The 144,179-nt window shown below is 38.3% G+C and overlaps 2 protein-coding genes across 5 annotated transcripts; one reads left to right on the forward strand and one right to left on the reverse strand.

Moving 5' to 3' along the window:
• Positions 1-15,364: 15,364 nt before the first annotated feature.
• NUP58 (nucleoporin 58) lies at positions 15,365-69,302 on the reverse strand. 3 transcript variants are annotated; one of them, XM_081046795.1, is made up of 15 exons: positions 68,982-69,302; positions 63,922-64,064; positions 60,351-60,500; positions 59,557-59,694; positions 57,166-57,276; positions 53,331-53,355; positions 52,094-52,159; positions 51,541-51,715; positions 48,242-48,321; positions 45,584-45,702; positions 45,072-45,154; positions 41,750-41,951; positions 36,294-36,392; positions 34,633-34,728; positions 15,365-15,531 (listed from the first exon to the last, which is right to left on the reverse strand). In XM_081046795.1, exons 1-15 carry the CDS (start codon positions 69,086-69,088, stop codon positions 15,449-15,451), a joined length of 1,677 nt encoding a protein of 558 aa, XP_080902921.1. In that variant the 5' UTR covers positions 69,089-69,302; the 3' UTR covers positions 15,365-15,448. The 3 variants fall into 3 exon arrangements, with proteins under 3 accessions (XP_080902921.1, XP_080902919.1, XP_080902920.1); XM_081046793.1 differs by lacking the exon at positions 15,365-15,531 and adding an exon at positions 21,063-23,822; XM_081046794.1 differs by lacking the exon at positions 15,365-15,531 and adding an exon at positions 30,916-33,440.
• Positions 69,303-77,447: 8,145 nt separating this feature from the next.
• MTMR6 (myotubularin related protein 6) lies at positions 77,448-113,186 on the forward strand. Of its 2 annotated transcripts, XM_081045935.1 has the most exons (15): positions 77,601-77,767; positions 89,039-89,155; positions 94,586-94,748; positions 95,937-96,094; positions 96,255-96,383; positions 99,150-99,284; positions 100,161-100,274; positions 101,686-101,818; positions 102,835-102,944; positions 103,333-103,458; positions 105,780-105,829; positions 106,258-106,458; positions 108,686-108,811; positions 108,895-109,021; positions 110,906-113,186. In XM_081045935.1, exons 1-15 carry the CDS (start codon positions 77,744-77,746, stop codon positions 111,164-111,166), a joined length of 1,974 nt encoding a protein of 657 aa, XP_080902061.1. In that variant the 5' UTR covers positions 77,601-77,743; the 3' UTR covers positions 111,167-113,186. The 2 variants fall into 2 exon arrangements, with proteins under 2 accessions (XP_080902060.1, XP_080902061.1); XM_081045934.1 differs by lacking the exon at positions 100,161-100,274 and having other exon boundaries at positions 77,448-77,767.
• The last annotated feature ends 30,993 nt before the right edge of the window (positions 113,187-144,179 follow it).

Raw genomic sequence — 144,179 nt, forward strand, 5'->3', positions numbered from 1 at the left:
AAACGTGTTTTCATATGTTTATTAGTAGTATTTTCCTTTTGTGAATTGGCCATTAATGTTCTTTGACTTTTTTCTCCGATTGATCATTTATTCTCGCTATGAATATTTTCTCATTTTGTTACTTTTCCTGCAACTGGTTTAGAATACTTTATGGAATACTCCAAACTCAAAATGTCTGAGTTTGGAGTAAGGAAAGGTTTGTTGATTAAGAAGGCACCAAGTTAGAAGATGGGAGACCTGGTGGTGCCTCAAATGAATCTTAAGAAAGTACAGACTTCAGGCTTCTTTTATGTCAGTGGGAGGGGAAATGGGTGGGGCAAGAGGTGGTCGATGACTGCAGACATCTGGGCACCAGCAGGGGTCCGAGGAAGACTGTGCTTAGTCTGTTGACCCTAGTTGATGTGAGTCAACTCATAAGATTCTTGCAAACCTTTGCTAAACAATACATAGTTCCCTTATCTCCTTGGGAGAGGCACCTTCTAGAGAGGGGATATTTTTGTAAAACTCACGCGGTGAGCAGAATTCCTGTAATGAATGGCACGTCTATATACAAGAAGGGTTTAACTTGAAGGCCATGGGAACAAAGCAGGCATGAACAAGACGAAGTCAGAGAGGCCGAGCACTGCACTCTGTTACACAAGCAACAAACTCTGATGATGGCTAAAAACAGAACTCACGGAAGGACAAGGCCCTCAGATCACCAGACAAACAGAAGAGCCCGGGGAAGGGCAGACCCCTGGTATTACTAATTCTTTCCTCTTGTTTTCATTCACTTCATCATCATTCTTTTTGACTTCCTGAATTTGATGTTATGATTGTAGTCCAAAACACAAGTTTGTTCGACATGATTACCTGTACTTTATACCTCAGTTGACTGGATTATGTTCACAAGCCGATTTTTCAAGAAGAGAACATAGGCAGTAGACAGTCATCAGTACTGGAGACTCCGCCAGGTTCCTGAGGAGCAGCCGTAGCTGGCAGTGGTCTCCTCAGAGGTCTGAGCATCAACTTTGAGGGCCCCTCTTTCAAGTTCCTACATTTGGATGATGACAATCTCTTCTTTTATCTCCCTCAATCTAAGTATGGTAGCTACTTCCTAGAGTTATTACTCCCCTTGGTTTTTGCTCTTTCAGCCTCCAACACCTATGTATTAAATCCCCATAATAAATCCCATCAGTTGAAATATCTTGTGTGTTTTGTGTTTTCTGATTACACTGTGGTTGTGAACTGAAGCAATGTCTGTGGGATTCACATCTTCTTTCAATACAACTAAATTGCATTTTGTCTGAATTACATTCTTTAGCATGTATAGCATGAATTTGAAGCCTTTTCAAGTTTCACCACAATTATACACTTTCCTCTCTATTTCTGTTTCTTTTTTTTAAAATACAACTCAGCAAGTAGGGTTCTTTAATGCAGAGAAATAAAAATAAAAGAAAATATGTTGAAATTTTAAACAGTATTATCTCTGGATGATGGGTTCTTTTGTGTTTTTAAAATTTTCACAATTGGTATGTATTACTTCTATAAGCAGGAGCTAAGAAATGTTAAAAACCCTTATAGTAATTTTTGGTAAAAGCTACCCCAATTTCAAAAATAATGATGTATGTCCTGGACCCAGGTCACTTACTGTACAAATTTCTTAGGTTAATTTCCTTCCTGTATTAGTCACTCAATACATCTGCAAAAGGAAATTGTCCCTTTCTCCCAGGATGTTAGGAGGATTAATGAAACCAAAAAAGATAAAAAGTGTTGTGAACCCTGCAAAAGAAATGTGATGGTTTTATAAAGGAGAAACGTAGGAGCCATCTGGGTATTTTAAAGATTTGGTCCTAAAATGACATCCTATTTACAGAGAGTAACTACAGAGCCACCAAATTAACAAAAAGGGCAGGTTTCTTCGGGACATAAAATACACAATCACTGAATAGAACTAGCTAAAATGTCAAATCTGTCTCTAAATCTTGGGAACACAACCACCACTGGCCACCATTATCTTGTCTTTTGGAAACTGAGATGTTTGTCTGGTGTTCTCAGAGACTGATGTTGGGACTTGTTGGAAAACAATCGAGCACAGACAGCTCTGCTCTTAATTTTTCAGTGTTAAACCAGCATTGAAGACCCCTAAAGCAAGGTGGCTGCCACTGCAAAGTGAATTAGAGCAACTCCCTCCACGTGGCGTGCTATTTCTAGACAAATGTGCTCTCTGGCTGGAGATTACACAAGCAGAGAAAAGGCAAGTAGCATTCAGTAAATATTGGCTTGGGGGCCACATGCATGCAAATGTACAATGGGCAGCTTGACAGTTCTGATTCTGCACTTTCAGTTGCCCCATTTGTCTCTTTTCTGAGATCATCTCTATGATACAGAATCTGTTCTGTATTCTCTCCCCTTCTTCTCCCATACCATGGAAAGGGTACTTTGGCAAATCTTCAGTCATTCCAAAGACATAAACTAGCCAATTTAGCTTCAGTGAAAGATTTTTAGGGAGGAGCAGATTTATGTAAAAAAGACACTCCCCCTACCCATGCGAGGCATTTTTCTAAGTTTTTTCAGTGTGGTAGTATGTGGTAGCACAACAATTTGAACAGTATTGTCAGTGGTCTGAATCACAGTGCTACATGCCAGCTTGTGAACTGAGGCTAGTAATAAATTCCCCTCTCTCTCAAAACAAGGACATGAATCATCCTATCCTGAAGGGAAACTGGAAGGTTCAAATTATAAATATTAATTATTAGAAGGCAAATTATATCAACAAAAGAGTGAAATTGGAAATCAAGGGTAGTGGAAACAAGCATTAGTCTATATAACCCTATATAAGGAAAAATAACTCCTATTATGATTTAGAAATATGGAGAGTCAGAGGAGGATAGGTAGGAGGCCAGGCAGAAAGCCGACAGCTAGGAAATGCAGAGCAGCTCTCAGGACCTAGTGTGAGGCTCAAACTTTACAAAGGCACAATCATTGCTCAATAGACGCTTTAAAAAGATGATGAGCCTTTGTACTTGTCATCAGCCTCATTTATTGGGAAAACATATGAAAGAAAACCTTTCTTTGTTCCCAAATGTAAAAAATGAATTAAGCTTTGCTGCTGCTTCCTCAGAGATAATTCCAAGTAATGCATATTCTAGTTCTACTTCAAACCCCTAGTCTGGCCTCCCTCATGTCACAGGTAATACTCATTTAAATACTCGTGTACAGAACTAAAGTCTATCTACAGTTGACTGTGCCTTTTTTTCTTACTTCCAATGCTTCTGCATTTCCCAATCAATTTCTTTTGCTCATCTTACTGTCTCTACGTGGTCATGCTAGAGAAGGTGGAATTGCCTGCTGAAAAAAGAAGCAATGAAAAATAAGTCATGAGAAGCATAGGGCCTCCAGCTAGAAACAAGTAGCCACTGGGCAAATTACCATCATACTTTTTAAAGCATTACTGAGTTCACAAGTAAGTATTAAAGGTACCAAAAAAGGTGGGGTTGGTGGGGGGAGACTAGGGGAAAAAAATGAGAACAGAGAACTGAAATGGGAATAGTAAGCAACAAGCAAACTTGTAAGATAACTTTTGCCCAGGACGCAGTATCGCCTCCTGAAGCCCACCACAAAGTGGAAGAGTTGAACTTTATATTCCCCCAAAAGATGGGACCTTCAAAAGGAAACCTTAAACTTGAAGTTTAAATGTCATTTAAGCTGAAAGAGGAATTCATAAACAAATCCGAAAAAAAAAAAAGGTATCCAGAATTACAGCCTGGAGAGAAGGAGGTGGGGAAAATCATCATCAGAAAACACAGAAAGAGCAGACTTCCGGGTTACTGAGGTCATTCATGGTGGCCATCTACATCCAAATCCCACCCCCAACCCCCAACATCCTCCGGTAAACCATACAGTTCAACAAGAAGGACAAAACAGCACAAATCCCATGTTATCAGCATAATGGCAAGACAGAGAAGATTACAAGCTTTAAATTACCCGCATACAGAAATATAAACAACGATTGCCAAAAGAGATATATCTCAAATTCCCACAATAAGCCTTTGTGGATTGTCAGGGAGGTTTCCACGGAAGAGAAAATAAAGGAAGAAAGGGCTTACTACTCACCTAAAGCTCCCCCTGAAAGAGAATTTCCACTTGGACAATAAAAACATTGAAAAGGAGTCCTAGTACATCAGAGCACTGACTACAGAGAAGGACACTTAGAGGTATGTTGGGCCCGAGGTGGCAGTCACAGAAAAGCATCAATTCTGAGAAAGAAGCTTCAAAAGACAAGAGAGGTCCGCTTTGAAAACTTGAAGGTGAAGGGAAAAAAATTAACTAGAGGGAGAAATTTAGGATCCTCAAAGATAAAAGTGAACCAACTGTTGAAGGACACACAAGCCCAGCCTTCTTTAACCCCCTCAAAAAAATCCATTAAAAACAGTAGTTTCTTATAAATCTACTTTGCTACATAGAGAGAAGAGGGTTTTCTTGAATTAGGAATTTTCCGTAGAGATTATTCACTAAAGATTGATGCAACAATTCCTCTCATCCAACTAACTACACATGTCCCTTTGCAATGTGATTTTGCACTCTGCAGCAAATCTGGGCTAATCCTATGATTTGCTTTGATTGATAGAATGCAATGGAAGTGACACTGTGTGGCTCTGAGCCCAGGCCTCGAGAGTCCTTGCAGATTTCCACCGTTACCCACCTAGAACCTGCCTTTAGAATGAAAGACTACATCTGGAGAGTCCAAGCTGTCCATCCAGCTGAGCCCAGTCCCCAGCCAGCTGCATAAATGTGGCTGCATAAATGAGCCCAGCTGAGACCACTGAAGAACCACCCAGCCAATATACACTTACAAATCACTAAAGTTTTTGTTTTAAGCCAGTAGGTTTTACAGTGGTTTGATGTACGGCATAAGATAACTGATATATACCATAAACAAGCAACCTTGCCCCTAAAATGCATAGATATCATCTATACAAAGCTACTGTAAGGGGGAAAATAAAAATCAGAAAGTAAGAATGCTTTCATTCAACTGATAAATGTAATGAACAGCCCCTCCTTGACAAAATCACACAGAAAAAAACTGTAACATGATACTCCAGACAGAATTAAATATTCTCAAACAAGCATATGGGAATATGACAAAACACCATTATGAGATGTTTTTATTTTAATAGATGAAAGAAATGGACCCCAAATATGAAGAAATAAAATGAGGAAAGCAAAAGACAATATTATATCAGAAATGATAACTAAATTACAAAATGCCAAAGAAAGAATGGACTCAAGCAAAAGTTTAATAAGGGCCATTAAATAAATGTGGGGGAGGGGAGATGAGATTAAAAAAGAAATGGGTGAAATGAAACACAGAAAAAGAAGATCCAACATATGATAAATAGAGACCCTCAAGGAGAAAAAGAAAAATAGGGGGAAATGAAGGTGGAGGAGGAAGAGAAGAAAGAAGAAAAGGAAGAGTAGAAGCAAAAGAAAAAAGAAGTAGGAGAAGGAGTTAGTGAAAGGGAAGGATGAGGAAGAAGAGGAAAAGGAGAAGAACACTCTAAAAGAACTAATTTATAAGCTATTCAAGAAAACTTTCAAGAAGTGAAAGAAAACCTGAATATACATAATTGAGAGGATCAACCAGATACCTGGGAAAATTAATATAGCCTAGTAAAATTGTTAGGCTTTAAAGATAAAGGGGGAAAGTCCTTTGGGATTTCAGGCAAAAAATATCAAATAACTTACAAGGGCAAGAGAATTAGACTGCTATCTAAAAAGCAGCATACAAAGCAAGACAACAAGAGAGCCACATTTTGAAGAACTACAAATAAAAACACTGAACAAAAATATACCAAAAAAACAAACATGAACCAAGAATGATCTAGCCAACTATATCAAGATAAAGGTTTATAGAAAAACAGTTTTAAGCATGAAAAGCCAAGGAAATACTGTATTCACAAGCCCTTCTTTAGGAGTATCTTAGAAGATGAACTTTTTCTAACCAAGAGATGACTGGAGAAATTTCAGCAAAAAGGCTGATGGCAAACATTTAATATGTTTAAGTATAAATCTAAGACTAAAAGGTGGGATGAGGGGGATGAATAATATATAAATGTTATGTTTTGACAAAGTAGAAATAGATGCAATGAAAAAAATGAAAGAAGGGAAAGAAGAAAATAGAACAACCTCATTAATTATTATATAGGCAATAGGTAGAAATCAAAGGATATTATTAGAAACCCACAAACCAGAAAACAAAAGGCTAAATAAGAAAATAGAAGACAAAGGCAATAAAAAATGTTCAAGTACAAACGTAACCCACTAGAATAAAAACTAAAATCTTTTTTTAATACCAAAAGAAATTTAAAAATGAAAGCACAATGAAAAATATGTAAAGAAAAACACACAGCTAATGCAGAGAAAATAGTAATTATAACATGTCAGGGTTGCAATAAAATATATTAATCATATCAACAAATGTGAATTGACGTAATTCAAATATTAAAATAAAAAGATTTTCAATCTGGCTTACAAAGCAGACTCAACTATATGCTGTATGTAACAGATACATCTAAAACACAGTGATTTGGAAAGGTTAAACATAAAGGGATGGGCTAATAAAGATAATAAGAAAGTAAGTGTTGAAATTCTGATATTAAAATAGAATTTCAGCCGAAAGCATTATATGTGACAAAGAAGAACCCTGTAATTCTAAAAGCCAACAATGGAGATATAACAGTTAGGAATATCTATGTTCCAAACAACCTATCAACCATCTTCATAAAGCAGGTGATTTAAGGAGAAGTGGATATAAACACATTACTAATAGGAGATTTTAAGACACCACTGAGCACAAGTTAGGTCAAGTAGACACAATATAAGGATAATGAAGACCTAAACAATATAACCCCTAATGTAGGACTTATGGGCCATATATAGAACTTCATACATTGATAATAGAGAATGTACACTCTTTTCAACTGCACATGGAACATTCACAAAACTGACCTTATGTTAGGGGATAAAAAAAGCATCAATAAGTTCCATAAAATAGAAATAATATAAAAAATGATCACAGTGTAATGAAACTATTAATTAGTAACAAGGTTGTTTTGAGAAACACCACCATTTAATTGTGATACTAAATATGCTATGAAAGCTGAAATACAAAAACAGAATCTTTTTATTATTCAAATGTCAAATGCACATAGGTTAAGAACACAGGCTCTGCCACTTATCTGCTCAGTGAGCTTAAGCAATTGATCAATCACTATAACCTTCCTTTTCCACATGTAAATACAGAATTAAAGTGAAAAGGATTGATGTAAAACATTGAGCTCACAGCCTGCATATTGTAAGCACTCAACCATTAATTGTCCACAATTAGGGATGATACTGGTCTGTGGACCTCAGTAATCCAGTAACTGAAACAAATTTGATGGAGTCAGGAGTTAGAAAGTTTTTAAAGGGTAGGAAAATTATATTCTGAAAAATGGAACTCAATCTAAAGTTGAGGAAGTTTAGAATTCAAATAGTGACTAGCAGAGTTCTTCTACTTTACATTGAAAAAAGTGATGCACGCCAAAAATGATATTTGTATTATCTTGTGCTAGTCTACAAGTGAAACTAGAGATTTAATTGTTATTTTCCAATAAAACTTTGGAGTTGACAAGGCCCGGTAGGATCGATGTGTGAATTACTTTTCCTCTGAAAGTTTTACTGGGAAATGGGATGAAACTCAACCAACCATAGCACTCCCAATAAATTGAAGTCAGATAATGGGCTGGAGTGTAAATGTGTTTGTGTCTTTCTTCCCCTTTAAAGAGTCCTGGTAGAACAAACATTTTTTAAAAGATCCTTCAACTGGAAATTAAAACCTTGTATTTAAAAATGCTTAGGTAAAGGGGACATTTTTTTAAATTACGTAATGTCTAAAAAATAAAGATACTCAAAAGCACTAAGTGTCAGAATTGGTGAGATACTTTTAAAGATAATGATTTATAGTCATAAACAAAATTACAAATGAAAATTAAAACAAATTATCCAGCTAAATGCTATTTATAAGAGACATTCCAAAAATATACGGACAGAGAAAGATTGAAAATATAAGGGCACACAAAGATTGAAAGCAAAAGAATGGAAAGGTTACGTTACACAGATATTAACAAAAAGAAAGCAGGAGGGACTATGTTACTAAGAGACAAAATAGATAACAGTAATATAACTAGAGATAAGAAGAGTTCTACCTAATGATAAAAGATTCAATTCACCTAACACGATCGCTTTAATATGTATAATGAAAACTTGGTAGAACTTCAGTGTGACATTGACAGGGACATCAATATTGCGGGAGATTTCTACCCCGAGTTAATGACAGATGGTATGATGCAGTAGGTCTCCAGCGCCAGAATACCAGGTATGATTCTTACTCTGGTACTTACTAGTGGTGTGATCTTGGACAAGTTACTTAATTCATTTCAGTTTCCTCTTCTGGAAAATGAGGATAATGCTCTTACTCACCTCATAGACAAATGCAATTTAGCACATGAACAGATTAAGAAAGAAAACCATGTTAATCCCTCAGTGGATGCTGAAAAAGCAAGAAATTCAATACCTATTCATGATTTTTTTAAAATGTACACAAAGGAATTTCCTTAACTAGATAAAGAAAATTTTAAAAAACAAAACAACAACAAAAAAACCTTACTGGTGAAATATTGACAGCTTTCCTTTAAGATTAGGAAAAACACAAGGACACTGACTATTATTTCCACTTCTGTTCCACATTATATCAGTGTACCCAGCCAAGGTTTATCACTCAAAACCAAGCAAAATGACATGTTTAGGGAAATATGCGTATGTGATTAAAAATTAGTTTTAAAACATCAAAGGAAAAGAGAACAAAATTTAGAATAGTGGTGACTTCTGGGGCGAGCCAGGGAGATGGGGCTGGGTAAGAACCCCCAGGTAGTTTTAATAATATTGATCATGTTCTGGTTTCTAAATCGAATGGTGATTTCATGAGTGTTTATCATTATTACTCATAATTTATATTAATTATTGTAGTTAGACTTATGCTTATTTTGTGGTTATTATACATTATATGCTTATTATTATAGACTTATATTATACCTGTACTTATTTTATTATCCCAAATAATCTATACTTTCTTTTTTTTGTATCAGGTATCATGATACCTTTTCTAAATGAAAAAAAAAGAAAAGAAAAAGCTGTACGTTTGGTCCCACAGAAATGTCACGAGGGAGGCCCATAAACTCAGGGTAAGAACACATTTGCCAGGTCCCGGATCTCCACTACTGGCAATGCCTACGAGGAGGCCCTGGAATTCTGCATGCTCCAGGCAACATTCCCAACCCACCTCCTACCCAATTCCACAGCCTTGACACCGGTCAGGACTAGGCTCCTAATGCCCCTTACCTTTATGGGAAACCCACACAACCCCAGGAAAGCCCATTTACCCCAATTCCCACATGGACTTCATCTCATCCCTCACCCAGCCTCCATTCCTGAATCCTGGGTGCTCGGTAGTGCCGTCAGCCATCAGCCAAGTCGTTTCCACCTCAAACTCTGAACACTGCCTTCACCTTCCGGCTGTCAGAGCAGTTCCCCTCTCCTGAGGGCGCTGCCTCCCTGCAGCCTTCTCCTAGTGTTGCTGCTCTCTTACTGCCCTCTTACCTCCCTCATATACCTGGTCAGGAGGTGGTGAGGGCGCCCTGGCTGGTCATTGCTGCTTTGAGGCCATTCTTCCTCCTGCTTGCCAAACTCCCTGAGCTCTGAAACTCACCACTGGCCACCCTTCCTCTTCACCTCGTTCCGGGAAGGCCTTACCTCCTGACTTATCCCCACTCTTTCCAACACTGCTGCTGTGACTCTTGGTGGCAACAACACCCGAGGAGATGATCCATCCAGCACGCCCGCCTCAGGGTTCCTGAACTTCCTTTTCTTCCAGCAACTTTACCGTCCCTTCCACGGTTACACGTCCAGCACTAACAGGGCTGTGAAGATGGAAATGGCCTACATCTGTGCAGTTCTGTGTGGTGGCCATTTGTCACATGGGGCTTTTCACATGTGTGACTGAAGAACTGAACTGTTTATTTACTTTTAATTAACTTAAATGTAAATAGTCACCTAAGGCTAGCAGCTAATATATGGGAAAGCACGGCTGTAGATTTTGTCATAATCAGTAACTGGAAAACCCCTCCCCAGTCTGAATTTCAATCATCACATTCTCCTTCCATCACCTATTTTCCCAGCACATTCTCTTGAATATCAAATACAACAATTCTTTCATCTCCATAGGATCAAAAACCAATTGATTCTACAATTAGTTTTCATTGTGTCTCAATTCTTCATTTCCCTCCTTCCCCAGTTTGAGTTCAATAATCCCAAACCCCTTGTCATTCTCTAGCTTTGTTTTACCTGCTTGACAAAACTGGAAACCTGATTTAACCTACGTCCCTGCTTTCTACATGCCAAAACTGGAACATCTGAATGCAGAGAAGAAAGTTGCCCAGCTCTGACTGGGAGTGTTGAATTCATGACTGCCAAACTCAAAAGGGTATTCAGTATTGCCTGGCAGTTCAAATTAGTCAGTCTCTTGCTGTCATAGGGTGACTATTGCCTACATTTCTTCTCAAACCTCCACACCTTTGCCCACACCACCATTCTCTGCTTACACACGCTCCCACCACAGTATCGTCCCACCTTCCACATCTACAGCCATGAACTCTGCACTCTTTTGAGTTACTATGGATCAACTCTCTGCTCTTATTTAAGACAGATCCCATCTCCCCTCACTTCTCCAAGAACACCACTCCAACAATGTTCTCCTCTTTCTCTTGCATCACCAATTCATGATTCTCCATGGGGTCTTTTCTGTCAACATACGAACACACCATCAATTCCAGCATCTTCAAAAAAAAATTCTTGATTCTGCTTTTCCCTCCAATTCTTACCTCCTTTTCAGTAATCTCAAAAGGATTGCCTTTCCTCACTGTCCCAATTTCTTTCCAGTCTGTTTTACTTTTTTGAGGTAAATTGGTGTAAAGTGTATCTACGTAAAGTGCACAATTTGAAAAGGTTTGGCATATGTATTCACCTGTGCAATAATCACAATCAAGGTAACAAACATTTCTTTCACCCCCAAAAGTTTTGGTCTGCTCTCCTTGTTTGCCTTCTCTCAAATATTTCAGCATATTTAGCATTCCATTTTAACTCATCTCTTGGCATTTTGGCGGTATCTTTTTGTATTTTTCTTGTTGGTAGTGGTGGTTGCTCCAGGGATTACAATATAAACTTTCACATCTATTTGGGGTTAATAAACTAGAAACCTTACACCATAGAGATGAATGCCTTTACCCTTCCTCCACCAACCTTTGTGTTAGAGTTGTCATAAGTATTATGTCTATATACACTTTCTTTCAGCACTTTAAAGATGTGCCATTGTCTGCTGGCATCCATGGCTTCTGAGGAGAAATCCACTATTATTCAAATCATTATTTTTCTTTAATAACTTTAAATTTTTTATTTGGTCTTATGTGATATATCTAGGCATAGTGTCTTTTAACTTCTTCTACTTGGAGTTCGGTAAGCCTTCTGACTCTGTACATGTTGTCTCTGCTCCAATATTTATTTCCTCTCCTTCTGGGATAATCACATATATGTTAGATTTTAAATTAAGCCCCAAGTTCCTAAAACTCTATTCATTTCTTTTTCTGTTCTTCAAATTTGATCAGTTTTATCTCCAAATCCACTTTTTCATTCATCTCTCACTTTCATTTTGCTATTCATTTCAGCAGTGAATTTTTTTATTTCAGGTATTGTAGTTTTCAGTTCTACAATTTTCCTTTGGTTCTTCATCAGTTTTAATTTCTCTATTGATATTTCCTATCTTGACGTCATCTCGAGTCTTCTTTTACCTCATGGTGTATCTCAGGATTGTCTCTTGGGAATCGGTCACCTTTTCTTGGTTCTTTATGTCAGGTAATAATGTACTGTGTCTTGAGCATTGTTAGTGTTATTTCCTAGACTTTGGGTTATGTTCTGATCCTCTGGAGAATGCTAATGTTTCTGAGTTACATACCTTGCTTAAGTTCAGACCATAAGCTCCATTTTGCCTTCGGTGGTTCAAGTCTCAGTTCAGTTCTCTACGTGTTTGCTATGCTGGTTTCAGTCTGCCCTGCACATGTGGGGTTAAGGGTTAATCTGAGACTGATACAGGTTCCTCTGCAGAGTTAGGGAATCACCTTCTGTGGTTTTTTTTCCTAATCAGATCTGCCTGTTCCTCTCCTACCCAAACACCCCAAGGCCACCAACACCTTCTCTCTCTTTCCAGTTCACAGGGATTCCCTTACCTGATTTCTCTGACCAGAAAGACTGAGAAGTTTCGACTGGAGTTTTAGCCACCTGACATGTACTGACTGATAAGCCACTGGGGCCTGCCCCTGGAGCAAAGTATTGAGGGAAAAAATTTTTTTTAAAGAAAAAGAAACCTGGTCCATGTTTCACAACCTACCTCCTGTTGGGGACTCTTCAAAAATCCTCAAGTAGTTGTTTTTGTGTTTCGTGGAGAGTTTATTATTTGTAGTCAGCAGGAGGGATGGGCTGTCAGGGAAACAAACCTAACAGCCAGACTGGGAATCTCCCCACTCTTGTCTGAAACCCCTCCAGTCAAGTTTCCTTCCTCAGCACCACCCAACTACACTTCTCAAGGTGATCAGAAATTTCCTCTTACTTAACAGTTCACTTTCTCCTTCTACCTCACAGGACATTCTAAGTCTCCTTGGCTGGTTCCTGTTCATCACTCTGGCTTTATGGTGGAAAGCCCCAGAGCTTGCCCCTTTTCTAATACATTCCCTTGTTGATCATCTGGTCTGAGAAGACTCTCAAATGTGTATCAACTCTCAGGCCCCTTTTCACCTGCAGACTGGTGTTTTCAACGGCCTACTTAACATGCCCACTTGTGTGTCTAAACACATTTCGAACTTAAAACCTCCCACTACACTGTGATTATGCCACCCTTTCCCCCTCCCTCAGTCTTACCCTTCCCAATTAATGCCATCTCCATTTTTCCGAAAGCTCAGACCACAGTCCTTGAAATCTTTTTTTTTTTTTTTAAAGATTTTATTGGGGAAGGGAAACAGGACCCCATTGGGGAGCAGTGTGCACTTCCAGGACTTTCCTCCCAGTCAAGTTGTTGTCCTTTCAGTCCCAGCCGTGGAGGGTGCAGCTCAGCTCCATGTCCAGTTGCTGCGCTTGCGCGGGACATGAACCAGCAACCTTGTGGTTGAGAGCCCACCGGCCCACGTGGGAACCGAACCGGCAGCCTTCGGAGTCAGGAGCACGGAGCTCCAACCGCCCGAGCCACCAGGCCAGCCCATGAAATCTTTGATCCTTCTTTAATTCTTACCCAACATCCCATCTGTCAGCAAGTCCTGTCAATGCCAACTTTAACATATACGTGTATACAGAATCAAGTTTCTTTATCCCCTACACAGCCTCAGCTGATCCAAGTCACCCTCTTCTCACCTCTCAACTCAGCTCCTGTTTCTTCCTTGCCCTGTGTTTCCTAGCGGGGCTTCTACTGACACTGTGAAGATCACCATCTGTGGCAAAACATTTAGCATCCCCGATCCCAGTCACTGTGGCAACCAATCCCCCCTGACCCGTGTGCACACACATGCATCTCCAAACAGCGTTACATGGATGTCAGATCACGTCGCTTCTCTGTACAAAGGATCCAAAGACTTATCTTGTTATTCAAAGTGAAGGCCAATGTCCTTCTAAGAGCCTATAAGGCCCTACATAATCTGATCTCATTGTAACTCTGATCTCACCGGTTCCTACTCTCCTCCCTCTCCATTCCAGGCACACTGATGCTCTTTGAATGAGACCATGAGTCCTCCTTCCTTGAGACTTGTGCTACTTCCCCAACCTACTTTGCTAATATCTCTGCACAGCTCCCTCCATTATCTCCACTTTCTCTTAATCGTCTTTTTGGTGAGGCTTTCTCTAGCTACTTTATTTAAAATCTCAAGCGTCGCCTTCGACAGTGTCTATCCCTTTCCTACTTTCTTCCCATAGCTCCTATCACCACCTAACATTTCTACATATTTAACTTATCATTCTCTATATTGCCTATGGCTTCCAACTAGAATATATGTTCCACGAGAGCTGATGTTCTTGTTTGCTGTGTTCACTTACCTATTCCAACACTTAGAAAGGCGTCTGAACATAACAGTTGCTCAACAAATATTTGTCAATAGAATGCACATAGGAATGGTGTACTCATCATAAGAAATGAATTGCATAATATACAAGTGGCCAATAAGCATATGAAAGGATATCCAACATTAGTCATTAGGGAAATGCAAATCAAAACCACAGTGAGGTACCACTTCACATCGACTAGGATAGCTATTATATAAAAAATATATTTTTAATTTAAAAAACAGACAAAAGCAGGATCTGAAGGTATTGGAATCCTCATACTTTGCTGGTGATATACAATGGGCCAGCTACTTTGGACGTTTGGCAATTCTTCAGAATGAGACAGAGTCACTATGTGACCCAGCAATTTCTCTCTTAGATATATGCTCGAGAGAACTGAACACATACGTCCATACAAAAACCTGTTCGTGAATGTTCACAGCAGCATTATTCATAATAGCTAAAAAGTGGAAACCCAAATGTACAACTGATGAATAGGTAAATAAAATGTATTATATCCACACAACTGAATATTATTCAGTGATAAAAATGCAGTACTGATATATCCTACATGGAAAACCCTTGAAAACATCATGGTAGATGAAGGAAGTCAATCACATCCATACGAAATGTTCAGAACCAGCAAACACGAGCATACAGAAACAAAGGTGTCTATATACCTATATTACCTAGGACTTGGGGTGGTGGTGCAGGATGGGGAGTGACTGCTAATGTGTATGGGAGGTTTTTTTTTGGGGGGGGTGACAAAAATGTTCTAAAATTAGGTTGTGATATTGTACAACTTTGTGAATACACTAAAAACCACTGAATGTACACTTCAAATGGGTGAATTGCGTAGTATGTAAATTATATCTCAATAAAGCTTTTTTTTTTAAAAAAAAGAGCTGTCTAATTCAAGTTAACAAATATTTAATTCACTGTAGTTGGTAAATTGTGTCTTGTATCACATTTTTCCATTCCATCTGTGAACTTCCCACAATTCCTTATGTACACTGAATTAGTGGTCTCCTTCCCAGTTCTTTTAAACACTGTCAGTATCTAGTATGTGACCCATTAGATTGTCCTTAAACATCAAGGTCAAGTTGTCTTTCCTGAATTCTAAAAATCTTGACCAAACTCACTCTAAGACATACAGTTCTGTTCTTAAATAATGTGATTCACAAAATGATAATCAGAACTTCCTTGCCAACTAGGTATTTCTTGATTCAATGATTGCTCAGAACTGGATTTTTCTTCCTACTTCATTGGTTTCTGTCACACTGGGTTTTCGAAATCCTGTTAAAACCTGTGATTTTTTGCCTGAGAGAAAAAGAAAAATAGTTTAGACTGTATTATGACAACTGTAATAGTTAATATTTATTGCATGCTTAGCTTGCCTCAGGCAGATACTTAAGCACTGTACACGTTAACTCATTTTAATCTTCACAACCTGTAAGATAAAGTATTATTGTTTCCATTTTACTAATGAGGCACAAAGATGTTTAATAACTTGGCCAAAGTCACACACCTACTAAGTAGTGGAACGGAAATTCTAACCCTAGTGGCCCAGTTCCAACACCTATACAGAGAAAGGTCAGCCATGGGTCACTGAATTAACCCTTTTCCCACTTCATTATTAATACTTAATCCAGAGATATTTATGGAGTCCAATTAGATGTTGAGTGTTGAGGATAAAAACAAACAAAACAAAAACAAGACAGGGCTCCAGTTGTAGTAGTATACTATTTAATGTGGGATAAACATACCATCAAGTAACAAAAATACAATGTAGTAAGCCTGTATCATACGGTCCAAAGTCTAACCAGAGTGAAGCAGAGAAGAGATCCATCCAGCTGAAGATTTGAAGGAGATGAGGAAGGATGAAGAAAGATGGAAAGATGGTGCTGACAGGCTCACATTTCTTCCAGACAAAAGAAACAGCATGTGCAAAAGCAAAGTGGTGGGAAAGAACAGCATTCTGGAATGGCCTTCGTGTGACAGTATCAGAAGGGGCTGGTGAAACTAGAGAACAGGTCGTGAGGGGCCTTTTATATTATGCTAGAGTTTGGAATAAAGAATACCAGAGTATGGCTTTACGTAATCCTATTTGCATTTTGAGAAGATAACTAAGGATTCTGATGGAGGAGGATAGAAGACAATAAAACAGGGATGCCAGGTAGGAGGCTGTTGGAACAACTGACAAGAGATTTTCAAAAGGAAGCAAATTAAATATCTGCAATTTCTCTTTCAGGTATATAAACCATATGTGGTCCCAGGACCATGTACAGCAGCACTCACTGCCCAACAAATATAAAGCAAGTCACGTACAAGCGTATGTAATTTTAAATTTTATACCAGTCACATTAAAACAAGTACAAGAAACATGTAAAATTAATTTTCGTAATAGATTTTATTTAACCATCATTTCAACATGAAATCAATATAAAAATATTTGAAATATTTTACAAACTTCTTTTAAGTCTTCAAAACCCAGTGTGAAGTTTATACCTAAATACTTCTCAATTTGGATGCTCAATTTGCCTTGGAACCACTTGATCTGCATTGAGATTTCATAAAATTTACAATTGAAAAAAGTAAACTCTGATATCCAAGTTCTTCCAAATACACTTAACCATTGCCCAACATTTGAATTGAATGTCAGTTTTAAAATTAAAATATTAAATTGATTCCATTGAAAAAGTAAAAGTTCAGTTTCACAATCACACCAGCTGTATTTCAATTGCTCAGTAGCCACATATGGCCAGTGGCTACCATTTCGGACAACACAGATAAAAGCACTAAGGCAGAATGAACTCACCAAACACTCCTGCTTGGCTTATAGCAGCTGCTCACTAAATGTATTTGTGACTATCAGAGAGCACAGGGTTTTAAAAGTGAAGAACTACTAATTCTAAACCAACGGCACATAACACAGTGCATAGGAGTAGAAGGTTCTTCTTGAGTCAAGAAGGAATAAACGTTCAGTGCATTATTCTTAATGGCTAAGTTATTTTAAAGAACATTGTTCTTTAGACCAATTCTTTGTTCAGCTCATACAGAAGATGTAAACAATGATTGGAAGGAATCATTCTTTGTTATGAGTGTACCTAAAAAAGAACAAAACACACACACAAAAAGTCCCATCATAGAACTTTAACCGATAAAATAATAGGTCGGGAAACACGCTGTGCCTTGAATAACAGTGCAAGAAATTGCTCACACACCCTGGGCAGGAGGAAAATCGTCTCCCGCCCTCTGCTGTCAGCTGCCTGGTACTGCAGGGCTCCAATTGGGATACAAACTGCATTCACAGTAACGATTGATTGATCCAGAGAGCTTTCCGCAGCACTGAGGAATTCACTACATGGTGACTATGTTTTCCTTCCTAATGCTTATTTGTGATCAGATAACCATTCTAACACCTGTGAGAACAGGGAAGGCCAGAATTCTGGGTCTATGTGCGTTGGTTTTCCTGACTGGGAAATGGAGAAAATATCTTTCCCACCCTACTAAACTAGTCACAAAACTAGTGAAGGAGTGTGTACAAAGTCCTGTGATATTTAAAGGTGGGGAACGGATGTGACAAAGCAAGTGCGAAACACAGCAAATGATGACATTGGTATGGCAGGTAATTCCACAAGTACAATGATAGGAGCGGAAGAGAGGTAGGGAGAGGTGGGGACGGGGACAGACTGCAGGGTAAATGACAGTTCTGAAAGTGCAGCATCCTGAGCTGGGAGGGATGCAGGCCGAGGCACTGCCACCAGAGCTATCCACGAACTTTTCAGAATTAAGGCAACTGGAATTTCATGCAAAATCATATTTTCAAAAGTCAGGAAACATTTTGTAGACTAAACAGATCGAGTCTGTTTGCAATCTCCAAATGCAAAGTTACAGAAGCTAAAAATAAGGAGCAACTCTAGACACAGTTAAAGTGAAAGCTAAAGTAAAATTAAAATAAAAGCTAACTGAAGGACAGTGATTTTGAAGAAAGGATAAGATAAACTAGATCATGAGCAAAAAAATAAATAAAATCACTGCTGGGATCAGATGCAATCTAGGTCACTTTACATCCAAATCAGGAATAAGGTAGATTCAATAGAATATGTACCCATAAAAATTAGGTGTAGTTCTATTCAAAACTATATTTGGATTACATCTCCTGAAACACACTCCCACTACAAAACACCTGAAAATGATGGGTACAATTTTTCAAAACACCTTTTAAACTCATAGCTGAGCTAGCAAGAAAGTAAATTCCTAGAAGCCAGAAATGAAATGAAAGCTTGAGGAAGCGGGGGGCTACTGAGATGATAGCTGCCAAGGGTCTAGAGGTTTTAGTAGGTGTTTGGGGGGCAAGCCAAGGCTCTCCTGAGGCAGTCTTCTTCTTGTCCCCCAAGTAAACATTCTCTCCTTCTTTACCAATAGGAGTTTTAGCTGAGTGCACAACCACCCACCAAAAGACACTTCTCAGCCTCACTTGTCACTAGGTACGTGTCTAGGTCCTAGCCAATGTGATGTGAGCAGAAGTGCCACTCGTAACAAAACAGGACAAGAGCTGCTCTTCTCTTCATTCTTCCCTTCTTCCCATGAGCTGGAATGCGAACAGACTCCATCATGTAGACAAGGGCAGAACTCTCAGGATGGCAGAACAGCACTATTATGATTCTGGGCCTCTGAGCCCACTGGGCAGCCACACGGAGTGTTACTTGGACCATCATGTGAAAGAGAAGTAAACTATCTGGCTTAAGCCACTGTATTCTGAGGTCTTTTAATAAAGCAGCAGCTTTGCCTGTATCCTAAGTAATAAAGCCATGCACGGTAGCGAGACCACAGAACCCCCTACAGAACAGGGATACCAGAGGTCTGCACTAGACGTCAGCAAACATTTTCTCTAATGGGCCCGAAGACAGTGATTATTTTAAGCTATACAGGCCATAGGGTCTCTGTCCCAACTATTTAACTCCGCCATTGCAGAGCAGCAGACATAAGACGCTAAGTAAACGAAAGGGCACGGCTGTGTTTCAACAAAACTTCATAGTTTGCCAACCCCTTGTGAACACTATTACCATACACAAATGGAAGGGAGGGACAGAGGGAGGAGAAAGAGGAAGAAAGGGAAAGAGTCTGACAAAGAAAACTGGCCTGTGGTTGGTTGCCTTGGCTCTATGAAGTGAAAGAAAATTCTGCTCTTAGAATTCATTACTCTGACTCTCAGAAGGGGCTATGGTTTCAATTCACACTACATATGTGGATAAAAAAACTCCTTTGAGCGCGATGTTATCTTCAAGTAGACCTGGGTTGCTAGTGTTCTCAACTGCCTAACAGAAGCAAATGAAAATCCCCTCTGGAGGAACACATCTTCAGCCTCAGAATTCTCAAAGATAAATTCCTATCAAAGATGAGCTCACAAGTAAAAATTGCAAACACACAAGGAGAAAGACAAAGAAGCAAAAGCCAGCAGGAAAATCAAATAAGACCCTATTGACTTAAGATATTGGACTTATCAATGACAAAATAAGTATGTTAAAAAATGCTTAAAGAAGAAAAAGTATAAGTATAGAACAAGAGATTATCAAAAAGTGACCAGGCATAATTTTTAAACGGCCAATTAGAACTCCTAAAAAAAAAAAAAATAGGAAATTTAAAATTAAAAGAATTTCCAACAGAATTATCATAAAAAGATTTAAAAATTTAAAAGATGGCCTAAACCCACAAAGACAATAAGAATAGGAAAAACAGGTAATAGCAATGAAATTTTGGGAATTGGAATAGAAAAGTAACTGACTTAGCCTATCAAGAAAGTTAAATTCTAAACTTATAGGGGGGACAGTGAAACTGAGAACAAAATTGACACAGTGTAAAGAGGTGACAATTATCACTTTGAAATAGAGAGAAAAGGTAGACTTGCTTTTGTAACAAATCTTATAGAAATATTTGATTCTTTAAACTGTCTTGTGTAATTCTGATTAAAAATAAGAATGAAAACAATTCTCTATTTTCAAGAGTAATAAACTCACAGGACTAATAAAGTCAATAAGAGGGGCAAAATATCAATATACAAAAGTATATAAAATATATATTTAAATTACTTATGTTATCAAAAACAGGAATGACTTTCAATTTTATTTATACATAAATGATAGTTTAAATTATATCTGTATATACACACACACACACACACACACACACACACACACACCACTGCATCAACCTACATCAGGAGTCTAAAAGTAGTAGTTTTTAGGAATTTCTCAATAGATTATCTTAAAAGATACAATCATTACATCTAACAAGGACTCAGTCTAGAAGGTCCAATTAAAGGTTAGGTTATCTCAGTTTTCAAAGTGGCACCTGTGAACATATAGTTCACCAAGATTAGAACTTGTCGTTCATGTTGTTTAGCGTTGGTGTCCTTGAAACAAGTCATCACGTCTATCTATGAGAAAAAAAATTCTTCAAAGAAATGAAAACAATTTCATTGGCCTCAGTGATTTCACTTTTCTTCTGCCTTCTCAATATTTAACGATATAGAAGGCATTAGAATTAAATCTGAAAATGACACTGAGTTGAAAGCGGGATCATTTAATAAAGATGGCATTTATTTCAAAAAGGTTTTACTAGAATGACACCTGGGATGTTGGGATTTGAGACTTAGCATTGCTATTTTAATACCTGTACAACTCTGGGCAACTTACGTTGTTTCTGCCCTCATCTGTAAAAGAGAAAAGGTCACATCACCTACCTCAGTGTGACTGCAGTGATCAAAAACTTAACAACTCTCAAAGTGTGACCAGTTCAAAGTCCATGCACCTGACCTTCAAATGGCCAAACTCAAAACATCAGAATTTGGAGTAAGGAAAGGTTTATTAATCAAAAAGGCCACAACCAAGATGGGGACCTAATCCTCAACTCCATCTCAAAAGAGTCGAGTTCAGGCTTCTTTTAGGTCAAGGGAAAGGGGATTGGGAGGAGCTGTTTGCAAAACTCAAGCACAAGCAGAATTCCTCTAATGATGAGCGAGTCGATGTGTCAGACAAAGCGGGAGCTATGAGCCTGAAGGCCACGGGCACAAGGCAAGCTGGACCGAGATGGAGTCGGAGAGGCCGAGCATTTCACTCTGCTACAATTGCCCCCTTTTGTTGTTCATTCCTCAATCTCCAGGTTCAATTAAGAGGGAGGGTCAGCTTTTAAGATGGAGTCAGATTTGTCTGTCCATTGTGCCCCTCTCATCTGGCTCTTACAATCTCACACGCCCACCTCTTCCGCGAAGTTCCCTAAGCCTTAGAGGGGGCATTCTGGATGTTCAATTTGCAAGCAGAGACCACAGCAATGGCAGAAGCAGCAGCAGCCCAGGATACCTGTAGCCTAATATGAGACAAAGAATAAAGAGTAACTTTTGTGATTATGTCCTCCAGGACCCGAACCATGAGTTGGCCACTGTACTCGTAAAAACACTTCCTTGTTCAGCCGACAAGTAATCTAGAGCAACCTGCTGTCTAATGACCCATGTCAAGGACTGTTGGCGTCTTAGAGCCTGGGCAGTAGAACGGACCAAACAGCTGACTATAAGGGTTAAATTCCACACCATCAGTATTTGACAAAATGTACGGAAACAAAGGAAAAACAAAGGTTAATGATCAGAGCAAACTATAAGCCAGTTTCTAAGTTTTTAAGCTGGAAGCTCCTTTTGTAGTTTGAAATGTCTCTGATGACGTCATCAGGTGCTCAGGTAAACTCTGTGTGGCCTACACAGTATCATTCACTGAGCTCGTTTAAGCATGAGCTAATGTACCAATCTCTCGGAAATTTATTATCTTTTCGTCCAGCTACAGTTTGTAGTTGCAAGGTTCAGGAAAAGGGCAGTTTTAGTTCTTAATGATTCCAAGTCACTGGAAGAATTCAGGATTCAGTCCAGTTTACAAGTAGAAAACAAAACTTAAGGCAACGGACAGCACTAGAATCTAACATCCACAAAGGTATATTATAGTTCCTTTTGAAATATAATTTTCTAAAATCAAGCCCATTTTCACCAAAGATAGCCAAATTAAGACTAATTTATCTGCAACACAAGTCTTCTTTCAATAGACTTGGCCTGATTGTGTAAGTCCAGGAAAAATAGTTATTAACCATAGGTACCACCTGCTTTGGTAGAATTTTCCTAAAATCTTCACATTGAACTTTAAAAGGCCTGTCGAGGCCAGAAAATCCAAGGCAAGGACTGCCACCAGACTCCGCCTGCAGTATCTACAGATTTGGGTGAGTTCCTGTCTTCCTGAGGTCCCCAGTGCCTCCTGAGCTTCTTTCCTCTCAGCACAGCAAGTGCAGCGGCCTTGGCTCTACCAGGTAACACGTGTGCAGCCCGCGGGCTCTGTGCAGGCAGGCGATGAGCAGCAGGTGACGGTGCCAGGTCATGTGCGATGTGGAGTGGCAGCATCACGGTGAACGACCTCAGTGCTCTCAGTGTCAGTTGCCATCCACAGAACATTTGAGCCCAGACTTCTCCTGGATCAACAGGGGCCGCTTTAGCTGGCTGGGACACGCCTCTCTCTCTGCAAGATGTATCCTAGCCAACCTGGGGGAAGTTGCCAGACCAACCCCCATTCCAATGTCCCCTCCCCTGGTTCAGTATCTTGAGGAGCCCTGAAGCAGCTGACGTTGGCCCTTTACCAGCCCTGGTGCCAAGGCATCAGGCCAGAGCCTTTGCCAGACATGCCCAGAGAAACTTCCCTTGTAGCAGCTCCTCAGCCTCAGCCAGGAGCCAGCCCTGTACTGACGTCAGCCTAATTTGTTCTTCTAACTGCCTCAGCAATAACCTTTGCCCACCTGTGCAAGGTAGAGGATTGATAAAGAGCCCCAGATGTGGGTTAGGGGCAGAAATCTAGGGGTTCAGGGAACAGAACTGCTTTGGACCTGACTGCACACGTGCCCACATGCCTGCTTGGCCATGCTGTCCTGTATTAACTAGTACTCTCATGCCCTGGTCTCCTGCTCTCCAGCAACACGTGGCCAGTGACTAGACACCGCCCTGTTCAGCTAGAAAATAATCCAAAGCAATTCAATGATCTAATACAGCTTTGGCCAGAGAGACTGAGGCCTCCTTTGGAGATGCTATGGCTTGAGCAGTCTCATTGGTTATTACTCTTCAAGTTACTGAGTGATTTCTAACCACATATTCATGAGCTCCCACTCCTTACCAGGGCGGTAAGGTCCTGGCAAACGCTGGCTAAAAACCATCTTCCTGATAGCCAGGTAGATAGAATACTGGGGAGCTTCCCTTTTGAGCTGGTTGGGTAAATTTAAAGGAAGCTAATTGAATATTATATGTACAAAGGAGATAGTGTAAGGCAGGTGGAATATTAGAAATATAGACAAGGAAAGTGAAGACAAAGATGCATGGAAGTGAGTTTCCGTTGCGCTTGTGCATTACTTATCTTTTGTTAGTTGTCTTCTAAACAGTAACTTGAGATCTGTTAGGGGTGTGCATGTGTATTCCGACTTTTGGGGAGTATCTTTGGCTGGAACAGGAGCACGTCTCCTTCTGCTTTCTGGAGGCCTTCTGAATGAATTTGTGTCGGCCGTGGAGCCCTCCTGGGTGTTCTTAAGAGGAGCTGGATCAATTTAACAGAGGAATGGATTATTAAAAGAACCTGGTAGGGCCTCACCCACTTGGGCTCAAGCTGATCACCAGGATGGTTGTTCTTCCATGATTTTAATAATAACCAATCTCTGGGGCCGACGCGATGGGAAGGTATATCAATCAGGTACATCCGCCTGCTAGAAGCAAACTCATGAGTAGTTATTAAAGAGAGACCTAAGGACTGACTGTAAATGACAAAAACTTAAGATGTCATGGTTACAGGTCTGATTATAATGCAACTGACAAAGGCATGTGCTGTTCTCTGAAACATAACATTTCCACATCCCAAATGAAAATGTTGTATCAGGACATTGTAGATTCTTAGAGATTATTTGTTTAAGTCCAGTAAGAACAGGAAATAACCATACAGACACCTTTAAATCTGCTTTGCTGAAATTTTCCTAAAATCTTCAGACTGAATTTAAAAGGCCTCTCAAGGCCAGAAAAGCCAAGGCAAGGACTTGCCATCAGACTTCTCTAGAATATTCATTTAGTAATAAGAATATATGCATATAAATGCAACATAATTATTTCTTTATTTTGACAAAGTTTCCCATGTAATTTCAACACACCAAAATAAGCCTAATAGTTGAATATTTCTCTTTTGTAAAGAGAGAAAACTAATCTTTTAAGGTGTTCCCGGGGCTCTTCTGAAACACTTCAGTTACTCCCGAGTCAAAACTCTATTTGTAATTTAAATTTTGGGAAGTTTGTCAAAATATATCAAGAGCTTTAGACATTTGACTAAATAGGATCATAAGTCATTACAAGCAATACTTAATTATCCATGTAACCAAAGTGGCACTAGAAAATTTCAAACATAAATACAGAAGTTTACATAATTGTTAGCAAAGCTTCGTTCTTACTACTGAGAAGATTCAGTTTTCTTAAGTAATCAAGGACGTGGTTACAGCAACATAAAACACAGAAAATTATTTTGACAGAACACAGAATCTTTGCTTTCTAGGTAGAAAAGTTTTCACAATATCAGTAGCAGACCAAGAGCTCAAGAAACTGTCCTTTTTCAGCAGAGAAAGAAAAATCTAACTCTAATTCTGCATCAGCTTGCTTTTGATATTTAAATTCACTTACTTGATTACATTTATTTTAACTTAATAAACTTGACCACACATAAAACTTTCTTTCTCAAGATCCTCATTTTGTAATGACTTAGAATACAAATGAATATCCATAATTTAATTTAGCTAACAAAACTTTCAAGTTCCAAGTTATCAAAGAGATTTAGAAAAACCATTTTAAGTACACTTATACAATATAGTTATTGTTAAAAAGTTAACCTAAAAGAAACTTGTAGAATAAGAGTATTATTTAATGCTGATTAGGATTCTAAAGATATGCCTACTTCATCAAACCAAACTCAAAACTAGATTTAATATCAAATATTTGCCCAGATCACGTGATTCTGAAAAGCGTTTGGGTTAGTTGTATTTTTAAGAATTCTTATGTAAGCGCTTGTTTGTTTAAGCCAGTTTAATATTCAGCTGTAGAAATATGTTATATATATACATAAACCTACAGATAACCACAGACAGATATCTCATAGCTTTCATTTTAAAACACTAGCTTTTGTGTCCCAGATACAATGCAAAACTCAGTATTTTGCTCAGAAGACCAAGTTTTGCATACTGTAAGAATTCCTTTGAAGCTGTTTTAAAATTAATTTATAATCAATCATAGAATGCATTTCATTGTCTACACAGGCCTGAGATTCCTCTCCTTCCAGGGTGCCCCTTAAGGTAGGCTTATTGACAAACACAAACAACAGAAGCATGTGCACAATAAAGTCTGAAAGCTCAGAGGGTAAGAGTAGCTTCAAATCGCCGGAATTTAAAGTGGCAGATTTTCCTAAAGATGCTGGGATGGGGCCTGAGCACACAATGTCAGCTGCCACACGTCAGGAGACGAAGGAGATGGGGAGGGAGAAGAAACCTCAGACATCATTTTACTTCTTACTTCCAAACCAATAGGGGAAGAAGCAGCCTCAGCTCGACACACAAATGATACACAAGCAAGACAATACATTGCGCACCTTCCTAACCAAGCCTGATACACTAGGCAAGGTACAAATTTCAAATTCAAATGGCCAAACAAATGAATGCATCTGAAACTGTTCACGCACTGGGTACAAGTCCTACAACTATTACCCTCCCCAAACAAATGCAAAACAAATTGGCTCAGCCCAAGGGAAAAGCCCAAATGGAGGGGAAGGGAGTTCCCAGTTGTGGCGCTGGGACGACTTACCCTACTTCCAAATCGAGCCCGTCCACTCGCAGAGACAACAAACAAAAGGGTAGAGTCTGACAATCCTTATCCTGCGCTCAGACGGAGGCCCCCCAAATGTAGATGGCTTTGTCCTGAGGGAGAGAAAGCCCAGATAGAGAGGAAGGATTCCGGGCTGTGCATGTGGGAACAACTTACTCCAGAAACAAAACCAAAGTCCAAAGAGGTTTCCTTATTCCAAACGAGCACCTGCCAGGGAAAGTCCCTCCTGAGTCCCCAAAGCAAAACGGCCGTGGCAGCTGCTGGGGACTCACAAAGGGAAACTCCAGCTGGGGCTGGCCCGCCACAGCCACCCTCTCCTAGCTGGCTCGCCAAATTGTTACCGGTCCAAAGTCTGTGTGCCCGATGCTTCAAAAGGCCCAAACTCAAAACAACAGAGTTTGGAGTAAGGAAAGATTTACAGATCAAGGCGACAAGGCAATGAGAGACCTAATCCTTAAATCCATTTCAAGAGTCGAGTTCAGGCTTCTTTTAGGTCAAGGGCAGGGGAATTGGGAGGGGCTGTTTTTTCAAACTGGAGCACAAGCAGCATTCCTCTAAGGAAGAGCGTGTGGCTATGCCAGACGCAGCGGGAGCTATGAGCCTGAAGGCCATGGGCATAAGGCAAGCTGGACCGAGACGGAGTCAGAGAGGCCGAGCATTTCATTGTTACAAATGCACTCTGTGAAGTGGTATGTGGGAAGTCTCCTTTCAGCTCTGCCACCAATTACAACCTGACCATAGCCACCTAGTTGAAGCTTTTAAAGACATCTTCCTACAGTTCAAGTCTTAATGACATAACATGAAAGACTTTATAAACTGTAAAACGTAAAATGTCTTCTTTTTTCTTCCCATTGAGCTCTCACTCATTCCTAGAAGTCATTTAGAAAGACTAGTACATTTTGGCAACATAAAATAATTAAATGTCTACATAATAAAAACAAAAAACCATAAATGGAGGTGAATAGATTCACTGCAAAGCATTTGTAATACCAGGGGTGCCAAAAAAAGTATACACATGATTTGTATTCATCTTTTGTTATCGGTATATATTATTACAATTTTAATAGTTTTTTCCTTTCTTAAAATGTAAATATATTTTGTTGGCATTCTCTGTATATAAGACAAATTAATCTAAATATTAAGAATGTTTAAAGGCAACGAGAAATAGGCATGACATAATTTTCATTAAAGTCACATGGATCCAGGGCTGATTTTAAATTGTTACTTTTTCTAAATATCTCTATAGATAGCGACTACATCCAAGAGCTCTGCAAATAATTATGAAAAAAATGGCCAATACTCACATGAAAATGTTCAAATTCCCAAAGTAGTCCATAAAACTGGATAGCATTTTCACTTATCCTACTGGAATTATTTCTAATAGCAAAAAATATATAAACTATCTAAATATTTACCAAAAGGAACTTATTAAATAGAATGTGGACATACATGCTCTATACGGCTATTAAAAAGAAAGAAGAAAAACAATATGAACCAAGATGAAAAGAAACCTAACAGAAACTTCCTCTGCAGAATGGCGGTATTAGTTGGTTTTAATTTTATCCCTTTATGTTGCTCAAATTCAGGATTATTTTTGATTAAGTAAATGTGTTCTTTCAATGCAAATAGTAAATACTTCATAAAAAATAAATCCTATTCATAACTCATTGCTCAAAGCCACCTATTACAATAATTTTTTGATTCCCTCAAGTTGAATTAGCGTCTCTGTGCACTCAAGAATTTTGAGGGGCGGCCAGATGGCTCAGTTGATGACTCTCAACAAAGTTGCTGGTTCAATTCCGGCATGGGAGGGTAGGCTGAGCCCCCTGCAACTAAAGATTGAAAAACGGCGACTGGACGGGGAGCTCAGCTGCGCCCCCCACAACTAGACTGAAGGACTTGGAGCTGATGGGCCCTGGAGAAACAGTCCCCCAATATTTCCCAACAAAATTTATCAAAAAAATTTTTCTTTGTATCTTTATCCTATCACTAAGAAATCCCACTTTGTACTTATTTGCATACAGTAAGAGTTAAAAGCCTAGACTATAGAAAGACAGCCTGGGTTTGAATTCTGGCCCATCCACTTAGTAGTTCAATGACCATCAAATGTTATTTAACTGCTCTGTGCCTGTTTTTTCATTTGTAAAAACAGGAATTGGTATCCAAGTCATAGGACTGTGGATTCAATGAGTTAATATATGGAAAGCTCTTAAGAAGAGGCCCTGGCTTCTTAGTATTCAATGTTAGCTAGTATTATTGAATGTAGACAATATCCTAACCCATGTTTATATCCCCATGCTCCCAGCCGAGACTTGCACACAGCAAATATTAATATTCACTGAACTAAATTGACTTGTTACCAGGGGATTCAAAGAGGGATGAGGATGACAAAAACAAGTCCTATGCAAGTTAAATCTACAGCCCACTATTCAGCACGGTAACCTTTGAGCCTAGTAGGTTTTTAAAAAAAATTATTGATAGATTAGGTACTAGAGAAAAAGTACAAGAGTGAATGAGTTGGAAAGGCAAAAGAACATTCTGGGCCATGATGAATTTTTCCAATAATCCCTACTTTCTTCTATCTGCTGCTGTGTGTTAGCACCGGAGCTTCTTGACGATTTCCATGGTTTTCTTGGGTCAGATGAGGTTCACCTGTCTGTATCACAAGAAAAGGATCTAGTCTCACTCAGTCTGAGCATACAATGCTCCTTTGGGTTACAGGAGAGTCAAGGAAGCCTTTCTGGAAAGGCTTTCTTGTGAAACTTAACAGTTTCTAAGGTTCAAAGAGGGCAGACCACCCTCCATGCTAGTTTTTCTCTATGAACCTCTTCATAGGGAAACCGTGGGAGAAGGTCAGGGGGCTACTACACCAGTCTAGCCCTTGCTTCTTCACTCTTTACATCGTAGATATGATTATTCTCCCTCAAGTCCCATGGCCCTTTATACTTACCTTACTTTGCCTTGACCTGGTCTATTATACACTTGTCAGTCACCCCATAACGGCATTACCTTCGTGCCTTTAAGAGGTTAGGCATGAAAATCAGTGTGTTACTCCTGTACCACAGGAAAATCTCAGCTCCACGACTTAGCTATGTAATGTCAAGTAAATTGCTTGAACCTTCTGCTTTACTGAGTAACAGCAAAATTAAACAAGGTCAAGTTTACAAAGTCTGGGTGTAACAGACCACAACACTCAATAAATGGTAGACACACTGATAGGCAAAGATGACTTTGGGAATGAGATTTAACTTAGGCCCTCCAGCTCAGACTTCCCAGCACATCGGCCCTGCTTTAGCGAGCCGCAGGGTTGTGTCCCCTCGTGACGTGTGTTCTGAAAAGTGCAGGGCAGCCATGCTTATTCACAGTGAGAGGGCAAAGCATGGAGGAAGGAGATGCCAAAGCATTGTCTTCTGACAGACTATTCCAACCCACATATTTCACACACACACAAATCCCATTACAATATTTCTAAAGGCATTAGTGAAATACCCTTGTGGCAAAAACTACTTGACATTAAATTGGACTTATTATATTATCACAAAAGAACAGTTAACCTATATTTGTAATAATGTAAATGACCTTGTACCAACTACAGGATAAAAATCCACACTCAGAGATAAAACCAAGATGCTGTTAGGAAAAACAATTAGCCAAGAATCTAATAAACACTGTAAAACCTTGTTGAAGGAATAAAAATACCCAGTAAATGCATATACCATGCTGTATGTATTGGTGTATTGTCAATTCTCACCAGATCATAACATATTTTATTTGTATGTACGCAATCAAAATCCCAATAGGATTTTAAGAAAAATCAAACTTGGCAAAATAGGTACTAAGTGTACCTTAGAGTAAGTGTCCTAGAATAGTCAGCCCCACCCTCCGACACACTTAAAAAAAAAAAAAAATAGGGCAGCTTTCCCTATCAGGTATCTAAATAAAGCATCCAGCTACAATAGCAGTAAATAACTAAAGCAGTATGTATTGGTGCAGGAATAGAAAATGCTTGCAAAGTGTCAGGGGCTTATGCTACCCAAATGCTTTAAAGTGGATTGTATTATTAATACAACCACCCATCTTTAGTATCCCCCTTTGAGATGATGACGCTGAGGTCTAGAAAAGGTAAGTAACTTGTCCAAGATCATACAGGGTCAAGACAGGGGTCTGAACCCAGCTGATTCCAGAAATCCAACCTATCTCACAAGAAAACTATTAATAGCCATTATCTACAGAGATCCTACAAATCATTAAGAAAAACTCCTAAATAACCCGGGTATAAAAATGGATAAAAGATATTAACATGCAATTACATTAACATGCAAGTGGATAATATACATGAAAAAGTTAAACCTCACAAGTATTTATTAAGATTGATAATATCGAGGGTTAGAGATTGCTGGGAGACGCATACTCATAAACACTGTAGAAGTGTATATTTATATAGCACTTTTAGAAGGCAATCTGACATTAAAGCACAAAATTTGTATGCCTTTCAGCAACTCCTCTTCTAGAATCAATCCCAAAGAAACATTAAACATAAGCACAAAGAAACATGTACAAGGATACTCACTGCAGCTTTTTCTGTAACACTGAAATACTGGAAAGAATCTAACTGCCCACCAACAGGTATTAGTTGGAACAAATCATCGTACACCCGTGCTAGGGGACAGTACATAAAAAGAAAATCTGCATGGACTGACATAGAAAGATGTCAATGACATATCATTAAGGGGGGAAAAAAGAAGTCACAGAGCACATAGATTTTTAACCCATTTGTTTTTAAAAAAGAATCTAAGAGAAAATAGGAGAATGAACATTTGTACACGTGTTGAAAAAAGCCTTTTTTAGAAGAGTCTGAAAGGATATACACCAAAGCATTAAGAGTGGGTACTCCGGGGGGAAAAAGTGGGAGTAGGGCCTAGGAGTTGAAGAAGACCTTTCCTTTTTACTCAAACTGACTTTCTTGTGTTGTCTTTAGTTTGTCTGTTTGTTTGTTTTTTAAAAAAAGCAATATGTATATACCAGTGAAAACACTCAAAACCCAACCAAAGACAATAAAATAGCAATAATTAGGAAATTACATATTAAAAACAATTACTGACACCTATAAAGATTCAAAGAAACTGACACAATGTAAATTTTATTGTTTCCTTAATGATAGCCTCTGGACAAAGTGAAGACAATGGAGACAATGACAACACATTTAAACTCCTATCACAAATTGATCTGTTACAAATTTCCAGTGGTTCAACATATTAAAATGTAAAATATATAAAGAAAAAAACCAAGAAATATAAATATTCAGATTTTTGCGGCACAATGCAATGTCCTTTTAAAAAAGTTTGTTGTAACTGTGTAGTTAATTCTGACAGTAATTCAAAACACAAAATCACATGTTTTCCTGTCCTTCCCCAAAATGTGGATCGGGGGGTTGCAGTATTAGAGAAATATGCAAAAATAAAAACAGCTTTAGCGCTCAGAAACAAAGCATTTTTCTTATTTGAATGCATCAAGGCGCAAAAATCTCAATTCCAAAAAGCCAATCACTGCTATATGTGCATAAATAAAACAGATTTGACAACACTTTTATAATCAAATCCAACATTATACTAAAATTATGTGTGTATATATATCGATATATACTTTATATATATATATATCAACATCTATACACATATATATGCAATACCTATTTTAGAAAAAAAAAGTGCCTTGGTGAAATGCTTCTGAAAATATTCACTTGATGCACATTATGTACAAAACCATCTATATAAAAAATTAAACTACTTTCAATGAAAGTCCATGTTCACGTCCCATCTGAAAGGTACTTGAAAGATAAACCGGTCTACCTAATGGTTTCCGTCTGAAATTGTGGCTAAGGCAGTTCTCTTTCCAAGGGCTCTCTTTTTCACCCAGTCTATGTCACTAACACTAATACAGACAACTATTACACAGATGTAACCTGACACACCTATGTGTTTGTTATACCTGGAGTTCTGTTCACTGTTAAAACGGGGGATAGTTTATAGTTGCTACAAAGAATACTTTTTTTCTTAAAATATACTTTCTCTGTTCCAAATTAAGCACTTACTTAAGACACTAAGAGGCTGATAAGCCACTCCATTTGGTGTCAGTATCAATAGCCCTATAAGAAAGAACTCTTGTATTGGAATAGCTAGAAAAGTTTCCACTGAAGTCATACATAGCGCGTCCTTCACCTGCATAGAATCAATTTGGCTTAATAGCTTTTTACCCCAGAACACCAGTCTGGAGTTCAAATATGCTCTTGAAGGTACATCTCAGATATGAAAAAAACATCTCCTACGGGCAATATGAAAACATATAGGATAATAAAAGTTGTTAAAATCTGCTCAAGGAGTTTTACAGCATTCCTCATTTAGGGCAACTGCTCAAGGTCAAGGTGGAAAACAAAAACAGGAAAGACTAGGGGCAGTGAAGTCGGGCAGGTCAGCTATTTACACCAGTAACCATTTCACCATGTCTTTAAGCAAGTGACTGCAATGACCTAGTACCTCTAGCTCATCGTTCTACAAGCACTGAGGATCTGAAGCTTAAAAGATGAAAAATGGAATACCCTCAGAAAAGGGGAACAGTCTGAGGCAAAAGTTGTAGGTCTGTAAATATATATTTTATATGCACACACAATTGTGCGTAGTATTCTGTATATATTTACACACATATTCACAAGAAGCCCTGCAGTGGTGTTCAAAAGGCCTTTACCAGGTTACCAGCTGATTCAGGTACAGGCCCTAGAGTTCACACCATCTCTATAAGAAACACATGTGCATATATTCACATAACGTAAACTGTATCAACAAAAACATTGCTATTAACTCTAGGTTAAATAGTAGGTTTTACCAACCAGCGATGTCATCAGAACATTTCTTACACTGAGAATCGAAATAACGAAAAATATACAACTGGGTTTCAAATTCACAAGAGAAAATATGTTTAGCATGGCAAATAAGAACAAAGTTCAAATTCCAGAGTAGGGAAAAATATCAAAACTTTAGAAATCTCCTGCGATGCAATTTAATCACTGCATCAAGTTTAGAAAAATAGACTCATAGAATGAACGCAGCTGCTATAGATTCTCTCAACACATCCACCCATGTTTATCTTTTTCCTCTTTTGTTTCCAGCTGGAGGTTTCTTCAGCTGAAGGAGTTGTCCTCCTGTTCCAAAACCTGCAGAGGCAGGATTGGACACCCCAAATGTCAAACCAGCTGACGCCGTGATGCCAGGGTTGCTGAAGTTAAACCCAGATGTACTTGAGCTGCCAAAGCCTTATGTTTAGGGAAGAGAACATTCACATCAGAAGTTAATCACAAAAATAAATATAAAAAAAATGGGATGAGAGGTAAATTTCTAGCTGCAAGAATATACTCTGTAAAAATAGTAAATATCTTATGGCACTAAATTTTTAACATGCAACTTTACAGGAAAATAATTTAGCAAATAACTAAGTGGCACACCTTTAAAGACAGAACGTTAGTGATCCAGCCCAAAGAGAAACCTTAGCACAAATAACTGAAATCTTCACAAGACTTCAAGTTGCCACTTTCCTGTTAATTCAATATGCCAGGGTGCCTTCCTCCTCAGGCCCTCCAGAAACATGTTATCAACATGTAGAAGTCCTCCAAGAAAACCACAACCCACAATTTTCAGGACAATTAACATACCGAAGAGTCGTACCCATTGTTTTGATTTTATACAAGAGCCCTTGTGTAATTAAAATCAAGTATTATTACTGTCTGGTTAACTAATATTAACATATTTATATTAAAATCCTATACCACTGAATTCTACTATCCTACTCTGTTGAAACTGTTCATTTTAAACACTACTGAATTTTCTTCAAATTCCTTCAATTTAAACACAATTTAATCGGTACTATGTCATTGTTTTAGACATGCCTTTTATCCCTAAGCACTGCACATTTAAAGAAGCCATTATTTACAAATACAGAGAAAATGCAAAAGAAGGTGCAATTTGGAATTTTCTACTGGAAGAGTCAGAAGATTATACCTATTTCAAGAATAAACAAAAAAAACAATTAATCATCATTTGTAAGATGGGACTATAAGAACCACTCTTTGAAAGAGAACTCATTCTCCTGAATGAACAATGATAAAAACTGGGTTAAAACTTAAACAACGATGGTTCATTTTGGTAAAAATAAAGGAAGTTGTTTAACCATGAAACCGGTCTATGGCGTCAAAAAGAATCTCTGGTTAGTTAAGAGAGGATATAATTATTATATCAAACAAATAAGTCTTGTTAGAAATATTTTATAAACCTGTCCTTTAACTTATGAGAGAGAGAAAGCTATATGGTTAGGCTTGCATGCTTCATCCAGGGGACAGAAAACTCAGTCAGGAATCTTTTTTGGATATTGGAAAGAACAAAACTTATACTTTTACATTAAATACTTTGCACCTTTCGATTTGTCTGAAATTCAGGCTGAAACACACAAACCTGCACTAAGACTTCCTGAGGGTTTATTTGTTGTTCCAAATCCAAATGTGGAGGCCCCTGTGGTGCTGCATCCAAAACCAGAGCTAGTTCCAAATCCTGGTGGAAGGGTGATAGAGAAATATACAATGGCACGTAAAACATGGGTTAAAGGATACTGACAAGTAACACCTAGAGTTATCAAAGGTCTAATTAAACACAGTGTTGAAAAACATGGCCTTATGAAGGAAATCTCCTGTTTACTCTTTGGCATAAGACTTCTGGAAGACCCAGATTAATTTTGAAATAAAACATTTATATGTATTTAGACAATGTTTATGACCCATCAGTAATTTTTAAAGAACAAGGCCACAAAACACAAGACCATTTTAGTATTCTGTCTCCCAAAAGAACTAGAAATTTTAGTTGACCGACCATTCAAGCATGATTTTGGTTAAACAGATACAAACATATCTACTTTGGGATATTTCACTTGCAAAAAAAATGATTAAATTCATAAATAAGCAGGACATGCACAATTTAAATATGAACTATAAGGTGATTTTACTCTGCTTTTACCCAAACATTTTCACTTAAAAACCTTTACCACTGAAAAACTGCACAACTATAGAATAGTCAATCACTTTAAATCAAATCAGGCTCTTGCTACAGCAATGAGAAATTGGAAGTGAAAGTATGATGTTTTTTTCTCTTAATACTACAATCACTATTTAAACAAATATTTTTCATCATATAAAGTTCAAGAGGAGATTCTGCTAAGTACTTGAAGACTTGTTTCTATTCTCTCAAGTCAAATGCTCTAAAAACGAATTTAAATTCTTAAGCTGCTTTATAACCACTACCTAAATATTGAGTTTGACAGTATTATTGCCTCTAAGACATATGACGGCAAATTGGATTATAGATCATATAAGAATTATGCTTGTCTGTCATAATTCTAGTAATTCCTAATATAGTCTACTATATTAAGGAATCATATAACTTATAGGCTTCCCCTCTTATGATGATACATTTTACTGGAAATAAGGGAACCTTATTCATTTTGACAATGTACTTGTCAAAATGCAATCAGCATTCAATTATTCATACCAGTAGGAATGCATTTGTATTTAGCACGATGTTTTTGCAGACTTACCTTACTAAACAGAGTTAACTTATGAAACTATTAAAACTTAATTGCTTAAGTATGCAAGTATGCATATAGGCAAATATGCCAAAAGTGCTTAGAAATGGACAGAAGTCGAGCTGTTCAACTTATAATAAAATTAGTTCCCCATTTAAAATGTTCGTTTTCAGAAAAAGATGATTAGGAGAATGTATATCCAGAAGTACTTTGGACTCCAAACTGATGTTAAGACTAATAATTTTTTAAAGTTCGTTAAATTTATTAAAACGAAGTTATTAATATTTTCAAGTTCCTATTTTAGCATATTGCTTTGAAAATACGAACATCCCTATCACTTAATTTTAATACTTTTTAATATCTACTGTTCACAGATGAAATGTTTTTTTAGGTTCTTAATCTAATACTAGAAAGCACTGATTATGTTTGGAGAATCGTTTTTGCCAGATGGAACCTAAACTTCCAAAATAGTAGATCCTCTTAAAAATTTTTTACAGGCTAGTATCAATTCAAATGCAATATTAGAAAAGTGAAAGTGTACCTCCAAGGTTTGAAGAACCTAAGCCACTTGATTGCAAGCCAGTGCCAATACCTGAGCCGAATGGTGTTCCAAAACTAACTCCAAGAGATGGCTGTGGCCCTGGTACAAAAAAAAAAAAAAAAAAAAAAGGAAGGGGGGGAAAAAACAAATTTGCCTTACTCTTTCAAGTTTAAAGTTTATGAAATTATTTTTTAAATGAACAGTGATTACTTTTAACAAATTCTATTTGCTAAGACTTAGTTTTCAGGATGTCTCCCCAGCCTAATTTATCTGTCCCAATTAATTTATTCACACTAGACAATTAAAAAAGGCTACTGCATTCAAAGATGAATGTTAGTTTAACCTGCTAAATAATTTGAAATCTTTAATGTATTGTAAATTATAGTTTTTAGGTTTACTTCTAGAATGATTTTAGATCTCCCCACTTGTTTTCTGATAAAATTAGTTGGTGTAATCAGTAAAGGTTTTTACTTTTTTTCTTTTTAAAAAACAAACTCCTTATAGTTTGTTAGAGTCAAGTCTCAATTGATCAAAAGAGACTGACACTAACATGGCAAAACTATCATGTTACTTCATAAGAGTAAGTACCCATAAAACTAGGCATGATTTCTTATATGGAATATAAATGATATATATACAATAAATGGATAAAAAAACAAGACAATGTTTTATTTTATTAAATTTATTGTTCATTTTAAAGCAAATCAATTACACAGTAACATGACAATTCCAACTTGTTCACAGAAAGTGATAATTGAGTTCTATTGTTAAGCTCTGCTACATTACACCACTTCTCACCTGATTAAATAAGATAGATACTGAACATTTACAAAGGCACCGCTGTGTACCTTGACAGATTCAATACATTCAAGATTTCAATTCAGAAGTTTCTTTCTAACATTTTGGAAAATGTACTCAGATGCAGAACCATTAAGTCATCCCTTTTCCCATTTGTTACTTTAAAGATTTTGGCTGAGTTTGTTTGGCAAATATAGCATCAAACTTACTAGCCTCTCTTTTTAACTACATTTTTTTAAAACTAAGCAGACTACAAAAATCTAAAAATCTCTCATTTGATAAATAATTTATGAAAACTATTCAATAAATTTCATAGTACAATCTTCAGTCTTGTCTTTTTCAAGCACAGTGATCAGTGCATCTCAAAGTTGAGGGAACTGCTAAAATAATATACAGATTGAAATTTTAAAATTTTCAAAGAAATCAAAGCCTTCAAGTTGTTCAATGAAGAATGAGGTTTGTATATTCAAAAGGTAGTGGAAAATTATAAAGCATTAAAAAACAAACAAAAAAAAACACACCAAAGAACTACATTTTGCTACACTGGGACAAAAACTGGACTTTTCAAAGAGCTTCCACCCAGGAAATAAAGAATAAGAACTAACAGCAGCCAGAGTTGTTACACTACTATTAAAAAATAAATTAACAAAGGATTTAAATTTTTACATCCAGTTTGAGATCAATTTGAGAATGAAAAACCTGCCTAGAATCTCTTTTGTAAAATGTTACTATAGGATAAAAGAGAAAAAAACAAACTAAGCATATTACGCTCTTATTTCTAACAAAAATAATATGTAGAAAACACACGTCCAGTTTCGTTAACATTGAGAGACTTAACTGTCACGTTAATAGGAGGCACTGCTGGTGGAAGACCCTAAAGAATAATGCACACCACAGCCCTCAGCCCTACAAGTCGTAGAGTTACTCAAATAACATGCTTTTTGTTGTGTGTGGGTCTGTTTTGAAGAGCAACTCTAATCATAAATATTGAGGATATAGGTAATCAAGAACTCTAACGATGACAAGACTTTCCATTGCACAACAGGTACATGATATTTTGAGTTTTGTACCTTCACACAAATTCTGAAGGCAACATCATTTATAAAACTAGTAGGCAAATGTATAACATTTTTTAATAGTAAAAACTCATGATAAATATCTCCCATGCCAAAGTATTAGCATATATTACACTCTGGCCACCATATAAATTAGTTTCACTATTAGAAAGCAGAATCTAAATCCTTCAGGCAAAAGTTACGTAAACAATTCAAGAAGTCTATTTCGAAATCTGAAGTCATTCAATGAGAGGCTCTTAGTTCCATAAATAAAATCAAGTTAGTAGTAATATATTCCAATGATTGCCCAAAGTGAAATCTTCATGTAGAGTAACATTTTACAAAGGTTACCGTATAATATATTCACACACAACAAAATCAAGTTTAATACTGATATTTATATTTTCCAGAATAAATTCTACTTTTTTAAAAGTAAAATTGCATTCACAGGAAAAGGACTAAAGTGCTAAAATTTTTTATAATTTTCAATGATCACTCAAAATACCTAACGTAATTAGTCTGGTTATTCCTAAATCATAGTTTAAAATAACATTTCTTATAAAACAAAATGCCTTTTCCCCAATCTGAAAAATTTTACTCCTACTAATTTAATGGGGAATGTTCCTTTGGTTATTAAATACAACAAAACCACAAAACCACAAGAAAATGAAATACTTCAAGTTTCCTATTTAACACTACACCTTAAATCTCCAAACCTACACAAAAAGTTAGAATGTAGTAATTCCTAACAAAACATCTCAGCTCTCCTTAAAAACAGCAGCTAAGTCACATGAGAAAAGTCTTATTATGTAAACATCAAGAACTTTTAAAAGTGTCAAAATACAACAGCAAAACTTAATCCCAGTACATTAGCTTAAAATAATCTATCCTAAGGTAAAATCATACTAGAAACCCTCATGTAAATCTTCAGCTCTATAAGAGGCTTCAGAAGCACTGGTGGGTGGACAAGTCTTCTCAAGTTCTAGCAACACGGCATTTCCCCATTACTGGTGCTTATTTCAGACATAAATAGCCTGCTGGGTTTTCATCAATTCTCTTCAGCCTTCAGAAGCAATTACCATCAATCACACAGGCCTAAGCTCTATTACATATTTTCATTAAAAATCATAGAATGATAGAGAAGCCACTTAAGTGCAAACCTCCAAGAAAGACCACACAGAAACCACCTACAGAAGGTAGTAGCCTAAGAAGTGATCTGCTTTTTTACATTAATGAAATCAAGATTCCATATGCAAATAAAAGCAAAACCCCTCTGACAACTCAAGTCTTGCACAGAACAACAGTGATATATAAAAACAGCACACAAGCTTTACCTGGCATCACCTCGATGGTCTTTAAAAATCTGTTACTGGTATTTTTAAAAAGATATCATCAAAAATCACAGGACATAGGGAGTAAGTCATTGTACAATGCAATCTATAGGGACATTTCTAAACAGGTTGTAACTCATAAAATCAGTACGCAACTAACAGACCTCATAAATCTTGTTATAGTGGTGACATGACTAAAATAACTAACATTCTAAAGGGGAGAAACACAAAAGAACGGACTATGGAGCCGGGAGACCTTTAGAGAAACAAAAGGAAAAAGAGAAGACAATGCAAAATGGTATGATTATTTAGCATCTCAGTTCTAAAAATTCATACAACTTAAAATGAAAACACTACAAGCCTATTTAGGTTGATAAACTACAATTCCTGCCACCTGATTAGAAAACCCTTATGTGGGTTTCAAATTCAAAACTGCAGGGAAGAAAGCAGTTTCCCCAAAGCCTGGCAAAAGTCAGAGACAAAACTGAATCAATGAGCAAAAGGCTCCTCAAGTTCTAGCCACATGACCACTCTAAATTAAACTATATTCTCCACCACCACAGGCAGCAAAGACCATGTCTATATTGTTTACTTTTCTATCCCCAGAATCCAGCACATACTAGGCACTCCTATTCATAGAACAAACTTGTCTTCATATGTCCATGAGCCCAAAATGTATGAGTGAAAATTTACAAACCTCTCAAGAATGTCTATATGTTAAAAAAAAAAAAAAAAAACCCTGAAAGGTAATTTTGCTTAAATTTTAGTTGTATAATACGGAATATAATTCACTTACAGCATAACATTTTAGATAACTCACTTTTCTCAGTTTTCATTATTAGAATGGAAATCCCTATGTGCAGAGAACACTGATCCAAATCCAAGCTTATCTGATCTATTTCGGGAGTGACATTGGCCCTAAAAAGTAAACTGCTGCTACGGTTGGTTTGATTAATTGGTTAAATAATCATGAGAACTGAGGATAACTATGGGATTGATAGAAACCAAAAACCCCATAACGACTCTTATCCTCCATAACTTGAGAACGAAATCCTCCACTCCAGCCAGCTAGAGAACAACTATACAGTAACGTGAGCCACTATTCACATGGGGCCAGCCATGGACTGTGGAGGATTTGGCATAAATCCATCACTAGCTAGCTGTTTACTGATGGGAAGTCAATTCTGTCAGTTCCAAACGTGAAGAACAATTTTTGAAACTGCCAACAGTGAGAACCAGAGAAGGCTCCCCTGTGGAGGCAGCCTGAATGCAATCTAAATATGTCCTTGTACTATTATTTACTACCAGACTATACGGAACTCTCAGAAAGATACGTGCGGTAGAATTGTAAGCATTACTTGAAACTTTATGAATAAAGAAAATCAATATCCATTAAGACTACATTTTTCGAAGTCAAATTAGGAGCCTGACAAAAAAAGGAACTATAGGAATAAAAAAAGTAGTAATCTCTGTAAGACACAGGATCAAACTAAACACTGCAGAACTGACCACAAAAATGTTTCATTAAAAGTGGAATTAAACCAAGAACTAAAATTAGCTGCTTTGCAGTCTCACCAATTATTTTTGTCTGCTCCAGCTTTCCACATCATAGTTCTTAACGTGCAACCCAGAATTTCAAAAACATATTTTTCCCGCTCTTGCTACTGTTCTGTTCATTTCGAAAAGGTACAAATAATTCTAGCATGTACCTTCTTCCAAATTTGGTTAAGAGGGCCTGTACTCTTTCTAGTCATTATACACACACACAAAACTACTGATCTTCAATACACCTTGAGTCAATAAAAACATACTTCACCCTGAATGTGGTGGGTATTCCGTAATCAGTGTATGAGGAAACAAGAATGCACCATCTATCAGTATCATACATGAAAAATGCAATCTATGGCTGGATTATCTCTGACTTTAAAACAATAAATGATACAATCACGATTTTAAAATCTGTTATTCATAAATGTAACTCAGTAGTGAAACACCATGTTCTAATGGGTATTTATAGTAATACAGCAAATAACATTAAGTAAATTCACAATATTCAATATCTCATCGATGTATGTAATTATTGCTAAGACTACCCTGCGTATTTTTTTAATCAGGTATATGTTTATAATTGTGTCCATCACAATTTTTAGATTGCATTGGAACAGCTATTCATAGAAATGTCTTCAGTGCTAACAGAAAAGGGAGACTTATAAAATGCACATAAATTTCTGCATTTTAACAGTAAGAAGCTATAACTTGAATGCATTCAGACCTGTAGCAGGCTGTTGCTGCTGTGTAAGTGTTGCAGCCATGGCAACGGCTGCTGCGTTTGGCATGCTGCTGAAAGGGGTGGGGCCAGTAGTAACTCTGGGTGCATTCTGCCATTTCTTGGCTTCTGCTCGCCTGGCTTCAAACACATCTACAGCATCTCCCAAGAACATTTTCCTGTACCCAAGGTACTGTTCTTTGAGCACCTGAAAGAATGAAAAAAAGAAAAGGTTAATCAAGTTCTGTGTTGACTTTGGTAACATGTGAATCCATGTAACTATGAAATAAGTTAGCAAAGACAGATCAAAGATACTGCCAATGTCATGCATTCCACCTAAATTGCAAATTAGAGTGCTAGTAATGCACAGTTTGGGAAGGGATGAGTTTGAGACTTCTAGCACTCCTTTGAATATTTTCTTCCCTATTTTTGTCAGGTCTTGACAATAAACTACCTAACATATTCTGGCTTTGTGAGGCCCTCTTTACAGTGAGTTACCTAAGCTTTAAGACAGCGGAGCAGTATCTAAAGTTCCATTTTAAATATTCAGCTTTTCATGAAATTTTCCCTTACCATGACCAACCTTTTGGTAATTTTTTAGATTCAAAACTTAAAAATAAAAAGCACTAAATATACGAGGTGTGATCAAAAAAATGTTTAAATAAAAAAATTATTACAGTACAAGACACATTGCCATTAATCCCCTTCAAAATACTCCCCCTCACTTCAAACACACTTATCCCATCATTCCTGCCACTTTCTGAAGTAGTTCGGGAAGTCCTCTTTCCTGAGTGTCTTTAGTTGTGCTGTCGTGGCTGCCTTGATGTCCTGAATTGATTCAAAACGTTTACCTTTCATGGTCATTTTGACTTTGGGGAAGAGCCAGAAGTCTCATGGTGCCAGATCCAGTGAATAAGGTGGATGAGGACACACTGCAATGTTTTTATTTGACAGAAATTGCCATACCAGAAGCGATGTATGACAAGGAGCCTTTCCGTTGTGATCACAAAATACGGTGAATGAGTGCCATCCAATGGAAAGACAGGGATCTTCAAAATGGGAAGCGGCGCGTCAAACTTTACTGTGTGACAAGTTTCAACTTGTTCAGTGCAGTCAGTCAGATGAGAGCTACAGTTGAGAGCAGGTGTATTTTAAAGCGTGCTGTAAATCATCCTCCATCATGACAATGCTCCGTGTCACACATCGCTTCTGGTATGACAATTTCTGTCAAATAAAAACAATACGGTGTATCCTCATCCATTTTAGTCACTGGATCTGGCACTGTGAACTTCTGGCTCTTCCTCAAAGTCAAAATGACCATGAAAGATAAATGTTTTGAATCGATTCAGGACATCGAGGCAGCCACGACAGTACAACTAAAGACACTCACGAAAGAGGACTTCCAGAATTGTTTCAGAAAGTGGCAAGAACGATGGAATAAGTGTGCTTGAAGTGAGGGGAGTATTTTGAGGGGAATTAATGGCAATGTGTCTTTTACTGTAATAAATTGTTTTTAATTTAAACATTCACTGTATTGTTTGATCGCACTTTGTGTATCTGTTAAATAAATACCTTTTTTAAAAGGCCTGGGTGACACATGTAAAAATAAGATGTTGCCTCTGCACAGAGAGCTTGGATGGTATAAAGAGGGCCTTTATTATTATTGTTTGACTATTTTACAATACAGTGGTACCTTAGTTTTCGAACATTTTCCATTCCAGACAACCGCTCGAATTCTGAAATGTTCAAAAACCGAGACACGGTTTCCCCATAGAAAGTAATGCAAAATGGATTAATCCATTCCAGACCTTTAAAATCAACCCCTAAAAACTGCAAATTTAGCGTGAATTTTACTATCTATTGATACCATAGATCCATAAAATTTACGGCGTTTATAAACCGAAATGTTCGTCAATGGAGACGTTCGAAAACCGAGGTATCACTGTACAAATGACTCATGTTGAGCTGCTGTAAACAAACAGGATAAAAAGTATGTTTGTAATTTCAGAGAAAAAAAAAATTACCAAGTTCATAAAATGGACTGGTTTAACCCAATGCAACATCTGTCTTGATTAAAGACCATTAATAGGGATGATTCTTGTCACAAAAAAAGGGTAGTTTTAAAACCAGAGAGAAGACCCTGCCATTGAAAAAGCCATATATATTTACAAATAACAAATCTGGGATTTGCTTTAAAATACTCCAGGGAATAAAGCATCGTTGTATGGAGAACTGATAAAATAAGATCAGCAGGACCTTGAGAACGGCTGAAGTTGGGTGGTGGGTACTTGGGAACTCATTCATTATAATAGTGCTCTATTTTTGTATATATTTGAAAACTTTCATAATAAAAATTAAGGAAAAAAAATACACCTGAACAACACAGACTTCAAAATGTCAACAGAGAATCATCTTTAGTATTTTATAAAACTAAATATTATAGACATAAAGTTTTTAAGAAAATTTGATAAAAATTCCTCCTTTAAAACTAAACTATTATAAAGATTTGGTTTAGAATTTTAAATTTATTAAAGCAAAAGGTCTAAAGTGTGCTATCATTTCAAAAATGGTACAATTTAAATGGTTTACTTTTTTAAAAATTCTGTTACCATGCATCGGATTAAAATACAAATAAAAATATTTGGTAATCTCAAGTAAACTCAGAGATTAGACTCAGATTTGGATGCTTTAAATTTAACAAATGTTTTTAAATGCCAACAAATAATTATATTTACTTGAATAGTTGGAAAAAGTGCACTTATATTTCACTTAATATTATTACATGTAGTACAAAATATTCACAACTAAATTCTTTAACTTATAATATTTCATAAACAAACAGTTCCCTGTATTTAGAAAGCACAAATGTAAGTTAATAATGCAGTGGCTAATGAACATTTAAAACATACATAAAATTAAAGCAGTGCAAGATAATTTTGCTACTAAGAATGTTTTTATTCTGTTGTGCTGTTCATAGTGGTCAAGAGGTGGAAACAAAGTAAATGTCCAACAAAAGAGGATGGGTTAAACAAACTATACACATACACACAATGAAGTCCTATGTAATCCTACTAAAAATGATGTAGAAGGAATATGTATATGAAAACGGAAAGTTGTTCATAATGTACTATTACTTGGATCTTTTGAAAAAGAATAGATATTATCCATAGTTGTGTCTGGGCACGATTATGAATTATTTTAGTCTTTTTCACTTATAGGCAATTACAGCAATTTCTGCAATAAGCATCAATACTTCTGTCCCATAAATGAACAAATACTTCACTTGGGTCTAGATATCCAGATAGATGAACTGGTAATAAAAAGTTACCTTGACATTTTCATGAATAGACTGAAGTTGTGCAGCTAAAGCTACAAATGTTTGATAAATTTTCTGCATAGCCATTGACAGATCTATAAAAGAAAATTATATTATCACACAAATACATATAACACAATCAGTATTATTTTTCTATTACTTGAGTCCAATTTTTGGTACAGTTAATGTGTAGGAGGAAAAAAACTACATCAGTATTTCCATGAATAAGAGAAGATAGTAGTGAGCAGACGGAGAAAAGGACGTCTACATCAGGAATCTGGGGAGGGGAGGAGCCCAAGACTTCTGCCCTTATTAGCACAGTAACAATTCATAATAAAGCATTTTGTATTTATAGGGAATGAAGACCTAAACAAGGACTTTTGAGGAAATTTTCTCATGGAAGCTTAATTACTAGTAGTTACCTAGAATATCTACTATATTAACAAGAGCTCAACCGCTCTCTTACCAAAATACAACCAAAAAAACAGTGCTATCAAAAAAAATTACCACAGAAAGCATGTTACCTTGAGGAGTTATATGTGAGTTGTTTGCTTGAGTGGCAAGATGGTTTTCTAGTTCTTCAATCTGCTGCCTGTACTGCTGAAGCTGAACCTCAAACTGCTGAACCAAAATTCTGAAGTAGCTGTATAAAAACATATACCACTGTAGTTAGAGCAAAGTTTTGAAAGCATTGTTTTCTTTATATCCAAAATACCAAATAAATAAATATATGCTCCCATTTAAGTAGAACCTCTGAATTAGCCCGATGACATCATGTATCTTTAAGTGGTGCAAATATTACTGAAACAAAAACCCACACTCAAGTTATCAAGGTATCAAAAAAAAACGATGTATATCCTTATTCCAATCATGAAATATCCAATTAAGGGATAATCTATAAAGTAACTTAATACTCTTCAAAAGTATCAAGGTCATCAAAGACAGGAAAGATGAGTCACTGTTACAGATTGGAAGACATTACGTAGAAATAACAACTAAATGCAATGTGAATAGGAGTCTAGAGTACAAAAAGTACATTAGTAGAAAATAGGTTCCTGGAACAGAAAAAGCACATTAGTGAAAAAGTTAGTAAAATTAAAATAAGTTCTGTAGTTTGACTAGTTATTTGTGCCGATAATTAATTTCCTGTTCATGATAATTATAGTATGATTATGCAGTATGTTAACAATAAAGGAAGAAGGGTAAAGGATGTAAGGAAATTTGTACTACCATTTTTTCAAGTTTTCTGTAAGTCTAAAATAAGTTTAAAATAACAGGGGTTTTAAAAGTGTAATTGCTAGCCACATTTTTACAACCAAGCATTTACACTTCTTATATTTATAGTCTGAATTTACAATCTGAAATGCCATTTATAATCTGAAAACACTATAGTGTATTACAGAAAGAGCATGTAATTACTACTACAATTCTGGTAAATTTAACCAGAGAATGCTAGAAAGATAAAAAGGGACTTTGAATAGCACGCAAACAGTCTGTCATTCTGTAAGAAATGGGGAACTGTGAAAGCTTTTTGCAATGGAAAATGATACATTTCAACCCATTTCAAAACTAGCTCTGATAGAAGCATGAAGAACAAAACAGATGGATAAAATACTATTAGTCCAGCAAGGAAGCACATCCTAAGCTAATCCAAATACGATAACAACAGTATCACTGTCATTTTTAATTTCTTGATTTTGTTCATTGTACTATGGTTATGAAAGAGAATATCCTTATGTTTAAGAAACACACAGGAAGGTACTTACGCATAAAGCGCATCATGTCTACAAATAACTCAAGCTGTTCAGGGAAAAAAATGTACATATATATAGAGAGAACAAGGAACAAAAATAGTAAAAATGCTAACGTGTAAGGAATTTGGATGAAAGACATACTGAAATTCTTTGTTTTATTCTTAAAACTTTTCTACCAGTCTGAAATTATAATAAAAAGTAAAAAGAAAAAAAAGTGAGGGGCCAGGAGTCAAACAGACCTGTACCACTCCACAAGCACAGGACTTCACTGCTCTGTGTCTCAGGCTCCTTCCTCACCTCTAAAACAGGAATGCGAACAGCTGTGGAAGTTTTGTGGAAAATGAGACAAAGCATGTAAAGTGCTAAGTGCACTGCTTGACATGTGGTAAGCATTTTGATAAATTTATTAGCTATTATTATTCCTAGCAACATGAAAGGATATAAAAAAAAAAAAGACAAGATATGTCACATGTATGATGACTAGATGGATATACAAAGCTGGCTGAGGAGATTATAGCTGGAATTTTGTAAAGTTAATTTTACTTATCTACATTTTCTAATTTTTCTTCCTAAAGATTTATTAACTATGTAAATAAAAGCTATGCTAATAAGTGAGTTAAACTACATTTAGTGTGCAATGTTTAAGAAAGGGACTATTACAAAATTATTTTGTAAAATAAATAATAATAAATTGAAAGTCCTAATAAATAATAATAAATAGAAAGACCTAATGGGTAAAAAATAAATTTCTTCTAAAAAAAAACTGGAATAGAACCCGTACGTAACATGTAAATGAAGTGTAACAGCGCAAGAGTGGTTAAAAGCACAAAGCTTAGTCTTCACTTATCCTTCAATAAAATGGGGATAATGAACTCCCCCTTTAGGGTTATCAGGAGAATTAAATTTAAAAATCCACGTAAAGTGTTTATTAACCCAGGCTAAGTAAACCAAAAATGTTTAGCCTGTATATTGTTCTGACTGTTCTGCTTTTTTAAAGAGAAAAACTGTGGGGACAGAGTCCCAGAGAGCAGTTTCCTGGCTCTCGGCCTCACATGGAAAGGTGCTGGCTCAGGTAGTAGATAGCCGTCTGCTGTGACTAGTTGGCCGTCAGCTGTAACCAGGTAGCCAATTAGCCACTGATAGAACTGCCGCGGCTGCGCTGGTGAGTCAGTGAGTCAGTTGGTTGGCAGGCAGAGAAGCAGACAGTAGGTTGTGGGTCGTGTGGATCCAGCCTCCAGGGAGACTACAGTGGTATGACTCCCCTACCTATGGCTCCGTGGATGTTCCTTTTTGGCCTCACCATATCCTGAGTTCTTACGTGGGGAGAGGGACTAGAGACCCCGCAGACTGCCTCGCACGACAAATGGCGCAGCGAGCAGGGTCCCCTGCATGACAAAAACATTTGTTGAAAAACTTCCAGCAACTTACTCAGCCGGAGCTGTATTTTCATGTTGGAATCCAGGTGGTGTTTTCTGGGTTCTTAACGCTATTTCAGCATTCTTTAACTCCTAATGTATCAGAGGTGAAAAAAACAAAAACAAAAAAGGGCCAATTAAAAGTCAGGCTAAAAATACCAACTACCTCTGGTTTGAAACTTCAAATGATGCCGTTTGTGGAGATTCGCACTCTGAGAACATGGCATGGATGAAGCAGCTTTACAAGTTGCTAAAACCTCTCTCCCAAGACAAACTACACTTTCAGCAAACTATCACAAATATATAATGAGCTGCTGATCTATTTTCAGAAACTCTGGATTTCTGTAGGACTCACGAAGTTACTTCACCCACAGTAGAAGACTGTCCTACCATTTAAAAACCTTTAATATAAATGTAAAAACACTATTTTAAAAAGCAAGGTAGGATTAATGTTGAGACTGATGGTGGCAGCAGTTAACACTTCTAGGTACTTACTGTGGACCAAGCACTATGTCCAAGGCTTTACTTTTATTATCATTGTTCATCCTCAACAATAACCCTAAAATGTAGTAATGTTTCCCTTTTTACAGAGAAAGAAATGGAGTCAGAGACATTAGTAATTTGCCTAAAACCATGGAACTCGAAGCCCTGAGAATTGAACATAAACAGCCCAACTTTTTTAAAGCTTACACACTCAACTATTTTTAAATCACCTACAGCTGTTCCCCAATGCCATTTCTACGTACTAGTCAACAGTCTTTCCAGACTGATGTTCGGTTTTAACCTCTTACACTTCACATTCCTATTATTTCACGGCTTTTTCAACTTCTATTTAAGTTTCCCTTATTTAAAACAAACCAAAAAAAAGTATCTTACCTTAACTTTATATTCCCTGTAGCAACCTCTAGCTCTATTTTTACTACCAAGCTGTTAAGTCTCCAAGTCTCTAACCATTCTCTTCATCTCCTTTCCATTCTTCAGCTCAGGCTTCCATCTTTTCAGACCCCAGTACAAATGCCCTAGGGTGGTCGGGACTGTTCAGACTTGGACCCCTGCCTACTGACTCTTGCCAGGCGGGACTCTTATTCAGTGCTCCGCTAATAGTAAACTCCTTGTGGATCCTCAAACATACCCATTTCCTCCCTCCATGCCTTTGCCTGTTATCCTTCCTTCCTCCCAGCCTGGTGGACAACACTTAAGTGTGTTTCAAGACCCAATACAAAGATATCCTACTTTGGACAGATGATAAAAGTGCCCACATGAGCACTTGTATTGAACATATTACCTGACTGACTTAAATCACTCTCTCTAGACTATTGTGTTGTGATCCCAAATGCCTGTTCAAGTGCTCTTCACATAAGAGATCCTTAAAAATACATCCTGAATGCATGGACTGGCAATGACTTCAACAAACCAACTGACACCCACCCCACCCCAGAAAGAGCTTTAATCACCCTACTTATTTAAACTCTTGAGTTATGTACCAAAAATGATGTCTATAAATGATTTTGCTCTCTTACGTTCTACTAATTGCTTATATTTCCCAGAAAGGCTTTCTTTCTGAAGAAAAGGTTTTGGTTTAAATAAGCTTGATAACTACTTCACTAATGGGGTCAGAAGACGTTTTTTTCCCCACGGTAATTCACTAGACCGCACTAATTCCTGTACATTAGAAATAAGAATTTCTTTGATATCTCCCATTAAATTTTCTAACCTCAATTCAGATTTTCTTTTTGCCTAAGGAAACTTTCTTTGACTCATCCTGTACTTCATTTGCTACCTTTATATTTCACCCAATCTTTTATTATTTCATTTACCCTACTCAACTTTGGAGTTGTCTTTTATCTCTAGAAGACTATTAACAAGTCTGGTACGTAACAGGTATTCCCCAAATATTTGTGAATAGAATCACATTGTTAGTGACAATGGATCCTATTACAGCATTCATTTCTTTTTCTTGAGTTTAACTCTATTATTTTGCTAATAAATTTTTCCATATAATTTCATATTTCACATATGAAATTTATCATTTCATGTAATATTTGCTGAGAATCTAAACATTCTCCACAGTCTAAAAGCATTACTAAGATTTTCTTCCTCCTAGAAAAAACATATCTGATAACATATAAAAGAATAAGCAGCAAGGAAACATGGGGTAATACTTAATTCTTATTTAACCAAAGAATTCGTAAATGACTAGGAAATCTGAAAGCAGAAAAATAAAGTCTAAATTCCCTTTAAACATCATACTTTAGAATAGCTATCTTAGTAACACATTTTTATTAAAAACATCACAAAGTATTTTCCAATAGTTGACTTCAAAACACCTATGCAGGTACAAACTTCCAGTTATAAAACAAGTAAGTCTTGGGGATGTAATGTACAGCACAGTGACTATAGTTAATAATACGATACTGTATATTTGAAAGGTGCTAAGAGAGTAGATCTTCAAAGTTCTCATCCCAAGGGGAAAAATTAAATTTGTAACTATGTGTGATGATGGATGTTAACTAGCCTTATTGTTGTGATCATTTCACAATATATATAAATACTGATCATTATGTTGTACACCTATAACTAATGTTACATGTCAACTATATTTCAATTAAAGACACATAAGCACCTTTAACATTTTTACTTAAAATATTATCACTTCATCTACGAAAAGCACAGACCTCAAATAAGCCCACATTAGAAAGAACTAGATATTACAGAATTTCACATGTATTATACATTAGACCATCGGGATAAAAAACAAGCAGAAAGGAGTGCCAGAAGATACTCGCCTTAATACTATCTTTACTTAAGACCTGAGACCAGCAGCTCATCAGAATTTAAGACCTAAAGAGTATAATTTTTATTTAATAACTGACAGATTAAAAAGACATTTTTTTCTATCTGTTCTCCTCTCACATAACCATTATGCCATAGGCACTCTTACGGAACAAAGCAGTTAGCAACATACGCTCGGGTTAGATTACCAGGGTCTGAATCCAAGTTCTTCCACTTAGTAACAAAGCACTCTGCCTGTTTTCTTATTTATATAATGAAGATAATAGTACCTACCTCACAGGGTGGTCAAGAAAATCCCATCTTAGGGTTAATACATATAAATTTTAGGATACTGACTTATCCATAGTAAGCACTCAATAAAAACTAGTAAATATTATTATTATAGCAATTTAAAAATATGTGAACTATATGGTTTTCTTACAGTATGTCTACATTAAACTTTATAATTTAAAAAAAGACCTATTTCCATTTGAAACAAACAAACAACCCCTAGGATAAAATGACTTTACGTTAGTTTACCTGAGCAGTTTCTATTTTCAATTTGTCAATATTGAGAGTGTTTCTCTGTAATCCACTGGCAGCCAATGACAGAAGCTGCTTCAGAGCTTTAATATCTTCTTGTACTTTAAGCATTGCTTTCGAAGACATTCTACTAATCTCTTCTTGGACCTGTTTTTGTTCCTTCACAAATTTCCTTAAAATCAAAACAAAACTGAGTTAAAAAAACAACAACACTGTACCTTTGGTTCCCAACACGGAAAAAGTACATTTACAACAGGCTGGTCAGAGTCTTTAAGTTTCCCTTATTTAAAACAAGGAAAGGTGCTAAGAAAGTAGCTCTTCAGAGTGTTTTAAGAAACAAAAGAAAATTTACCTACAGTTCACATGCTGTTTCACAAAATGGCAGTTACAGAATTTTAATTCCTGTTGTTCTGCTTTCACTCTCATTTCTAAAAGCATTAAAATTTTAACCAAGGTAAAATGTTTAGAAGGAAGAGGATTTGTTCCCCCTAAAATATACTCTCTAGCATTCTTCAAGTATGATTTATCTAATTATATTTGACACACTTACTGGAGATTTTCAACATCCTGGCAGATGACAGAAGGTAGATTTTCATCCTTCAGTGCTTTACTATCCCTAAGAAAAATGCCACAGATGTATTAAAAGCATTGAGATTATAAAAAGCTGACAGTTGAGTTTTACTAGAGTGTGTGTTAAGATACAAGAAAATAAAGCAAGTATGCCCCACTTACAGCTTTCTTGGATGATTTCAAAGTTCTTTATAAAGAACAATAAACTTCCTGACCTATAAAATTACTTTAACAATTCATCTGACATGGAGATTTCTTTTCTAAGAACTCTGGAATCTATGTAAGCGAGTGTGACTAATTGTTTAAGAAAAAAATCAGAAAATACTACAGATTGCATGAGATATTCAACTAACTTCCCCTGGTTCAAAAATTCTATGATTGGCATTTTATTCAGTTAAAAAATATTAAAGCATTCATTAAAGAAAATCTACAAAACTTCATACAAGACGTACACAGTATTTATTATAACTTTCCAATTTTTCCTTCAACAAAATAAGACCTAAGTAATAGCTTTAGAGAATCCTAAATATTTAATGAAGACAGGAATAAGTGAAATTTGACACACTGTAATGGATTCATGAGTTAGATTTCAGTCACAGGTTTGCTGCTACTTCCTGGATATAACCCTAGGCAAATATCAGTCTCTCTAAGCTTCCTCACTAATGTAATAGGGCTAAAATATACACAAGATGTTTGGGAGGAGTCAACCTGATTACTTATTTACAAACGCTTTCTTTAACATAATACAAATTAGGTGAGAAATACAGCAATAATGATTTTTAAACACCTGTATGATGTATACAGAGGCTATCATTCCCCTTCATAATCAGGAAATAAATAGTACTGGTAGAGTAAAACATATATGAAATAAAAATACACACTCACACACATATATTTTCATCTACATATATAACAGGTGCTCCAAGAGTAAAGTGCCATGAGTTATTTAATATTTAACAACTTAAACAAATACACACATATATTTATTTTCATTATTTGGGAAAAGCCAACCACTTCCTAGAAAGAACTGGTTACACATTTTTTTTTAACAATCTTTCTAGAACATATGTTTATTATTTTATTTTCGACAAAAACTAGTTAAATTTTTTTCTAAATACCTATATGGTTTCATTTACTTCCAACCATACCATTTGCCTGCAATGTAATAAATAAAACTCTTTAATAAAAATATTTTTAAAGTTAAATTGTAAACTTACTCTGGTCTTGTTCCTGTTTTATCACCTAGAAAATTCAAGAAGCTTTGTGTGAAAAATAGGTAATACAACAAATTGCAAATACAAGTTTTAAGTGAATGAAAACTAAGACATAAATAGAAACTGTTAAGCACTTCGACTGCCCCTTAAACAGTACGCAATGTCAGGACTTGTCAGAAACTCAAAACACAGCGTGTGACAGAGACATGTTTATGTACCAGTAAACACAGTTATGTGGCTGATTTGCATCAATTTCTTTCCAGGGCAAGAATCTTCCTTTTTCAACTATCTTCCACAAAAAATATTCCTGCCTAGCAGTTTCACTCCTAAGAGCTTGACTTGATACTTTTTAATTCAAGGCCCAATCACTATGGAATACTAAAATATGTCAGATTACCTGAACGTCTCTAAATATTTTACAAAACCAGCAAATCTTTAAAAATGAAGTTTTTAATGTCTGCAGACATATCAACAGCTCTCCATAATAACACCTGACAGTTATCATTAATAGTATACATACATGTAAAAGTAGAAATGTAAAAATGCTCCTTCAGCACAATGATACAGTGACTCACTTTATGCTTTTCCAAAATTTATTTCTGGCTATAAAAATAATAGCTGCTTATTTAAGAAAGCATAGAAAATGCAGAGACACACAAAATTTCATCCCACCAGAGAGCCTCAATAATTCCTTCCAACCTTTTTCTGTACTTACACATACATTTTTAAAAGCAATCAGGATTACCATGTTATACTTCAATATATTTTCTCAGCATGTTCTGAATACTTTCCATGTCAATTAAAATGAATGTAAATGACCAGAGTACATAGATGGTGCAGCTGTATCATAACCTTGTGCCCAACCCTTTCCTTAGGAGATTAGCATTAGAAATAACACTGCTGCAATGAATGTATTTATCTACAAATACTTGTGTACTACTTTATTTGTATTCCAAAAATTAACAGCTCAAAGAGTACGCCAGGGAAGTCTGTTGCATATCACACCAAACTGATCCCAAAAGACAACTGTCCCAATGTACCTTCCCGTCTAGTAGGAATAAGAGTTCCCATTCCATCACACCCTCAACAATGAACACTTTTAAAAAAATTAATCACTGGCAGTATGTAAGTGACAAAATGCCACTTCGTTATAATCTTAATTCATGTTCCTGACAGTCCTAAATGAAGGAAAACATTTATTTCAAATGTTAATTATTCAAGTGCTTTTCTCCTTTTGTGAACTCCCTATTCTTGCTATTTGCACGTTTTTGAGGTATTTTTCTTGACTTCTAAAAGCTATTTCAGCATCAAGTGTACTAATTCTTTGTGTCACACATATCATATTTCATGTGTCTGTTTCTGAAATTAGATTCTTATCATTGTAGGACACATCTCGATTTCAGAAATGTTAAAATGTAAAACAATAATCATTTAGGAATCAAGTGTTTCACTTTCAATTTGTCATTTATCTTTTACCTTTGTCCATGTTTCTTTTTGTTTACCTCTTTAATCCAACTATAATTTATTTTTCCATATTTTCTATTTCACTGATTCTAAGGTGTGTTTTTTTCCCTTTCAAGTTTAACATTTCTGAGACTGGCAGCGATGTTCTATAGACAGTGTCTTAGATTTGTGAGACAGTAATATAAAGTAGGGATTTAATTTTTGTTCCAAGTAGTTCAACTTTTTTACTAACTACTGTATTATTTTGTTATTTCTTTGATATTCCATTTTTATTATATTTTATGAAAGTTACCACGCACACAACCATGTGTATATAAAACTTGGGCCTGTGTCTAGACCACCGCGGACTCCTGACGAGTCCACCCAGCTTTGCCTTAGTACTACCTGTAGATTACTGTAACAGCTGCCTCACAGCTCTCCACATCCATGCTGGCCTTCCTGCACATTATTTCCACATGGCTACTGTCAGCATGCTCTTCTTAAAATCCAAACTTCATCAAGTCACATTATCCAGATCAAAACCCTTTAGTAGATCCCAGCTGTCCCCAGTATAATTACCGAATGACTTAACGTGGCCTACAAGGCCCTTCGTGATCTCTGGAATCTGATCTTTATGTTCTGTAGCTACACTGGCCTTCCAGCAGTTCTTCAAAAGGGTCAAGATCATTCTCATCTCTAGATCTCAATCCATGCTGCCCCCCCCTTCATGGGATGCTGTATCCTACCACTCTTCATCTGACCAAATCCTGACACCACAGGTCCACGCTAACTCATACAACTAACTAGAAAAAAAAGAGAACTCTTTGGGATTAAACAAAAGAATCCCCGGACACATGTAACAGATTAGAGGGAGTTGGGATGTGGTACATGTAGTCATGTAATTTTATTCTATGTGTTCCTTTTGCTCAAGTCTAGCTAAGGCACAATATGAGTAGGACGATGCGAGGAGCAGGAGAATTAACTCCTTACATTTCTCTTACTCCTTTGCCTTAATCTGGTCTTTCTCATGGAGCCTAAAAGCAATCACAATGAAGAGAGAAGTAGTCTCATGCTTAAGTTAAAAGCAGTTGGAGGGTACCAGGCTACTCCAACTGGGTAAAAAGAAATAAGCTGAGTAAAAAGAAATAAAGATAGGATCCTACGTTTAAAAATTAGTCAATTTTCATTCAAAGAAAAATAAACTCAAATTGTATGAGTTTAAATGTATCTTACCAACTTTTAGGAGAGTGATTCACCCTAGAATAAATAGCGTCTCCTTATAATAAAACCCATGTCCAATTTAACAAATATCTTATACAGATATACGGACACCGACTATTTTATACCTTCATCCATTACCTCATTCTAAGTTCTTCAGAGAGGCTCAATGCAATTATGTACATACAAACTCTAGTGAAACATGCTTTCATCAGAAGAGATGTTGCAAAACAAAACAAAAAGTCACACACAGAAACAGCAACAATAAAAAGCTTTACAAATGAACGTGGATTGGCAAATTTTAAAAAGAATATTCAGTATGGCAAGAGCACAGTGAAAAGGGCATTTTCATACTGGTTGGTGGGTAAACTGGTAAAATCTTTCTGGAAAGCAATTTCACAATATACTAAGAGTCTGTAAAATGTCCCTCTCTTTAAGCCAATATTCAATTTCTAGGTATTTGCCCTGAAGAAATAACCACAAATATGAACAACAATTTATAATAAAAGCAAACACTTAGACAGTATTTACTATGTGACTGGCTCTGATAAGGTTTACAAACAATCATCCTCAAAACAACCCCACAAAGTAGGTACTGTTATTTCCACCCACTTTATAGGTACGAAAACTGAAGCACGGAGAAGATAAATAACTAGTGAGTAGCGTCATAAACCTTGTAAACAGTTGAGCCAGGATTTGAACCCAGGCAATTTAGCTTCAGAGTTGACACTCTTTAAACTACAATACGTTGCCTCTCCCTATGAAGATGCCCAATATTGATACTTCCCAGAATAAAAGAACTAGAAATAAACACTAAATTATCATATATCCATTCATAAAATTGATATTAAGCAGCATTAAAGTATTTTGGAAGAATTACTGACATTTACAAATACTTGTGATATGTGAGAAGAAACAGGTTTCAAAACAATATATCATGATCCCAAATAAAAAAATATACGATACATACATTAAGATAGCCACGTGAAGACACAGGCACATACAAATATGTTTTCTACAAAAACAAAATCTTAAGTGCACAACACACAAAATACTTTAAATATTATGCAAAAAACTTAAAAGTAAATGAATTTATAACTAACGGTCTTCCAGACATAGGAATTTAAGTCCCCTCAACAGGACAGTTAAAACACAAAAAGACTATAATGTTCCTTACTCTTTTTATCTGATGAGCTGCTAAAATCTATGCCACCAAGGCCTTCATTGCCTGCAGTTGAAGTCGCTGCTGTGGTTCCCAAAGTCAAGCCTAGAGCATTCTGTCCAAGTCCTACAAATAAGCCAAACATCATTTACAAAGTTCACGGAAGTCTTTATAATCATTTCTCCTCCTGACCAAAGCACTCAAATGCTCTTAAGCCAGATCCCAGATTTTCTTCATACTTGATTTAGGCAAATAACAAAAAAAAAGTCTAGAGCATGCTCTGGACAAAGACTAATAGGCTTATTTGGAGTCAATGGTGTATGTAGTTTGGATGATGTGGTTTTTCTTTATTAAAAGGCTCAGTGTACCCATTAATTTGACATATGTGGACACTCAATTTTTTTAGTTGTTTTTAAACCCTCTCTACAAAACCAGTTTTAGTTTATATATTTTCAGGTGAATATATCATATTTTCCAATCATTGTTTGGAATTATATACTTTTAATATAATCTAGTATTGGATGTATTCATTAACTCAATAGGTAGACTCCTTTCACATTGTATATATATATATCAAATCATGCATACTTTAAATATCTTGCAATTTTATTTGTCAATGATACCTCATTAAAGGTGAGGAAAAATAAATAAATAGATAAATATCTAGTATGAATTTATAAGATTTTAGTATAATGTAAAGCAAACAGTTTCACTATGAATAAAATTTAAAGAACTGATAATTAGAAGTCCTACAGTTCAAACATCAAAATTTCATACTCCCAAGTTCTTTTCATAAAACTAAAAAAAAGTAGAGTTCATTTACATAAAGCCTACTTCACTGATAAAAGGAATTAAAGGGCCTAAATATAGCTAATCTTAAGTCATTAATATATACTTGTGAATCAAGTAGCAGAATTTCAAAAAGCTTGTATTGGTAAACCATCTAAGTCCATACATTCCCAAGCTGAGACTACTGTGGTTCTTAGACAAGGTGCTATTTACTTTAAAAACAGAAAAAAAACAGTAGTATGTACTGAGCAGAGCATGGGATAACTGAAAACTGGATTTAAATCCTGGCAATGTATGAAAAAATATAGCTAAATAAATGTTACTAATTTTAACACAGATAAAATTAAGCATTGAATATTGTGTCTAGAGCTAAGAAAAATCAGAAGCGATGTAAAAAATCAATAACAAGACACAAAAACAACCCTTTACCTCCCCTTTCTATAATGTTTGTGTTTCGCTCTCACAGGACTTTTTGGGAGAGATGTTTAAATATTTATCCTGCAAAGAAACGTATTTTATAGGCATCTGGTGACTTGGTTATTAGAAAATATTTTCAATACCTATAAAGTTAGACAATAACGACAAAGGTATTTGAAATATCAATGCAAATTTCAACACTACAAATTTCTATACGTTATCCTGACCAACTCCTTTTCTCCCTTTGTACTGACGTGGAATTTCTCCATTAAATGTCGTATCTGAATAGAGGGCACCAAAGAATGACAGCTTTAACAGCAAACATCATGTCATAGTCCTTCATGTCTATCACAAAACCAAGGAAAGCATTACATACATATTAGGTGCTCAGTGAAACTTCTGAAATTAAATAGTCATTATAAATTAAATTAACCTGAGTGTTATTGGAAATTCTGTAATTTCAACATGTACCAACTTTTCCTAATCTGTAAATAGTTAAACAGAAATTCTTGCTGATATGTTATTATGTGAGGTAATTATACAATTTCTTCAAAGAGGAGGAAAGCTTTTCTCACTCGTACAAGGCCCCACTGGTTTTCTTATATGCCATTAGCTATAGCCAGTGTTCAAAACATCTGCTGAATCCTTAACAGGAGGTAAATTTCAAAGTAAGCCTGAAATGAGAAATCAACCTGAGATATAAAGCATGCAGTGTTCTCTGCCAGGTGAACTTATACTTCAGTATTTTGCCTGACTATATTAGTTATTTAATATTTGTATTTTAAAATCTTATCTTCAGAGCATGCTAATACCTCTTCCTGATGTCTACAATGGAAAGCCATTCCTAGAACCGGGGCTTAAAAGGCCAAGGTGTCCTACAATGAATGTAGACACAAAATGATCCAAGACCACTCAACTTTTTTTTTTATTAAAAAGACAGGTTTCTCTAGAAACTTTACTGACTCTTTAAACAGGTCCCTCTTTGTTTTTCTAGTCAGTCAATATTGAGAAACAGGAAAATTTATTTCTAAAATATGGCTAAGAGGTCCAATTATGCATGAAAAACATTATAATTCAGTTTTCATACTAAAAGGAAAACACACAGGTTAACAAGACAAAGTGATCTGCTCAAAATGCCAAAATAAAGCAAATTTAAACATAAGTATTTACTACTTCTGGAGAGTAAATACCATCATTTACCTGATGTTGCTGTGTTTGCACTCTGGAAAAGTGAACCTCCCAAACCAGCGAGGGCTCCCCCTAAGGAAAGGCCTGTTGATGCAGTCGTAGTTGTGGCTGTCGTTCCACCCAAATTATTTAGGGTGAACCCTGTGGATGCTATGAAAAGTGAGACTGTAAGCCTTCAAAAGGAAACACACTTCTAAGAACACCACAGAAAATACAAAACTTTCTTTAAAAACAAAAAACAAAATAAAACTGATGTCCATGATAAGACTAGATGTTGGGAAAAACTACTCAATAAAGATAAAATTATATATACTTCAGAATAAAGAGCAAAAGTACCTTCAAAGCAAGAACCAGTGACAGAGAAAAGGACTTTGGATAATGTAATTACAGGATGGTATCAGGTAACTGATTTTAGACAGCCTCAGAGTTTTCAGCCCAGGCCACCAACTCCACCTTCAAATTTGAATGAATCTAAGCCAGGCAAGGTTTGTGCAAAGTCCTTATCCTTCCCTGTCACCAAAATGCTCTTTGAAAACAAAGTAGATATTGACAGTTTTACATTTAACCTCTTTCAGCCTTTCCCCTGCTTTGCTCTGTAAAGACCAACTTCCAAGATGGCCTCTTGCTTCTTTAAAGCCCAATCCTGATCTTTTTCACAATCAGTAATTTAGGCCAAAATTGCTGAATGACTGAAATAAAGTTTCCCAAACTGAAGTTATCTTTAATAAAGGTGGATACCTTTGTTCACTAACCAAATAAAATTAAAACTGAACCATAAAATGCGACTTTCTCCCATTCTACCTCACCTGCTGGGGTTGATGTCAGAGCAGACGAAAGAGTAAGACCACTAGCTGAGGTAGAAGTAACAGGCAGAGTAAACGGTGTGGCAGACGCTGCAGGCTTACTGAATCCTAAACTGAAGCCTGTTGTAGAAGCAGATGTAGTGGCTGGCGTTCCTGTGGGGGTAAAAAAAAACCCCTTTTACCATAACTGTGTACGTATTACACCATCACTCAGGATCCCTAAAAGTTTGTGATCCTACTTCTTCTAGCTAGCATAAGGACATACTTGTGTATGAACAAGAGATAAAAATATAAATGTTGGGACCAAATTAAAGTGAATACTGAAAAGATGGCCCTGTGAATTAAGAAAAGCAAAAGAAAATTCAATCAATGTGGTAATACTGAAATCCATCTTCAGTTGTACCGTGAGATTGACCCACAACAGCATTTATCCTTCCTTTCCTTTACACTCAGGAGAAAAATAGTCCCTCTTCTCCCAGACTATTTAAACGACCATTTTTGCTGCTCAAATTCCCCTCTTCCTTCTGGCTTCTGTGTTTCTGTCATCTCCCAGCTCTCTTCGTGCTCTTCACTGTGCCGCTCCACTCAGTTCACTTTTATAGACCTCCTTCCTGCGTTCACTTCTTAAATGATACCCCGTATGGTTCCCTTCCTGCTCCCTTACTTCCTGAAAGATCTCACCTCCTTTCATAATGTCAACTATAGGCACATGGGTCAAAATCTACATCTACCTGAGTTTGAATTGGCTGTCTCTACCTGGATGTCCACTACCTTTCTCCCTATAAAAAAACTTTCCTAAACCCCTCACCGTGGTCAATTCAGTTGCCCAAGCCAGAAACCACAATCCTCCTTGACACACCTTCTGTCCCCTGCATCCCCTGGTCACAAATCCTGCCAGTTCTACTTGAGACATAGCCCAGGGATACAGGCATCCTCAAAACCTTAGTTCAGGCCATCTCTCAAGAACTATTACAGTAACTTCTTAATTTGTTTCTCTGTTGTCAGTCTCCTCCAACCTCTAATCTATTCTTGGAATTATCTCAGTTACTTAAAAAGAGAGAGAGAGAGAGAGAGAGAGAGAGAGAGAGAGAGAGAGAGAGAGAGAACAAAATATCTTGGTGATTCCCCAACTTAAGGTTCCTATTAGCTCTACACTGTCTCTAAAATAGAATCTAAACAGTCGGCACACAACCACCTTGCTTATTATCTGGTCCCAACCACTCCTCAGGTCTCCTCTCCCTACCATTCCTACCCGTGAATCCTAAACTCCAGGAATACAGTATTTTTCCTATTTCCGTGGATCCTCTTATGACCGGGTCGTTGCACTTTCCACTCCTCCGTCTAGAACAATGTTTCCTGCCCCCAAAATGAACTCCAACCCTCTTCTTCCTTGGTGCCTTTCATATATGTTTTAGAGCATGTATCTGACTACATGAGAACACGTGACTACACCCACCTGTTCCCTTCACCTCACAACAGACTGAATGTCTTGCCCTCGCACTCAGCAGTTCCTGATATTGGCACCATCCCCACCAGCAGTGCCACCATCAAATCAACAGCTCATACTCAATGTTCAAGGCATTATGTACACCCAAGGCCAGTTAAGAAGTAGTAGCTGAGCAAAAATGTAAAAGAAGTATGAATGACCTGCATTTTGGCTTCTCCTGTAATCACTAAGCAAAAAGAAGCCAAAAGTATGCTTCTGGATTGCCTTAATCAAAACTGGAAATTCCTGCCAGAATACAGTACTTTGAAATCATGTATGAGTTCTACAATCCCAGAAATTAAGAGGATCCAAATGCTTGCCCTGTAGCCAATCCTGCAAAACTCTGGTGGTAAATAGATGTGTTTTCTGTTGATAACAGGTAAGTACATCCAAGTGAAGACAGTCCACCAATCTTTAATTTTAAATTAATTTAATTGTAATTGATTTTCCTCGATGCCCTTTCATTATTTCATTTCCTTTCACAGTATTTACTGTCATACAGATTCAAGGCAGGCTATCATCCTAATTATTTACATTCCTTTCGGCATATAACTATAGAAAACTATGAAGCTGTTGAGATGAAAGGGAATCTTAAAACTTGTTATAGTCCAATACCCTCATTTTAAACAATAACAGCTGCCAGATATGACTAAAGCCTCACAACTATTTAGAGGTACAACCGGGGCTTAATTCCAAGACTTCTGGCCTACAGTTTTTCCACTAGAAGGACCTGAATGACTGAAAAATGTATTGTGAAATAAATTTCCACAGAAAATCCATTTCTGTATTTTGTTGCATTAAAAAGGGACTATATAGTTAACTAATTTTTTAGAAATACTCAAATGCTAAAAAGTTCTTTAATAAGTCAGCATCTCTGATCTTTATTCAGTTCCTCACATGCTTCCTTCTATACTCCAGCTCTGTAAAATGTTACGAAAGAGTAGAAAACCACAGATCTGGGATCTTTCCTCAGAAATTCTTACCCAGCATTAATCCTGTAATTATAGCTGTTGCTACTCCTGGGGACAAAAGAGAAATAAAATTTAATGGAATATGACATTTTTTATGTTTGTCATAAGGGTAAAACTTGGAATCACCCTCAGGGAGTGAGAACACTGCTAATAAGACCAATAGGTATCACAATTTTTTCTTGCATCATACCACTAATATAAGCATTCTTCCTATAGCACTGGTTTCCATATTGCAAGCTGTACATAATTGGATTAATTAGGGAGTAAGGCTTGTAAAATGCAAACAACTATTGCTTATAACAAAATTAGGCTAGGAGGAAAAAAACCTACTCCAGGCAAGACACCGGCACACAGAGCTGTCTCAAGAAGTTCTGTGGCTGGGCTCAGATTTACTCCCGAACTTCTTTCATTTTCTATGTGTGGCTGTGAAAAGCATTACAATCAAAGCTAGAAGGTCATTGCAAAAGGTGGTAACAGAGACCAAGAGGCTCCGAGGGTAGAGAATAAAGAATAAGGAAGCAACTCCAGTGAAACATAGTTTTAGCTTATAGCAAAAAACCTGTAAGTATTTTTTAAAACTTTTTATTATTAAAATGTCTACCTTTACCTCTTGCCCTTTTCCCAGTGAAACAATGGTTTCAATAATACAACAATTTAGATAATAATACAATAATACAACATGTTTTAGGAATGTAAATTGCTACAGCAAAACAGGATGCTGACTGTCCTATTTATACTAAATTAATGTCAAATACCAAAATGGAAAACTTGATTTAACAATCTTCACTAAGGTAAAACACTGCATTATACAATCTAATGTAAACATTTAAATTATTTAATTCATTATGTTTAAAGAGCTATAACTTCTTTATATCTTCTTTAATTCCTTAAATGTGGTGTGTGTGGGTTCCCTCACACTAAAGTAGATCACCACTGATGACTGGGCCTATCACTGGCCCTTAATTCCACATCCCTGTATTTCTTTTCACCTTAGTATCTACCATTTTTTAGGTCCACCATCAATGATGATCCGTGTAAAGGGACGAGACAGAGTACAGAACCTGAAAAGGGATAAAATCCCAAATCTACTCCCTGCCAATGTGGCAATCCTCCTTACCTGTATTTGTGCCTCCTAGAGTGAACCCAGTGGCAGCTTTAGATCCAAAGAGTCCGGTTCCGAAACCACCTGAAGAAGCAGATGTAGTGACTGGAGTCGTGGTGCTTCCGAGAGTTCCAAAACTGAGCCCCACAGAAGGGGTGCTTGTTTATTAAAAAAAAAAAAAGAAAGAAAGAAAAAGAAAAAAAAGACAAACACAAAATAAAGTCTAGTAGGGACAATATTTACAGAAGAAAAATGAAAATTAAGTCTTCAAGATTAATTATTTTCTTTCATTTAACACATCCTATATATCTCCATAGGATACAAAAGGAATTAACAATTTGAACCAAATTTAAGTATTTTTCAGTTCTCTTTAAAAATAAATTCACATATAAAATTAGTCTTTAAAAATACATTAACATCCTTCAAGAGAAGCATAATCTAGAGCAATCAGGATTTCAGATCCCAAGTAATCACAGACAGGACCACACATATTCCTCTTTCACCCATTTGATTTGAAAGCAAGCATATTTTAAAAGAGCCATAAGGAAATCCTTGAATGTGGATGACTTTCCTTTTGAACTCATGCGCAGTTCACATTACTAAATCCATTTGTTCTTCTTCCCTAACTACCACACTAATATAAAGAACGTATGACGTACCCAGAAATAGAAAAGGTATTCTAAGTTGTCGTCACCACCTCTCCTATGCTACCACACTAATATGCATGGGATGGGGGTGGGGGTAGGTTTTTCTGCCACAGAAAAAGCAGTAAGAAGGACTGAGGGGAGGGAGAGGGATAAGAACAAACATAACCTGGCAAGAGTAAAATGCAAAGCAAAATTATGCGCTATTATCAAGAGTATGTGTTCATCAGCAGAAATCCTCTCCAGAGAGTTTTTCAAACCTTAAAAAGAGCAACTGATAATAACAAGTGATGTGAACAAATTTCACAACTTTTCAGCTATTCTTACCAAGACACAGAGGCTCCAACTTGCTATAGACAGGTGGGAGATTTACGGAAATAGGGGGAAAAACCATGACAACTTGACAATTCAAAACTTACATAGGCGTGTTAAGAGAAGTAACAACATGTGTAACATAACGGGAAATCCCACTGATCCTATATATGTATCTTCACTACTTCTCTCCCTGCCCTTCCATACACATATAATCACCAGGAGAAAACCCAACGTCAGTTTTTAAAAAGTTTAAAAGCCTGGGGTATCTCGATTTCAGGGGAAGGCAGTAGTGCTATGTCTGGGTTCCAGTACCGGTTCCCATGTGCTGATACCTGTGACACTACTTAATAACAGTACCCACTCATTTTGTAAAGATAAAGAGGTTACACAGAGCGAATTAACTTCACTCAATACATGATACTAAACACATCAGAGACATGGTATTATGCCTCAAAAATCAATCAGGTACAATTTGAAATCAATCGTCAACACACTGAGTAGGAAAAAGAGGGCATACCGTAATTGTGTCTTAGTTTACCACTAATTTTAAAAATGACATGTCATGCAAGGACTCTGGTCCTGCTCCCCACACAGGCACACAGGACATGGTGAGGCCAGAAGGAAGAATGGAGCCATAGATAGGGGAGTCATACACTGTACTCTCACTGGCGGCTGGGCTGGAGACACAGGAAGTAGGAGCCACACGATCCGCAACCTGCCGTCCGCTCTGCCAACCAACCAACCCCACGTTACCTGCAATCCGCTAGCTAACCACACTTACTGGCTGCAATCTGCAGTCCGCTTCTCTGCCGAACAACCCCTTGCTAACTGCATTCAGCGCTTGCTAGCTCAGCCACGGCAGTTCTCTCAGTGGCTAATGGCTGACCAGTTACAGCTGACGGCCAACTAGCCACAGCCAAGGGCCATCCGATCACAGCTGATGGCCATTTACTACCCGAGCCAGCACCTTTCCACGTGAGGCCGAGAGCCTGGAAACTGCTCTCTGAGACTCTGTCCCTACATGATACCTAGGAACACGTGTGTGTGCCCTGTTGTATGAAGTACAGGGAGGGGGCTGTCAGCGCAGGGCTACAAGGACTCACTGACAAAGTGCAGATCTTTAAACACTTAATAAACTCAATTTGAAAGGTATTTTAAGAAATATTATTGGTAAATTTTGATGACATCAAATTAAGGAAATATGCTCTCCTTCCTCCCAAACAAATCCCATTTTTTACTGCTAATCCATAAACATACAAAAGATATACAGTGAAAGTGTGTATTTTTAGGCAATTAAAACATTTACCATTTTTTGACAAGATACCTGAAGACACAATGAAGTGTTGCATAACTGAAGTTGAAAACATTACCAAAGAAATACATCAAAGTGAAACCTTCTTACTCTACCAGAGAACAAAAGAGAAATGTCTCTGTGGCAGAGAAATTTACTTACTTTAAAAAAACAAAAAGTGACCCCAGACCTGACCAATTATTGCCAGTATTATCTGCCAATGATTCGACAGGATGTGTAGTAGAAAAGCCAAGTTGACATCAGCAGGTCAGGAATGTTATTTTAACTTCCCCAGCTTGCCTTACTGTGGACTTAGGAGATGACGTAATAGCTAACATTTATTGAGCACTTACCAAGTGCCAGACATGATGCTAAATATTTTATATGCTTTATCTCATACAACAACTCTCTGAGATAAACATATTATTATTCCCCTTTTCCAAAGGTGGGAACTGAGACATGGAGAGTAACCTCCCCAGAATGAGACCAAATCACCAAGTGGAACCAGGGGCAATCAGGCCTCCAAACCAGTATTGCAGAGAGATGTTAGACTGCTTCTCCTTTTATTAATTTATCCAAGCCGTTCTAAAATGTGTGTAAAATTTTCTAATTTATTACCAATAAATAACTCATTTATCATTCAGCAAGTACTTATTAAAGCCCTTCTTATGGGCCAGGCACTGTCATAGGGACTGAGCACTGAAGATGGAATAATTAACACTCACAGCCTGCCCTCCGGAAGTTTCCAGCCAGTGAGAGACACAGATTGATCAATCATTCAACAAATATGTACTCAGCTCCACTATTCTACTGGAAAAACTGTGTGAAAAGGTCTCCACCATCATGGAGCATACATTCTATTTCTGGGATCAGACAATAAACAAGTCAACAAAAAGATACTGAACTGATTACAATTGTGGTAAGTGCTATGGTACAGGGTGCTACGAGGATGGACAGCTCTCCTGCACTGAGAGGTCAGAAAAGGTCTCTGGGGAAGAAACATGCGAGTCCCAAAAGTAGGCATTAGCTTGGCACATGGGTAAGGAGGTGGTAGAGGAATTGCAAGCAGAGGAACCCGCCCTAAAGTGTGATGGGGTGTGGCCAAGCCCACCTCGGGAACTGAGAAAAGAGCCACAGTGCTAAAGCAGTGTTTTTGAAACTAACAGCAGGACCCATCAGAAGGTATAAAAATCAATTTAGTAGATCCTAACAGCATTTTAAAAAAATGAAATGCAACAGAATAGAAAATATCAAAGTGTATCACATGAGATGCTGGTAAGTATCTTTCTCTGAAACATTGTTACTTGTGTTCCTGAACTGGGTGACAATATGTTATTTTTTACAGTGGGTCTGGACCACTGAATTGGAGCAAACTGAAACCATGGGCTCAGGATGAGCCAGCCTAAGAGGTTCCAGGTTATTTGGGTCGTGTGGACCGTAGCAAGATGGATTTTTACTTCATTCCAATGATAGTGGAAAATCATTGAAGGGAGGCAATGCGAATTTAAAATATATCAACCTGGCTACAATGTAGTAAAAAAAGAGACATAAAAGTAGATTTTTGAGACAGCGATGGGGATTTCATTGAACTAATCTAAGTAGGAGATGAGGGAAGCAGTTCTCATTTAACAAGAGAAAGGTCGCCGGTTGAAACCCTGGCAGGAATTAAGTACTTTCGGAAGAACGTAGGCTTCGGGAGAGCAGGACCCTCACTTATCTTACCACCCACAACAGAGCCTAGGAGTGTGTCCAGTAAACATGTGCTCCACAAATGACAAGAGCTTGCAACAGGGTGGTAGCACTGGAAACGAAGCGAATAGAAAACGAAGAACTCAAACTACCAGGCCTCGCTGACTAAGTGTGCAGAGTGAGAGAAAAGGAGGTACGAAGGAAAACTTCCAGGTGTCTGACTGCACTGTGCAGCCCGGGGCTCCCACCTCCCTTTGACACACAGACAACGCTGAAGGGATTTCTGTCTCTTTAATCTACAACCACAGTCTTCAAGCCTCACGAGACATCTTGTAACTCACCCTATGGTTTAACGAACTCCTCCACCTTCATCTTCGAAATATTTCGTTCTAAGGTTTAACTCTGTCTTCGCTAAAATGATCTATTACTATTTCAATTGCCTCTTTCTGGACTTCCCGCTCCCCAAATTTGTGTCACCGTTAGGGTGTAGCAGACTACACACGAACGATGCCTGTTACCTACGTCTTGCCATTTAATCACGGCCGTGTGTCGCTAAAACACAACATCCCCACTTTACTAACTTGCATCCCGTCCAAAATTAGCGCCAATAAATGCTGTAGAACGTATTTAAAACAAATAAACAACAAGGACAGACGGGGTCCCACGAGGCACAAGGACTTGAAAGCTCCTTAAGTACAAAATCATGAATGCACTGTAACGTCTTTAAACCGTATGTCCTGCGATGGAATCTGAATTATCCGGGAGAAACTTTTATTTGTCTCCTGCTTAAAACGTTCTATTACTTGCTGTTTCCAAAACCCCGCGCAATAAGCCACAACTCCCTTCGTTCGCCCAACATTCATTCTGTGCCTCGGACGACGAACCGCTAGGACTCGGATGGGAAAGCCCCGCCGGACCCCACCCGCGCGGAACACCGCACGACCCACGGCGGACCCCGGGGACCCCCCAACCCCGCGACCGGCCACGCTCCTCTCAACCAGGCCGGCGTCGGGCCCGAGCCGGGCAGCGAGAGGGGAGGCCTGCGGAGCTGGCGCCGGGCAATTCCTCTTCTCCGAGCCAGCGGGGAGCGAGGCGGGACCACCCCGCGGAGGCCCCGGGCCCGGAAGTGCGGTTACCTAGACGCCCCCGTCCCGAAGGAGAAACCGCCGCCTGTGCCGGTCCCGCCGGCGGCCACGGTGGTGGAGCCCAGCGTGCCGGTCCCGAAGGAGAACCCCGTCGACATGACTGCCCGGGGCTCCGCGCCGTCAGCAAGCGGAAAGGAATCTGGGACGCGCGTCTCTCCTCAAAGCCGAGGCGGGCGGCACAGCATCGTTCTCGCCCAGCCCGGACCTGCCCGGCGGGAACCTCAAACCCCAGCAGCAGCGAAGATAAGGCCTGGGGGGGGCGGAGCAACCACGCAAGAGCACCTTCCGGCGCTGGGCGCGCGCACGCAGCCCACCGGAAGCGAGACCGCCGTGCAGGGAACCCTGGGATGCGGGGTGGGGTCGACGGGTCGCGCAGAGCACCCTGGGACAAGGCGGAGTTGGTGCTCTGCTTACTCACTTTAAAGGCTGGCTTACGGATTTCTAGACAAACGGAACCATTTCGCTTTTAAGCAGACGTAATCTGTACTCTATGGCTTTCGAAGCTCAATTGTCGCTTATATCCTTGCTTACTGCCAAAAACGATGAGCAGAATCTCGGAGGTGAAAGGGTCCTGTTGAGTATGCCAAGCCCCTCTTGCAGAGAAGGAAGCGCTTTTAGGCTTTCGGTGGCTGCCACCCCTTCACGCACGGCGACTGTGCCTGCTTCCTGAGCATCCCCGTCTTGCTCCATGGCGAGCGGAGCTGATGCCCCGACCCCGAGGAAGTTGAGAAGTGCGTCCTTTTGTGGGTGGCGTAGGCCGCCCTGCTCGCTGTGCTGAGCAAACAACTGGCCGAGCCCCCTGGATGTCCAAGAATGGAGTCAAGTCTACAAAGGGTGTCAGCGTAAGAGTGTGAGACGCCGCGGGCCGCCACCGCTTCCTCCCGAGTTTGCGGCGCTCGGACGCCACGGTGCCAGCGGCTAGAGGAACTGCCAAGGGGAAGGGATGAGAAAACGACGGGAACAAGTACAATATAAGGTGATAATTTAAGGGTTCTAGGAGCAACCCTTAAACCTAAGAAAAATACGGGTTCAAAGGAAAGATCCCCTCTGGCGGAAGGATCCGGAAAGGCTTCCAGGCGGTGGTGCGTGTGAGATGCTGCCCTTGGAATGTGGATCTTCCGTTTTCCATCAGGGATTGTTCCATTGCTCCTGCAGATGGTTTTCCTACCAACGCGTTCTTCCCGTAAAATGAATCCCGTAGCAACCACCAGAGTTGCCTTCCTAACACAATTCTCACCTCCACGCTGCTTGGATAAAAAAAAAAAAAAACTCGGTGGTTCTAGTTTGGCGCTCGGCGCCACCCACGTGACCGACATCACTCACCTCGCAGCTCACAACTGCCCTTAATGTAGCACTTTGTACTGTGTTGAGCTTGGGAATTGCCCCCTGCTGTGAGCTCAATTGTGTCCCTCCAAAATTCATTCAAATCAGAGTGGTTTGAGTTGTGCCGCGGTAACCCAAAAACGTCCCACAGGAGCACTGCAGACATGGAAACCGCAATGTCTGATGAACAGTATTACAATCTACCACATGCCTCTAGATGGTTGGTCCTTAAGGACCCTTTCTCAGACGATTTCTGTTTGTCCTGTTAGCAAAAAGAAAAGACATCTTTATGTCCTATTTAAGTAAAACTCCAATGAAAGCAGTATCTATAAGCCCAATTACTTGGTTATTAAATTGAAGAGTAGAGAGTAAAATGGTGATAACAATTTTCATGCCTATTTATGCCTAAAACCTATGCAGCCAGGCAAAACCATGGAGCACTGGTATTTGGCTTTACCTTCCTTACCTAGTGTGAGTGACATCCTATTGTAAAGGAAGTTCCAAATACTCCTCTTTGACATTATGGAACCTGAACTGTATATCAATTCTATGTGGATTATTGCTTTCCACAATGAAGCAAGTTATTCAGATTTCTAAATTCTATGGCAAGCCACTTTGCTTCCTCCTGGCTGTTTGTATATTGTGAGAATTCTGGTAAGAAATCCCATCTTTTGCTGTTACTGGCTATATAATGACGTTAATGTCATAATCAGAATTGAATTATCTGAAATGAAATAGCACTATAATTTTAATTTCGGTTTGCATTAAAATATCTAAATGGGCTTGCTTTGATGGTATGCTCAGATCAGGTTAACCCTTTGAGAAGTATCAGTTGAAAGGCTCTGACACAGAACGGAAGTTGCAATCTGAAGTTTTATTTAAAGGGATCTGTAATACGTATGGTCTGATCCTATGAAATATCCAAGAGAAGATTATCCTTTAGAAACTATATGTAACCAGTTGCCCTCTATCTTGAATTTATTCTCAGAACGGGTCTAAAATCCCATTAAATTTTCAAAAGATCCAACAATAAAATTTATAGAGCGATCGATCAATAATGAAAATGTGCAAAACGTTAACAATTCGTGACTCTACAAGGTATATTTGTTGTTCAGTTGTACTCTTCCAACTTTATTTTGGTATGAAATTTTCAAAATAAAACATTAAGGGGGAAGCTAAAGCTAATACCAAAAGTTTCCAACCAAGGATCAGAATAGTAATGACTGGTTTCCTGATGAAGTTTTCACCTATAACCCAAGAAAAAAATGGAAGCAATATAGGGATTTGCCACGAAGCTAAACATATTTAATTCAACATGTGGTCATTTATTTTGAAATTATGTCCTTCCTGTTGGTGAGGGTGGGGGGCGGGAAATGAAAAAGTTGCTTAATACTGGATAAAGATAAGCTCTGGAAAAGAAACTTGGCAATGTCAAAAAAAATTAATGAAGGACGCTATCTTGTTGCCACCAATTTTCCTTTTTCCTTAAAAAAAAAAAAATCCCACTTTTGTTTAAGGTGGCACACTAACCAGATAAACGACTGCATATCCCAGTTTCTTTTGCAAGTAAATGTGGCTAATTAGATGTCAGTGGGAGACATGAGATAAGATTTCCAGTGTGACTTATTTAGAAGAGGAGGTAACTGGCATTCTCCCTTCCTACTGCCTGGAACTTAGGCACGTGACTGGGTCTCCAACAGCCATCTTGGACTGTGAAGAACTTAAGAACAGAAGTCATATGCTAAGGAGGGTGTAGCAGAAAAATAGTATAAATGTAGGTACTTGATGATATCATAGAGCCAGCATACCAACTCTGGTCTGCTTACCCTCACATCTCTTTCAAATGGGATAAAAATTGCCTTCTGTATTGTTCAAGCCATTATAGTTGGGTCTCTATTATTCATAGCTAAATTTAGTATGTCATCTGGAGTAGGAATCCACACTAAAAGATGCATGTGTTACTGCGGAAACATTTTACATGTGTTAATGAATATCCAAGATGAACCAAGTTCCAAAATATCTATAGGACTGGAATATAACAATAAAAGCAACAACAACCTGTTATCTAATTGTTTTGAAACATGCTATCAGAAGGGCAATGGTCAGCTTCTAGTCTCCAAAAAATGGGCACCAAAGAGGAAGAATTTATCTGCATTTATTCTTTTCATCTTTCAAGGAAACAAGTCGCCATACCTGATGGATGCATGTATTCTGGCCACTAAACCAATGTCCACTGCTGTGAAGCAGGAATACAGTCATAAGACTTTTCCGTAGCATGGATGAAATTTCCCTCCAGCCTGTCCAATTCCCTGTGATGGCATCAGCTTTCCCATAACTTAATTAGGCCTGTTTTGGTTGCAAGGAATAGAAAATTTACCAAAGTAGTTCAAGCATGAGTGTGTATATGTGAGGGAATGTGTGAGGACAGTGTTATGTGGATACAAGGAAGTTTCAAGAAAATCTAGAAAAAGAAATGGCCAGACCTCAGTATATTAGAAACCAAGATCTAGCTCATAAGAAATGAACTGAAAAGTGTACTTCAGAGAATTGAGATTTCTAGGTCACAGCGAATGGGGGAAGCATTAACTGATAGAGTGCCCAATGGAGAAAGATGCGGACATTCAGGAATCTGCCACACAAAAATCAGTGATACCAGATAGTAATGGGACTAGTATAGTAAGACCTGAGCCTCAGGCAGAAAACTCAGGAGTTAGCAAGCAAATGGAGAGAAGGTGGAATAAGTTTGTCAAAATAGATTCCCCTTCCCCTCCGTCCCCGTCTCCATCTGCACTGTTACCAAAACTGGGGAGTATAGGGAAAGAGGAGGACTTTAAATTGGATACAAGGGCAAATTTTTATTTATATTTGACTGGACTCTTTGACTCCTAAAAATCAGATTGTTCTAAAACCCAAGAGTGACTAGTAGTTCTCTAGGAGCTCAAGCTCCTATTGAGGAGAGGCAGAAGGGGAGCCGACAAAGCAGGCTTGAAGGATAGCAGTGAAGAGAAAGAAAGTTGCTGCCTGCTTCACGCCGTAGGAACCCAGTGTTCCATAAAGTGGTTACACAGCATAGAGCATGACCGACCACTGCATCAGCCAATGTCAATGGCAGGCACAAATAGACCAGACACAGCTACCATTTGGGTAAATCATCAAGATCTACTCATTAGAGGATTCAGAGAAAATATCACACAGGATACACAGAAAAGTAATTTAAAAATTCTTTAAAACAATGAGGAGCAAGCTTTCAAATTTTCAAATCCTGAAAGAGTGAGGGTCACATTGACCTGGAAACATAATAATATGTCTCCCTCCAACAAAGCATGAAACTGAAACAGTCCTGTATGTCAGCTAACCTGGATATGTGCACTTCGCTAAGCCACATGCACCTCTTCAATTGCAGGGTTATAGAAAACATAGTAAGATCAACATAATATACAGTATACAGTGCACTACAGTAAGAATTGTTTTATCCTTCACTCAGTCTCCCCAGTGAACACAACCTGATCCAAATAAACTTCTGAACTCAGTGCTGAAGAATTAGAATGAGGTTCAGCAGGAATCCAGACATCTCTGGGGATAATAGGATGCATTCTGCTTAACATACACGTAGCACACAATTATTTATTGAGGCCAGCCCCCTGATTAAGTATTTCTATACAATCATTTCATTTAACCAACACAAATAACTCAGTGGAGGAGATAATGATAAGTGCTACTGCTATTTACAGATAAGAAAACCAAGAGTTAGAGAAACTAAGTAGTTTTACTAAACTCATAGCCAGTAAGTGGCAGAAATGAAATTTGAATTCAGATTGCTTTGACTCCAGAAAGAATTCTGATCATAGACTTCATCTGCAATAATACACCTAAACATAAAAGCTGAGAAATGTAATCAAGTGAAATAGTCTTGCTCTTTTATTAAATGATTTATGTTTATTTAAGACGCACTTAAATTAGGAAGTGTGATTGCTTTTATAATATCCCATTAGCTGGTAATAAACATAAAAGCATCAACATTTAATTTTAAAGTACGAAACGTTTTCTCACATGACAATCATAGCATCAGACATCTCTCGTACATTTTATAGGGAAACTAAGAGGGTTTTTTTTAACAGTATAAAAATTAACATTAAACATTAGGGAGAAATGATTGCAGAAAGCTCTGATTCCTCATTATTTCAAATCATCATGATGCTTTTTGTGTATTTGTTATTTTTGATGCAAAAAACTTCATCTTTAAATGCATGGTCAATTAAGAAAATGATATTTTATTAAAGTCATCAGTAACTAGTGACATCAGCATTTTTTTGTGTGTGGCATATATATGGCAAAATCCATGTGGCCCCTAGAACTTGGATGATAAAGGAAATTATAAATATACACATCAAAATAAAATTAATCAAATCATAGCTGTTTTACGACTCAGAAGACAGCATGGCTTTTCCCTATGTCTTGATCAGAGTTTAGATGACCGAGAGGCATAAAGGAAAGAACAGTACCCTCAGGAGGGGAGTTGTTCAGCAATGAAGCCCAGATTAGGAATATTTAGTATATCCCCACAATAATGAGCTTTCGGGTAATCCTACCGTCTGGAAATGTAAGCTTTTGTTTGTATAAATAAAAATTACAAAACACAATCACATTGAATTTACCATTCTATAGGCAGTTTATATTTCGCTCAGTAATACAGCATTAACATTTTTGTTATGTAATGTTCCTCTACAGCATAATTTTTTGGGGAGAGTGAGTACCTTACAATAACAATAATCCTAACTCCTCCGTCCCTTTCCTTGTATTATTGCTGCCATTCATTTCACTTATGTGAGTATGTATACACACACACACACACATACACACATATACCACTAGCATACATAATCAAATTGTTGCTATTATTATTATTATTGTTATGAACAAACGTATTTATTAGATCAATTAAGAATAAGAAAAATAAATTTTTGTTTTACTTTCACTTATTCCTTCTCCGATGCTCTTCCTTTCTTTATGTAGATCCAAGTTTCTGGCCTATATCATTTTCCTTCTCTCTGAAGAACTTGTTTTAACATTCCTTGCAAGACAGATCTATTGGCAGCAATGTTGGGGAACAGTGTGTTTCTCCAGGATGTCAAGTCGTTTTCAATCTAGTTGTGGGGAGGTGCAGCTCACTGGCCCAAGTGGGAATCAAACCAGAGACCTTGGTGTTACGAGCACTGCACTCTAACCACGAAGCCAACCGGTCTCCCGAGAAAGTCTTTATTTCCCCCTTCACTTTTGAAGGATAATTTCACAGGGTACAGAATTGTAGGTTGGTGGGGTTTTTTCTGTCAACACTTTTAAATGTTTCACTCCACTCTCTTCTTGCCTACATGGTTTCTGAAGACAAATCAGATGTAATTCTCTGCTTTTCTATAGGTAGGGTGTTTTTTTACCCTCAGGTTTCTTCAGGATTTTTTTCTTTATCTTTGATTTTCTGTAGTTTGAGAGTAATATATGACTTTTTCTGGCATTTATACTGCTTGGTGTTCTGTCAGCTTCCTGGATCTGTGGTTTGGTGAATGACATTAATTTGAGGGAAATTCTCAGTCTTTATCACTCCAGATGTTTCTGTTCCTTCCTCTCTTTCTTCTCCTTCAGACATTCCCACTACAGGTATGTTACACATTTTGTAGCTCTCCCACAGTTGTTGGATATTCTTTTTTTTTTTTTTAGGGTTTTTTCTCTTTGCTTTTCAGTTTGAGAGGTTTTTATTGAGATATCCAGAAGCTCAGAGATTCTTTCCTCAGCTGTGTCCAGTCTACTAATAGACCCATTAAAAAAGGCATTCTTCATTTCTGTTGCAGTGTTTTGATTGCTAGCAATTTTTTTTTTGGTCTTTCTTAGGATTTCCATCTCTCTGCTTACATTGCCCATCTGTTCTTTCACATTGTCTACTTTACCCATTAAAGCCCTTACCATATAAATCGTTAATTGTTTTAAATTCCCAGTCTGATAAGTCCAACATCCCTGTGATGTGTGAGTCTGGTTTTGATGCTTGTTCTGTGTCTTCCACTGTGTTTTTTGCCTTTTAGTACCTTGTAATTTTTTTTCTGGATATTCAGACATGATGTGCTGTGTAAAAGGAGCTGCCCACCACTGATTCCCAGGGAACTTTCTGCTTGTGGGTTTCTACTCCGATAGTTGTGGTTCTCTGTATTGGCCTGTCCCTCTATCTAATTTGGGGGCAGTGGTTTGCCCTGTGACCTCAGTTCTCTTGTAGATCCAAGAAAAGTTGTTGATGGTTTCAGTTCGTTTAGGTTTTACTTGTTAGGACATACTGCATATATTTTAATGGATGCTGATATAAAAATAAAATAAATGGAGCCACTTTAAAATGAAGTCAGAGTTGACATTTTAGAGGAAATGTCTTGCAGGTCTTACACCTTAACAAACCTTAGGAATATTAAAACAGAGCAACGTAACCTTTGGACTTGTCCTAAAACAACGTTGCACCTGAAAGAACTGTTTGCAAAGATAACAAGAAAGCAGGTCTGATTACGGGACTGATGACTACTAGACTGAAAATTTAAAAAGGTTGTTTAGAATTAGTATCACTGTTAGCTTATCTGCACTCGTAGAAATGCCTTTCTTCTATTAATATAATTGTTTCTCTTCCCTTTCTCATAAATACCTCTTACCTTTGTCTCCTAATCTGAACACTATTTGGGTTTCTGCCTGAATCAGTGCTTTCCAAATAGCTATTCTTATTTTTTTAATTCTCAAATAAATGCTTATTTTTTCTCACTTTGGCCTTTTACTGGTATTAGCAGTGTATGGGTATCTCACGCATAACTAATCCCATAGCATGGGAGATTTCGATAGTTTCAGGTAAGGCTAGACTACATATATCTGATTATATCCTTAGAATACAGTCTTGTGAGTAGAACTGAAGCTCAAACTAAAGTTAAAGTACTGAAATTTGGTGCCGTCCACCGGTAGGCTGATGGACATGAATGACATCCTGTGTCGCCCTCACCCGTCAAACTCTTTCTACACAAGCACGTGCATTCGGGACCGCCCCAGAGCCCTGCTTTTCTCGTCCTTTGCCTGCTGCCCAATAGAAGACCGCCTTCCGTCAGGGTTGGTGCGCCCTCCACAGGCAGGGGGCGCTGTGCGGAACGCAGCGGCTCCAGAACAACCGGGCGCCGCTCTCCCTCGGCCGCAGCTCCTCCCCGCCGCCCCTCGCCCCCGCGGCCGCTGCCGGGTTTGGGGAAGTGTTTCTAGGAGACGGCGCTGGGCGGCGGCGCCTGCGCGGTGGACGCTGCCGTGGGCGGACCACGGGCGGTGGCTCTGGCCGGCCGAGACGGGTCCTGCTGGGTGTGGGTCGCTGTCGCCGCCCGGGATCTCTCGCCTGATGGTACGCCTGTGAGGCGGGCAGACGTCTCCTAGCGATGGAGCACATCCGCACGACCAAGGTAGACGCGCGCGGGAGCCGTTTGCTGCCGGCCGGGGCCGAGCCGGCGGAGGCGGGAGACCGGGAGAGCTCGGTGGGCCGGCCGAGGGATGAGGGGACCGGCCGGGCGGGGGCCTGGCTCCGGGCCGGAGGGGCCTGCGGGCCTCGCCTGAGAGGCGCGGGCAGTGTGGGCCAAGGGGCTGCGCAGGCCTGGCCCCACGGAGGACTCGTTTTCAGTGCGAGGCGTGGGGGTGCGGCTGATTTGGGCTGGTTGGGGCTGACTCCCCTGACGTGGGCCGCCGGCCTGCCAGCACTAGGCTGTCTCGGTCAGGATGGGGGCTGGCTTTCGCTGCGGGGCCCGGCAGCTTTGCGCCACCTCGGCTCCCGGAGAACCGGTGGGCCTTCCAGTGAGCGTAACGAGGTGGTTGTTCGCGGGGATGGTCCTGTGTCCCACGCAGGCTCCCCGCACGTTCTGGAGGAGCTGCGGTGCGCCCGGGCTGTGCCCACGGCGCCGTGGTGTTCCCGTCCGCGGCTCCCACGGCATTGACCCGGGGTCGCAGAGGAGATCCCGACCAGGGGGCACTGTCACCCCGCGTTTTAAAGCGTCGGAGGGAGCTGTTCGTCCGCTGAGCTTATGCAAGTCCATGCTGAAGTTTTGTGTGTGGAAGGCGTTTGTTTTGAGAACGTAGGTTCTTCTGATTCCGTTATACATGTTAAAACCGAAGGAAATGACGTCAGAAGAGTGCCACATTCCTTTGCCAACAGCATTTAAGTTAGACGTGGACTTCGGGAGGGAGAAAGCCTAGGGACCAGCAGCACGGACGCGCTGGAGTCTCAGGTGGCGGGATCGGGGCCCTCCGCGCATCTGGGCGCTTCCCGTCTCGCTGGAAGCGTCGCTTAACTGCTGCTCATCCCGGACGTACCGTTCGTTTAGGGAAATCGCAGCCGCGCGTCGTCTTCCTTTGTTCCACGGAGAACTCGACAGCGGTCATTAAAACGTTTCACAAGCCCTTTCAGGGTGCACATGGATTTTTATTATAGCTTGTTTTTAACATTGCATACACGCTAACAAAACTGAAGATGCTAAAAAACGAACCCCTTTTTAACAAGTTTTTTTTTTCGTTTGTTTTAGGAGAAGAAAGGTAAAGTAATTGTAGAATTCAAGGTGCTGGCACCTAAAATTTGAAAACAGAAGGGTGATTAGCTAAATAAAGAACCAAACTCGTAGAAGATACAGAGGTGGAAAGGAGGACGAGGGTAGGCAGCAGATCAAGTGTTTGCCCCGGTTCCCAGCTTCCCGGTGTGTGCTGTGTGGTCGCTGTGTGCACGTGACTCCCGTCTGTACCGGACTGAACCGCATGTTTGCGTCTTTCGTGAGGCTCGCTGCAGTGCATACGTGGCACGCTGGCGAAACAGTACAAGTGAACTGAGTTTCATCAGTTAGAACAAGCCCTAGTCCCAGGAGACCGGTAAGAGTGACCAGAATGTTGGAAACTCTGTAGGATCCCTTGACTTATTTTAAGCCTTTCCACTTTGAATTTATAATGAACGTATATCTTTGGGTTTATTTGTACAATGGTAGCTCCTCTTATTTCCTTAAGATTATTGCTGGTGACTTTTACTTGGTCTCGTATTCCTCTTTAACTACCAGTTGACAGACTTGCATTGAATTTTCTGATTTAGTCTTACCTTTTCACGGTGGGTCCATGCTGGTGGTTTAGGGAAGGTCCTTTTGTGACTTTTTAAAGACTAAAAGATTTCAGACTAGTTTCTGTTAAAATTACTTCTCAAGTGTGCTCCTTTACTACTTTGGATTATTTTTCTGGCATTGGACCACTACTACCCTAGAATAATCTTCACTGGCTGTATGTAGACTGCAATTAAACAGTACTGTACATATTACAATGTTATGTGCCAGGCACTGTACACACCAGTGAGCACGATAGACACGAACCTCATAATGCATTCTGATAACTGTATGGACTGCAACATTTTCTTAAATTATAACTTATTCTTAGAAGATTGATTTGAACGTAGCCAACTTTTTGTTTCTATGATGCATAGCCTTCACCTGGACATAGTTAATTTGCTGCAAAAATAATTGTATTTCAAACTAAAAACGAATTTGCTTTAAGTTTACTTAGCTGTTTTGAATTCTTTGTAGGTTAGACACTCTGAGCAAGAATTGACTGTGGACTAGTACGATGAGGTGATTCGTTCTAGGTTCTTCAGACAGCTGTACCCTTGACTCTTGAACAACATGGGGGCTAGGAGCGCTGTGTCCTGTGCAGCTGAAAATCTGTGTATAACTTTTGACTCCCCCAAAACATAACCATCCTCGGTATCCAGGGGGGATGAGTTTCAGAGACCCCGTGGTTACCACAATCTATGGGTGCTCAAGTCTCACATGAAATGGCGTAGATCAGTACATATAGTCGGCCCTCCGCATTTGCGGCCTCCCAACCATAGAGGTGTTTATTAAAAAACATCTGCGTATAAGTGGGCCTGTGCAGTTCAAACCCATGTTCAAGAATCAACTGTATTTAAAAAGTAGTAATTACCATTTGTTGAGCAACTATATGTCAAGGCAACAAACTATACAATATTATTTCACAATATTTATGATTTCAAATATGTTAGTTTATACAAAATTATCACTAATCTCTTTAATAACCCCGCCAGTTGGGGTCCTCTCCATTGACATATGAGGAAATAAGCTTAGAAAGTGTAAGTAATCTGCCCAATTAGCTCATGAGGTTTGTCTAGCTCCAAAGACTGCATAATGTCTTTTCCATTGCCTCTCTAGTTTTAATCTAGTTGTAAAAATATATTAATATTAATTCAGAAATAAAGCCAAATAATTCTAAAAGCTCTGTCTTTCTCAAGAAGAAGCACATAAGGAAATATTTATGTGGTATTGTTTTTTGTATTGTTTATGGTCATTGGTTTTTTTGCTTTGTTTTAGCTTACCAGAGATTTGTCAGGTAAAGTATTTTAGCTGAATACCAATTAAATGGTTTTATAGTTCTGAAATTCCGGAATAGATACATCATCCTGTGTTAGTCACATTTGGTTTATTAACTCTATAGCATCAATAAAGATGTCAAGTGTGAATTTGAATTTCTGAAAGCATTTCCAAGCTGTACTTATTAGGACCAGTGTCCTATCACTTTGAGCTCTAATTTTGCCAAATGAGGTAGTCTTGCCAAGAAACAATGGAAATCTGCAGAGACAGTTCTTTATGCAGACTTTCTCCTTTCCCTGCCAGGCTCCAGTGCTTTGGCTGACATCATGTATTGATGTTGAATTTTGTGCTGTTGTGAGTAGAACTTTACAGAATGAAATGGAAGGATGTTTTCCTAAGCTCTAGATGAATGACTGCTTCTTCGAGTTTGTTAAAGAATGGAATGTACAATGAAAATCTGACCTACTAGAGCTCAAAATGAGTTATTCCAAAAATAATTCCCAGTCTGTTTTCGCTTACTACCTTTTTTTGTCATTAAAATGTGAGATCATACCTGTATGTACACAAGTACATGTTACCTGTTACAAAGAGAGAAGGAGATGCAAAACTACGAGTGGATGAAGAGTAAGGAGAAAGTTGTATTATTTCAATTGTCTTTGAAATATGAGCCAATAGATTTTTGAAGAGCATCTGAATGCTTTTTGTCACAAACTAGTAAACAGCCACTTTGATTCTCCCTTACATTATCTCATTATACAGTGAGAAAACTGAAACTTGCAGCGATTAAAATACGTTGACTTGCCTAACTGAGCAGCTAGCTAACTGGTAGCTCTCCTAAGGAAGAGTGGAGCTGGGAACTTGATTCCCAATCTTTCTGATACCAGTCATGTTTCCTTAACCATTACACTCTCCTGCCTCACAGAGTAATGAGCAAATCAAGAGATTTGAGTAGTGAGGTAGGTCAGTGTGAATAGGAATGGAAGGGGCGATGGATGAGAAGAACGTGGGTGGCAGGATTTTGTTTAGTAGGTACCGTGTTTCCCCGAAGATAAGACTGAGCCAGACAATCAGCTCTAATGAATCTTTTGAAGCAGAAATTAATGTAAGACCTGGTATTATGTTATATTTATTATATATTATATTATATTATATTATATTTATTATAATATTACCCGGTCTTATATTATAGTAAAATAAGACCGGGTCTTATATTAAGTTTTGCTCCAAAAGATGCATTAGAGATGATTGTCCGGCCAGGTCTTATTTTCGGGGAAACATGGTAGCTGATTATGAGGGTCTAGAGTTCAGGAAAAGGTCCCCAGGGAAATAGATTTCGGAGTTGTCAGTGTTTAGGTAACCATTAAAACTTCCTGTTGTGGATGAGTTTATGCAAGAAGAATATGTAGAGGCTCTGTAGAGAAGAGTGTGAAGTTTAGAGCCCTGGGGATGCTTACAATTTAAAAAGGGGCAAACAGGAAGGAGAGCGGAGAGAATATTAGGGATAAAATGGGAAGAGCTGAATCACGGATGGGAAAGGAACAGTCTTCCCTGTCTAATTTCCCTCTTTGCTTCCTCTTCCTCTGCCCTTCCCTCATCTGCTCCCTCCTCTTCTGTCCCTTCTTCTGCTTCCTCCTTTACCATGAGCCACGCCTGTCCTGTTCTAGATATTGGGGAAATGGCAGTAAATAAATCATACAAAACTCCCTGCTGTTACAAAAGTTATTTTCTACTTGGGGAAGACAACAATAAACAAAAACAGTAAGTCAAATATATAATATGGTAGAAGGTGGTAAATGCTGTGGAGAGAGTGCCAGGGTGGGAGTGGGGGAGGACAGTTTTAAATAAGGTAGTTAGGGACGTCTTTACAGAGGTAGTGACACTTGAGTGCGGACCCGAAAGAGGTGAGGGAGCCAGCCGTCTTTACTTGGGTAAGGGGTGGGGGAAGTGGTGGGAAGAGTCCCAACAGAGGGAACAGCAGGAGTAAAAATCCTATGTTGGGCATGCCTCGTTGGTAAGAAGTAGCAAGAAGACCAGTGTGGCTGGGCCAGAGTGAGTGAAGGAGAGCACAGCCGATTAAAGTGGGGGACGGCAAGTTACTGTAGAGCCTCGAAAGATAATGTGAAATCTTGGCTTTTACTGAGCGAGACAGAAGCCATTCATGGACTGTCAGCTGTGTCCAGCATGGCAGGAGAGCAGAGTAAGACAGGTCAGAAAAGTGCCCCTGGATTTATGACCCGTTTCATTTGGTGAGGTATGCAGCCAGAGCTGTTGTAGGAACTGGGGATATGAACCAAAACAAGATAAAAATCTCTGTCCTTTTAATGCTTACCTTCCACTTCATAATGGAAGTTCTTTCTTTTTGATGTTCTTCTTTGCTAATTCTTGGCAGGATGTTGGTATTATGAGTGTGCAGTAGTGATTCTAAGAGTCTCAAATGGGTGCCTGGCAAGAGAAGCCTTCACCACGCACTTTCTGCTTTGGTAGCCATTGCCCTGTAGTGGTTGAGTAAGCACAACTGTTGGATAGAACTTCGTGGAAGGCCATTGATCTCTTCCTGTCCCTGAGGCCACTTTTCCCTCTTGGGACTAGATAAGTATCTGAATTTTCTGAATGTGATTCTGTGTATGTGTGATTTCCTTTGTTTTTCATTTCCTGCTTGGTAATCAGCTGAAATTTGAACTTCCTGTATAAGACCATTAGGTTACCTTTTTGTGCAGGCTCATAGTTGGCAACAATTCAACTAAATGGCCCTTAAAGTAATATGGGTGGCATTTTCCATCATCGCCATAGTGACCGCACCCTCCAATTTTTTCTACGTGTTCCATTTTCTTCTTTGTTTATTCTTTCTTTTCCCATAATGTTTTTCCCCTTCCCCATTTCCTTTTTGCTGTGGTGATACCTGTAATTAAAGGATCCTAACACTGTTTCTGCAGTGCTTTAGTGCTAGTGACCTGAAATAGTTATAGTTGCTTCCTAAATATCTGACTTAAAATATTTCCAAGAAAAAACTGGGGAAAATCTGTGGCAACATCTGTAAAGTACTTTCAGTTCCTTGGTGGAAGGGGGAAATAAGAAGCTGCAGTTGGTGTTTAGAAATTGGCTAAGTCTATAGTTTGAAATCTGTGTGCAGATGATTTTAGCGAAGAAAAAGATCCAATTTCCTTTATTTAAAAAAATTTATCATAGGATTTGCAGCAAAGGACAGAATAAACAGTGTATTTTCTCAGAAATTCTCTTGTTTTCTCCAGAACTTTAGTTTCAGTACTAAAATATTTTGGGATTATTTCAGATTAATGATCTTTGCTATATTGAAGTAGTCATGTAATGATTTTCTATTATATTTTCTTTATTTGAATATTATTTTGCATTTACTAAGGTAATGAACAATCCTCAGTTTATTATGGTTAAGATGGACTCTTTTTTTTTCTCTTTATACCATCTTAGTGAATGGCAACCAGTCTGACAAGCTTAACATCTTTAAGAAGGCTGTTTGTCCTTCCTTCCTTCACATCAGTTTTATTATCTCGCCATGAGCCTGCTGCTTTATCGTGTGTGTTGCAGCTTAGTCAAGCCCTTATCATGACTCTCCCAGGCACCCATAGAAAACTTCATTAGCCTCTTACCCAGTTACCCCACCACCAGTTTTTTTCCAGCTTAGCATTTTCTCCACATGGCCTTTGGAAAGATGCTCTTAAAAACCATATCTGGTCATGGGCGACTGTGCTTAAAATTCTGTTTGTATCAAAACTCATAGACACAGACAATAGTTTAGTGGTTACCAGAGGGTAAGGGGGGTGGGGGGAGGGAGATGAGGGTAAGGAGGATCAAATATATGGTGATGGAAGGAGAACTGACTCTGGGTGGTGAACACACAATGGGATTTATAGATGATGTAATATAGAATTGTACACCTGAAATTATGTAATTTCATTAACAATTGTCACCCCAATAAATAAATTTAAAAAAAAATCCTATCTTAACCTGGAAAAAAAAAAAAAAGAAAGGAAAGCTGTCCACATCCCCACTGCAATAAAGTCGCATGACATAAAAAAAAAAAAAAATTTCTGTTTCTATCCTTTTACTTACAGCACAGATGCTCTACCTTACCAGGTGTTTCTTTTTATCAGATAAAATGTTAAGTCCCTTCCCTTTTACATTATGTCTCTTGAGAATTCTGTATTTTCTCTTTATTAATCAAGACAATTTTGTTAATTGTTGCTTTCTACACTTATATTAGGAAAGCATAGTTTTGTCCATCTATAAAGGACATTAGAAAATTGAATTTGCTTTCAAAGTTCATGTGTCTCCTCCTTCCTTTCTCCATTTGGTCTTAACTAGACAGTAGTTTCACACGAGGGCTGCCAGGGCTCAACTTATCAGCTTAGCAGCACTAGTAATTCATTTGAGCACTTGTTTGCTTACTATTTGTCAAGCAGACTTGGAGTAAAGTATCTGACATTTATTATCTAACCTTACAGCAGCCGTGGAGGGGGAGATTCGATTTTTATTGAATGAATCGGTAAACTCTTTTCTGGTACTGTATATTTATGTGCATGTTTTTCCCATATTCTTCCAAGATGTGTGTGTGGGGTGTGTGTGTGTGTGTGTGTGTGTGCTCACACGAAATGCAGTTGTATGTTTTAAGGGGCCCCTAGTAACAAGCTCTTTAAAAAAATGGGAGGACTAGAGAAGCTGGGACTTTTAATGTTTGGAAAAAGAACATGAAGATAGAGAAGGAATCTACCCTAACGTGAGTCAAAACCTAGAGAAATTAATTTGCAGTTAAAGTTAGAAGGAATAGCAGTTGCATAAGAATGACCTGGTGAATGAATTAAAAATACAGATTCTTGATGTCCATCTTCTGAGAAGGTGAGTGGAGTTGAGGTGGGGCTTGGGATTTGTACTTTTGCAAAGCTTTAGAGGTGACTCAGATAAACAGCTGAGCTTTGGAACTTGTATCTAGGTAAACAAAATAAAAGCACTGACAAAGGGAACTTCAGGTAATTTTGGATGTAGAAATTAGGGGGAATCAAGAAACAGGCTTAGAGTGCTGGGAAGAGTATTTTTACCTGAATTTCCAATCTCAGTAGACACGCAGCCAGGAAGAACTGTGTGGTATCCAACTCTAGAGGAAGCGTGATTTTGTCCTAATTGGGGGTTTGGGTGGGAATAGAGGACTGAGTCCACACGTGTATTTTTTCTTTCAAAGCTGACTGTAATTGTATACCCTATTAGTAATTTGTCTACCTCTTAAAGTTTACTCATTTATTCATAAATTATTGCATAAGTATGGACTGTTCACCTATTGTGTAGGGAAAAGGTGGCAGAGAAAAATGGGGGACAGTATAACATTATTAAAGAAGAATTCTATGTAATGAGTCCCTTGGGTGATTTCCGCAAAAGAGACCACTGGTACGTTGTGGGCAACTTCTGTTTTTCCCCATGGGGAATTTCTCTGTGGCAGTTCACGGTGGTTCAGCAGACATTGATTGTATCAGATGCTGTACTAGCCATTAGGGAGTCAGACATAAATAAGAGACAGTCCTTGTCCTTGGTATGCAACAGCCTTAGCTGGAGAGATGGACACAGGAGCCGATACTTTCCTTACAGTGTAGGAACTACTCTCAAGTGATGGAGGGGGAGATTTTTAAAATATTTAGGCTATAAATTGGTAGGAATTGGTGATTAATTGAATATTGGGGGTCAAGAAGAAGCCGTAGGGTGATTCCCAGGTTTCTAGTGTGGGCGACGAGATGAAGATGGAGTAACATTAACTCAGATCAGAAATGTGGAATTATTTATGAGTGAGGAGAAATGGATTTCATTTTCAGTGAGCTTAACTTGACTCTTCAGACATCCAAGGTGGAGCAGTATAGCACAGTGGGAAGGTATTCCAGCCCAGGAATCAGAGCTACAACACGGGGTTGTATCTGTACTAGTCCACGTACTAGCTGTTACTAGCTGTATGACGCTGAGATATTTAACTCATCTCCCTCCCTAAGGCTCAGTTTCTGTGGGCAAAGCAGCAGTACTTACCACACAGGAGGTGTGAAAATTAAAAGAAATAATGTAGGTTAAGAACTTGTCATAGTACTGGGCGTATATAATAAGACCTCAGTACTATGTGAGGAATAATATATGTATAGCAGCAGACAGTTTAAACTTGAGAGAGATCAGAGCTGGACATATGGTTCGGGAATTCATTAATGTATGGGCTAAAACAATGCCCGTTGGGTAAGAGTAGAGAATGGAGCCCTGAGGAATAATAGTAACGAATAGGCGATGAGCAAAACGGTTACAATCCTAATGAAACAGGTGTGATTGTTTTGCATGTAGAGAATTGTGTGCCTGACAGAGACTCATTTAAAGAGCACAACAAGGACTATTTATGACCTTTTAAAAATCCTCAGATTTAAAAACTTCAGGTGGAGTTTTTAAAAAAACAAAAACACACTGTAGTGTCCTTACAGCCAAGTCTAGTATAAAAGTCGTAAACAATAGTTGATCCCAATTGTTTCACAAGTATTCAAATTTAAGTTTTAATTGGAAGTGTGTAGTATAATGAAGTTAGATTTTTATTTAAGGAAGAAATGGTCATAAACTATGAAGTAATGTCGATCTCCAAGAGAAATCTTTTATTCCCCCTTCCGCCTACCCCCACTCTTCTTCAAGCCACCCCCCCATGCACTCCAGTTCAAGCCCTTATTTCCCAGTCTGATTGTATAGGACACAGCTCCCTGGCCCATGCTGATATTATGAGTTTTGTGCTCCCCCGGAGCGGAGGCAGTCATTCGCCAACTCACGGCAGCCTACCCTGGGAAAGCTGTTGTTCACAATCTTAGCTGTAAAGGGCGCAATTCACGGGCCCATGTGGGAATCGGATCTGGCGACCTCAGTGTTAGGAGTGCGGTGCTCCAACCACCCGAGCCACCGGGCCAGCCCTCTGAGAAATCTTCATTCAGGTTTATGAGAAGGAAGTTTTCCTGTTGTCTTAGGATGTGTGATGATCTGATAGCTTTTGTATGTCAAATCAACTATCAGACCTGTAGAGATACAATCAGATTGTATCACTTAAGTTTCCAGAAGAAAGTGTTAAAACTCAATTCATTGCAAATAAAGTTTCACATCAAAAACTAATATTTTAATTTTACATTTAAATTTTAATTTATTTGAAACATGTGTTATGATAAGTAAAAAACTTCCTATGTAATTAAATTTCTCGGGGTGGCGCTAATTGGCCTTTTACATGGTAGTTATTATTTTGGAAATCATAATTTCAAAATGGGGGCATTTTTTTTCTTTAAATTGAGTAAGGGAAAAATGTATATGGGGGAGGTATACAATTAATGAAATAATGGTTAGCTCTCTGTTTCGAAGACATACACAATTTAAGGCACTATCTACAATATACTACTATAGCTGTGGATTGAAAATGTTAAGTTGGTAATAGTTATTTTCCTTTTATCTCCCCATAAGAATGGATAGTGATAAATACTGTTTCTTCAAAATAGTAGTCCCCTGCACATCCTGGCCAACTCGAACCCATTGTCCAGGGGCAGCCTCGTGTGTGTGCGGGGCGCATGTGTGTGTGTGTCTACTCTTCATAAAGATGCACTGTGTACTCACTGCCTCAGCCACTAAAGGATGCAGACGCTCCACGTGATGTAATCTGTGCCAGGGAATTCAGAGCCACTAGGAAATACAAAGCTAAGAGTTGAAGTAACTGATTAATTTTCTGAGGATTCCTGTTAAGGAATCAGTGAGCCTTGAAGAATGCTTAGTACTTAGCTAAGCAGAACAGACTGTTTTAGAAGGGAGAACAGTCTGAATAGAATAGAAGCACAGAGCTGGACACAAAACATTGCCCTGGGGGAGTGGTGAGGAGAATAAGTCGGAGTTTTCAACCATTTAACTATGTCCTGATCTAATTTTTCTGGTAGTTTACTTCTATAACTCTGTAAAAAAAACCTTATTTATGTATTACTTGACTTACCAACTTGAAATAAAATACATTGATTCTTGGAGACAAAAAGCATTTTTGCTTATTTATACCACACCTCTCCTTCCTGTTCCCCTTAATATTTGTGTTAATATTTTTACACACGGGGGTCTTCTCTGTTGGTTATATTTATAACAAAATAGTGCCTATGTTATTTGTCACTTATATATTCCCTAACATATATGAAATTAATATTCAACATTAAATAAACTCATGTTTTTGAACAGAAGGAGGAATAATTTTGAAAAGGGAACATTTAAATCCTAGAAGAACAGAAAAAGAATGTATACTATTTTTGAGATGAGAACTAACATCTTTTTCTTTTTCAGGTGGAGCAAGTGAAATTACTAGACCGATTCAGTACCAGCAACAAGTCATTAACAGGAACCCTGTATCTTACGGCCACGCATCTATTATTTATAGACTCTCAGCAGAAAGAAACCTGGGTAAGGATGTCCTCTGTTGTACTGTTTACCATAATTATCATAATGGACTTGGTCTGCTGCTGTTTTATTTTGAACGTGTACATACAATTTCAGTCATTCGTTACCTATGTCAACCAAAACTTTTTCACTCACCTGATCACTTCTACCCTCCTTCCTAATAAAACAATGATACCATGTAGAATACCAGAAAAACTCTTTTGTAGAATGCCAGAAAAACTCTTTTTATCTATATAAATAATTATTAAATACCTACTGTTCCTTTTAATTTTTAAAATTCTAAGTAATGTAGGTACATGTTAACAGATCAAATGGCATATTCCACAGTAATTTTATACCACATTGCAATGAAAGTGTTTAACTTTTTTTTTTTTTGCTAGTACAAACAATGCAGTAATGGATATTTTGTATATGTTTCTTCCTGTATATGTGATAGAGTTTCTCTGGGATTATTTGCTTGGGAGTAAAATTACGGGGCCTTGGATAAGTGTATATTCAACCTTAGTAAGTATGGCACCTCTCCAAAATGATTGTTTCAAAATGTTCTCAGTAGAGTGTGACACATTGTTCAGTAACTTCGATATTGTCAACTGTAACATTTTTGTCTATTGGGTGGATGTGTAATTGTGATTTTAATTTGTTATACTTTCAGGTATTTTGGCTTTAGGTTTCCTTTTCTTTTTCTGTTGAGTTGATTGTCCTGTTATTGATTTTTCTGAGTTCTGGTTTTTAGTGTTTTGTCAGGTGTATGTGTTGTAGATTACTTCTAGTGTGTGGCTTGTCTTGTGTGTGTATGTCTTTTAAAGTTTAAAATTTTAGCATAATAGATTTTTCATTTTTTCTTTTATGGTGTATGCTGTTTTGTGACTTAAGGAATCTTTCCCTACATCAAGGTCATAGAGATTCTCCTATTTTTTTCCTAAAAGCTTATGTTTTGTATTCGAAGTATAAGTTGTTAATATAATTGAGAAATATTTGGGTGGATGGTATGGCATAAGGATTCGTTTTTATTTTACCTTATTTGTGCATAATTGGCGCCATTTATCATTTTACTCCATTAATGTGTAATGTCCATTACTGTCCATTACTCCACTAATGTGTAATGTCACCTCTATCATAAATAAGTGAGGATCTGCTTTTGAGCTCTCTATTCTGTTCATTTGGTATTTTGATTGCACCGTACCAATAGCACACTGCTTTATTGACTATAGCTTTTTTATGAGTCTTGATAGCTCTCTTTGATTGTAGTCTCTTGATTTCCCTAGGTAGGCATCCACTTGCTATGTGATTGCAGTAAGTTAAGATCCTTCCCTGAGATGTTGATCTTGGAGAGGTTGTATTTCCCAGCGGCTCTTCCAGTATTTGCCCAGGAAGTGCCAGGAGTCTCACTTAGTAAAGTCTCACCTTGTAAAGTCGGCTTATATTCTCATCCACTCTACCTATCCTCCCTTTGTCTGCCCACCTTAATATCTTCTCTGTGTTATCCATCTGAAGCTACAAGTGAACGTTTGCCACACAGCTCTTCTTTTCAGATGTTGGGTATCACACTCCCTGACTTGAGCTTGTACTACAGGGCAGCAATAATCAAACAGTATGGTATTGGCAGAAAAACAGACACATAGACCAATGGAATAGAATTGAAAACCCAGAAATAAACCCACATAAATATGGACTGATAATTTTAGACAAAGGAGCCAAAAACATGCAATGGAGGAAAGACAGCCTCTTCAATAAGTGGTGCTGGGAGAATTGGAAAGCCATGTGCAAAAGAATGAAACTGGACTGTTATCTGTCATCATGTACCAAAATTAACTCAAAATGGATCAAAGACTTAAGCATAAGACCTGACACAATAAACTGCATAGAAGAAAACATAGGTACTAAACTTATGGACCTTGGGGTCAAAGAGGAGTTTATGAATATGACTCCAAAGGCAAGGGAAGTAAAAGCTAAAACAAATGAATGGGACTGTATCAAACTAAAAGGCTTCTGCACAGCAAAAGAAACCATTGACAAAATAAAGAAGCAACCAACCGAATGGGAGAAGGTTTTTGCATACAGTGCCTCCAATAAGGGGCTAATATCCAAAATATATAAGGAATTCATAGAACTCAACAACAAAAAGCAAACAACCCAATTGAAAAATGGGCAGAGGACCTGAAGAGACATTTCTCCAAAGAGGACTTACAAATGGCAAATAGACATATGAAAAAATGCTCAACATCACTAATCATCAGAGAAATGCAAATGAAAACCACAATGAGATATCACCTCACCCCAGTCAGAATGGCTATCATCAACAAGACAAATAGTAACAGGTGTTGGAGAGGCTGTGGAGAAAAAGGAACCCTCATACACTGATATTGTATGTCAACTATAATTTTATATATATGTCTAATTTTATATAATATATATAATTTCATATATATATTATATATATATAGTTACGGGATATGGAGTTCAGCATGGGAAGGAGCTTTATGTACTCAAATAGACAGTTTTTCAAATAATTTTGTTAAAAAGAAATTGCAGTATAGTATGAATGGTATGATACTATTTGTGTAAAGATACATTATATATATGTATGTTATATGTATATATAATATATATGTTATATATATTTATATATATAAAACATTACACAAATATATCTATGTGTGTATATATATGTGTGTATATACTGAGGGTACCAAAAAATGTATACACATGACTTGTATTCATTTTTCGTTATCAGTATATATTAAGTGTTACAACTTTAATACAGTTTTCTCCTTTCTTAAAATGTGTATACATACCAGTTATGTATGGCTATCATCAACAAGACAAATAATAACAAATGTTCAAGAAGCTGCGGAGAAAAAGGAACCCTCATATACTGTTAGTGGGAATGCAGACTGGTGCAGCCGCTATAGAAGGCAGTGTGGAGGTTCCTCAAGAAATTAAGAATAGAATTCCCATATGACCCAGCAGTCCCTCTCCAGGATATCTACCAAAAAAATCTGAAAACATTTATCCCTAAAGATATATGTGCTCCAGTGTTCATTGAAGCTTTTTTTACCAAGACATGGCCAAGACATGGAAACAACCAAAGAGTCCTTCGATAGATGATTGGATAAAGAAGTTGTGGTATATATACACAATGGAATACTATTCTGCCATAAGATGAAATAGTGCCATTTGCGACAAAATGGATGGATGTTGAGATTATTATGCTAAGCGAAATAAGTCAGACAGAAAATGTCGAAAACCATCTGATTTCACTGATATGTGGGATATAAAACAGAACGGCAAGGGAATAAGACAAACAAACAAAATCTCATAGACACAGACAATAGTGGTTACCAGAGGGTAAGGGGGGAGACGGGTGGTAGATGAGGGTGATAGAGGGAGAACTGACTCTGGGTAGTGAACACACAATGTGACATACAGATGATGCATTACAGAATTGTACCCTTGAAACCTGTGTAACCTTATTAACCATTGTCATGCCAATAAACTTTAATTAAAAAAAATGCTTTCTTATCAGTATGTACCCACATGTCTGTTATGAATGAAGTCCTTTCGTTATTAGATCCATAGAAATGAACACTTTAGTTCTAGAAGGGGCCTTTTATCTTTTTTTCTTATTTTACAGATGATTATTTTTTTAAGATCGCATAACTAGTGTCAGAGCCAGGTCCCTTTATCATTCCCTTCCTGTAAATAATTTTGGGTCTTAATTGGAATATTACAGTGGCTTGTTGTCCTTAATTCTCTATTTAGATATTACTATTAATTAGATCATTTTGAGTAGCTTGGCACAGATCTGCTAATACAAGTTTTCATAGTGCTAGATCTTAGCCACAAGTATGAGCTACATATGTGTGCTTAATTATCTGTGTTACATATACTTTTAATTTCCTAGGACTTCTCTCGTTAGTCTTTTCTTCAAGCTTTCCTTGATTATTTTATGTATTTAATCTTGCATGCAAACTTTATATAATTAATATTTATAATATAATCATTTCTCACCCTGCCCCCCGCCATACACACACACACACACACACACACACACACACACACACAGCAGGTTGGAATTTTTTACTGGTAAATTTTTAGATCAATTCGGGATGTATTGATCTCTTGCCATGATTGAGTTTTATCATCCAGAAACCTGCTATAACTTTAAGATCTTTTATTTTCTGGAAAAGTGTGCTATAATTATTTTACATATAGGAATGGTATTAAGAAAAGGAAAACGTTTTTTAATGGTAAGCAGAATATGGTAGTAATACATGAGAATGAGAATCATGTTTAAAATGCCAACAAGTGCTGAGTTTGTAATAGGACATTATATTCTTTCATTCAATAAGCATTTATTGTGATAGAGGAGGTATCAGTAATGACATCTATATTTCTGGTTTGGCCAAATTCTAAGTTCGAATGTGTAATATATAATATTTGAATTTTTTTTTTTATTTGAAAAGGTTCATTATAATGTTCCTGGTACTGTATGAGATGCTGGAGCTATAATGGTGTTCAGTTTACTTATAGTATTGCTTCTTACGAAGTTCCTAAAATCTAGCTAAGAGACATAGATATTCACTACATAACGAATTACACATGTACTAAGTGTAATGAAGGAAAAGTGTAGGTTGACACTGTATAAAATAATGTAGGGAGCCTAACTTACTTGAGAAGGGCTGCGGGGATTGTCACGCTATATACATCCTTCTCAGTGATGAGTTTTAAGCAAAGGCCCAAAATAATACTAGAAGTTCCTAGGTGAAGAGCTAGAGCTACAATATCTTGGATAGTAGGAGCAACTCAGAGTGTGTGTAAAGGAACTTGGTTCATTTGAGGAAGCAAAAGAAAGCTATTGTCACTAGAACTTAGTGATGTAGGGAGGGGCTTGAAATGAGGCTAGAAAAGGGAAATAGTCCACTGCCATGCCACCCTGAGTGCAGCTAAGCAGGGTCGGGCCTGGTTAGTACTGAAGGGGAGAAGTGGGAAATAATGTGACTAGATTGCTTTTTTTTTTTTTGATTGTTTTTTAATGATCACTCACCTACCTTGTAGAAAACAGATGGGGGAGGGGAGTAAAGAATGACTATAGAGTATTTAGGAGACTATTTATAGTAATTCAGGTGAGAAAGAATGGGAACATTGCAGCTAGGGGAGTGACAGTGGGGAAAGAGAGAAGCAGACAACTTACAGAGACATTTAGGGAATGTACTTCGCAGGTTTGAGGGTGTATTGAACATGTGGAGTGACGGAGGAAGTGTCGGGACATTTCTTACTTGGGGATTGTCATTTAAAATTTTTGTTTCTGAGTATGTAGTGTATAACATTTGAGTCTTTATTTGAAGAGGGCTTTTCTAACATTTATGCACTGTGGAAGAGAATATTTAGTGCTTTTTATAATGCTGATCACGTGTTTTTTTCATGCTATAGATATTGCATCACCATATTGCCTCAGTAGAGAAACTGGCTTTGACGACTTCTGGATGCCCACTTGTGATTCAGTGCAAGAACTTCAGGATTGTGCATTTCATTGTTCCCAGAGAAAGAGATTGCCATGATATTTACAACTCTTTGCTACAACTTTCAAAACAAGGTACTGTTCTTAGAGACCAAAGCTTACTCGCTCAATTGTGAGATGGATTATCTAAAGTACTTTATTTAATATCTCAGTACTGTTGTTTTATACTTTAAGTTACTCTTAAGTCAAGTTCTGTTCTAAAAAATTTGGCCTAAGAGTAATTGGAAACTTACGATCTGAGTTGTAAGAATAGTTTCCAAAGGACAAAGTAAGCATTTATAGTATAGCCTTTTTTTTTTTTTTTTGAAGTATCCCACAACCAATGGGAGTGACTTGGAAATTGAGTACTAAATGAACTGTTAAGGAAGGTCAACCTCCTCTGGTAGCAGCGGGACTGATAGATTCTAATACACTTAATTGACTGGCGTGGAACATAAAGGAGATGAGCAGAGAGAATAGAGAGGGTGAATCCAGTATACATAGTCGCGGTAGGAGTGAGAGAGATACAGGCCCTGATGAGAAATCTTATCACTGCCATGCCTTAGGGATCTGGCGGCTTCCTTTCCCCTACATGACTTGAATTACATAGACCCCCCTCCAGGGAGACAAAGGACGTTAGTTACTGGATGTTACTTTGTTTTATTTGAACACCTGGATTGCAGTGGTCTAGGGGCAGGTGTTCGTTCACTCTTCTCTCCTGACACATAAAGCCTGTAACATTTATCCCATTGTCCCAAGTTAAGCCAGATGCTTCTGTGACTGCAGGAGCTGATTGTTGTTCAGAGGTCAGTTCTCTCTGGACCTCTGTGCATTGCCATTTCAGGTCAAAATTGTACTATAGGAATGCATACACAATTTCATGTTCTATATGCCACCTCGAGTTCTCATTACAGCATTATTAGTCTATTTTATATCTCATTTGGGAAAAGTGGTGGGTGCAAAGTATCTATTTGTGTCTTTAAAATTTTACTTTTCAGAAAAGGAAATGTGGCAGTAGAGTACTTAATGTATAAGTCCAATTGTATTATTTACTAGCTTTAACTGACAATACAAATTGACTCTCAGATCGACATGTGTGCCTTTATGTATAATCATTTGCATCAAACAACTGAGAAAATACTAAGTTAAAATATATTTGGGTATTAGGCTTCTCTGAAGATTTTAAAGAAAAAAGGGAGGAGTAAAACTGGAAAATACTTTTATTTGTAGTGAATTAAGCCTCATAAGTTACATTTTAACGTTTGTGTATTTTATGCACCACAGGAAAATATGAAGATCTCTATGCATTCTCTTATAATCCCAAGCAAAATGACTCAGAACGACTACGAGGCTGGCAGCTCATTGACCTTGCTCAGGAATATAAGAGGATGGGAGTGCCAAATTCAAACTGGCAGTTGTCTGATGCCAACCGGGAATACAAGGTAACTTGGCGACTTTCTGGGGAAATTCAGAAAATGTTAGTACCAGACAGCACCATAGTAGCGAGTTGTCTCTGTAAATTTTACAGTTTTTTAAAGGTGGTTTTTAACCTCATGGTTGAGCGATGCATGGAATGGTTATGTTTTGTTTGATTTTTTACAGATTTGTGAAACTTATCCCAGAGAACTTTATGTTCCCCGAATAGCAAGCAAACCAATAATTGTTGGTAGTTCCAAGTTCCGCAGCAAGGGAAGGTTCCCAGTCCTTTCCTACTACCATCAAAATAAGGAGGTACGAAGCTTTCTTTCTGATTTTACAAATGTAGTATGGTGTAAGTATCCGAAAGAACACTCATGTTTACATTAAGAGGTTGTTATTATAATGTTGCTAATAGAGAAGTGCTGGCTTTTCACTTAATTACATTTTCAAACTTTTAAAACAAAATTACCCTGAATTATAGAAATTTGTATACTTGTCATCCCCCACCCCCATTCTTTCCTTCCTTCCTTCTAGTAGTGACTTGAAAATAATGAGGTTAGTGAACAGATCGGTTCTGCTCCTTGCCTGTGGTTCTCTTTTGATCCTGCCTATGTTGGGGGAACCAGATAGTTTTGACAAGCCAACCAAGTACTTAGAAAAGGGAGAGAACCAAAGGTATTTCAGGCTCCCATTTTAATAGTAAGCTCTTCAAATTGGAAGTGTGTTTTGCAATATGAAGAGATGGAGGAGGCATCTTTGTACTGAGATGCTGTAATAGGGATTGCCCATTACAGTAAAATTTACCTTTGTAACAGTAGGCTGGGAGGTACTATATGTTAAATGCTGTATGTGCATGAAATCCGCTTGCTAGCTTTATAAGATGGACTCTGCTAATTACCTGTAACTGTCAAATGGGGAACTATAGTTCAGAGAGGGTAAGTCACTTTTTCTGTATCTCACAGCTAGTAAGTGGAGCAGTTAGATGCCATTTCTGACTCCCAGTTTTTTGTGACCTGATTTTTTTTTTTTTTCCTCAGGAAGCTTTTAGAATTTGCTTTCCCCCGAGTGTTCTGAAATTTCAGAGTGATGTGCCTTGGCATATTGTTTTAAATTCTATATGGAAACTCAGATCTCAGTTTCAGGAAGTTGTTTCTCTATTTCTTTGGTAACTTCCTCTCTCCTATTAATTCTCTCTCTCTCTCTCTCTCTCTCTCTCTCTCTCTCTCTCTCTCTCTCTCTCTCTGTTGCTTGACAAATGGGCTTCCTATCATAAATCTCCATTTTCTCTTCAATTTTTCATCTCTTTCTGTTTCCTGGAAGATTTACTTAATTTTACTCGACCCTATAGCCAATCCATCTCTTACATCCTTTTTCTTTTTTTTTTTGCTACAGTGTTTTAAAGTCTAAGAACTCTTTTCTGTTTTAGATAGTTTTCTATTCTTGGATATGATACTTAGTTGTCTGAAGATGTTAAGGATTTTGAAAAAATTCTTTGCTCCCCAGTTAGTTATCTGTTTGTTCAGTTTCTTTTTTCTGTTTGTTTTTCCCGTCCTTTAAATATCTGATTCTTGGCTGGCCTCTCATTTAAGAGTGAGGTACTACAAAGCTCTTTAGAAGTTTGTTTGTGTGTCTGAGAGATCTCTATCTTTGGATTCTTCCTGTTGTAATTTTCATCCCAATGTGTGGTAAGTCTGGCCAGAATCCAAGTGTGGGAGGAAGAGGGAGGGGACGATCTCACATTTTGTTATATGGTACTTAATCCTCCTGAGTTAGGGGGTACAAGGCTTCACCTTCACCACAGCTGTGCTTGTTGTCCAGTCTTCAGGTTAATCCTCTTCATAGAATAAACTTTGTCTTCCGGATGAGGGAAAATCTGGGAGTCTTGTACAGACATTCACCCATTTCTGCTGTGTTCAGTTATACCCCCACTCAGGCTTTCAGAGGTACCGAATCCTGAGCTCTTCTGGGATTTTTGCTGCTCAAAATTCCTTGCTTCGTACGGACTCATAAATGGTTTGGCAGCTCTCTGTTGTGGTACATCGGCTATTGTCAATCTGCTTTCATTTCCCCAAATTTTATTGACATCTCTATTTTTGTATCCTTTCCTATTTTCTTTGAACTTTTTGTATTACACATATTAAATTTCTTTATTAGAACTTTCAGTTGAGTTTCAGAAGGGAGCAAGAGGTAAAAAGTAAAACTTTAAACAGAAGTTCCTAATCTAGTTTTCAAAACAAAGTCGTAAGGAGTTATGGCTGGTTATGGCCTCTGTTTGACACACCCATGTTTGTATAAATTTTCTGTTGGAAATCTGGGCTGAAAATAAATATTCAATGCCCAACTTAACAAATCAGGAAATAGGTCTGAAAAAATTTAATAAAGCAATCCTCATTTTCCTCTATTAAATTTTTATGTGTTTTTTTGTACGTCTGAATTTAAAATGTATAAATGTGTAAATTTATATATACTTTTTCCCCCTTAATGATACCATGTTTGGAATGATCTTTTATTTAAGACTTTAAACAACAGTAAGTATCTAACCCAACATTCACTACTACTTATAAATACTTTTGCGTTCTTAGATTGACTAAATTTTAACCCAAATTTGAATTGAAGCTCATTTTATATAAATATTGCTGATTTCTAATTAGAGCTCTGAAAGCCTTTGGAAAGTAAAAGTTCAAAGGTTGCTTGCTATTTAAAAAATGCTGTTCTACATTTATTGACTGACATCTTACTTGAACTTGGGTTAAAAGTATCTTGTTATCTAGGGCACAGAATGCAAGTATCTTAGTAGGTTACGTGATAGAGAATCGACCAGGTGTTGCTTCTAAGGAGCTAAGATTTTTTTCATCAAACCCGATAAGGAGGTATTAGGTTTCTTAGAAGAGAATATTGGAAAAAATTAAGTTACATCAGGATATTGAAATAGTATTTAATTCAAATAGGATTTCTAATTGTCCTGCCAACTTTTAAACAGATTGCACATTTGATTTTAACTTTTTTTCTTCTAAGCATTTTTTGAGACATATTTTAGACATCTTTGGATGATGTTTTTTTCTGTCTTCTTAAAATTAGGCTGCCATTTGTCGATGTAGCCAACCACTGTCAGGATTCAGTGCCCGGTGCCTGGAGGACGAACATTTGCTACAAGCCATTAGCAAAGCCAACCCAGCCAATCGCTATATGTATGTCGTGGATACCAGGCCCAAAGTATGTGTCTTGACTACAGTACAGTCTACTAGTTAATTATCTTTGTTACTTTAATTATTAAAGAGTTGATCAACTTATCCATATTTAACATATCAGAATCTTAGTTTTACATTAACCGAGGCTAATGATACTAAGAAAATCAATCTTTTAAAGGATACCAACTTAGGAGACCAATTTCCCAGTAACCCAAACAGTGATTTTTTGGGTTTTCTGATATTTTCTGACTATACACACATACACACACACACACACACACACACACACACGCACATATGTTTTGGAAAGCTGTTTCACTGAGAACTATTGATGGTGTATCAGTATCATGTTATTGTGAAGAAATACTAAATAGTGTGTGTGTGTGTGTGTGTGTGTGTGTGTGTGTTGTGAAAATTAGAAATTCTTATTTTTTTTTTGTAGAATTTTTAATTGGCAAAACACTTCGTGTTAAAATAATGGACCTTAATTTGAAATATTCAAGAAAAAAAGGAAAACAGTTAAAGTCAACTTAGGAAACATTGCACTAGAGAATTATAAATAGTGAACAGGAAATAGTTGTTTTGTTAGGCATCTATTATGTAAGGTTAAATTTATTTTTTTTTTAAGTTAAAGTTTATTGGGGTGACACTTGTTAGTAAAGTTACATAGATTTTAGGTGTACAATTCCGTAATACATTATCGATATCTTACATTGTATGTTCACCACCCAGAGTCAGTTCTCTTTCCATCACCTAAATTTTTATCATTGGGAGAAATGTCACAATTCCTTTTTCTTTTCATAAATATGGTTAAACAACCGATTCATTTAAGGATCCTGAAACGAAAGTAATTAAAATCCTCAATGGTAGTAGCTAACATGACTTTTAATTTTTATTATAGCATCGTATGCAGAGCTGGTGGGCTACACAAAAGGACATTGGCAGAATTATAGTGAGGATTTCTTCAAAAATCTGGAATGATGAGAAAATAAGAGAAAGCGATGAGAAAAAGCGAGTGAGCGATATAGACCACAATTTTAGGCAGCTTTGTTGAAAGGAGTGATAGCTGTATCAGAAGTAATTCTCATCATTATGCAGTCTCACAAAAGATAATGGAGAAAACAAAAAATACGATTAATTTGAATAAATTAAGGAATATTAAAATTTAGAAACTGATAATTTGATAATGTTTTGTTAAGACTTTCTTAGAAGTCAAGTGCATTAGTAATATCTCTTGTAAGAAAATTTTTGTTTTACTTGTATAATGTAGGTGGATTAATTGTTAGACCTATTTTTAGGTGATATTAGATATAAAAGATGATTGTAATGCAAGACTTTCTGAATATAAGATCTGAGGGCTGTTTGTTTCTCACGAATCTCTTATTTGTGTAATTGACTTTTACAGAGAAAGTATATCTTTGATTGTTTTGTTTTAGTAGTTAAACTTAAGTAATAGTACTGTAAAATTTTTAATATCTAACTCTTACCTTAGTCGTCATAGGTGCTGAATAATTAGTGAGTTGGTAAATAAAATTTAACTGTATTTGGTACCAACCTGGGCCCCAATCCTCTGAATGAAAAGCTCCTTTTTATTCCTAAAATTTAGATTGTTTCATCTGAGTTTATAAGAATATTTAGTAAATTGTAATAAAGTACTATATAAAATCCTAGCCTGAAAGAATTAAACATGACAAACCTTAAACCTTAAGTGAATCTCTGCTAGTATTTGATGTAAAAATTGAAGATCATGGGCCTCCAGGCAATCTGCTTTCTCTCTCGAGATCCGTTTATTTTTGGTCCAATTCTTGGAGCTGTGTCAAACTAGCAGATTATACGCCTTATTATATACTGTGTGGGCCTCCAGTGGTCTCTAATACGGATAACCTCAAATAATCTGACGTATATCTCAGATCTGATCTTCAGGGTCCCTCTGGCTTTCTGAATGACCAAGTGCTCCAGGCCTGTTCTGAGGTGAATCTCATAGGTTCAGTCTGGAAAAGAAAAACTACCCAGCTCTGAATCATTAGGGTTTACGTAGGAGATACTTCTTTTTAAAAATTTTGATGTATTACAAATACATGGAAAAGTGAGTAAAAACTAAGTGAATCAGTTTTATGAAGTGTTTGTGGAGACTTGTCTGACTTTTCCATTATATAGCAATCACGTTGTTACTTTACAGTATCTTTCTTCACTATTATTAACTATTAATTAATTATAATTAAAGGCCTTTAAGCAGAGGAAACAGTAACTTGCTTAGACTTCCTTTTTACTTATTAAAAAATGGTAGCACGTTTAGTTTTGATGAGTTCCTTTAAACTCTCTGCTAGCTAAAATGTAGTTTATTTGGTGTTTTCATGATATTTTGGTAAGTTAAGTTAAAAGATAAAAACAATTTGTCTCTAAATTTCTGAAATGTATATTTTTAGCTGAATGCAATGGCCAACAGAGCAGCTGGAAAAGGTTATGAAAATGAAGACAACTATTCTAATATTAGATTTCAGTTTGTTGGAATTGAAAACATTCATGTCATGCGGTCCAGCCTTCAGAAATTATTGGAAGGTATGATTATTGCTTACCTTCTAGTCAGCTTTGTTCAATAGAAATACAATGCTAGTCAAACATAAAATTTAAAGTCAAATTTAAAATGATGTAATTCAAAATTTTCTAGTACTCACATTTTAAAAAGTAAAAAGAAATAGTTGAAAATAATTTTAATAATATACTTAACCTGACATATTAAAAACATTAACATATGATCAATACAAAAATTAGTAACGATATGTTTTACCTTTTGTCTTTAAATCTTAGAAATTGACCAGTGTGTATTTTACACTTACCACAGTACATCTCATTTTGGACTGCCTACATTTCAGGTGTTTAATAGTCATATTTGGGTAGTAGCTACTCTATTGAACAGTATAATTCTAATGGTTTTACAAAAAATTGCTATTGTTAGATAGGTATTCTTGATTAGTCAGTACAGTTAAGATTAATTTATGACAATGTTCCATTTAAATAGTAAGGTATCTCTCTAGTCATGGTGTGGAATTTTAAAAATTTAAAACAGCAGTCTATTTTAATTAAACACTTGTGCTACAAGTTTTTTAAAGGAAGAGATACCATGTTTCCCTGAAAATAAGACCTAGCTGTACAATCAGCTCTAATGCGTCTTTTGGAGCAAACATTAATATCAGACCCGGTCTTATTTTACTATAATATAAGACTAGGTCTATAATATATAATATAATATATAATATAATATAAAATTATAATGTAATAAATACCGGGTCTTATATTAATTTTTGCTCTAAAAGACGCATTGAGTTGATTGTCTGGCTAGGTCTTATTTTCGGGGAAACATGGTAGGAGCGTTTTTTAAAGCACAGACAGACAGAAAAGTGTAACAAAAAAGTCAAATTACTGAGCTTCTGATAGCATCTGTTCTTTTATAAAGTCCTGCCCATTTATTTTGTCCTCTTCTCTCCTTCCCCAGTTCACTCACCCAGAGATACCTTGAATAGGAGGAGTGGAGACTCTAGCCCATTCTAATTGAAATGTTTTCCCCCCCTTTTCAGTCAATGGTACCAAAGGCCTTTCTGTCAATGATTTCTACTCTGGTTTGGAGAGCTCAGGATGGCTTCGCCATATCAAAGCTGTCATGGATGCTGCAATCTTCTTAGCCAAAGTAACTCTTCATCGCTCATATTTGGTTTGGGGGTTTATAATGGTTGGGAAGGGATGGATTTATTCTGTTGGGTGTTGGTATCTTTTTTAGTCAGATAACTTGTATTATGTTTTACCTCTTTAATGAAGTTCTTACTCTGAGCTTCAAAAATAAGTAGCACTTCATGTAGGGACTTAAAAAGAAATGCCCGAACACTTTGAAAAGGTATTTTTGTCTTTGTTTGTTTGCTTTGTGTTTTGTTTTGTTTTTTGGAAATTATGCTGTGGTGACATTATTGCTGCAGTCCTAGCTCTTCTTTATAATGCAGTACTTAATGGTTTGAGTAGAACTTACTGATTCACTTAAAATGGATTCTGCTAGAACCTAAGTATGTGGTCTTTCTTTTCAGGCAATAGTGGTTGAAAATGCAAGTGTGTTGGTACATTGCTCCGATGGCTGGGATAGGACTTCTCAGGTCTGTTCCCTTGGCTCTCTGTTATTGGATTCCTACTACAGGACAATCAAAGGATTCATGGTAAGGAGTTATTAGACCAGTGGTTCTCCAATAGGAATGATTTTGTTCCCCCAGGAGACATTGGGTAATGTTAGGAGACAGCTTTGATTGTGACAGCTACCGGCAAGGGTACAACCAGCATCTAGCAGCTAGAGGCCCAGGACGCTACTAAGTACCCTGTATCGCACAGGACAGCCCTACACCGAGGGTCATCTGGCCCAGACGTCAGCAGTGCTGATGTTGAGACACCGTGAGTTAGGCTGATTTCCATTTGTGCCACCTCTTTGACAAAAAGGTTTAGATTTAAAAGTTATTATTTCCTAAATTGTTACAATGGAAGTATTCAGTATTTTTTCCCTCATGTTTATCTAAAACGTGTAAGTAATGTAGTAAAACAAGGCATGAATAGAGTACTTAAAATTATATTCTGAAAGAAACTTTCTATTTAAAACTCCATTTATTAATTGTAGTTACATGTTAGGAACCATGTTTATATCTGAGGATTAGATTAAAATCTAGGTGAACAGATTTTCAGCTTTGTGAAGCTAAAGGCCTGGCTCTTGTTTTTTTGTTTATTTTTTTTAACGTACGATGAGATTCACTCATGTTCTCAAAAGTTATGTCTTAACTCATGGCAAGTAAAGTAAAACGAAGAGATGGGAGGAATTGTCACTAGTTTAGAATTACTAAGTATAGTGTCATCTTATAGCAAGGGAAGGTCCCTTTCAGCACCATTATTTTGTGGCGCTAACATACTGAATCTGGGGCAGGACAAATGGAAGTGCTGCTAATAAAATAATATTCAGCTTACCTTGAAGAGTGTAAGATAAGGAACCTTTCCGTTGCCATGTTTGGCTTTAATCGTTTGCTAGGCATCCAAATGACCAGGTACAGAGGGACAGCTTCCCAGGCAAAAGGAGCTGTGAGAATGAAAGCACAGCTCCTTTAGGTGAGTGCAGGTAACGTGTGACTGACGGCGTTCAGGGTGAGTGTTGGGGGGCTTGGGTGCAGAAGAATATAGTGGGGTGAGGGCCTGAGGAAGAGAAGACTGGAGTTTGTGTGTAGTGATCTCCATTAAAGGGCTTTAAAACAGAGGAAATAATAACTTGCTTAGATTTGCTTTAAAAAAAAAAAAAAACTGGTTTGAGTTCCTAAAGGCAGGGTGGAGTGGGAATGAAGGCTAAGAGACCAGTGTAGAACCTGTTAGGACAACTCAGTAGTGCATAGAGGGCCAGAACTAAGGTGGCAGGTAACACAATGCGGGCGGAGGTGATGGGTTCAGCCTTGGGGATGTTAAGGCAGTCGAGTCTGTAGAATTGTTCAGGGATTGGATGTGGAGTAGAAGATAGGAGCCCTCTTGTAGGATGATTTCCGCTGACAGGATGGGTGGTGCTGCTCTCCTTTCCTCTGAGATCATCAGAGGAATGAGTGTAGTGAGCAAGTTTGAGAAGTAGGTGTGTAGGAGAGAATGACAGGGGGCTCGTGGTAAAACTTGCTGTAACAGCCCTCAGGACTCTTGCCTGAGGTCACGTGGAGGTAGAGGGGTGGAGCTCGGACTTCCTCCACACAGTGTGACTCCAGAAGCTGCATCCTTACCCATCCCATTATATGGCCTTCCGGAGAGATTGAAGACAAAGCCAGAGAAGCTGAAAGTAGCAGTTTTGACACTGAAAAGAATGTACTTGGTGATTGTATAATGATATTATTATGTATATTATATAGTTAGAAGATACGCTGTTTAGACTGAAAAAAATTAGAAGCCTGTTAAATTATTTCAGTAGAATTGTGACAGAGGAAACAGATTAAGAAAGACACACCGTTCAAGAGTTTAGATATTACTATTTGAAGTTGAATATAAACTTTTGATTGGTCTCTTTATCATTCTTTTTTTAAAAGTATTACAGAGGTAATGTTACACGTAAGCCAAACGGTTTAAAACTTAACCACAGTCTACCACCCACAATTAACCGCTTTTACTATTTTGATTTCTGTTTTCCCAGCCTTCCTTCTTGGCATCTTATCATAATTATACATACAGAAATGTAAATGCAGCAGTGCTTTATAACATGCACTTGTCACTTAAAATGTAATAAACGCAACCAAAATAATTTAAGTTATAAGACTGTGGTATTTCTTAATATGGACCATTTGTATTCTTTGTGAAATCGACCTCTTATCCTGGTTCTCGCTGTCTTTTGCCTATAATTAAAATTTTTAATGTTTTCTTTGCAACCATAAATTAAAAGGATAAATGTTGTTTTTAAGATAATAGGATTTAATCCATCCTAAACAAAAAAAAATTTCCAAGTAGTTTTAAATGGAATTTACTTTTTCTTATTAAGGTTTTAATAGAAAAGGATTGGATCTCCTTTGGACATAAATTTTCAGAGAGGTGAGTCACAGGTATACATTTACATATTTTGTAAAATTAGTAAAACTGGTTTAGAATGCCAGAATGTTTTTATTCTTCTTAATTTGCATGTCCGATGGCAGGTAAGAGTGCGATACGGCTTTTTGTGTGAAGACTGATTTCGTTTTTTCTGTCATTTCTTTCAATTCTTATACCTTTGTTAATTTTCATGGCAATTTATTACTGTTTCTCTGGATTGTAATAGGTAGAAGGTAATACACCCTTTAAAACTGGTTGAAAAACACGTAGGTGTTAATTGTTCAATAAAAATGTCACAGTTTTTCTTATGCCAATGTAATAATGTTTTAGGATTTTTTTTTTTTTTGGATATGTGTTTAAATTTAATAATACCCAAACAATTGACTTCTTTCAGAGACATTTTTCAAAGCTTATATTTTCTGGGGGGTTAGGTGTGGCCATTTGGATGGTGACCCAAAGGAAGTCTCACCGGTGTTTACTCAGTTCTTGGAATGTGTGTGGCATTTGACTGAACAGTTTCCACAAGCCTTTGAATTCAATGAAGCGTTTCTTCTTCAGATCCATGAACATATTCATTCATGCCAATTTGGAAATTTCCTTGGAAATTGTCAGAAAGAAAGAGAAGAACTCAAGTAAGACAGTTTAATTAAGATGGCTTTTTCCCCCCCAACTTAGCTGAGGTCTAATATAAATCATAGTTGAACTTAAAATATTTTGACAGTATGAAATAGAACTGAATTTTATTGTAAAGATTTTATTGTCTATATTTCTGAAGCCAAGTACCCTCTGAATATCCTTCACACCCTCAGGTTAATAGTCAAAGTCCATTTTTAAAATCTGTTTTGAAGTGTAGCATACATACAGAAAAGTACATACGTCCTAAGTGTGAAGCTCAGTGTTTTAAACTCATCCACCTGTGTAACCAGCACCCAGAATAAGAACCATTACCAATACCCTAGAAACCCTCCTCATGCTCCTTTCCAGTCTGAATGTATATTTAGAACAGAAAAATCTTTACATTATTTCATTTCCTAGAAAATATTGGTCACTAAGTTTTAAAGTGTGATAAAATATTTAAAAACTGGGTAAGTTAAGTTAGATGAAGCCTTGTAGCTCTCCTCACGTTTCTAAACAGACAGTTCTTTGGGGAGATAGACCTACCCAAAGGTCTGCAATGTGTGTCTGTCCCTGATTGGGTCTCACACTTGTTCTTCCCTCCCCAAGTCTTTGAGATTAGGGGCTGCTGGCTAGATTTTGATGCAAGGGGGTAAAGCTGTGAGATGTCTTTTTATATTTGAGTATACTGATAACAAAAGATGAACGAGTCATGTGTATACCTTTTTTTGGCACTCTTTACATTGGGCTTCTGAGTTTTGATTTCTTACAGTAATCAATAAAGAGGAGTTAATAGATCTTTGAACCTCTAAAGCAGGGGTGTCTAAACTTTTTTCAACAGTTTTCACCAAGCGCCATGTGCAGTAAAATACACAGTGAGCTGGGCCACTCACTCGAGGTGAAGTACTATTGCCTCACCTGGTTTATTTAAGTAAACTAAATATATTTTTGGAATTTGCTGCGGGCCAATTAACAATGGATCTCGTGCCGCAGTTGGCCCATTGGACGCAGTTTGGACACCCCTGCTCTAAAGTGACATTAGAGAGGCTAAATCTGGTCATACTTTGAAGACAGCTGTCCACTGTTACTCTCAACAGAGTTGAAGGCAGAACTGAGAGCACGTGGAAAATTCTAAAGATGTATGAAGGGAATAACAATTGAAGTAGAGTATGACAGATGAACTAATTAGAGATTATTGACTTAGCTCTTGTATAGTATGTCACAGTTCTTCATAATTAGGAGATGTGACTTTTGCAGTACAGAGCTATTTTAGGAAAAACTATTCTTAGTGTCAAACATCCTCATAAATAGGAAGATAGTAATAAAAATACTTCCTAGCGCTCTTTCTCTAAGAACATACTGTTGGCCATCTTAGGGGTCATGAAAAAATGAGCAGATTCTCCACTTTTACCCCTGTATCCCTATCTATTTTATCTTTATTTGGTAAATATATTATCTAAAACCATTCTACCCTTTACCCGCCTACTTCACCTACTTACTCTTAGATTTGTAGTATAATTGGCATTTTTTTACTCTTGAATAAAATGTCCTGATTTTTCCTAATTCCCTTTTTTGTACCCACTCACACTTCAATTTGTCCGTGCCCTGTAATACATGCCATTAGAGCCCAGGTGTGGGTCTGGGAGAATAAGGCAGACAGAGAGATATATTAGTGTCTTATTCTTTGTACATTTGACCCTTGAACAATGTGGGGGTCAGGGGCACCAACCCTCACCCCCACACACAGTTGGAAATCCGTGTATAATTTAAGTCGGCCCTCCGCATCCATGGATTTGAAAATACTGTTTTAGATTACACTTAGTTGAATCTGTAGATGTGAAACCCAGGGATATGAAGGGCCAACTGTGTATTTGTTGAAAAAATCCATGTGTAAGAGGATCCTTTAACAACCCATGTTGTTTAAGGGTCACCTGTATATGTGTGGTGACCTGAAATAGGTGTAACAGACCAAGGTTATGAAATTGTGTAAGTTAAGAGAGGAATCTCTTGAAGTGTGTGATTGTGAGAGGAAGTCGTGTACTTGTGTTGTGTATAATAGACATGGTTTTATTACACAGTTATAAGTGAAAAAGCAGAATACAGAATTCAGAGACAAGGTGACATTAGACTGTGACGAGAAGGAAAAGCTAAAACTTAAATCTGCTTGGGAAACAATTGCCTGATTTATGAAACTGAGAATTGGCATCTGAGGGAAAGATCTTTATGTTTCTCTCGTTACATAAGGTTAAAGGAGAAGACTTATTCCCTCTGGCCATTTCTTCTGGATGACCAAAAGAAGTACTTAAATCCTCTCTACAAATCTCAGAAATTTGCAGTTTTGGAGCCAAATACAGTATCTTTCAATTTTAAGTAAGTTGGCATCATTGAAGTATTTATATTCTATTTTTCTCAAACACAATTTATTTAAAAAAAATTTTTTTATGGTCGTAAAGGTTTTGGAGAAACATGTACCACCAGTTTGATCGAACATTGCATCCCAGGCAGTTGGTGTGTAATACAATTATGAACATGAATGAGGAAAATAAACAGTTAGAGAAAGATATTCAAGACTTGGAATCTGTAAGTATTCTCAAGTATCTAATGTAATGTATTTGGAATATTAAATTAGCTTGTTTTCTTGCTTGTGTTCTTAGTGTAAACTAGTATGTATAGAAACCTCATAAATACAATGGTTGTTTCCATCAGATCTTTTTTTACTTTGAATAGGTTAGTTTGAATCACTTTTCCTGGATTTTGAAATATCTGAAGTATATAGTGGAGACACAGAATGATAATATCAGGGTATCTACCACTTAGCTTTGTGAGAATCCAACATTAATCATATTTGCTTCAGAGCTTTCATGTTCTTGTCCTAAGAAATGAAGCGTAGATACATCTGAGGACCCGGTGTCCTCCTCCTCACTCCTCCCCGACCTGCTGTCACTGTGCTCAATTTGGTGGTAATCGTTCCTGTGCGTATTTGTGTACTTCTACTACATAGGCTTGTATCCACAACAATTTTGTATGGTTTAAAATAGTATTTTTATTATATATTGAAAAAATACCGAAGAATGTAGTTTTTGTCTGAGGCATACAGGGCCTCATGCACCTCGAATGCCCATGCATTCACTCAGCTAAGAAACTGCGTGTTTTAAACCAGCACGCAGATTGTCATACTGTCACGCTTCATTTTGCTCAACATTGTTTCGGAATTTATCCATGTTGATACATGTAGCTTTATTTCATCTCTTTTGTTAGTAACAATTGCATAATATTCCCTTATATGAGTATATCTCAGTCCATTCAGCTGCTGATCATACATTGTTTTCAGGTTTGGATTTCCAGGGTAACAAGTGAAGTTGAGTGACTTTTTATGTTTGTTGGCCACTTGGGTTTTCCTTTTCTGTCTCTTCAAGCCTCTGCTCATGTTCTATTGGCGTATCTGCCTTTTTGTTATTGATTTGTAAGAGTTCTTTATATACCAGACACTGATGCTTTGTTAGTTATATGTGTCACAAAAGGTTTCGTCCTGTCTGTTCTTGTCCTTTCCATTTTATACATGGTATGTTTCGTATAGATGTTTTGAATTTGAATGTAGTCAAACTGATCAATCTTTATGTTTTATGCTTTTTTGTGTACCTTCTTTAAGAAATCGTTCTCTACCCACAGGCCTTTCTGTAATCTTTGCCATCATATATAACCAAAAACAATCAGTAGGTACATATTTTTAAAATCCTAGACAGTTGTTATAACCTAGGAAGACTGTCTCATCTGCCTCGCAGGCTGGCGTGTTCCTTAGCCATCTAAATAATGACTTACTGAGTAAAGTGGAGGATGATACGTTACAAAGGGGCAGGTAATTCAGGATCATAGGGGGTCAGTGCAGGGATTTGGAGAGGGTGATACTCTGCCAAAGAATGCTTTTTAAATCTTCTGGTTTTCCTTTTTTTTTTTTTTTTAATCTCTTGTATTCTAAAGCTTGTTTTGTTCACCTAACAAACCATTGTAAAAAAAAAAAAATACATTGTGAGAAAGCTCTTTAGGCAATAAAATCTTCAGCCAAATTAGTGTGTGTGTGTGTGTGTGTGTGTGTGTGTCTGTGTGTGTGTGTTGTATTATGTAGTTGTCATTTCAGGGTGAATGTCTCATATAGATTTCTTTCGTTATGAAATGTTTATTTTTCATACTTTCTATGTGTGGCCTTTTCAAATATGAAGGCCTAGTGATCTTCTGCAGTCAAGTATAAAGACTGAATTAACCATTTTCCTGCAAAAGTTGTAAATAATTTGGATTGTCAACCATGCCTTATTCATCTGCACTAGATTTTATTAATTTTTTGAGATTTAATTTTGTAATGTACCTAAAGAGGACATTTACAAAAGCATGTTTTCTTCTCTCATCTACATATACTGAGCATGTACTATGTGCAATTAGTAATGTTTTTCAAATTTCGATTTGTTCTAGAAAATTAAACAACGCAAAAATGAGCAAATAGATGGAGTTCTCGCCAAGGACTTGTTACACACAGTTCATCCTGAGTCACCTGCCCTCAAAACCTCCCTGTGTTTTAAGGCGCAAACTCTGCTACCCGTGACTGATGCTCTTCGAACGATAGAGGGCAGCAACCCGGCAGATAACCGGTACAGCGACTACGCCGACGAGTTTTCCAAATCGGAGCCTGCCGTGGTCAGCTTGGAGTACGGCGTGGCAAGGATGACGTGTTAGACTCGGAGTATTTCCTGGACTGACTGTAATGCGAGACGTGGACATTGTGAGGATGGTCTGTGTGTGTGACCGAACGGAATAGTGATCTTAGAGGGCAGCAGGAGGTTAACAGTTGACGAAAGGATAATAACTGCTCTTGTGATCGAGAAAAGTCAGTTTAATTGCATTTCTAGCAAGGAACGTGACTGTCTCAGTTCTTTAAGAAACAAGTCATGTTGGCACATTTACTCAAAACACAATTTGCATTGTATACTAGTGAATTGACATTCTGTATGATTTATGTAGTAATTACAACCAAACATGAAGAGCCTTACTTAAATATAATTTAATTGCCAGGAAACAAAATTTGACAAGGCCGTCCCTTCCGTAATAATTGACATGGCATGTACTTTGGATTATGTAACCATGTAACTGTGAATATTTACAGGTTTTGCCTATTAGCGATGTTTAATGTTGAAGTGCCATGAGAAATATTTCTAAGAAAGCCTTAAAATCTCAGTTTATTCTTTACTCTTGAGTTTTCTAGCCCAGAGCAAGATGGCTGTGGTTTTCTTTGCGTCGGCCTTGTTTTGATTTGTGAAGATTGCGGCCTCAGTACTGCAGGCATGTGTGCACGGTGCTGCTGTCTGAATGGGCAGCCGCTCACTGTGAAGTTCATGCCTAGCTGGTCCCACTTCCATGGTCAGAATTAGTGAAACCGAAGTCTTTATTCAGATTACAATTTGCTTAGTACTACATTTGATGACTCGCTATCTACAACTTAGGTTATTGATTTTTTGAATATGTCTCAGCACATTTGACTGTCTCTTATGTATGGATCCTGCATCCTGTCGATTCTTATTTTGTGGTTTTATTCCTTTGATAACTGTGTAAGCAGAAAAAACTAAAGCTCTAAAACTTCTTAGAAACAGTGAGTAGTACCTGTACTTTTAAACTGTTTTCTCTCTCAATGAGTTACTCCTCTTACTGAAACTATCTTACTTTCAGTTTACCCAAACATTTTTGGGTAAAAACAAAAGGGAAGTACAGATCGGTTAGACTTTCCTTGGTTTGATGAATCTTAAAGTAGTCATTTTTATGTGGACTATTATTTTCTGTTAATATAGAAGAAAAACAGGAAAATGAAGGATAGCCTAATACAAAGTTAGTGTTTAACAAACATGATTCAATTGCTGGGAAGAGTTTCATTTTGCCTTGTTATGTTAACCATTTGTTCTGTGTACTGGTACATATCTTTAAGTTCCAAAAAAAAAAAAATCACTTACAGTTGAGGGCCCGCCGGGCTGGAGCGACCACAATCACACAGGGCCTGGAAGCCTGAGGTCAGGATTGCCGGAGCCAGCTGGCTTCAGAACTGAAAAGTTAACTAACATTTAAGTAACTTGAATTACGAGGATAATTCAAGGGTACTAGGAAATCTGCACAGCTTCGCTCCTGCTTCTTTTTATTACACTTGTATCTATTATTAGTTTTGAACATAAGTACCTTTTTCAAGTGAAAGAAAGCTTTGCTGTGTTAGAGCTTGTCTCATCCTGTTTATTTTGCCAATGCTTTTCTGTATGTAACACATTATGTAATAGGAAAAATACGCCTTTCTAAACTGTCACAGAAATGCACTATATGTAAAATATAATTTGTGATATTTAAGCACTGGGACAGGAAATTTAATCTTTGTGACCACAAAGGGAAAGCTTTTGTGCCTTGTTACGTGGTTCCAGTACTGATTGTGGTTTTAGAATCTTTAAAGAGACTTTAAAGTCTCGTTAGGGACTTCTTATATTCAGCTCTTTGGTTTATTATCTTAATCTTCAATTTGAGGCACATATATGTGTTTATATGCTCAGCGCACATGGCCTGAGAGATCAGTTAACATCCTAAGTGACCTACAGGGAATATGTTGGCAAAAAGCATATTGTGTATATGTCTTATAAAATTGAATTTATGTTCAGTGTGTTTGGGAATGTATAGCATGTAAATTATTTCGTATATTATTTAAAGGTAATTAAATGTTCATGTTTTACTTTGAATGTTTTTCTTTTGGAAAAAAACACATGGGATCAAATTGTAGTTGGATTTTTTTCTCTCCCCTAAATCAAATGGACCTGCACATTTTACTAATCATAGCAATGTCAGGTGTGAGCAGTTCATTTTCCAAAAGATGGCTGTTGATAAATATTAACTTATATACAAAAATAACTTCTAAACTACTTAAAACAGATATAGTGGGCTAAAAGGTTTAGCAGATAATGCCATTAAAATTTCCTTTTGTGCTCCTGTCACTTCCTGATGTTATAATCAGTATTTTACTGTGCCCTTACAACTTGTTGATGGAAGGCAGCGTCCCATGAGTACGTACATTCAGGGGGAAACATCTCTCCCAAGGCAGAGCTGGATGTAATCACAAGGAGGAAAGTGATTGGCAGAAAAGAGTATTCATTTTATTTGGGTGTGTTTTGAACAGGTTAGCTAGGCTAGAAGTAGCTCAGGGAATCTTGACTAAATAAAGATGAAGGCACACTTCTCCACCCCTAAATTCTCTTTATTTGGTGGGGTAACAGGGCAGGGAGTACTATCAAGATAGCCTTTCAAAAGAGACTATTTTAGGTTTTAGAGCACCTATTTAGTGCAGTTTCAGGTTCACAGCAAAACTGAGAGGAAAATGCAGAGATTTCCCATACACCCCGTCCTCACACATGCACAGCCTCCCCACTGTCAACACCCCCCGCCAGAGCGGGACATTTGTTACAGTCGATGAACCTACGTTGATGACATACTGTAATCAGCCAAAGCCCGTAGTTCACCTTAGGGTTTACTTCTGGTGTACTGTGGGTTTGCACAATGTATAATGCTCTTTAATAGTATCAGAGAGAGAATTTCCCTCCTCTGTGCTCTGTCTGTTCATCCCTCAGCCCCCGGCAACCACTGAGTTGTGTGTTTTTTTTTAACAGTAATTAACACACAGTTTTTTAATTGCTCACTCAGCTCTGTCAGATACTGATCTAAAACCTTTACCTATACTTGCTCATTTAATCCTCAATTACTCTAACACAATAGGCACTGTTTTTTTTTAATTAGTTTCAGGTACACAAGACAAAGTAATACTTAAGACGTTTATCATTTATATCCCTCACACTATGTGGACTCCCCTCCCCCCATCCACTATCCTTCTGACATCGCACCGAGCCATTACATTCCCACTGTCTCTTCCTAATGCTGTACTCCGCTTCTTGTAAGTATATACATACATACATATATATATATACGTATGTATATATGTAAAATTATAGTTGGCATTCATTATTGTTCAGCTTCAGGTGTACAGTGCAGTGATCAGGCATCTACAGCATCCCTGAGGTGGTCTCCCAAATGGGACATGTGTCCATCGGATACTCTACAAAATCTTTATAACATTATTGATTATATTCCCCAAATTAATTTTCAAAACCCCGTGGCCATCGTGTGGTTACCGACTGTTTTCTAATCCCCTCACCTTCCCCCTTATCCCCACCCCCCCACCCATCTAACAACCCTCAGTTTTTCCTCTTTGTCCCCAAAACTGTTTCTGATTAGTTCATTCACTTATTCTTTTCTTTAGATTCCACATCTAAGTGAGATGATAATGGTATTTGTCTTTCTCTGTCTGACTTATTTCACTTAACATAACGTTCTCTAGATCCATCCATGTTGTTGCAAATGGTAAGATTTCTTTCTTTATGGCTGCGTAATACTCCATTGTATAAATGTACCACAGTTTCTTAATCCAGTCATCTACCAATGGGCATTTCGGTTGTTTTCATGTCTTGGCTATTGTGTAGTGCTGCAATAAACATAGGAGTGCATAAAGATTTTTGAATTAGAGTTTTGGATTTCTCCGGATAGATACCTAGGAGTGGAATTGCTGGATCATAGGGTAGTTCCATTTTCAGATTCCTGAGATACCTCCATACTGTTTTCCACAGTGGCTGCACCAATCTGCCATCCCACCAACAGTGTTCAATCGTTCCCTTTTCTCCACATCCGCGCCAGTACTTGTTTGTTGATTTATTGATGATAGCCATTTTGACTGGGGTGAGGTGGTAACTCATTGTGGTTTTTATTTGCATTTCTCTGATGGTTAACCACTGAGCTTTTTGACTGTCTCCATAGTTTTACCTTTCCCATAATGGCATGCAGTTGGAGTCATAGAGTGTGGAGCCGTGTTAGATTGGTTTCTCATTTAGTAACATTCATGTATCATTCCTCCATTGCTTTTTCATGGCTTGATAGCTCCGTTTTTATCACTGAATAATATTCCATTGTCTGGATGGACCACAGTTTATCCACTAACCTACTGAGGGACATCTAGGTTGCTTCCAAGTTTGGGCCATTATGAATAAAGCTGCTGGGAACATTCTTGGGCGGGTTTTTGTGAGGACAGAAGTGTTCAGCTCTGGATAAATACCAAGGAGCGTGATCGCTGGATCGTATGATGAGTATGTTTAGTCCTGTAAGGAATCCCCCAAACCTCTCGCAAAGCGGCTGCACCATTTGCCTTCATTCCCACCAGCACTGAGGGAGAGTTCCTGCTGCTCCACATCCTCACCAGTGTTTCTGGTGGTGGTGTCACTGTTTGGGATTTTGGCCACTCAGGTGTGTAACTAGCCTGGCCTTTTCACTTTCTTTTTTTCCTCCAGAAGGTCTACTTTAGAATGCTGACAAACTTGCAGTTGGCATTCTAAGTTGGATGAAATGCCAATCATCTGCAAAACTACAGCGCAGTTGCAGACTTATCAATGACATCCGTTTTCTTTGCCCAAGTTTTAGCTATTTTGTTGGTTTTCCAGTTAGTAGTCCAATTGGCATTAGCATGTCTTGATTAATTAAAATGTAGAACCTATTTTTAAAAATATATAACTAAGCTTTAGGAACCCATATCTAGAAAAAGACAGCCTGTAGTCAAGAGTGATGATCATTTCAAAAAGTATATATGGCATTGTACTTGCTATCTTGTATGAAAATAAACAATTTCTGCCATTTTTATAAACGGTGCTATATTCTAGTTATTTCTAGGCAAGTAAGATATCTGTTAGCAACTTTTATAAAATAGTGGAATGTATCACAAAGCAACTTAAAGCCCTAGTCTTTGAATTTCTGGTTCAGAAAGTATGGGTTGGGACTTGAGTAAAAAGTATTTGCATAGCAATAAAGCGTTTGCATTTAACAACATTTTTGGAGATTCTGATGCAAAATGGTAGGGGAATCACACTCAGAAACACTGCCCTCAACCACCTACCCTGATCTGTAAGCATCTCTCTTGTTCTTAAAGGAAACAGAATTGCTCTGGAATGAAGAGCGATAAATTGGGGAGCATCATACTTCTGAAACATTGCTACACAAGTGGATATGAGAAATCGACTTCTGTTTTAAGCCACTGGGAGTTTGGGCTCTTTGTTACTGCAGCATAGCCTGGTCTATCCTGAATGATGAAACCATTAGCACACCTGCCACGTTAACTAATGCTTTGATTTCATTCAAGTTCAATCCCTCTTTGTCCCAAACAGCCTTTTACCTGTTAGGTTTGTACTCATCCAGTTCAGGTTCACGCACTGCTTTGGTGAAAGCTTAGTCCCTTCACCTTTCACCCTTCGCATTGACTTTGAACCAGACTAGCTGAAGAGCGCCATCCCATGTTCTGCTTTTGTCTGATTGTTTCCTCGTGCAGTTTAACTTGTTCGCTGTGTACTGCATATTGAGTTAGGAGGGTATACTGTTAGGCTGTCCACTGTTAATTACATTGCTAAATTTGACCACCTGGTTGCGCTCTCCTTTGCACTTAGCAAATGCTTTGCAGGGTGATATTTTTGACAACAAAATGAATGTCCCATTCCCTAACAACCTATCCACTGATCATATCTTCCTGTGTCAGTTATTTCATTTTGTTCCAAAATGGTGATTTTCTAATTTTCTTTCTTTTTACATTTATTTGCTGGGATTTTTTTAACGAGATGCTTTTACTCAACTGGGAAAATTATTCTGGAAAAAAAAAGGCATGGTAAATATTTAATTTTTCCCTTTTAATCACTAATTTTCAAAGTAAGGGTTTGTAAAATAGTCACCTCTTTTCTTGTAGAAGTGTGAATTTTTATAATCAATTACAGTAAATGCTCTTTTTACTTAAGCTGTTCTAAATCTAGCCTGGAGGTGGGGAAAGCTTTATGTTATGTTCCTTTCATTTCCTTTTGACATATACCTTTTTGAACACGTTTTGAACACGTTTTTGGTTTCGGACACAAGTAGATGTCATAGGCTTATCTTCTACTTTTGGTACCCCAGTTTTGGAATTAGCCATTTCTCCAAGTAACCATTGGGTCTTTTACTGAGGAATAATATTTAGAAACCAAACTCGGGGCATTAGATGTGCTCATTGCTACTGCTTCTAGGCCCTTTTGATGGACAGAACTAGGACATATATTTTTAAAAATCATGAGTTTAAACAATATTGTTTCAAATTATTACCACAGTGTTTTCTCCTTTAATGTGTATCTCTTTCCTGTTTAACTGAAAATCCCAGTGTCTAATAGCATTGACTATATTGACATTTTTTGCTTTATTGTGCAATATGCAAAATTTACTTTCAGAATTACAGTGTTACTACTAATAGAAATAGTAAAAATTAAAAATTCTTTGTGGGTCTCTTTATCCTTATATATATGCTGCCAAGGATGTACAGAGTATTGTATTCAAAAGTTGCTGGAAATAATTTTTTTGTTTGCAATACTAATTTATATGCAACTGAGATATTTTGTTTACAGTTTTAGGACTGGCTTATTTCCTTTCCGATTTAGTGGATTCTTTTCTTTCCTTCTTTCTTTCTTTTTCTCTTTCTTTCTTTCTTTCTTCCTTCCTTCCTTCCTTCCTTCCTTCCTTCCTTCCTTCCTTCCTTCCTTCCTTCCTTTCTTTCTTTTTTCCTTCCTTCCTTCCTTCCTTCCTTCCTTCCTTCCTTCCTTCCTTCCTTCCTTCCTTCCTTCCTTCCTTCCTTCTTTCCTACCTTTCTTTTTTTTCTTTTTTTCTAATCACTGAAAAAATTAAGCAGAGGTTTTTTTTAAAAAATATTGTTTTAAACTTTACTCTCTGTTTTCAATATGGTTTCTTGTTTTTTGAAATTTAATATTATTTTATATTAGTTTCAGGTGTACAGTATAATGGTTAGACATTTATATAATTTAAGAAGTGATCCCCCTGACTCGATCCCCCTGACTGGCACCATACACAGATATTACCATATTATGGATTATAGTCCCTATGCTTTACATCCCGTGACTATTTGGTAACTACCAATTAGTACTTCTTAATCCCTTCCCCTTTTTCACCCTGTCCCCCAACCCCCTCCCATCGATCACCCCAATTGATTTAGTCCCCATCTGACACAGTACGTAGTTATTACCATATTACTGACTGTATTCCTTATGCTGTACCCTCCATCCCCACGACTCCTGTGTAACAACCCACTTGCACTTCTTGATCCCTTCCCTCCCTTTTCATCTACACCCGCAAACTCCCCACCCCTCTGGCAATCATCAAAATGTTGTCTGTATCTCTGAGTTCGTTTTGTTTGTTTATTTTGTTCTTTAGATTCCACTAGAAGTGAAATCACATGACGTTTGTCTTTTGCTCTCTAACTTAATACATACACTCAGCACAATACCCTCTAGGTCCATCCATGTTGTCACAGAGGGCAAGATTTCCTTTTTTATGGCTGAGTAATATTCCATTGTGTATACGTACCACCTCTTCTTTATCCATTCATCCATTTAGGGACACCCAAGTTGCCTTCATACCTTGGCCATTGTAAGCAATGCTACAATGAACATACGGGTGCACACATCCCTTCAAAGTAGCATTATGGGTTTATTTGGATAATTACCCAGAAGTGGGATTACTGGGTCCTTCTCTGTCTCTTGTTGTAGCCTTTGTTTTTTATTTTATTTTAAATTAAAGTTTATTGGGGTGACTATTGTTAGTAAAGTTACATAGATTTCAGGCGTACAATTCTGTATTACATCATTTATATGTCGTACTGTGTGTTTACTACCCAGAGTCAGTTCTCCTTCCATCCCCATATATTGGATCCCATTTACCCTCTGGTAACCACTAAACTATTGTCTGTGTCTATGAGTTTTTGTTTCTTCATTTGTTTTGTTCTTTTGTTGTCTTCAGTTTTATATACTACATATCAGTGAAATCATATGGTTCTTGACTTTTTCTGTGACTTATGTTGCTCGATATAATAATCTCAAGATCCATCCAATATATGTGCTCCAAAGTTCATTGCAGCTTTATTTACAGTGGCGAAGACATGGAAACAACCAAAGTGTCCTTTGATAGGTGATTGGATAAAGAAGTTGTATATATGCACAATGGAATACTATTCTACCATAAGAAAAGGTGAAATAGTACTATTTGTTTTAAAGTCTATTTTGTTTCGTGTAAGGATTGCTACTCCAGTTTTTGTTTGTTTGTTTCTATTTTCATGAAATATCTTTTTCCATTCCTTTACTTTCATTCTGTGTGTGTCTTTTGATTTAAAGTGAGTGTCTTGTAGACAGCATATTAAAGGACTTGTTTTCTTATTCACTCAGCCCCCTATCTTTTGATTGGAGCATTTAATCCATTTACTTTGAAAGTAATTGTTGATATTTATGTAGTTATTGCCATTTTATTATTCATAGTTTTGATTTTTTTTTTCCCCATCTTGAAGTTCCTCTAAGATTCCTTGTAATACTGGTTTAGTGGTGATGAACTACTTTAGCTTTTTGTCTGGGAGCTCTTTTTGTTTTTTTAAATAAATTTTATTGGTAAATATTGGGGGACAGTGTGTTTCTCCAGGGCCCATCAGCTCCAAGTAGTTGTCCTTCAATCTACTTACGGAGGGCGCAGCTCAGCTCCAAGTCCCGTCGCCGTTTTTCAATCTTTAGTTGCAGGGGGTGCAGCCCACCATCCCATGCGGGAATTGAACCAGCAATCGTGTTGCGAGCTCACGCTTTAACCAACTGAGCCATCCAGCCACGCTTGTCTGGGAAGCTCTTGATCTGTCCTTCAATTTTAAACAATAGCTTTGCTGGGTAGAGTAATTTGGGTTGTAGGTCCTTGCTTTTCATCACTTTGAATATTTTGTGCCAATCCCTTCTGGCCTGCAAAGTTTCTGTTGAGAAATAAGCTGAGCTGGTCATGGGAGCCCTATTGTAGTTAACTGCTTTTCTCTTTTAAGATTCTCTCTTTGTCTTTTTAACGCTTGGCATTTTAATTATGATGTGGGCCTCTTTGGGTTCATCTTGTTTGAAACGCTGCTTGCTGGGCTTGCATATCTATTTCACTTGCCAGGTTAGGGAAGTTTTCCATCATTATTTCTTCAAATAGGTTTTCAATTTGAAACCCTGCTCTCTCTCTTCTCCTTCTGGTACCCCTATGATGCAAATGTTGGTATACTTGCTGATGTCCCAGATGCCCCTTACACTTTTCTTATTTTTTTTTTTTTTGGATTCTTGTTTCTTTTTGCTGTTCTTTATTTTTGACTGGCTCTTCTTTATGTTTCCTGTCTCTTTGTTGAAATTTTCTCTGAGATCATTGAGCATCCTTATAACCAGTGTTTGATAGGTTGCTTGTCTCCATTTGGTTCTTTTCTGGAGCTTCATTCTTTTCTTTCATTTGGGACATGTTTCTTTGTCTCCCCATTTTGGCTGCCTCCCTGTGTTTGTTTTTATATATTAGGTGTCCCAGTCTTAGCAGAGTGACCTTATGTAATAGGTGTTCTGTGGGACCCGGAAGCACAGTCTTCCTGGTCACCCGAGCCATGCACTCCAGGTGTGTGCCTTGTCTGGGTTGTGTGTCCTGTTAGAAATAACTTTTGTTTTTCATTTGCATATCAATGGGAGGGATTCACCTCATTGGTTGTGAGGATTGGCCATGAATACAGGGGAGGAGTTATGGTGCAAAGACTGACCATGCAGAGCAGGATCTGCCTCAGCAGGATTTTGGTGCCTGCCCCGTCTGCCCCTTGGGGGTGTGTCATCCTTGGAGGCGACTGGGTGATGCTCCACGTGATTTGAAGCTGGCCACTGGGGGCACCAGCTCCAAGACCACCTTGGAGGCGATCCCCTGCAGGTCAAATTCAGCCCTAGCCCGTGCCCCAGCCAGGGCCCCCCACCCCGGCAGGAGCCACAAAGCAGTCTGCAGATGGCTGCTGCCTATGTCATGTTTGGAAGTGCCTTGAGAGGCCAAGCTGCAAACCAAGGCCAGCTGCTGCTAGTGTTGGGCTTAGGGCTGCTCAGCCACAGGTACAGGATATGCTGAAGCCAGTTGTTTGGGGTTTGTGAACCTTTGAGAGAGTTTAGGAAAGTCTGAAGCAAGGCAGGCAATTTGTATGAAAAAGCCACCGGAAGCAGATTGTGTGGGGCATGGTCTCAGAATCACCAGCGCAGAGCCAACAGTATCAGCCAGGTTGATGAGACTCAGATATAACGTCTGCCTGCGTCTGCACGCCGGGAATGGGGAGGGCTTAACAAAGAAAACATGGCTTCCGCCAGCCTCCTCCAGCTGGGAGAAGGCTGCTTCCTCAGCCCTTCTCCTGAAGCCAGAAAACTCAGTTGCTCCCTGTAAGTCCCTGTCACCTTTAGAGCTGCTGCCCCAGCGCTGGAGTTCAGAGCAAGTACGTCTGTCAGCAAGTAAGTCTGTGCGCGGTCCGTTTAAAAGGAGCACCTAGGACTCCAACCGCCTTGCATCTCTCTCAGCCACAATCTCCACTGGTTTTCATAACCTGAAATTATGGGGCCTTCTCTCCCCGACACTGGAACCCTGGGATGAGAAACTTGGTGTGGCACTGGAACCCGTTGCTCCTTTGGTGGGGACCTCTGCAGCCAAGATATCCTTCCTGATTCTTAATGGTCACACGTGGGTTTGGGACCAGCCCGTTCTGCGTCTCTGTCCCTCCTACAAGTCTCAAGGTGGCTTCTCTTTGTCCTTAGTTGTAGGGCTTGGTACAGCTAAACACTTCAGGTGATTCTCAATGATGGTTATTCTATAGTTTAGTTGTAATTTTGATGTGGTCATGAGAGAAGGTAAGAACATTTTTTTTTTTTTTTAAGAACAACATTTAACTGCTTCGCCTTCTTGATTGGAATCCTCTTGATTTATTGATCATAACCACTTTGACAGGTGTGAGGTAGTATCTCATTCTGGGTTTAATTTGCATTTCTCTGATGATTAGTGACACTGAGCATCTTTTCATATGTCTATTGGCCATCTCTATCTCCTCTTTGGAGAAATGTCTATTCAGGTCCTCTGCCCATTTTTTAATTGGATTGTTTGGGGGCTATTTCGTGTTGAATTGTATGAGTTCTTTATAAATTTTGGATATTAACCCCTTATCAGATGTATCAGTGGTGAATATCTTCTTGTTTTGTTGGTGGTTTCCTTTGCTGTGCAAAAACTTGTTAGTTTAATGTAGTCCCAGTTGTTTATTTTTTTGTTGTTGTTTACCTTGCCCAAGGAGTTATGTCAGAAAAAATATTAAAGAAAAAGAGCAATGTCAGAAAGTTTATTGCCTGTGTTTTCTTGTAGGAGTTTTATGGTTTTGGGTCTTACATTTAAGTCTTTAATCCATTTTGAGTTTGAGTATATGGAATAAGAAAGAGGTCCAGTTTCATTTTTTAGCATGTATCTGTCCAATTTTCCCAAAACTATTTATCGAATAAACTGTCTTTATCCACTGTATGTTCTTGCCTCCTTTGTGAAAGATTAAATGACTATATAGGTATGGATTTATTTCTGGCTCTCTATTTTGTTCCATTGATCTGTTTTTATGCCAGTACCATACTGTTTTGATTACTATAGTTTTGTAGTATAATTTGATATCAGGTAGTGTGATACCTCCAATTTTGTTCTTTCTCAAGATTGCTGTGGCTATTTGGGGTCTTATGTGTTTCTATGTAAATTTTAAGATTATTTGTTCTAGTCCTATAAATCATTGATAGGGATTGCATTGAAATGTATAGATTGCTTTGGGTAGTATGGACATTTTAACAATGTTAATTCTTCTTATCCATGAGCACAGTATGTGTTTCCATTTATTTGTACCTTCTTCAATTTCTTTCTTCAGTTTCTTATAGTTTTCCGAGTACAGGTCCTTTACCTCTTTGGTTAAATTTATTGCTAGATAATTTTTTAATGCAATTGTAAATGGGATTGTTGTCTTAATTTCTCTTTCTGACAGTTCATTACTGGTGTACAAAACTGCAGTCGATTTCTGAATATTAATTTTGTATCCTGCTACTTTCCTAAATTTGTGTATCAGTTCTAATAGTTTTTTGTGTGGAGTCTTTAGGGTTCTCTATAGATAGTGTCATGTCACCTGCAAATAATGACAGTTTTACTTCTTTCTTTCCAATTTGGATGCCTTTTATTTTTTTTTGTTATCTGATTGCTGTGGCTAGGATTTCCAATACTATGTAGCATAAAAGTGGCGACAGTGGGTATCCTTGTGTTGTTCCTGATCTCAAGGAGAATGCTTTTAGCTTTTCCCATTGATTGTGATATTAGCTGTGGGTTTGTCATATGGGCTTTATTCTGTTGAGGTATGTTCCCTCTATCCCCTCTTTGCTGAGAGTTTTTTTTTTTAATCACAAATGAATGCTGGATTTTGTCAAATGCTTTTTTAGCATCTGTTGATATAATCATATGGTTTTTATCTTTCACTTTGTTTATGTGGTGTATCACATTAATTGATTTATGGATATTGGACTAACCTTGTATCCCAGGAATAAATCCCACTTGATGAGTATGTATGATCTTTCTAATGTATTGCTGAATTCGGTCTGCTAATATTTTGTTGAGGATTTTTACTTCTGTGTTCATCAGGGATATTGGCCTATAATTCCCCCCCTTTTTCTTCCCCTCCCCCCTCCAGTTCAAGCTGTTGTTTCTCAGTCTAGTTGTGTAGGACACAGCTCCCTGGCCCATGCTGGTGTTATGAGGCTTGCACTCCACCCCACCCCCCAGGCAGTTGGTTGCCAGTTGTCGGCGGCTCACAGCAGCTCACAGCAGCTCTCACCGGCTGCCAGCCGCTCACGCTGGCTGCTGGCCACTCACACTGGCCACCGGCCACTCACACTGGCCACCAACCACTCACAGTGGCACATGGTGGCCCACGGCAGCACACAGCAGCACACTGCAGCTCATGCCAACCTCTGGCTGCTCACAGCAACCCAACTCCAGGGAGAGCCGTTGTTCACAACCTTAGCTGCAGAGGGCGCAGCTACTGGCCCATGTAGGAATCGAACCCGTGGCCTTTGGTGTTAGGAGCCCGGCGCTCCAACCACCTGAGCCACCGGGCCGGCCCTGGAATTTTTTTTCTTAATTTCCATTTTCCAATTGTTCATTGCTAGCATATAAAAACAATTGATTTTTGTGTGTTGATTTTGCATCGGGCAATTTTGCTGAACTCATTTATTAGCTCTAACGTGTGTGTGTATGTGTGTGTGTGTGTGATCTTTAGAGCTTTATACATACACAATCATGCCATCTGTAAACAGAGATAATTTTACATCTTTCCAATTTGGATGCCTTTTATTTCTTTTACTTCCCTAATTGCTCTGAATAAAACTTTCAATACGTACTGTTTTGAATAGAAGTGGTGAAAACAGACATCCTTGTATTGTTCTTCATGTTAGGGGAAAAGATTTCAGTCTTCCACTGTTAAGTATAGTGTGAGCTGTGTGTTTTGCATATATGGCCTTTATCATATTGAAGAACTTTTCTTCTATTCATGCATAGTTGGATGTTTTTATCGTGAAAAAGTGTTAAATTTTGTCAAATGGTTTTTCTCTATCATTTGAAATTCTCATGTGGGTTTTTTTCCTTCTTTCTATTAATGTGGTATGTTGCATTAATTAATTTTTTGTATGTTTAATCATCTTTGCATTCTGGAAATAAATCCCACTTAGTTGTGGTGTATAGTATTTTGTTGAGGTGTTTTACATCAATGTCCATAACACATATTGGTTTATAGTTTTCTTATGGTTTTGGCCCAGCTATTTTTTATTGTTGACATGATATAGGTCAATAAACTAGAGGAAGAATGAGCATCATGAAAAGCTGTCACTTCAGCAAAAAAGAGGAAGAAAAAGCACTTGTCAGCTTCATTTAACTGAGCCATCATCCTTCAACTCATCTTAAATTTTTCTTTTGTTATGGCTACCAAAAATATGAAAATTAAAATAAACATGGCTAAAAAGATCATGTAAACTATGTGAAAAATTCTAGACACATTACAGCCATCTGAAAGCAAACACAGAACGTTATAAAATAAATGAAGTTGGAGATATGTTGCATAGCACACATGAGGATGAAACTGGGCAAATGAGAAGCTTTTATTCAAGTACCAGATCATCAGATGTTATTGTCAGAGGGTATTCCTGTGCTAAAACACTGACTGAAACATAGTGGTGGGGAAAGTCCAGATCAATGCTATTTAATAGAAACATATTATAACCCATATACCAAGGGTGCCAAAAAAATGTATACACATTTTAAGAGATGTTATCTATGCTAAAGCAGTAGTTCACTGTAATCAGAAGTGTCTGGACACTGATGATAACCACTCTGAGCACCTCTTGTCATTGCAGAAGTCAAATGTGACTTGTATTCATCTTCTGTTATTGGTATATATTGAGTATTACAATTAACACAGTGTTTTCAGTTTCTTAAAATGTGTATACATTTCTTTGACACCCTCTGTATGTAATTTTAAATTAACACAGACAGGTGTGGGGTCAACCTGTTTTAAAAAAGTAAAAATACACAGGTGAAATTAATTTTAATGTAGCTTAACCCAATATATCCAAAATATTATCATTTTAACAAATAATTGATGTACAAAATATTAATGTGGTATTTAACATATTTTCTTGTACTAAATCTTCAAAACCTTGTACATTTTACACTTACAGCACATATCCATTTGGACTAGCCATGTGTGCATACTGTATTGGACAGCAAATATCTAAATAGTTGAATCTTTCTTGTCCAGATCTGTTCCTCAATTTAATTCTTAAAATCTTGACAGATGATATTGTCAGCTTGTCTGTGCTCTGTTTTTAACTGATCCAATTTTATGCTTACATATAAGACATTTCCTATCGGAAGATGTAAATCCATCCTGAAGTCTTTATCTAATGATGTATTCTTTAGAAAAAGCAAACACTGGACAGATTGGCAAGAGATAAGCCCTCAGGCAAGCCCTCTTGGCACTTGAGGAGGGGGAAGGAGAACTACTGGCTAAGTAGTTGTGGCAGGTGAGCACTTTGGGGAATTTGTTGAGGATTTTAGGCTCACTGGATGCAGCAGGAGGTAGATTTTTAAAACAGTTGGTAGATAGGGGAACAAAACATCAGAGAGTTTGGGAACAAAAGATGAGTGGGCAGAGAGGTTGGCCTTTCTTCCTTTTCTTCTTGCCTGTGTGTGAGCATAAGGGAGGTGTGTGCATGCGAGCGACATCTATCAGATCCTGAGTGTCTTGGAGTTGGGGTATACCCCATCAACAGCAACTCACACAGGTCCCTCTCTTGTATTTCCCTTTCATCTCACTTGTATTCCACGCCCCCAAAAAACCTCCCTTTAATATGTCTTCCTAGATGATTGTCCTTAAAAATTTGTGTTTTACGTTTACATAAATGCCTGTTCTTTCTATCTTTCTCTCACTCATGCTGTCTGCTTAATATCTTTTCCTTCGATGCTTTTTCTACTTTGGTTCTTTCCCCCATTTCTTTTCTTTTAGCCCTTTGGCATTTATTGAGTGCCTAGTGCATGCCAGGTAGGGTGCTAGGTACATCACAGACATTGTTTCTTTAAAGTCTTGTGATACCCCTGCAAGGATGGTGGCATTTTTCTGATTTTGTGAAGGAACCAACTCAGAGCAGTTCGGTAATCTGCCTGCCATCATCACACAGCCAGAAATCTGGATTCACTCTTTACTTGTCTGACTCCTAAGTCCACACTCTTTCTGCTATTCTGAAACCTTTCTTGTTTTTCTTTAGAAAAAAATGTTCACGTCTCTCTCTAAGATGAAGAAATGATACACATCAATTTGGCTAGCTCTTGGGACCTTTGTCATCCAATTCTTTACAGATTTGGAGATAACACTAGCTAACATTTATTCAGTGCTTATGGGAGGCAATATAGAGTAGTGGTTAAGAGCAAAGACTTTGGAGCCTGGCTGACCCCAGCTCTGCCCTTAATCCCATAAACATCTATGGACTTGGGCAAGTTGTCAGCCCTTCCCAGCCAAATTCTATGTGGTAGAGTGAGTAAATCATAAAAAAAGAGAAGTTTGTGTGTTTTTTCAATCATTCGTTTTTTTGTTCATTCTTTAATTTGGCAAATATTTGACGACTACCATGTGCCAGGTATTATTCTAGGAGCTGGAGATATAGAAGATGACAAGGTACAGAAAGTACCTGCCCTCAGGAAACTTGCCTTTTGTTGGCAGGAAGTAAGAAGGCTGATTCTAAGGGAAGGATGGGGACCTTGGCTTGAGGAGGAAAGCATAATAGGCAAGAACTATGATTTGCTGTTGTCTGTTGTGTGCTAGCACTTGCTTCCTACTAAATTCCACCCTCTAAGGGCAATATTTCATTTCTTAATAGCTTCATTGAGGTGTGATTTAAGCACGCTAAAATTCCCCCAGTTTAGATCTGCAATTCAAGGATGTTTTGGTAAATTAATAGAGTTGTGCAACCATCATCTCAACCTAGTTCTGATTTCCTATCGGAAATCTGTTCATTTGAACATGTCCACCACTCCAGAAAGCAAGGTGTTGTTTTCGTTTTCTTCACAAATGAAGGGAGATGGTCTTTTGGATGGAAGGATCACTGACCTAAGGGACTCACCTGTAATGTAGAGGGAGGTGCTTACCAAGTTCCCCTACTGTTCTCAGATCTTACGATTTTATTTAGGGAGGATCTGAGTATCTGTGCCAGTTAGACAGAAGGCATTAGAGAAAAGGTTTAAAATGGAAGAGGATAAATATAAGGTGATGGAAGGAGAAGTGACTCTGGGTGGTGGACACACAATGTGATATATAAGTGATGTATTACAGAATTGTATACCTGAAATCTATGTAACTTTATTAACAATTGTCACCCAATAAATTTTAATTTAAAAACAATAAATGAATGAATGAATGAATGAATGAATGGAGGAGGAAAGGGAATGTTGATGGGAAAATGACCAGAAAATATTCATGTGGGGGGTGCACTGGGAACTAAGTAGTTCATTTTTTTCTTTCACCACTTTGTCTAGTGACATTCGGAGCAACTAACCAATGTCATTATATTCCTTTGTTTATCAAAAATGTTTGGAAGTATCATCACATACAGAGTCATTTAGCTCCTTGATTCGTATGAGTGGTTAATTTGGAATATCCAATGCATATATTTTGCAAGTCTCTGTAAACTGTTCACACCATGGGCTATCAGTGTTGTCTTTACTGCTAGAAATAGACTCATCGACATCTTTAAATCTAATCAGATTAGAAAGCCAATTCCCAAAGCCCAAGAACCAATTCAGAACATTCATCCTTGAAATTCCTCTAGAGCCACTCCTGGTACCAAAATCTGTATTAGTTAGGATTCTCCAGGAGACAGACCAATAGGACATATACCAGAGGTGCTGAAAAATGTATACACATGACTTCATCTTTTGTTTTCAGTATATATTGAATATCACAATTTTAATACAGTTTTTTCCTATCTTAAAATGTGTACACACTTTTTTTGGCATCCTCTGTATGGATATAGATAAGAGGAGGTTTACTATAGGAATTGGCTCACCCAGTTATAAAGGCCAAGAAGCCCCATAATCTGCCATTTGAAAGCTGGAGTACCAGGAAAGCTGGTGGTGTAATTCAGACCTAATTGAAGGCCTAAGAAAGGGGGAGAGGGAGGCTGATGGTGTAAGTCCCAGTCTGAGTCTGAAAGCCCAAGTTGATGTCCAAGGGCAGAAAAAGATGGATGTCTCAGCTCAAGCAGAGAGAATGAATTCACCCTTCCTCTGCCTTTCTGTTCTTTTCAGGCCTTCAATGGAATGGATGAGGCCCATGCACATTGGGGAGGGCCATCTGCTTTACTCAGCCCACCAATTCAAACCACCCTCACAGACACACCCAATTATAATGTTTACCAGCTACCTGGTCATAGGGGCATATTCTTAAGCGCCTTCAAATCCAGGCCAAAGCTGTGATTCAGTTGATTGTCATGGGGACACCATGGAAACTTTTGGTTATTGCTTTTATAGAACAGTAAATGATCCAAGATATGGTATCACCAAGATATGGTATCACAGAAAGAAGGCCCAAGCTTAGAGCCTATCATCCTATGTGTGAATTTGATCAAGTGAATGGCTATTATTGTCCATTTCTTTATCTATAGAAATACCAACCTCACTGGGTCAAAGACGTGCGAAGCAAATAATCGTGTTTGGTACCAAGTATTTGATGTGTTAAAATTACAAAAGCTATTTTATGAATATTATGAATATTAATTTGGTTGCAATGTATTGAGTGGATTGGAGATGAGCTAGTAGTTCAGTTTCTTTCAAAATATGGTTCCTGGATCAGCTGTATCAGAATTCCTTAGAATACTTTGTTAAAAATGTAGATTTATAAGTCTGAAATCTGATGAATCTAAATACTGGGATGGGCCCTGGACCTCATCATTTTCACCTATTCCCGGGTGATTCCTACACATTTAGGTTTGAGAACCACTGTCACTGGTTAGCCCTCAGTGAATGTTAGGTTTCGTTTATTTAAAATTTTTTTTCTTTGCTACTGTTGCTGCAAATTATTATGTATAGAGAATCCTAACCCAGCTTTTGAACTGTTTGCATGAATGGGTAGGCTTGGGATGAATGTGTACGTTTTGGTCAGGTAAAGAAAAGACGAAAGTTATCCATTTAGAACAAAGGCACAGAAATATGGGAGACCATGGCTCTTGCAGGGAACTGTAAGTATTTTAGAGTATGATCATAATGAAAAGGGTGGCTTGAGAGTAGTCAGAGTTGATGTTGGATGTAATATTGAAGAAGATGGGAAAGCAGTTTGAAGTTTTGGTTTTAAGCAAGGGTGACATCGTATGTAAGGAGGATTGCTCTAGATAAGAAGGGGTCAAAAAGAGGCTGCTGAGATAATCCCAGAGAAAGGTTATGACGGCGTGATGTTAGACTTATGATGGAGATGGTAGGAGCAAATAGACAGGCTTGCTGATCACATTGCTGAGGCCCTTGGAGTGTGCATAGGTAAAAAGCAATGATGACTTCCAGATTTTTCCTAAGGGTCACTGGGTCGGATGGGACTACCATTCACCTAGGTAGGGAACCACAGAGAGGAATCAGGTATGTGAGGGAAAGATGCTCTAGGTTGCAGGTATATTACATTGGTGATGTCTATGGGACATCCACATGGAACTATTTTATAAAAATCAGATATGGGACTGGTAGTAAGGGAGAGACCTCAATAGGAAAGGCAAGTCTGGAAACCACCAGTTTCTAGTGGAGGCGTAAGCTATGGGTGTGCGTAAAATTTATCAGGAGTATCTTATAAAAGATACGAGAGTGAAATCCTGAGTAGGCAAAAGAAGATGAGTCCAAGAAAAAACAGCAGGAAAGAGAGCATTAGAAAACCAAAGAGAGACAGATAGACTCCAGTGAGGAAGAGAGTCCTTTAGTCCTTTGAGAAGTTATTAACTATGACAAATGCCAAAGAGAGGTCACTTAATTGAAGGAGTAGACATTGTGTCGTTTAGCAAGAGCAGTTTCAATATTAGCTAGTCGAGGCAGAAATTAGATTTCTGTGGCTTTGTAGTTGAATGGGAGATGAGTAAGTAGAGATCATGAATGCAGACTACACTTATTTTGGTGAAGAAAAAAGTCCGGCAGCTGCACAGTAGAACTCTCCTGACTGGATGGAGGGAGGGTATGCAGGCCCAGCCTTTTTAGGGTTATTTTTTCTAATGTCAGATCGAGTTAAAAGAAAGGAAATTAAAAGGAACCGTGTTAAAATATTGATACATACCAAGAATGATACTTTTAATTTTCAAATAGCTTGTCATTTCTCCGGTTTTCTAGGATTGCCCCCCCCCCCCCGCCGCAATATGCTTTCTCCGTCCTCATAATTTCAGCAGAGTATTTAAATATTTTAGTACCTTATAGAGCTTGGCAGTGAGTTAGGATTTTACAATTTGAATGTGCTGACTGTACATCCTAGATAATAAACACACAGGAACCCTCGCGGAGATGTAACACTGCTCAGCGCCCTGCAAGTTTGATGGATTCCACGTGGAAGGCCTTTGGGCTGCGGAGGCAGTGTCCTCGCAGTGAGGGCTGGGGCCACTGCTCCCAGGGCAAGCAGCTTGGGGCCAAATGGTTTCTGAAAACGGGCCATGTTAATAAATAGTCAATGCTCCTCCTTCCTATGCAGTTGCTACCCAGCGCTGCCCTCTCGGTGAAGATCTTGGTGTGCCGTGCTGTTTTCCTTCATTGTTCCCGCAAAATGTTTTAACCCAATTTCTTTTTCTGCATGGCCACATCGCCATTTATCCTTTCCCAAAGCTTTCTCCAAAGTCTCTGATTTACTGCATATTTTTAAGTTTCTGGGGATTTTGAACCAATAAAATTTATAGCAGTTGCTTTCCCAGGACTGTATTTTAAAGGGTAAAATATAAAAAGAAAGGGGAGAAACCTGCTCCCTGTGGAAGAAAAGAGCAAGTGGTAGAAGGATGGAACCTTCAGCTGACTCTGTTCCTTTAGTCCTTTCCTGACCATGTGATGGTAAAGGTTTCAGGTGAACTTTATTGAGAAAGATTTTGATTCCTCCAGGCACTTAAGTGACATATGTATTAAATAAGTGGATGATTCATTAAAAGTGACCAACTCATGTTATTCAAAAAATACTTAGTGAATGACTTATGGGCCAAACACTGTTTAAGGTATTGAAAAACAACATTATTACAGTAGCTCCTGCCTTCAAGGATCTCATAATAAGTTAGGGGAAGAGACAAGCATGTCATTCAAGAAAATTCACAGGTGAAATTATGAGATGTGTACATTTTTCACCTGTAACGTTTCCTTGTACTTCTTTGTCACAGGAACAAAGGCAGTCAGCTTTAGCTCTTTCTCTGTGGTCCAAGCTGGGGGCTTGTGGAGTCAGGAAGTTTCTACAGGAGAAATGGTAGCTGGGCTGAGTTTTAGATGATGAGTAGGAATTCGTCAGGTGGAGAAGAACATTCAGAGTGGAAGAATGAACTAACACAAAGGAGTGAGAAGAATTATACCTGGTCTGATATGTCTGGAGCCCAGAGCGCGGGTGGGATGGGTGGTGGGAGATGTGGTTGGGAAGGCACTGGTAGGCAGATCATGGCGACTCTACGCTCTGTTCTGACGGGGCTGGGTGCTGTGTGGTAAACCTCAATGAACTGGAGGATTTTAAGCAGGGGGGTTACATAATCAGATGTGTTTTTTAGAAAGCAATTTTGGAAGGAAGGTGGATTCTACTGGGCAAGTGTCAGATGCCTTTCATGCCTTGCCCCACACTCCTTCACCAGCCTGGAAAGTGCAGGAGATTTAACACTTTCATGGTGAGGGTTGGGAGCCAGTGGGTAGATGCTTCTCCTGGTCCCTCCTCAGTGAAAAATTCAGAGAGGCAATGAGCATGTACCTATGCAACAAGTAGGAGTGAGATTGAGCCCCAGCTATCCATGGAGGTGATCTGAATAACTCATCCTCATATTGGGTTTTGCTCCTCCCATCCTCTCCTGCCTCCCTTGTTCCTGCTGCCTTGAGCGCCTCCCAAATCAACTACCTACTCACAGGTTCTAGACAAGGTCTGCTTTTGGGGAGGAGGGATGGGAGACCCAGGCTGGACCCAATAAAGAAACTCTTGCAGTAAGTAGTCCACGTGAAGATGATAAAGGACCAAAACAAACATTAACTGCCTGGGGCAGGGCGGCCTGGTGGCTCAGGCGGTTAGAGCTCCATGCTCCTAACTCCAAAGGATGCAGGTTCGATTCCCACATGGGCCAGTGGGCTCTCAACCGCAAGGTTGCCAGTTCGAGTCCTCAAATCCCGCAAGGGATGGTGGGCTCGGCCCCCTGCAACTAAAGATTGAACAGGGCACCTTGAGCTGAGCTGCCACTGAGCTCTGGCTCAGTTGGTTGGAGCGCATCCTCTCAACCACAAGTTTGCCGGTTCGACTCCTGCAAGGGATGGTGGGCTGTGCCCCCTGCAACCAGCAACAGCAACTGGACCTGGAGCTGAGCTGCGCCCTTCACAACTAAGATTGAAAGGACAACTTAAAGCTGAACTAAGATTGAAAGGGCAACAACTTAACTTGGAAAAAAAAAAAAGTCCTGGAAGTACACACTGTTCCCCAATAAAGTCCTGTTCTCCTTCCCCAATAAAAAAAATCTAAAAAAAAAAAACACACAAAAAAAACATTAACTGCCAGGATGTCGAGTTGGGGAAGGAATGGAGAAAGCTGTAGAAGGAAAGAATCAAAATGTCTCAATGGCCAGTTTCATGTGACGGGGTGGAGAGGAAGAGGGATTTCCGACGTCTTTGGGATGGCTGACAAGGATAGGTGTCATTGACCACATTGAGAAATAAAGCTGAAGAGGAGTGTGTATGTGGGGAGATCGTGGGTTCCACTTTTCATGTAATGAATGTGAGACCCTGGGGAAACACAGGCAGAAACAGTCAGCAGGAAGTTGAAATCAAGAGTGTGGAGCTCAGGAAAGAAGTCCGCACCTGGCAGTTTGTGATTTATGAACATACAAGAAGGAGAGGGTGCCTACATTTTTAAAGTGTCTGACATCAGTTAAATGTAACTCTTTTCCCAGATTTTCAGAGTAAAGGGCAACATTAAATGCCATGAAAATCCCCCAATGTCCCGCATCCCACAGTTCCCATCGCTGTCTTTTTTATTTTTTTAACTAAAAGAGTGTTCATTTACTGAAAGTTATATTGTCATCATTATATTTTAAAATTTTGTCTTCTGACAAAAGGACTCACGATCCCTTCTTCATTTCAAATGCGTAAAAGAAGCTGAAAAACTGTTATTCTCTGGAACATTTTAGATCTTGCTCCCTGTCATATGTCATCAGTTTGGCTCAAATCAACTCTTAGAAAACTTTTAAATAAATATATACATACATCCATACTCATGATAAAGACAAAATTCCCTTTATCACATTTGAGAGCAGTAGAGGACGGAGAGGTAGCCAGACAGATATGGTCACAGGTTAGGTGCCTGGGTTTTATTCCTAGTGCTCTGGGAAGTCATTGGAAGATGCAGCCATTCGAGGATGGTGCATGCTGGGGGCCTAAGGAGACATGCCTGGGATTGGGGGGAGGTTTAATGGCTTTGCCAGTATAACCCATGTTCTTACCCTGCCCCCTTGATCCTCTCTTTGGCTAACTTCTACTCATCCTTCTGGTTTCATCTCAGGCCAATGAATCCTTGAATTCATGATCAGCAGGAGGACTTCCCTTCATTCCTGGTCAGGGCCAAGTGGTCCACTTGTGATGTCCTAGCAATTCAGATACATCGACGCATACCTTTAGCATAGCATTATGTAGCAAAAATGTTTACATGTCTGCCCCCTCAAATACATTATAAGCTCCTTGAGGCCAGGGACTAAGGCTTATTTCATCTTTGTATCCTCAGAGTCTGACATGTAACAGGCAATTGTTGAAAATAAATGAGAATGACACCCATGGGAACATACCAGTTATGGGTAGGGCAAGAGATACTTGAGGAGACTCAGAAGGAGCTGCTAGGGAGGAAGGGGCAGTCAATACATTATAACCATTAAAATTAACTTACATTATGTGATAGAAACTGACAAGAGCTATGAAAAAAATAATACTCTTAGGAGGATGGGAAGGCATGGGTTGGTAGGGTGACTATGGTGAGCCTCACTGAAAAGGTGACATGGGGCAAAGACAGGCAGGGGGTGAGGATGAGCCATCAGATAGAAAGGCTCTAGGGCAGCAGCTGCCCGGCAAGGTTGAGAGTGGGTGGGAGCAGACACGGGTTTCTTTGTCCCCCACTCATGTCCACCCATTTAGTCCATGGTCAGCATAGCTCCAGAGCAGTCCTTTCGAACTGCCAGTCAGCTCCCTTGAACATGTGCTCTGTGGGGACAGGGACATTTTGTGTGTGATGTAACTCAAAGTTTAGTGAGCTGTGAACGCTCAGGGATTTGTTGAATGAATGAATACAGGAAGTCAAGAGGGGGAAAGATTTAGAAAGGAGGGTGGCCTACAATGTGAAATGCTACTGAGGGGCAAAAGAAAATGGGCACAGGACAGACCCTTTGATCCTGGTCATCTATCCATGGCGATAGCTTACTGCTATAGAGAAGAAAATGTCTGAATATGAGGCACATTTTCTGTGTGATTCTGTGTGACCCACTGTCATCCTCACCCCCAGCTTTATTTATTCATGAAGGTCTATCTCTTCTGGCTTCTGTCCCTTAATTTGAATTCATATGGACCCTGTTAAAAGCTATAAAGAACTTTCATATTTATTTGGATTATTAACTAATTAATTAATTTATTTATTATCTATTTACCTTCTGTTCGTTTATGGTCTCTATCGACCTGTAGAATGTCCAGTTGTTCTCCACAATGGTTTTACTAGTGTGTTTGGAAAATAGATGGAAACAAACTATTTAAAGAAGTATCTAAGAGTCCCATTCCAAGGTTCCAATGCAAATATGACCATTCGATGGCTTACCGTAATGTCCAAAATCAAGTACAGTATGTTGCTCTTGGAATAGGGACTTCTTGTGTCTGTTTCTTCACAGTAGACAATTCGTGGTTAACATTGACATGAAAGTGAATGAAGGTCAGGTAGTCAAATGTCCTTTCATAAATAGTGATAGGGTGAAACCTTTAGCTTAGGATTCCAGTATCTGGCATTCACTTTTTGAATTCAATTTATAGTTAGTTGTCTGCCATGGAGACAACATTGTAGGGAATGTGTAAGAGGAGAATCTCTTACTACTTTAAAAGTGAAAGTGAGTAATCAGAAAGCAAAAAGAAAAAAAAAAACAAAGAAAAAGAAATGACAGGGTGACAAGTGTTATCTGGGGCATCCAGGCTACAACGGGAAGGTTTTTAAGGTCTGGGGTTCACTTTGGGTATAAAGCATAGTTGATCTGACAGAGAAAATCTGCTTTATTTATGTACTTGACTTCTTTCCAACTCACCCACAGGATAGAAGCACATTCAAAGATAAGCATTTAAACCACAGAGGAAAGCAGGCATCCATGCTGGAGAACACTAAAAACGTGCGCTCATCAGGAGGGAGGAGAGATGTTTTATGCAGTAAAAGCAAAAGTGGGGTGTGAAATAGCCTCTATCAGCTTTTGTGATTATAGGGATATACTGGAGAAAAAAAATATGGGCGATCTATGTCAGGAAAATTCCATTTCCAAACGTATGAAGTCCAGTTTCTCATGGAAGATGAAACCATGATGACAAGGGTGGTTCAGCTATGCTTAGAAATATAGGGAGTCCAATCCCTGGCGGCTGACCCGCAGCTCCGCCCTCATCTCCTGCTGAGTTTGTCTGTCTGAGCAATCCTGTATATCCCACCGCAGACGCTGGGGATCTGGTGGGCCTTTCCAGCTACTGGTTCTCTCTGCTAATACTGGCTCTAGGGTAGGATGCAGTCTATCCAACCTTTGTTCTTGCATGCTCTGAAACAAATACACACACATGCTGTGGAGATTTACTGCTACACACATTTTTAATATTGGGGAATTTTACCAGTGTTCAAGAAATCTCAAAAAGTTGACAACCTCAGTAGCTGATGGTCTCCCTTTCAGTGCATGCCCCCATGCCGCCTTCCCTCCAACCTCTAACAGTCCCTCGTGCCTCCTTCCTCCCAGGCGATGGCCTGCCTTCCCTAGTCACTGGGAAAACAGACATGCCATCAGAAGAGCAGCCTTAGCTTCCACTCCCCCCATCTTCCCGTGGCCACCTCCAATGACCAGTTTTCATTTCTCCCCTCATCTGGTCTTCTGGGAACACTGGGCATGTTTGATTGTCCCTCCTTCATGGAAGTTTCTCCCCCATCAGCTTCTACAAGCTCCTCTGCCACTGTGTGTGGCTGTGGCCCTCACTGCCCCATCCTAGCAGGGCTCCCCGCAACCACCAATTCTTCCTGTCACTGGCTTCTAATTTGGCATCTAGTGTTCATGTCCTAGAACAGGGGAGCTGGGAAGGCACCTGGGATTTTCACTTAACGCAGGGTAAGAATGTTGTGCTTCATATGGAGGAAATTCCTCAAAAACAGGAGAGTCCAAAAAGAATGACAGTTGTCCACATGGGACCTTGACCTAGTAAAATTTGGGTCCTTAATATAATACCTTTTGTACCCAAACTGGTAATGTCTGGTGAAACTAAGGTTTTGCTAACTTATCAGATTTATGGGATATACTGAAACCTCTAAATGTTTCGGTTTTTAAAGAAAGCAACAAACAAATAGGCTAAGAATCAGAAAAGAGCAAAAAGAACAAAAAGCAAAAAGAGAAGTAGACAGAAAATAATCATAGAGGTCAAAACACTGGTTAAGAGTTATTGACAAGAGGCCACCAGAAAAGTAATTCAAGAAACCCTAGTGCTGTGTCTTAGGCAAAAGCAACCAAGTAGGCAGACTTCCAGAACATCTATTCAAGGGAGAAAGAGGCAACTAAAGCAAAACAAGAAAGGAGATACAGCAACACCATAACCTTTTGCCTGGTCAACCACAGAACATAACTAGTCTCCCAGCTGCCACTCTTGTTCCTTGCCCCACACTCTATATAATGGCCAAGTAGATCTTCTTAAAATGTACATTGGGCCGTGTCATGTCGCTCTTTGCTTTAAATCAGCATCTTCCCATTGCCCTAAGAATATATCCAATCTCCTCACGACGGCGGAGAATGATTTCTCTTGGCCTCCTTTATCATAACCTGCCTGCCTTTGCTTCTGGTCGTGCTTTTTCTTCTTTAACCTGCCAACCTCGTTCTGGCTTTGGATCCTTGGCAAGGCTGGCCCCTTGGCCTTTGCAAGCCTGATTCCCATGAAGTCTCACTTCCTCCTCATTTCCTTGGAGACCCCATCTCTGACCACTGTGTCGCAGGCAGCCATGCTCGCCCCCCTCCATTATAGCGCTTTGCTTTACCATCTTCCTGTCACTGTCTGCAATCAAGTTGTTTACTTCATCTGTGGTTTCTCCCTATGGGAATGTAAGCATATTGGAAAAGGACTTCTCTAGCCACAGTCATGGCAGTGTCACCAGCGCCAAACCAGCATCAGGCACGGGATTCAATGCCTAAAATGTGACGTCTTCGTGGCAGACTCCTTATTACCTATTGAATCTCTGAAGTCAGTCACAGTATTTGTTGAATGAAGGAAGGAAGGAAGGGATAAATACATAGGAGCTTTAAAATATTATAAAACACAATAAATGCTAATAAATAGAAAAATCTTTAACTGAACAAGAGGGGAAATTTGAATAGACCAATAATAAAAAGTAAAATTTAAAATTGTGTTAAGGAGTTATTCCCCCACATTCCAGAATAGAAAACTGTAGCTCCACCTCACCTTTTAACATAGATGTGAAATCCTACATACAATAATGGCAAATTAAATTAGTGGCACATTTACTGAATAATTTATGATGATCATGTAGAATTTACGACATGAATGCAAGAATAGCTATATTAAATGTATTAATAAACCAATTAATAACTCAAAAAGGAAAACATTCATTTCAGATGCTGAGGAGATTTTTATGAAATTCGGGGCTCTTGCTTTATGAACATAAAAAAATCCTTAAAACACTAGGAATCTGAAGGTGCACATTTGAAAGAGAATATGCAACAACAGCTAACTTAAATGTGAAACCCTAGAAGTATTTCCATTAAATATGGGGGAGACTTCAAGATGGCTGCTATCACTATTATTATTTACCATTTCCTGCAAGTTCTGGACAATGCAGTTCGATATCAAATAGAAATCAGAGATATACTTATATAAAAGGAGAAAAAATTGCACCCAATATTGTTTTCTACCTAAGAAAACACCAGATAATCAAAGAAACATTTCGTATGATAAAAGATCAGTAAAGTGGTTGAATGCAAGATAAATACCTAAAAATTGGTTTCTTGCTTCTATACCAGCAAACTGCTACATTCTTTACCTGGTCTGATGCAAATAGTTTGTCCTGATTCAGAAGTGGAACCAGAGCCTTTTTCATTAAGAAAAGATTACACAGTATTCCCCATTGATTGTGGTTTTGCCTTCTTTCTCACCATGGGAATACCACCCATAGAGAAGTTTGGAGGCTGAGGAAGCAGTTTATTTAAAACCGATCTAAAAGGTAAGAAGAGTCACTTAGATAAAGTAGGGTGTGTGTGTGTGTGTGTGTGTGTGTGTGTCGGGGTGGGGAGTAATGAACATACAACACAGTGTTTTTGTGCTGTTTAAAAGGTGGCTTGAACAAAGGAATCACCCAACGAGTCAATATCAATTGGTACAAGTTGAATAATTGAAGACCTTTAAGTGTTTCTTTTTGGAAAAACAAATCAAGAGTGTATTGATCTCTGGAAGTGAAGATGACATGAGGCAGTGGAAATGAATAAAACAAGAAAGGTGAAATGAGCTGGCCCCATCCTCCCTAGCAAAGGCATCTGGACATAATGAGTTTAACAGTCCCTCCCTTTTGCTGGAACAAACATTACAGGTCAGAGGCTTCACTTTCCAAGGAAAGCGCAACACATGTGCGGTGCAGACACATGTGTTTGTTGCTTCCACATCGCATGTCGGTCCCTCTCAGTTAAAGACAGAGTTTCTGTCAGGAGAATCACCTTCTGGCCCAGTGGCTCCAGTTAGTCTGTGGGCTGCTAGCCTCAGGCCATGATGAAGTTTTCCCAGTCTTTGGCAAAAGGAAGGAAGGAAGGACCATGTAGTGTGTATATAGGTACTGGGATCATGTTGCTAACTGTCTTCTCTTGCGTGAGTGATCCTTGATTCTGAGAGCATGTCATCTGTGCATTTTCTCTATTTTTGTTTGTTGATTGCTTAATGACCTTACTTGGACTAGTGGAATGCTATTGTTATGTCTGCCTGATTTTACTTCCCCTTTTGTTCTTTTCTATACATCTTATTGTTTTGTTTTGTTTTATTTTATTTTATTTTTTGCTTGTGTATTCATTTATTCTGTTAATCCACATATACTAACCATCTACCATAGGATTTAGTAGAGCTTAGGCCAACCCCGCCTCCCCCCCCAAAAAAAAACCCCAACAGCTTGGCCACCATTGAAACACACTTTGAGTTTCATCAGTCCTTTAAACCTCAATGTGGGTAAGTTTTAGATTCTTTCCTAAGAGGATAGGGTGGGGAGGGAGAAGGAGAGATTTTGGAATTCTGAAGAGAGTGGGAAGGATATAGAAAGATGAACAGGAGGTTACCAAATTAAACTTTGTCCCAACTTTCCAGGCACTGAGGGGATGGCTGTTGCCCTTGGTGAATTCACATGTGTCAACAGATAAAGTTGTTCGTAAATCACACAGAATTTAAAGATGGTTGAACTTGAGATCTCAATACCGGAGAAAATGTGGGTTTCATCCTATAGATGTTTAAACTTGGGTTGAGTTTAAAAACTTACAGCCAGATGAAACTGGAACTGATCTTTCCCAATGAGCACCCATTGCTGCTTCTCTCCAGCATTAGGCTGTAAGCGTCTTAAGGGCAAGGGCTGAGTCTTGTCCATTATTCCTGGTGCCCAGCCCTCTGCCTAGGACATTGCTAGGACTGAATAAATATGTGTTGGTTGGTTTAATATAAAAATGTGGCAGGATGGCCTAGAATGACAAGATCCTCTTTCCAAATGGAAACCTGATTCCATCTTATTGTGGGATCCCATGGAAATAGCTGTTCATAGGGTAAAGTGTAGCTGCTTTTGCAGGAAATCAAGACTTTGGGAAATTGTTTCTTTTGGCCCCAATTGTCTACTGTGTCCTTAACATTTATGAAGAAGATTACAGAGCCAATAAACTTCCCCCCAATTCCAGGCAGGTCTCTTAAATTCCCTAGCCCACTGTGTCCTTAATGGCTGTACCTTCCAGTGACTTCCCAGGGCACTTGGAATAAACCTAAACCCCTTCCAGCCTATGTAACTTTTTCTGGCCAGTCTCCCTCTTGTGTGTTGCGCTAGAATGTGATGAAAGAAACCTTTGTCCTCGTGAATCCTTTCTTAGGGAAGACAAAATCAAATACACTGTCAAAAGCATGGTAGTGCCTCTTTTAGTATATGAATGCTTACTTACTGAAAACAGTGCTGGGAGATGAAACAGTGGGATGCCGGAAGAAGGGGCACTTTCACAGTACCCGTGGCCTCGCCTCCCCCTGCCTCAGAAGGCCTGGGAAGAGCTGCGCCTATTACTGAATTGGCCTTGAATAGCAGGGCCCTCATTGTGCCGAGCTAGTTGTCCCACTGAGCTGCCACTCAAAGGGCAGCGTGACTGGAAGCCGACAACCCCGTTCCCATGGCCAAATGAGGTTCCAAGTGCCATCTCCTCTGAGAAGCAGCTGTGGGATACCATGACTGCTCTCATAAGCGTCATCTTCACCAGCACTGTGGGACTTAAAGCTCTAAAACTCTGTGTTGCCTTTCTGCTCCCATCACCTAGGATTAGAGGCTGCTGGTGGTGGGTTCAGTTTCATCAAGTAGCCAGAGGGACAAGAGAGGGCTCCCTCATTGATGCAGTATCCTTTCATGAACCTCACCACCATACAGGAGGAGAGTGTTCTGATTCAAATGGCTGTGGTGTCATCGCAAATGCAATTCACAGTTCAGATTCAATTGGGGTTTACCCAGGAGAGAAGGGAGCAAATTTGAAACTCAAAATTTAAATTGAATCACAGTCTAGTTAATCTTTTATAATTAATTACTCCATGTACAATCGCTGATACGTTCAAAATCCTAAATCCCAAATCTGAGGTAATTAATATTTGGTAAAGTCATTATCTGCTTTTGAGTCCATTTGTGTCATCTTAACCGCCCTCGGAAGTAACAGGATTCAGGTGTTGTCAGGCTTGGGTTTTTGTTGTTGTTGTTGTTGTTTTCTCCAGTTTTCTATCCCTTAGTCTTATATTAATGGCTTAATGTTTTAGCTTAGACTCTTCTAATTTGTTCAGGAAGTATTTCATTTTAGAATAATCTTAGGTTTACAGAAGAGTTGCAAAGACAGCACAGAAAATTTCATACACTTCATACCCAGCTTCCCCTGTTAACAGCTTCATTACTACAGCACATCGTCACAACTAAGGAACTAACACTGTTAACTACGAAACTGCATGCTTTACTCATATTTTATTCGTTTTCTCCTAATGTTCTTTTTCTGTTCCAGGATCTTATTTGGACTGCTATGTTTCATTTAGGTGTCATGTCTCCTTAACCCCCTTTGGTCTGGGACACTTTCGCAGCCTGTCCTTGCTTTTCATGACCTTGCCAGTTCTGAGGAGTACCGGTCAGTGTGCACTGAATTTCAGAGCCCTGTCACTCTGTTGGGGTGTGTCTAATGTTTTTCTCATGATCAGACACGTATGTCCTTGGGAGGAAGAGCACAGAGCAAAGTGCCATTTTTATCACATCGAATCAAGGGTACATGTTATGAACATGCTATCACTGTTGATATTGAACTTGATCACCTGTCTGAGGTAGTGTTTGCCAGGATTCTCTACTGTATTAGTAAGGGTTCTTCAGAAAAACAGAACCAATAAGGTACATAGATCTTGTAAGCAGTCTGACTACCCTGGGACCACCCTGGAGCAGCCATGGCACTGGGTGGGGCCCTGAAGGAATGAAATGCCAGGTAGAGAGGGAAAGGCCAGGAGGCCCTGAGGTGCCACACCTGGGAGTGCAGGTGCTGTCCTGGAAGTGGCTCCCACAGCCCCACCTCCTGTGCAGCAGACACAGATTGCCCAGGTGCGCTCTTCCCGCACCAGAAGCAAAATCAAATGGTGGTTTCCAGTGACTAAGTTTTAGGGTAGTTTTGGAACTGGCAAAGAGAAATTATGCTGACACTTGTGAAAAATAGCAAGGAAGAATTTATTCAAGACGATAGGAGTCAAGACTATAGCAGTAGTCTTGAGGAGAGAGATTGACACAATTCCAGGGTCACGTGGGGAATTTTAACCAACTGGCAGGATGAGGTAGTGGATGGAAAATCACTAAGAACTTGGTGAGGCATCAAGGTGGGGGAGGAGCCTGCTTAGACATCAGGGTTGGGGTGGGATATTCTCAATAAACTGACTTGGACTCTTAGGTAAGATTGGACTTGACAGACCAAGGACAGAGGCCAAAGATGAAGCCTCGTTGAAAAGAGGGTTGTGGAGCCTGACTCAGGTCAAGGAGGGAGTCCCTGTCTGGTGCAGCCATGGAGACCAGACAGCAGGCCTGAGGGTGGCTGGAAAGCATGGCGGGGATGGCGGGAGCTTTCTATGAGCACTGCTGGTGCCTCACTCAGGAGTTCCTAGAGGAGCTGGACTTCTTCCCTCTGGCCCCAGGATACTTTGCTCAAAAGACAGTCATCATTTCAACAGATTTCCACATTTTAAGGAAGGATCGGAAAAAAGAAATGGCAGCGATCACTTGCGAGAGGACTGCCGTGGCTTGGGGTGCACGAGTGATGGTGTTGGAGGATGAGGAAGTGAGAGCTCGTGCTGCTGCTAAGCGGACATTGACGAAACCTTCGCAGGGGAGCTCATATCTAGGATCTTCACTTTATCATCCTTTTGACAGTAAATTGATCACTTGCCTCTCTTTGTGAGTGAAAGGGGCCAAAACCATGATCTGGGATAGGGACTCTAATACCCTCTGTTTGTCTCTATTCTCACCACTATCCCTGATCAACCATCTGCCATGGAGATG

Source organism: Rhinolophus hipposideros, assembly GCF_964194185.1.
Source record: "Rhinolophus hipposideros genome assembly, chromosome: 4".
In the NCBI taxonomy this organism is placed as follows: Eukaryota; Metazoa; Chordata; class Mammalia; order Chiroptera; family Rhinolophidae; genus Rhinolophus; species Rhinolophus hipposideros.

What these genes read in the sequence shown, in the direction of transcription:
- NUP58 (XM_081046793.1), bottom strand. Translation starts at nt 69,088, where the DNA reads ATGTCGACGGGGTTCTCCTTCGGGACCGGCACGCTGGGCTCCACCACC. An exon ending in CTCACATATAACTCCTCAAG is followed by an intron (nt 45,155 to 45,583) that starts GTAACATGCTTT and finishes TTTCTTTTATAG; the next exon opens with ATCTGTCAATGGCTATGCAG. An exon ending in CTCAGGAAGTCTTAGTGCAG is followed by an intron (nt 23,823 to 34,632) that starts GTTTGTGTGTTT and finishes AAATTGATCCAG; the next exon opens with CTCCTCTTAAGAACACCCAG.
- MTMR6 (XM_081045935.1), top strand. Translation starts at nt 77,744, where the DNA reads ATGGAGCACATCCGCACGACCAAG. An exon ending in AGCACATCCGCACGACCAAG is followed by an intron (nt 77,768 to 89,038) that starts GTAGACGCGCGC and finishes TTTCTTTTTCAG; the next exon opens with GTGGAGCAAGTGAAATTACT. An exon ending in ATGCCAACCGGGAATACAAG is followed by an intron (nt 96,095 to 96,254) that starts GTAACTTGGCGA and finishes GATTTTTTACAG; the next exon opens with ATTTGTGAAACTTATCCCAG.